The sequence below is a fragment of the Coloeus monedula genome, assembly GCF_965178545.1.
Source record: "Coloeus monedula genome assembly, chromosome: 4".
In the NCBI taxonomy this organism is placed as follows: Eukaryota; Metazoa; Chordata; class Aves; order Passeriformes; family Corvidae; genus Coloeus; species Coloeus monedula.
This window is the reverse complement of record NC_138784.1, coordinates 23,736,422-23,878,172: the sequence shown is the minus strand read 5'-3', so window position 1 is coordinate 23,878,172 and position 141,751 is coordinate 23,736,422. Positions and strand designations below refer to the sequence as shown.

The 141,751-nt window shown below is 46.8% G+C and overlaps 4 protein-coding genes across 8 annotated transcripts; all 4 read right to left on the bottom strand.

Moving 5' to 3' along the window:
- Positions 1–43,431: 43,431 nt before the first annotated feature.
- MCM5 (minichromosome maintenance complex component 5) lies at positions 43,432–52,459 on the bottom strand. Its single transcript, XM_082280621.1, has 17 exons — positions 52,423–52,459; positions 52,035–52,217; positions 51,097–51,223; positions 50,855–50,983; positions 50,391–50,563; positions 48,963–49,118; positions 48,709–48,875; positions 47,922–48,093; positions 47,708–47,819; positions 46,803–46,946; positions 46,434–46,499; positions 45,675–45,851; positions 45,459–45,571; positions 45,162–45,290; positions 44,768–44,910; positions 44,072–44,199; positions 43,432–43,642 (listed from the first exon to the last, which is right to left on the bottom strand). Exons 2-17 carry the CDS (start codon positions 52,199–52,201, stop codon positions 43,541–43,543), a joined length of 2,205 nt encoding a protein of 734 aa, XP_082136747.1. The 5' UTR covers positions 52,202–52,217; positions 52,423–52,459; the 3' UTR covers positions 43,432–43,540.
- Positions 52,460–54,565: 2,106 nt separating this feature from the next.
- Positions 54,566–60,772, bottom strand: HMOX1 (heme oxygenase 1). Its single transcript, XM_082280037.1, has 5 exons — positions 60,637–60,772; positions 60,196–60,316; positions 57,394–57,885; positions 56,666–56,777; positions 54,566–55,310 (listed from the first exon to the last, which is right to left on the bottom strand). The coding sequence occupies exons 1-5, from the start codon at positions 60,666–60,668 to the stop codon at positions 55,174–55,176; spliced, it is 894 nt and encodes a 297-aa protein (XP_082136163.1). The 5' UTR covers positions 60,669–60,772; the 3' UTR covers positions 54,566–55,173.
- Positions 60,773–69,616: 8,844 nt separating this feature from the next.
- On the bottom strand, positions 69,617–90,803 carry TOM1 (target of myb1 membrane trafficking protein). 3 transcript variants are annotated; one of them, XM_082279923.1, is made up of 15 exons: positions 90,688–90,803; positions 83,070–83,154; positions 81,248–81,326; positions 80,933–81,082; positions 80,686–80,820; positions 80,298–80,444; positions 79,208–79,324; positions 78,630–78,763; positions 77,942–77,975; positions 77,304–77,412; positions 76,186–76,306; positions 73,712–73,787; positions 71,508–71,567; positions 71,126–71,162; positions 69,617–71,018 (listed from the first exon to the last, which is right to left on the bottom strand). In XM_082279923.1, the coding sequence occupies exons 1-15, from the start codon at positions 90,737–90,739 to the stop codon at positions 70,870–70,872; spliced, it is 1,485 nt and encodes a 494-aa protein (XP_082136049.1). In that variant the 5' UTR covers positions 90,740–90,803; the 3' UTR covers positions 69,617–70,869. The 3 variants fall into 3 exon arrangements, with proteins under 3 accessions (XP_082136049.1, XP_082136051.1, XP_082136050.1); XM_082279925.1 differs by lacking the exon at positions 90,688–90,803 and adding an exon at positions 89,367–89,860; XM_082279924.1 differs by lacking the exon at positions 90,688–90,803 and adding an exon at positions 84,132–84,266.
- Positions 90,804–91,819: 1,016 nt separating this feature from the next.
- Positions 91,820–106,147, bottom strand: HMGXB4 (HMG-box containing 4). 3 transcript variants are annotated; one of them, XM_082279616.1, is made up of 11 exons: positions 105,960–106,082; positions 103,814–103,919; positions 103,103–103,218; positions 101,750–101,825; positions 99,693–100,804; positions 98,445–98,526; positions 98,123–98,187; positions 97,721–97,826; positions 97,005–97,174; positions 95,710–95,832; positions 91,820–94,133 (listed from the first exon to the last, which is right to left on the bottom strand). In XM_082279616.1, exons 2-11 carry the CDS (start codon positions 103,842–103,844, stop codon positions 94,089–94,091), a joined length of 1,926 nt encoding a protein of 641 aa, XP_082135742.1. In that variant the 5' UTR covers positions 103,845–103,919; positions 105,960–106,082; the 3' UTR covers positions 91,820–94,088. The 3 variants fall into 3 exon arrangements, with proteins under 3 accessions (XP_082135742.1, XP_082135743.1, XP_082135741.1); XM_082279617.1 differs by lacking the exon at positions 103,814–103,919 and having other exon boundaries at positions 105,960–106,147; XM_082279615.1 differs by lacking the exon at positions 105,960–106,082 and having other exon boundaries at positions 103,814–105,706.
- Between the last annotated feature and the right edge of the window lie 35,604 nt (positions 106,148–141,751).

The window sequence follows — 141,751 nt, the reverse complement described above, 5'->3', positions numbered from 1 at the left end:
ACTTGAGGACCGTTTACGTAAGTGCCTGGAAATAGTGATTCCTCCTTCCCAGTGCCTTTGAAAGGCACTTTATTTTAATGCTACAGAAGGGAAAGCAGGCACACAGACTCATGCTGAACTTGTGATTCCTTTGATGGGTAACAGCACAGACTCAGCGCTGTCAATGAGGACTTGAAACTAAATTCAGCAGCAAAGGTAAAGCCCTTGGGACATGGAAGCAGAAGTGCTGCAAACCACTTGCTCTGGTGTAGTCTCCCATCGGTGGCACAAGGGCGGTGGGTACACACAGCTCGCAGAGTCCTTCAGTCTGCTCCACTGATGGAGCAGAACCTCTGCTGCAGGTCGATCGTTTGTTATGTTTCAGGATGGACTCCTGCTCCTTCAGGCCCACGGCATTGTTCAAATGGGGAGGTGGATGGGAGGAGCTATGCAAGTTGGCATAGCAACCTCAGGCTCTGCGCTTTGAGGCTTATGCAACCACGAACAGGTTGAGAAGGTGGGAAAGGGCACTTCCCTTCTCTCGCATCAACAATTGCTTCACATCCTTGGCAAATAAGCAGAAATAAACGATCTGCCAGAGCTCTGAGCTTCCTGCAAAGCCTCCCCCTTGCCCTGCTTTTCCTTCTGGAGGCTTTACAAGCTTTTGGGCAACAGCAGGAGCCTGCAAAGTGCTCATCACCCCATCCATCACCCATGAGAGCATGACCTGAGAAAGGTTACTGGCTTTCCGGGTTTTACTCACCACCAGCAGCCAACCAAGGGTGCTGCAGGTACAGAGTGCATGACTAAAAATAGGATGGATGACCCACTGACTGCTGTGCTTTAGCCCTTACAGACTCAGCCTTACCAAACCACGTGCTCCAGGTCTGCACCACAGAGATGCAATCCTGCACCTCCAAGGAGAAGATGAAGAGGGTGTATGACAGCTTTTTGCTCTCACTGCCAATACAAAGCATGGAGGTTTTAGGTACTAAGTGTTTTCAGGTGAACAGCTAGGCAGCTCTTCTGTCCTCCCCCTCTAAGCAAAGGAAAAGGTGAAGAAAAGCCAGGGGTTTTGTTAGCAGAATGAATCTCCGAGATACTTTTCCAGCATAGAGTAGTTCATGAGGTTGATTGGAGATCTGCTTCCATCTTGGCTCATTGCAGCCTCAGTTGTGAGTTTTTCAGACACCACTAGCAACTGCGTCTATCATGCTGGACAAATTTTATTTGTGAATACTGAAAAGGGCAGCTAGGGAATAAATCTGATGTCCTCTCTGTAGCTGAGCTAATGTAAACTCTTGCCAGCAGGGAGAGCTTTAAAGTGGGCAGATAGGCAGCTTGGTCAGAAGCGCAAAAGGGCACTGCACTGAGCTGAGCATATGGCTGCTCAATAACCACTGCAAATCCTTGTGGTTTTACAGCAAATCTCCTAACAGCTGATGAGTCCTTCAGGATTTGGATCTGTGTGATGAGAAGAAAAAACTCCTCAGTTTTGTTTTTATTTTAAGGCAGGAAAAGCAACACAAAGACAACAAAACAAAGTTTTCATGAATGCAGAGAAAGTTCTGTAAGCATCATTGGAATTAATCCTACAGATCCAAAGGTTTGGAACTAAATGCAGGTCATTCCTATTTTCAGGCAGAAAATAAATATTAATAACTTGTAGGCCAGTCTCATGATTCAGGAAGAGGTGACTCATGCTTCAAGATGCTTGGCAAGCCAGCATTGACATTGCTATAAACACCTTCAGTGTCCCATTAGCACCTAGTCAGAGGTGCTAGGACTTCCTGAACAGCCACTATGAAGAAGCAAAAAGCCTTGGCTGCCCAGGTTAGTATCCCTCTGTGCCTTGGCCTGCCAAACATGCCCCGATGTGTTTCCCAGTGAACCTGGCCAAGCCTCTTTAGGATCATCAAAGGTGGTGAGGAGCTCAGACAGTTCTTTACTGCTCTGTGGCTGGATGGCTTTTTTCTGTATGGAAATTATCTCTACCCAGGGTGCAGTTTTCCAGCACCCCTGACACTGAGCTTCAGGGAATTTTTTATACGACTTGATGAACCAAAGCCAGCCCATGCACTTTGGGGTACTTCAATTTTTCCTCATGCTCTGGACAGGAGAAAGCAGAGGAAGGTGATAGCTGGCAAGCTCATCCCAGCTATTCTGAAGATGGATGTACTTATGGAAAGGAAACAGCTACATGAGGTGCCTTTAACAGCCTTTCCAGACCTCTGTCCCAACTCCTGTCTCACAGCTATCCTGTTTGTGGCACATGAGCATCATGAAAATGGGTCTGCAAAGGGAAGGGAGAAAGGGACATTCAAACCTTGTGCCAACACATCTAGAGGGGAACACTGCTCCTGCTAGAGCCTGCCCAAAGCAAGCACAGATCCACTGGGCTCACATTAAGGAAGAAGGTTATGGTCTGTTCACCAGCACCTGGGCAAACTAACACTAACATGCAAGCCAGCCTGCACTGAAAGATCCTCACATTTGGTGGCTTGGGTCTGTAAGCTTCCTTCAGGCTTCCTTTTTGATCAACCCCAGGCTACTAAACAAAGATGAAAATTGCAGGTAGCCCTAAGAATGACATGGCAGGTACTGTCACCTCCCCTCTGGTTATTGCTGAAGGAAGATACACAGACCTAAGGCTGCAGCGTGCCAGACCCAACTACAATGAGATCACACAAAGTCCTAAATAGCCAAGAAAAATGTTACAGAGCAGTTTTAAACTCTTCCTTAAGCTAAAGGTTTTGCATTCCCTAACTGTCCCACAGTTGCAGTGCAGAGAGGTCCTAGAATATCACCTGTATCTGTGTGTGGTAATGGAAATGTCCCTCAGCTTCACTCAGACTGTCACTTGCTACCACACACACAGCATCCCCCATCCTCACCGACCACTGTCTGTCCCAAGAGGCAGTGTGACACAACAGGCCAGAGTTATGTAGGGACACCATTGCCTTTTGAGGCTGTGACGGAGTCCAGTGCAAAGTGGAGGCCAAGCACACATGGACTGCACAGCCAAGCACGATTTGCTGCCTGCTGTTTCTCTCCAGTGTCTCTGTAGCCATGGCTGCTTTGCATTTCCTCCTTGCCGTAGCAGCAAGACTAACCCAGGACACAGACACAGTTAGGAAGTCAAATCCCAGGAGTTCAAGGGAGTTGTGGGAGACACGGTGAGTGCCTTTCACAGTGCTTCCTTGCTGTTGAAGGAATTTGACAGGCAATACATTTAAAATGGGCTGAGTGGCTCTTGGAGGGGGTGCCTTGCTGGGGGTGGCAGAGGGATGGCGCAGAGCTGCTCATTGTTCTCCTGTCTAGCTGCTACCCCCTCAGTCTTTCTGCTCACAAAGGGATTTATCAGCACTCCATGCCAGCCATTTTCTTGGATTTGGCCTGATGACCAAAGCTGCCCTCAGATGAGAAGACAGCCAGATTCCTTCACATCTCTGCTGCTTTCTGTTGTCTGCCATTGTCAGGGAGAGTAAAAGAGGATCATGGATACAGTGTCCAACCGTGATGGAGTTGAAGTCAGTGGTTGTGGGGAATGGCTGGCACTCTTGCCATCAGACCTTTAAGGAGCTCTGTAAGACAAACAGACACCAATCTGTGGTGAATGCAGTGCTTATTCTCTGCAAAACCTCCCTCTGTAGTCCCTCTTTGGGCAGCAAGATCCAAGTGAGCATGCACTTAGAAGAGCCCTGTTAGATAGTGCACCCCAAGCGTGGCATCGTACCATTGCAGGCTTTGTCTCCAGTGGCATTTGGGGGTGGGAAGGGGGAACATTACAAATACTTCCCCTTCCTCTGCCACCTTCCTGCACCCAAAACGTCCTTCTCACTCTCTAGTATTGACTCTTACCAGTCCCATGCAAAGTTAGGCACTGGTCCACTTGCTGTAAAGCTCTTCCCTTCTTCCAACGTGTGTTGTTCCAAGTTGGGTACTGCAGACAGCAAGCGTCAGAAGGAAAACAACCATGTTAACAGAAATGGATTTTTCTCTCCAAACAGATGGACAGCAAATATTTTTAAACACAGTCTCAACCAGATGTGCTAATTTGTACCTCTGTAACCCCACAATCCTTTCTCGTAAGAAAGCAAAAGAACAGATGGGTAATGTTATGAAACTCCAGGGAGATGGATGGCTGCATAGTGGACACATTTGATTCTTCTCCAGTTCTCAGACAGGACTCCAACAAAGCACTTAATTTTTGAAGCCTAGCCTGTAGTCACAACTAGCCCTGAGATTTGCACACTAGTCCAGGTTCAAAAGCACCAAGCATGGTTGCATCAACAGTCTAAAGAGAGAAGGGGTTTGTAGACAAGACAGTAAGAGAAAGTTGTGTCAAATGTTAACTTTTGGAAACAGCAAAAAGCACAGATGCTCCCTGGAAGGGAGAAACATAAAGCAACAGTGCCTAAAGAGACATGAGAGGAATCACAGGCAGCAAATTGGTCTTGGCTCCACAGGTCATGAATGTCAGCCAGCAAACTAAACACAAGCAGTTTGGTCTGCATTGCTTTCTGCCACAGCCTTGGAAGGAAACACTACTTAGGTGACTGTGGCCAGCAATCTTATGGAACAGTTATCTTGGGTGTGGGCCCTTACCAGAAAGATACTGGGGAAATTCATTGCTTAGAGTCCAGCTCAGATCCCTCCATCTCCCAGAGGGTCACATCTCCCTCTCCTCTAGTCACACCCTACCAGAATCCACCACAGGAATCTGTAAAGGAAGAAACTTGTTTTTTACATACCTATTTTGCCCCATTTAGAGCAGGGACAAACCCAAACTGCTGGAAGTGTGACCTGACCATCACATTCCTGATGACTCAAGAGCTGAGGACTCTAAATCTTGCTGGGATTACTCTTCTTTGAAAGTGGGGATGACTGTGACACTATCCCATGGACCCTGGCACACTTCTTTCCTCTGGTCTCTTGAGTTTGCTCAGGTTGATACAATGATGCCTCTGCAAATCCAGGAATTATGAAACTTCGTGTATGAGATACCCATGAAGAGACACTCATAAAGCCTTTCCTATAAAATAGCTGCTTTGTGAAATGAGTAACTAAAATAAGAGCATCTGCTACCTCAAATATAAATAGGTTTTTCTGCCCAAATTGAAGGCAGATGAAAAATTTTACCTATTACTGTTCCCGTGAAAAGCAGGCAGCAACTTTGAAAAAGGAAATGAATGGAAGAATGGCCCTGAAGAGAGCCTGGAGAAAGGCTGCTGTGCTGTATGCTCTTTAAAAGATTTTAGGACCCAAGAGGAAAGAAGCTGCACGGAAGAAGGATTCCATACCTCCTTGTTAAACATACAGGACCATGTCAAAAATCTGCAACTGCTTTAACAATTTCTTGGCCTGGTGGAAATTACCCTTTGGAAGACATAGCAGCTGTAGATCCATCCCTCCATAGGCAGTAAGGCCTTTGCATAAGGGAAATGCCTAAAACGGGGAGATAAATAGAGGATATAACCCTAGTCCACAGAAGTCCCAAGGATGCAGACATCAAGGAAAAGAGAGAACTGTTTGGCTGGTTTGTGGAGGAGACATTCTGTCCAATGCCATGACAGTCTCTCAGTGCTGGGATCCATCTGGTTTTGGACTAATCTCCAGGAAGATCGGTGAAAGCCACTTTGCTTTTTGTTGCTTGTATAAAGCTTGACAGATTCCGACTCTGGGAGGTGCCCTGAAGTGAGCAGTCCTCTTCTGGCAAGGAGTTACCATCACGATAAACACCAGCCTTTCTTGCCCCTAAATAACCCAAGCAGATGCACAGCCTTGCCTTTCATGGACAAGAGTTCCAGGAGTCCTCCAGGGCAGGCTGCAGCACATTTCAGCCTTTGGACACAGCAGGGCAGGGGACTCTCACAATCAGAAATCCAGGTCTAGTCTGTCATTTAGAAGACTTGCTTGGAGGCGGTGCAGATAAAAAACATGGAATGCACAGCTTAAAATGGGAAGCTGTCCATCTGACTGTCTCCTGGAATAATTTTCTTTGCTTCCACAATCTGACCCTGGGCAGCTCTCTCCCTGCCCTGAGGCCTGGACCTATTCTTGGTGGTGCCACTGGATTAATATTTCAGGGAACGGAAAGGTGATGTGTGGTGCCGCCAGATTTGGACAAAGGAGAGCATGCCCTTCTCTGTGGGAAGGAGACAACAGCACAATGAGTGTGGGAAGCTGTCAGTCAGCATTCGAGCCCCTCCACAAGGCTGGACTCCTGCTCTTCCAGCAGCAGGAATGCTAATCATCCAGATGAGCTGGTTGTTCTGCTGCTCCAAGGCTGATACCAGCAATTAAAACTGCATTTCTTTATGGGGCAACTTGGTGTGGTTGCTGCATTTTAGGAACTCAGGCACTTTGGAGGCAGAGTTCAGGGTGGGCTTTGTCTTCTGGAGGGAGCTGTAAAGGCCACTCTGCAGTGAAGTCACCACTCATGTCAAGCAGATCCTCTCACCATGTTAACTCAATTAGCATGCATTTTGTGGGGGTTTTTTGCTCTGTTTTGTGTTTTCATGCTGCAGATCAACTAATTTTCTTAGTCCAATTAGAGTTACAGCTGCTAAAGCCTAAGGCATGACTGGCTGATTGGGTTTTGAAGAATGTGACATTTTGCAGCTAAAAGCTTTATCAAGGGTAAGCAGCATTAACCTCTTTTCTTGCTTCCTTTTTTCTCTTTAAGCAATAGAGATTTGCTGTCTGCAGCTGGACCCACTGCTCATGCCCGAGTCTGGGCAGCTCGTGATAAATGACTGCTTCCCCACAGCTTTGCATCTCAGTCCTCCCAGCTCAGCCAGTGAGTGCCCAGCCTACTGCCAGGGAAGGTAGATCCCTCACATTAAACCGTACACCTGATGTCCCTGTGCAAACACAGGCATGGCAGAAACTCCCCTGAATGACCTGGATGGGCTGGGGCCCCTATTTGCTTTAGTAGGAGTGCCCTCATCTGCCTGCTCATCCCACCTTCCCAGACTGAGTTACTGCTGCACACGGGTATAACCTTCCCTGCTCCATATGGATATAACATATCCTGCTTCTCTCCTCACAGTCTTGCTGCACTACACCTACACACACACCTGTCTGCACACTCACAGGAAACTCTCAGCACACAGGGAGTTAAGGGCACATTACCTTAATAAGCAGGCAGATTTAACCAAAGCCAACAATGCTGCCAGAATGGCCCCAAGCCCAGCTTTGACGTGACTCTGGAAAGGCCACCAGCACATGGATGAACGAGCTGTGGCCTCTCTGGCTTCTTGAAAGCAAAATGCCACAGTGCAGAGAAACAGCGTCCTTGTCACAGAGCTAATGCAGGCTGAACAAGAGACACCTTGTCCTAAGCCTCTCTCTGTGTGATTCATCTGAGAAATACCAGCTTGCAAAGCTTTTGATTAGGAGTCTTCTTCCAAAATGGCAGCATCCCTTCATACTCTGTTGCCCACTGAAGGGATTTCCTCCTCTCATCCCACCCAGATTTCCCCATTCTTTATAAGGGTCTTGAGACAGAGGTTGCCAGAGCTGTTCTGGGTCATGGTACTCCCTAAGCCAAAGAAAGAACCAGGGGTTCTTCCCTGCAAAGAGTATTTTTCTGTAGATACAGGCTCACAGCAAGAGCTTGACTTTTAGAAGGGAAAGGAAATCAAATCCTTCAAAATGTGTCTGCTTTGAGGATTAAATCATATTCATTGCAGCCTATTTGTATATTTAGCATATATTCTTGGCACAGATATAGATTCAATTCTCATTTCGTTTACACAGCTGCAAATCCCCATCTGAGTTAAAAGAAGAGGGTAAAATCAGAGCCTGTAAATCCACTCTAGAAAAGATATTCAATCTTGTAAGTCACAGTTTACACCAGACCTTAACCACAAGAGACTGAGAGGTTGTCTATTTACTTCTAGAGTGAGGATGCAGGACTTACAGACAGTTTACTTCTAGAAGCCAGTTCTGCCCCCATCTGTAACTGCAAAGCATCTCAGCACATTATGGGTAATTACTGCTCAGTGGTGAAAGACTGCTGTAGTTTCCATTGGGATAAACCATACCCATAGCCTAAGTATTGAATGACAGCCTGGCACAACTGTCAGAGTCTGGCTCGTGAGTGGTCTGTGTGTCAGTACACTTAGCAATCCAGAAAAAATACACTTCCCTATTCTTCCAAAGGAAGGTTTTAAGCAAAAAATGTGTGGGAAGAGACATATCAAGGGTGCCTGGAACCACTGAATACACCAGTTGGAGTCAGTTTTGGAGAATGCCTTTTCCACTTGCTCAGGGAGAATTTAGAGATGATTCAAACCTGCCAAAGAGCCCAGTCCTAAAAGGGATGTGGGAATCAGCCAGTTCTCTCCAGTTTCCATCTCTTCCTTACTGATAAAGGTAGCTTGGTGCAAATCCTCCTGTCTGTATTCATTACTGGTAGATCGGACTATTCTTTCAAGACTTTTCTTTTTAACTGGAATATGGCATTTTACTGATGCCATGTTTTTTACACCAGGTCCAAAATATGGCATCTCCATATGGCTGCAAAACATATTAGCCAGTCTGAACATGAACATGGATGTGGAGTTAACTATTAAAGATACAGTAAAAATCTACTATATAGCTGATAATTCTGGCTTTCTTAAAATGTTTTCAACATGTAAAAAACTATACATGTTAATATGAATTAATATTGTGACTTCTACTCCTTCTATTTAAAGCCTGGATCTGGACTCCAGGATTTTCCTGCAAGCCTTCAGACTCGGATTTGGTTTTTGACAGTTGAAAACAAATACGAGAGGCTGGCGGATGGAACATCTCTGTTCAGTACTGGCGTAGTTCAGAAAATTGTGCGTGTGTGTGGGGGAAGATGGGCCTTGACATCTCCCAAAAGCCATGCAGCATGTCAGCTTTGTGCAGAGGGTGCTTTACCACACAGCCTACCTGGGAGAAGAGCAGGGAAACCATGGGCTGGGCAACACTGTGCTGGAGTTACCACCTAAGTGGTGGAATGATGCTCCCCCAGCGAGTCTGCACCAGCCTAAGTGCTAATAACCATCATGTGCTGGGAACAGACTGAGACCCCTCCCTGACAGCAGCATCAGAGGCAGTGGGAGAAAAGTCAGTTTTTCATATTAAGAGGCAGTTCAAGAGACTCTGATACTTGGGTAGGGGAATAGTCTGCTGCTCTGGCCACGAACTCCGTCTGTCCTACACCCCAGCAGTGGGACAGGGCTGCTCTGATTCTGGGTCAGCTCTCTCATTGCAGAGCATGGTCATGGGAACATCCACACTACACGTATGTTAGCTTACTCCTAGCCTCTGCTGGAACAGGTAAACCAGCTGCTACTGAGGCAAAAGCTGTGTGTTCTCCTATGGACATTTAGCTTCACCCTTCAGGCAGAATGGTGGAGTCCTCACCAGACTTGGCTTCCTCAGCACTATACAGCCATTCAGTATTGTGCCCCCAGGCACTGACTGCTTACATCTTCTGCCAAGGGCGCTTTTCTGGCTCTTTCTCTGGCCCAGAGAGCTGACTGTCTGGTGTGAGCTTTGGAGTAATCCCTGGGCACTCTGCCCAGCAACCACAGGAGTTTCACACACCTTCCAAATCTACAGGAACTGGTTTTGAGATGATGTCCTCAGCAACTGCTGATCAGTGCTCCCCCAGGATCCGAGACTCGATGGTGAGGTGACATGTAACTTCCATCCAAGACCTTCTGGAGCAAATTTCTTAGATGGGGAGTTTCCAAGTAACTTGCTCCTTTAGGAATTTAGTAATGCCTATAAAGACATGAAATAGCCTTTGATTAGGAACTCCTAACTGCTACTTATTTCCCTGGAGAATTTGGCTGTTTACAGCTTTGCTCATTCTTCTGTACTCTCACTCCCAACCAAATGGAGGTTGTTATTTTGGGGCTGCATTCAAAAACACCCATATGGGAAGAACATAAGTTGCTTTCAGAACAGAAATAAGTCATGGTTATGTACACGCTTTAAAAGACAGTCAGTCCCCGTCTGCTTCTTGAAGCGGTATTCAAGCACCTTGATCTTTTGCAGTATTTACCCTGCGACTCAGTCAGCAAAGCACCTGGGAAAGATGGAATGTAGCCATAACTCTCTTTTCAGATGTGCATTGGCTAGTTTAGGCACTTAGTCTACAAGGAAACCAGTTGCAAACCCTAATTCTCCTAATGAATTGCTTAGGCATCTAACTCAGAGTGGGCCACCTGGGCAGCCATCTCCTCCTCTCCTATAGCATCTGCTTGTAGCATCTTCTGCCTTTTTCCCCTTCCCTTTCCCCATGCCAGCTATATCTGGCTGTACCCTATCCAGCTGCCTTCACAGACTGGGGGGAGCAGGGGGACACAGATGGGACAGGCTGTGGAGGCTGCTCTTAGCTTTAAGGATCCGCACTGCTTCCGCTGACAGATAAGAAAGGTGAAGGACTGAGGTTTAAAATTAACAGTTGTAAGGAGAGATTAATTGCTATAAATTTAAAAAACTGGCTGAAACAACTATCTGCCAGGAATGAGAGTTTACTGAAGTGGTGGATGGCTTTGACAACTGAGATCCCTTTTGCAGCTGAATAACATTTTCTCTGCTTTTGTTTCCAGCTTACATCAGTCCAACAGTTAAACCACTCAAAGCTAAGAAACATAACAGACAATGAAAAGGGGAAGTCTGTCTTCTTCAAAATTAGGCTGATATCTACTAGCTCTACAGACCTGATGAACACCAAAATGAAAATAACTGCCATTAGTATATTTTCTTTGGGTAACAACCATATGTTTCAATGTAAAATATTTTGATAAGTGACTTCTGTCCGGCACAGGTAATGTTGTTTGACTTAGCTAATAATATCAGTTTAAATGCTAGTTTTCTGGATTCTCAGCTGTTTCCTAATGGTATTTACGTAGATTAGGAATTCTAAAGATGTAACTATTTAAAAAATGGTGAATAGTTGTTCCACTATACTAAGATATTTAAGCATGTGCACAAGTTATTCTTTTGATTTGCAAAAAGAAATACCTTATTTATTCTTCAGTGTGTAACTAGTTGCAAATCTGACTTTCAAGTAGCGGGGGGTGAGGGAGGAAGCTATTTCTCTTTTTCCAGAGAAACAATTTAAAAGAAAAAATGAAAAAAAAACACCACAAAAAACTCAAACTCATGAATAACAATAATAGATTAAACTTTCTTGTTTGGTAGCTTTGGTCAAAGCTAATTGCAGTGATTTTAAAAACACATTCATTTCAGCCAGCTGCCCTTGCAATGATGACCTGACATTTCTGAGGGGGGCAATCAAATATGATCCTGTTATTTGTTTGTCCACCTGTTACAAAGCAGGGATAGACAGGTCCCTGTGCTGAAATGAGATTGAGTTCCCGTGTACTCTGGCTCAGCTGTCTCTAACCTTGCATGCACCATGCTGTCTTTGGACTCTGTGGAATTGCATTCCTGCCAGAGACATTCAAATGTGCTCCATTGCCTGGATCCTGGGGTCTGCTTAAAGGAGTGAAAGAATTGCATAGCTCACGTGTGCGATCTTTATGTGTGGTCCTTTCTTCCTATGCCGAGGCCATTGCTGTCTCTGTAAGAATCAACCAATAACCTCCCACCAGCCTCGCTCAGTACGCTCTGGTTCAGTACACTGTGGACCCGAAATACCTTTCCAAGTACAGCAGCCTTGTGATGCAGGGCTTAATGTTCCTTGATCATGTAGCCAAGTAAGTTAGAAAGATTGATTGCCTTGTCTTTTCATGTTGCTGTAGCTCTGGGCTGGATGATGGGTGATTCCTGGCTCTCTTGGTCCAGCTTCACTCTCACAGCTTCTCCTTGCCAGCCTCTCTGTCAGCCCTTTGATGCCTCCTCCAGCTTTTGCCACTGGTGGGTCTATCTGCATGCTCAGTTCACAAGCTCCTAAAAAGGCTTTGGCTACAAATCCCTGTGTCTGTCTGGGACATGGATTTTTTCAGTCTGGGAAAGTCACCGCTGAGTTGACTTCTCCTGTCCCTGTGGACTTTGTAGCCGTGGCTCCTCGTCTTAGATGTGAGCAATGTTTTCTTCTAGCTCCCAGCAAACATGTCTCAGCAGCAGTGTGGATGTGGGAAGCCCATGTCTCCTAGGTAAGGATGCTTCCCTAGAGATAGCTTGCAGGTGAACACAGTGCCCTGTACTGGAAGTACATGGGGCACAGTTAAGGGGAAATTGAAGGGGAGCACTTACAGCTGTTCAAGAACTCTCTACTCCTCACTTCCTACATGCACCACAGGAGAAAAGTAAAGTGCCCATATTTTAACTAAGAATCAAGTTCAGTTGAGTCAAACATATTTTAGGTGCAAGTGTTCATCTGGGTGATGCTGCACCACAGACATCAGATCTCGATTGTCACAGATACAGTTTTCTTGGGACATATCCTTCAGTTCGCCCTTGTCCAGGTGACATGAGGTCTTTGGCACCCCTGGGAGAGCCAGGAGAAGGGTTGATACCTGCAAGACACTGTGGCAAGCAGAGGGAGGGAGCCTGAGGAGGAAGGTGTGGAATGGGGAGGTCAGCATGTTCCACTCCTGCAGAAACCCTGGGCGTGAAATGCCCAACTGGTGTGAACTCTTCAGATCCCCCAGGAAGAGGAGCTACAGAAATTCCTCAGGAAGATGGATAAGCACTCTCCCAAATTAGTGAGCATCTAAATATAGTGGCTCAACCCTTGCTAAATGACATGTAATCAGACTACCTTAATGCTCTATTATATTGTTAAGCTGCATTATCAAAAATAATCATCACATATGTGTGATTAATACCAACGCAATGTATTATAATTAATTTTTTTTCCCCAAAGGCAGCAGGTATGGGTGTATGTGGTGATGAAGACATCTTTTAAAGGTAGGCTTTAAACTGTCTCAAAAATGAATCATCTTGAAGTGTGTAGGTCAAAAGATTGCTGTAAATATAGGATAACTGCAGTTTACTAGCTTGCTTTTCAGGTGGGGAGCTTTGTTCTTCCAGTTTCCTGCATTTTAGGGGAACTTGGGGTTTTTTTTGGCCAAAAGGATTCAGGTTTTAGAAGTATAATTCTTAAAAATGTTAAATGGCCAGCTGAAAAATAATAAAGACTAAATGACTCAATGATCACAAGAGCCTCTTCAAGAGGTTATCAGATATTCCCACATTTATAACATATGTCATGATGTTGCAATAGGAAAGAGACTTTACAAGATTTCTGTGGAACGCAGAGCTTTTTAAAAAATTCATTGCTTTTTTCTAGAAAAGTATCTTATGAAGGACAGCAGTATCTTCTTAGAACAAAGGCCTGGGAGGACCAATTAACTCTATTCCCTTTTCCATAGCAAAGTGCATTGCAATATCTAGTTCACTGGCTCTGCTTTAAAAGCATTGCTAGTTTTTGCCTCACTAGTCCTATCAGCAGGGGTTGCTCAAAGGTTAAATGCATTTGTGGAAAACTTTTGCTCATTTGCCACTTTTTAACATCATCCTGTGTCTGGAACAGCTGCTCTCCTGACCTGGTATTTTCCTCCTGCTGTATTTAGCTGAAGCCAAACTCCAGAGATAGGCTGTTGTAGTTTCTCCTTGTATGACAGCATCTCCTTAAACTCCCCAGGACATGCTTTCTCTGCCTGTTGGATTCACCTTTCCTGAACATGGCTCAGCTAGGGTTGAATGCAGCCTGCCAGCCTAAGTTTCACCGCAGCTGGTACCCACTATTCTTTAAGATATCTGAGCATCTGAGCAGTTTTTTTAGTTCCTTGAAAAGATACTCACATGTATCCTAGGAAGACCTGGACTCACTTCCTGGTCCCTTAGGGATGTCTCTTTCCAAAGGCTTTTCATTTCAGAGCTGAATGCAGAACAGATGATCAACCCATGGAATTTACCTTATCATAGCTGCTGTCATTTGCTTCCCTATTCCCACCAGGATAAAGTCTCATTGAGATGAGATTCCTTTGGTGTAAAGTGAATTCTCAGGGAAGGCAGCTTTGGGCGTTCATGGCTGAAGCAGGCAGCAGATTACGACCCTGTGTTGTATTTTTGGCTGTGATGCTGATTTGATATTAAGTGTTCTGTAGGTCATTCCTCCTCTGTATCCCCTCCATCCACATTTCTGTTTTGTCTGTTCACAGAGTTATAGTCCTTGGGGCAGCAGCTCTTCACTATAAAACAGAATAAAGCCCAGCACAATGCCTCTTGATTCAGTGACTCTAATTGCTGCTGTTTTAAAGACTAATAATCGCAATTCAACAAAAAAATTTGTTTTTGAAGTAGGAATTCTGCTCTCATCCCAGAGGCTGATTGCTCTGACGTTATCAGTGCACAGTTCTAGTTTAGCTTTACCATTTCAGTCCAAAGCTGTAATACTGCATCATGGGAGCTCAGGGCTTTAAGAATAGCATCTTTCCTATTCACATCAGACCATTCAGCATGTAATCTTTTTATCTCCTGCTGCAAATGCTTCTTGTGGTGAGTCCAATCTTCTATTGCAGCATTATTTGAAGTGATTAGATTTGACAGATTCTTAAATTCTGACTCCCAAACTTGATTTCAGGAGGTATCGAGGCACGATGCTTCATGATACGTTTCCCCCCAGATTATGATCAAAAATGGAGCAGTGATTGTTGTTGGTTTGAAGTTGAATCTTATTTCCCCTTAGGCATCTGAATAAGGCAGTTTTCTGGAGCTTGATACTCACAGAGGAAACACAAGATTAAGAGCTTAATCAAACCAAGAAACAATGCCTGGCAGGAGCCAAATACCTCCCAGTCTCCTTCTCAGTATCAGCCTGTGCTTAGAACTCTCTGTAAGAAAATTCCTGGTCAGGAACTTTCCAAAGAAGCTTTTTTTTTTTTTTTTTTTTTTTTTTTTTAACATTTTCATGCCCATCCACTGAAATGAGGATTTTTTTTCAAGGATAAACCATCTGAGTTGAAACTTGTCTTTGGGGGAGGTTGGTTGTCATTCAGCACTTTGCTGTGTATTTTTTGTCATTGTTGAAACTGAAGAGAGAGACCCACCCCCCAGCAGATTCATATCAACGCAGGAATAGAAGAATATCTGCCATTCCAAAAACTTCTAAGGATGGAAAAATACATTTACTATACATATTTATTCTGAAATATATCTCCCACTGAAGACAGCAGGCTGATTTCCATCTCAAATGAATCACAGACACTTCTACTGGCCTGCAGGGATGTTCTGCATCTATGTAGTCTTCTTAACCCAAAGAACTTGCAAATATCTTTACAGCCCATAGATATATGATCCAGAGTCAATAGCAGGTTTTGCTACCTACTTCAAAGGCTTTACATTAGTCCTCTCTATACACAGCAGAATTTACTTTAAGAAATTCACATCTGGTATGAAATGTGGCATCTGTGTAACAGTCTGGATAGAGCTTTAAGCTTCTCCAGAGTCCAAAAAAAAAAATCCCCCCCAAAACTGCAGTTAAAGCTTGCCAGACTGGAATAAGACCAGGACATGAGCAGTCTGACCACTGCTCTTTGAGAAGGTACTTGCAAATGACCATAAATGATGAGTAGCCTGTGTTTTTGTCTGGTCAGAATTTAGAAAGTCTTTTGATACCTGAATGTCAGCCTCCTAGTAAAGATATTTTTACATTTCTGAGGAAAGAAAATTATACAGTTATGCCAAGTAGCAGGAAAAGAAGTGTCTATTTTGTAAGAGCTAGGCTAAAACTGGTCACTAGCTTGCATTAACACTGTAAACAGGGGTCCAGGAGAAAGCCAAAACACTAAAATTAAATGCCAAGGGTCATACAAAAGAAGGCAAGTTGTCTCTTTAAATGAGAAATGAGAATTGTGGTAAATCAATATATATTTCTAGCATTATGAAAGTTATTCTGTTCATCTTTTGGACCGCAGGAGGTGGGATAAATTTTTATTCTCCTCTGAAATGGCTGATAGCTCCTTTTGTAAAGAACAGGACAAAAGGCTGCAGTTTATTTTAATCATCCCTCTGACTCTAGCTGCTACTGAAAGCCACCTGATTGGCAGCCCACAAGAGTGAAATCTTCCACTTACCCACAAAAAAGCTACAGCTGTGATAGTGGGAAGGCAAGCTACTCACCACCAGGAGAGGACCATGGAGGAAAATGCTTAGACCAAGTGAAAAAGGTGCTGTTCATAATACATTTGAACCATTCAATTCCATTGAAAATTATACTGGGGGGCTGTGATGTTGGCACCTGGCCATTGTGTCAAGGATCCTCTCCATCTCACCTCTATTTATGTAGCTCAATGAAAAATCCACCAGGCAGGAACCACTTCCAGTTACTAATGACCAAGGCTGTGTTTAAATGAGTGGCTGGCAGTGGAAAGTATTAGCACTCCCTAAATTCAGGGGGTTTTTTGTAAGGACCCTCTTAAACCTGTAATCTCTTGTGTTGTTGAGGGTTTGGTTATTACTCTTCTCTAAAAAAATCCCCTTCCATTTTAATATGACTATTTTAGCAAGTATCTATAGTGAAGGAAGAAATATTCAGTGAGGCCCAGCAGTTTCAGGTGAACAGAAGATACCAGCAGTTCAGCATCTAGACAACATCAACATCCTGGCAAGCATTCCCCACCTGCTGGACCAGTATGGCCTGAAATGTGTGGTTTCAAATCCAATGGCCACTTGTCTCTGGCAAGTTTGTCCTGCACTCTGTCCCCAGCCAGGTCCCCATATCCCTTTCCTTGCCCTGATACTGATGATTTTCTATACCTGGAGTGAATCAAATAACAGGGTTAGGTCAAAAAAAAACCCCATTAGTTTTCAAGAGCTTTTTTCTGTAAACCAGTGTACTGAAGGGGTTAAATGAGGCCCCGTTCCATCAGGAAGGAGGGGAGGCATAAAGGTAGCTGTCACACACCTTTCTCATCTGGACAGTCTGTGGTGATAGCCACACGAGTCTCAGCCAAAGGCTGCACTTAGGGTTTGGGAGAGGGTTAGGATTAAGAAAGCCACAAAACCTGGAGCTCCAGGGACAAAGTACAAAAGGCATGCCAAGGGGAGCACAGCACTGCCCCAGCATTGCTCCCTTCACACCTCTTGCATCTTGACTACCCACAGTGGCAGAGCAAAGGAGAGAAACCTCCCTTAAAGAATGATATCGTCAGAAGCTGGTTGAGCTACCTCATATTGTGACCAGGAAAATGCCTGCAAACCCCCGTGTTTCCTACCCTACTCTCACTCAGCATTCTTCTGATGTAGGTGCTGGGAAATACATACACATATGGAATTAACTGAATCAATAGATTTATTGCTAGTGGATTGTTACTGGCTTGTGAATTAAAACCTCCATGGAAACACAGCATAAGTTGTCCTTGGAGCCCTTTCAGAAGGGAAAGTTGGCCCTTGGATTCTGAAAGCTTGTGAAACTGCCCTAAGGATATTTCTGTTTGACAAGATTAGGTCTAATGGCTCTGTACAATAAGTTAGCAGAGCTGTTTCTTTGTTATTCTGAGTAAAGTGAGAGTGTCAAGTAGGTGCCCGGGTAAGAGGAATGGAAAGCACCATGCCAACAAAAGGCCATAAGTCTGTATCTGACAAAAAAATCTGTTCAGTTTGCCATTGCAAATAGGGTGTAATAGTCACTGAGAGCAACAGAAATATCCCAGGATGGCAGAGGATATACCTGGAAGGGTTACAACCAAGTTAGGCAGAATAACCTGAAGCCATGTACAATACCCTGAGGTGGAACGAATGTGAAATACAGCAGAAGTCTTGTGTGGAGATGGGAAGGGGGCCCTAAACATATGTCCTTTATATACACTAAAGTCCTAGATAGAGGGGTTGCGTGGAATCAAACCTCTTGTACAATGTGCCCTCTGGTACACTGGGCCTCTGATCAAGCACCTTCCCCCTAAAACTTATGTTCCAGAGGTCCCTGTGATCTTTAGTGCCCTCCTCCCACCCTCTTCTGAGCCAAACCAGCCCTTTCACAAGTCCTTGTCCTTCCCATGCTAGAGCTCAGATCAGCTCAGGACCTTGGCACAGACTAACCATTTTTGTTTTCTGGTTGAACTGATTTTCCTCCAACTTAGTGAGTCAAATTTGCAAACTGAGGAGTCCAGTGGGTGCCAGAAGTACCCATGAGAGGCTGCTGGGGATTGCAACTTTTCTGCCTTAGTGAAAGGGATACCCTGGATCCATGGCAGTGCTGGTCTTACGTGCCTGCAGCTGCTACCATGACATAGAATGCTTTTGTGAATTTAAACTAAGGGATTAGACAAAGAATCAGCTAACCTAGAGTGCAGCACTGTTTTGTTAGAATTAAAACCTTTCTACATTTTTCACCAGATCTTTATACTTTGTTTAAAAACACATTGCTCAGATATTTCATTTTAACCTTGACATGTTTCTGTCAGCTTTTTTTTTCTCTTGCCTATATTTCCCTGCTTGTAAATACAGAACACGGTGCTATCTAATCCTTCTTCAGTTCTACATTTCCAAGCAATTGCTGGTCAGGCTGGGGCCTACACTGTCCCCTTCTACTGAGGAAATGCTGTTCTGTGACCACCCTAAGATAAGAGCTGGGCAAGTGCTGCTTCCTCCTGCTTAAGGGATCAGCCTTGTACAACACCAACCTCTGCTCAGCCTGACTCCTCATTCCAGCTGTTGCTCGAGGGAGCCTCCTCCCTCTGCCTGCACCACTCAGGCAGGGCAGAACCATACTTAAATTTAGGATGAAGTGGAAACTGCATGAAGGTGGTGAGACTCTGACATTTCCTAGAACTGGACTTTTGTGTTTCTAGTTTTTCTAGGTATTTTTACAGGAAATATTTTTCACGGAATCAAAGCTAGGGGAGTTTAGACGCTTATTTTATTAACCCCTATTTTCATGGCTTAGAAGCCTGGGGAGCCTAGAGCAAAGACTTGAAAATGGTGTGGCCCTCACTGCGGAGTCATTCTGCCTTTCTGAGCACACCCAAGAGCTCTCTACCTGTTTCGCTGTTTTCACTGGAAAAGCATTTGTAAAACGAAAGGGGACCCATGAGAAACAGGGAACTAAAGGCAGAGTATATAGGACACAGCCAAAGCCAGAGAGAGCAACTGGACCAACAGTACCATCAGGGATTTAAGGATTATGATCTCATGTTGAACTGAGAAGGAAGCTCTCAGTTTACTGACAGAGGGGATAGCATGAGAACAACTTGCTGCATGTGCTGACAGATGCTTATTTGGCTGTGCAGCAATGCTGAGTTATTCTAGCTGAGAATCTACACAATTATTCCTCTATACAGAGAAGAAACTAGAGCTTGCAGTATCTCTCTCTGATTAGCTCTAGAGAGATGAGTACTATTTGTTCCCCCTCCTTCCTCTAAAACCCCCCATCTTCCTTGCCCAGATCTCTCAAGCATCCTCCTGTGTAATGCTTGAGAGATCCCGTTATGTGATGACAGACATATCCAGCATATCAGGGAGGATGGGGAAGGGGCTGCAGAGGGAAGCAACAGCTGTGGAGGCTGGTGTATGTCCTGTGGCAGTGTGGTACTGCAGGGCCTCTCCCACCCAGGCACCATGGATCAAAAGACACCCAGGACACCCAGCTCTGTCTGGGCCTGGAGGGCTTTGGGGAAGGAAATAGCCAGAGTATTATGTACTACACACAAGGTATGGAATACCTGGCCTGACACAAGGAAGAGCAAGGTAATTTGAGTTTCACATTTTAATCACCAGCCTCTATTGTTGTACCTCCCCCCACCACTGCTTGCAAAACACAAAGCTACCAGGCTTCCTTTATGCCTGGATATTTTCTGTATCCTTGAGGAATATCTAAAATATATGGGCTTCCCCCAGCCCTGTGGGTGAGTACTCTTTCCCATGGATGTCTCTTCTCCTTAAATATCACAGAAAAACGCAGACATAAAGAGATATAGTAGTTTACCATGGAAGCCAGCCCAAGAAGTAAATAATAGGAGAGAGGACAGGTCCCCATGAGCCCTGAAGACCTGCTTGGCTCAAACTGCTGTGACATCTCAGTGCTGTGTACCCCAGCAGATGCTTCTGTCCCTGAGCAGCACAGAGGGATGGATGGCCATTTGTTCTGGTTTGAAAGTGAACCGGCAGGAGAAATGAACGCCACTCAATTACCTTAAGAGAGATTTCAGGTCGGAGTTACAATTTACTAGAGAGATTACAATAAATGCAACAATACAGAGAAAAACTAGCTTAAACCCACAAAGTCAGAGTACAACCTGGCACTATTTTCATCCAAGTGGTTGCAGTCCTGCTGAAAACAATCATCCTGTGGAAATTCTGATTTTCTGGATCCATTGGGAGGTGGTGTCCTAGGTCTCCAAATCCCAAGATTATATACGCTCAGGTTCAGGTGGGGAATGCTCAATACCTCCTCCAGGGCAGGGAATTTTACGCTGGAATGATGTAATCCTGTGAGTCATGGGGTGCTTTGGGAGTCCCTCATGGTCTAAGTCCTTGCAGCTGTCTATTCTGCTGGTGCCATTGAGTCCATTATGGCCCATTAGAAGAGATGATCCCCTCAGGGTGGGTGTAATTGTGCTGGTGCTTCGCCGGAGGGGGTTATCACAGCTGAGTCATTTGTGAAGGAAAATAAACATTACCCTGCCTTGCAGAGCTTGCCTCTTTTTCCTTATCTCATTTAACACCCAATTTGTAGCCTGAGGTGTCAGGTGTGCACTGGGCAGCTCCTGCAAACCACCGATCATTAACAGTTCATCAGAAATGACCTAGAGGGGAGTAGAATGCACAGTTTGGTTACATCCCTATAGCGCTAAACTGGCCCTCTGCTCCTGTCACCAGGACATCACTGAAAGAGGGAAGAGGGGAAAACTGACTGCAAGTTTTTAAGACGTTGTTTCCGGAAACCCTTTCCTAGATTACCTGATCTTTATGCTTTAGTGTGCGTCTGTGTCAATTTTCCCTTGCTGCCCGCAGAGGCAGCCCCCGTTGTCTTTCACAGCTCAGCTCTGCTGCGTGCCTTGGGCTTGGCATGGCCACGGGGAGCTAGATCAGACCCTGGGCTGTGAAGAAACCCAGCCACTGTCTGAACACAGAGGCTTTGCCTTCAACAGGCATGGTGTTATCCAAGGGCAGAAGTGAATTTGATGGGTATCGTCTGTGCTTTCCCTGTGTTGGTAACCCGGAACCACAGAGAGTCCGCAGCACATCTCCCGCTCCAGGGTGTGTCTGGGCACTGAGGGGCTTGGCTTCTGTAGCCACCATAGGGATAGGAATGCAAACACAGCCTGTTTTATTGCAAGTGAGACTGAGAGCTCACAGCAGTAATGATGGCAGTCTAATGGGCAAAAAATGTGAGCCAGCATTTGGGACTTCACCCGCTCCCCATTCCTGTTTGGGCCAGCTCAAAGACGTACTGCCCAGCTGGCTGAGCTTAACCCTCTGCATGCCCATCTGCATAGACTCTGGGTCTGCTTTATATCACTTTTGTTGCATTCAGTTCCTTGCTGAGCTGTGATGAATTAGTGAGGCTTTACTGTCACCAGAGAACACATTCATGTTTTATTTCAGCTGTTCCAATTAACTCTTTCTCTCTTTTCCCTTAGTTTTTTTTCTGGAGCCTTCCGCACTCCGGTTTTCCTCCCAGTTCTTCTTCCCTGAGTGGTGCCCTGGCTGTGACACCCCATTTACTGAATTTAAGCATCCACAATGAAGACAGTGGCGAAAACCAGCTGTGCCCCTGCTCAACCATTCCCACCTCTGCCCTCTGCTCCTTCCTCACACAGCCCTTGCTGCATCCCATGCCTCCTCCTGGCCTCTCACCCCGGCACAGCTAGATCATCTGGAAAATGTTTTGACAAGCACTAAATGGAACTACTTGCAAAACTGTGTCAAAATCAACAAATAATTTTGGCTGGGGAAAAAAAAAGTTGTGAAGAGAAGGAGGAATTTTGAAAATGCCATGCAGTGTCACTCAGACATGTGCAAAATGAGATGTTCCATTTTGGAAAAGCCTAAATCACATCAAAGATTTTCAGACTGACTTCAGACTTTCCAACAGCATTCCAATTACTACATTTCAAAATAGTGGATTTTTGATAGCTGACTGGCAATTTTGTATTAAAAAAAAAAAAAAAAGATTTGCAGAAGATTCACAAGACAATGGTAAAGTGTTTTCTCTTGGTCTGAGCAAAAGGGCCTCAGGATGACCTGAATCATCTTTTCTTTCAGGTTTTCACTTTTTTATTTTGAGAAAAATATATGTAAAACTTTCTACTTCAGTTTGACCCAAACAATCCCCTCTACCTCTCCAGTATTCATCCCACTGAAAAGACACACTAAGAAGGATCCTCTTTCACTCAGTCCAAGCCAGGGCCTTGATTTCTACCATTTTAAAGAGAATTTTGTACAGCTTCTTTCATCTTAGGCAACAGGGGCAGCTCCCCGAGACAGATTGGCTTTGCTGGGCTAACAGTAGGCTTTGAAAATCCACCCAGTAGGCACACCTAGAGTTTAAATACAATGTGAAAAGATTTGAAGTTAATTTAATGCACTTTTAATGCAGCCAAGCCGAGAGGTAACAGCTTTCAGCACGATGCCTCACTCAGAGAATGAAGCAGGCGACCCACTCCACTGAAGTTTGAAATTAAAATGGAAATGAACTTCCCCACTCATCCATCATTACACCCTCACCTTAAAAAAGCTGAGGTCATCAAGAAAAAAGATGGGATGTATTTTTTAATTCTGTTTTCATTATGCTCTGAGTTAATTTTCATGGAAATTTGGAGAAATCACTTGGGAGAGAGCCCAGAAAAAGAAGGCAAAGAAGGATGGATTTTAAGTGGTTTATAGGAATTTGAAAGAGAAGACAGTGATTCATTTCTGAAGTGAGGTTCCACTTCCTTCAGCCAGGAACAGACCTAGCAGCCTCCTGGCATTCCCAGGGGTCAGGTTTCCAACCGGGAGCTGCTGTGCAGGGTGTGTGCCAGACCTGGCTTGACCAAGGGCATCTTTGCTCAAAGCAAGGGTGACAAAAGGCAGCCAGCAGCACCCAGAGCCACAGCTATACCCGGGGTGCTGCGTCCCCGGCCAGTCCCTGCCCACCTCAGGGCTTGCAGGCTGTCACTGTTCTGTTCTGCCACAGCAGTGACTTGTGCTGTCCCATGTGCATCCCATTCTGCACATCAGGGATTGCAGTGCGGGGCCATCTTCACCACACAAAGGTGTCAGCAGAAAAGGTGACTTCAAAGGCTGGAAATGCCCCCCCCCCCCCAAGCCAGGAGTCTGACTGCAGGGTCTGAATCTGGCTGAGAGCCGAAATGCGCAATCCTGTCAACCATTTGTGGCATTTTTTTTTCCTCCAGCATCTCTTTGGTGTCTCTCATCACTTCAGCTTGCTAATTAGCATGCTTATTGTGGGTTTCTTGCTTCTTTTGAAGTGTGCTAAGACACACAGTTCTGGAAAAAGCACACTGACAAACTTGAAACACCTGTAATTATCTGCAGTAATAGAACTTGGGTCCAATGGCAGTGAGCCACACTATCGTACTGTATCACATCCTCTGCCTATGAGCAGGCAGATGTCCCCTGCTTCCCAAAGCACCTTCCCCACAACCAAGTAGCACTTGGCCCTCCACAGCAAGGAGTGCTCATCACAACCGGGCGGCAGCGCCGTTTCCACACCCCGCTCAGAAGTGTGTCTGTTGCTTCAGGGGACGATTGAGTACAGCTGCCAAAAAATCACCAGGGAATCTTTAAACTCCACAATTAAGATAATTTCACTGCCTTCCTTGTCATTTCCTTGCTAGATCTGAATCCTGTAGGACTTAGTCAGGACGACCCACCCCATCTTTCTTGCCTGGCCCACACTGCTGAAATCAAACAGAATGCTGTGAAACCTGAATCACTTATGTCTCCTTAATCAAACTTCAGGGCACAGGCAGTATGACACAGAAAACCCCTGCTGGAGGCAACAAACACTGTGTTTTAACCAGAACCAATCTCCCCGCCTGATAAGGAGGACACCAGTTTGCAGGTTCTTCCACTTTCTTCCAACCTACGCATCAGCCCCTGCATCCTCGCTCAGATCACACAGCATCTGCATGATCTGAATCACACAGGCAGGGTTTATTCATTGTCACATGGCTGGAGAAAACCCACACTCATCACTTGACATATCTGCAGCTTAACCCAGGACAAGGGAGAGACCGACAATTTAGGCAGCAGTTGGAAGCTCCCTCTCTGGAAGCTCTCATGGGACATGGAGACCTGATGAAGCTGCTCAGGCTTCCAGGAAGCTCTGTACCAATGAGTACACCAGCCACATCAGCACAAAATTGGAAAACACTTTATCTGAAACACAGAAGAGTAACAGGACAGTTGAACCCAAAGAGCAAAACATTTTCTGGCCCTCATCTAAGATGGGCAGCAACACTATCTGATCAGTCTAGAAAAGAGCTCCATCTCTACCTTAAAAGGGTAACCTGCCTGCCTGCTCATTCCTGGAGGTGTACCCATAAACTCTCTCTGCTCCAGCTGCAGTGTTTAGTGGGGCTAGGCTCTCAGGCTGATTCTTGTCACCTGTGCCATTCCTCTTCACTAATTTAAAAATACTGGTATGCTCCACTACTCTTTGCTAGGTGCAGCTTTCTGTGAGCCCACGGAGTGCTTCCAGCACAGTGATGAATTGCACAGCTCAGGCCACGCATCATAGTGTGGTGAAAGTGCAAGATGGAGGAGAAGATGAGGTAGGAGTTCTACACTTGACATTTGCAGCATTTGCCCACCCGTGAAACACAGTGATCTGGAAAGGGATGGTGACATTTCTTCATCACCCCTGAGCTAATGTCTGGGTCTCTGGGCTTGCCTTGCTCACATCTGAATCACCCCATGTTGGTTGCAGCATTCCCCTTCCTGCTCTGTGCCAGGTTCTTGCCTGGGCTTTGGAGCAAGTGAAGACATCGTCCTGTGTGGGCACACACCAGTGACCACCTACGACACCTCTGCACATCCTCGCTGATGCCAGTGCAGCCTTTGTCTCACAGGTGCATGACCATGAAGGAGGCAGAGTGTTTCCATCAGAGGGTGGCACAGTCTCTCTGCTGACCAGGGCCCGCCACCATGTCAGAGGGAGGACAGGTGACAGTGAGGGATGGAGGCAGGAAGGGATGCTCCTCACTGCATGGATTTGGACAGAAGGTTGGGAGAGTGGTTGGCCACACTGTATCTCCCTGACTTGAGTCTGAAGCCATGTGGCAGCAGATACTCTGCGTGATCTGGGAGGCCCCCATCTCAAAGGGGCAAGATTGGCCAAAGTGGTGCTTGGAGGTGCCTGGTCCTGCAGCCCATGGAACTGGGGCTGAGCTACAAACCCAGGCTGGGACCTCCTGCCTCTCTTCAACAGCCCCCTGCCACTGGCCTTGGTCCTTCTGGACACCAGTCCAAACCTCAGCTCTGGGTCTTTGACCACAATGTAATATCCATCCTTGCAGCCAAAAGCATTTTGGAACATGCATGTTTAAGCACCTGGCTAAAACCATCATGACAAAGGACCAAATCACATCACCCATCCTCTTAATATAATTTAATATATATGGTGTGCATATATATATGGTCCAAACTCATTCAGATTCACCAAAATAAACAGAAACAGCTGGCATTTGACAGCTGTTTCTGCAGATGGCATAACTAAATTTTCTTATCCTTTAATGTTTGTCTTTAATAGAGAAATGTGATTTATTTGCACCTGTATTTGCAAGGCAGGTTAAATTCATTTTATAAAATAAGTAGTGTAAAATTCCTTTACCTAAATTATGTGTAGATTGCTTTTGATTCTTTATCTCTGTTTCTTCTCAATTACTTGTTGTCTTCTTCTTTTCCCATCTCAGATTATCTTAACGCATATTTTTTCCTTTGTTCGCCATACTTCTCCATCCCTTCCTCTCTTCCTTCCTCTCTTCCTTCCTCTCTTCCTTCCTCTCTTCCTTCCTCTCTTCCTTCCTCTCTTCCTTCCTCTCTTCCTTCCTCTCTTCCTTCCTCTCTTCCTTCCTCTCTTCCTTCCTCTCTTCCTCACTCATTTTTTGTTTCTTTCTTTCTTTAGTTCACTGAGACTAAAAAAAATGTGGATTTATATTTTGTTTTTCATCTGGCTCTCCTAAGGAAAGAAGACATGAGACAATACAGTCTGGCCATCACTCTCCCTACTTTCTACGGTGAAAGCCTCAAACATAACAAGTTCTTACAAGCTGCATGAAAACCAATGACCAAGTGAAGATATTCAAGCTAGGAGTGTGCTGAGGGGAAGACCATAGCATAAATTTAACAATTATTTTTCCTGTTCACTATGCAGTCAAGCCAAACTGCGAATGGGTGTCAGCCACAAGATCACTGTCTGTGTTGTTGGGGCTCTTGAGTGGATATAGAAACAGGGGCAGTGGGTACAGATTTACAGGAACTCACATTGCATTCTTTCTGCTGTTCACTGCTCAGTTTGCTTTCTCAATTTCCTAGAAGACATTTTATTACAGTAAAAATAAACAAAACCTCTGCTACATCTGCTTTGTGAGGGGGGAAAAAAAGCTGGCATTGAGAGAAGGAAAACATAGGAATGAGAGAACACAGAGAAAAAGATTTTGAGACTAAATGCTGCCTCAAAGCTGTGAACAAAGAAACTGTTTCCTGCTGTTTCGTTCCTGTTTTGTTCAAAGAAAGAGGGTTTCCTGTACCTTCAGTGTGAATAAAGCAAGGCTGCAATAAGAAAATACAGGGCTCCATTATTAGCTGTTTTCTCCTAAATGAAACAGTCCTCAGGACATTTAAAACTGGCTAAAAATGCAAGTCAAAAAGGGATAATAGCTTTGTGAAGCGATCTAAAATGATCCTGACATTGCACAGGCCTGGTGTGTGTGCATTATCTTAACACTCCACTGGTGTTTATTTTATATGTGATGTCACGTCAGAGCTCTGACAAGGCTTGAGCTGAGTTTCCATTCCCCTGGAAACTCTTAACCCTCCCAAGACTAACAGCCCTGTTCAAATGAGCAGAGATCAGCCTAAACTTCCTCCCATTCCTTTGACCTTTCCCCATGCCCACTGTCTCCCCTACCCCACATTACTCCTTCTAAGCAATCCTGTCCTCCAGTGGCATCCAAATTGCAGTATTGATGGCTCCAGAGCACTAAACTGGGGCCCTGGAAATTCCCGGTTGTTTGAACTATGAAACATTAGTGGCTGAGAAACCTTGGGTTCATTGTTTTGCCCTTCTGGTTTTGAATTTCCATGTTGGTTTTTTTTGTTATGTTTGTCTCTTTTAACCTAAAAAGTCTGCTTTCTTTTTTTCTTTTTCTTTTTCATTTTTTCTTTTTCTTTTTCATTTTTTCTTTTTCTTTTTCATTTTTTCTTTTACTTTTTCTTTTTCATTTTTTCTTTTCCTTTTTCTTTTTCATTTTTTCTTTTTCTCTTTTTCTCACCTAGTTCATGCCTTCTGGGGTCTGGGTTTTAGAAAAGCAGCATCCCAGGCTACAGATAAAAGTTGTGATAAAGATGAGTGGTGCTGGCATCTGTTTTAGTACACTTATTCTGCAATTCCTGCTCTTGTGGCCCTCCCTAGCTGTCAAAGAGCTTTTTTGACTCCCAGCATTAGGCTCTTTACCCTTCTTGTGATGAAGGGGATTTTTGATGCCAAAAAAGAAAGTCATATGGATAAAGTACTTCATGACTCAGTCCAAAAAGAAGTCACAGATTGTTTTGCTTTCCAAGTTGTTTCAATAACCTTACACAAATCTCCAGCTCTGGAATTCTGATATCCCCATTTCTCAGATTTCAGACATCTTTTGCCTGATCGATGCACAGGGCACTGTCCTGTGACTGAAGCGTTAAGGAAGTTTCCTTTATAGAATTGTATTTTCATTCTGTCTGTCTCTACTGTTCCCTACCCCACACCCCCTCAGGATTTTATAACCTCCATGCTCTATTTTGCCAGTGATGTCAGAGGCAGAGCAGTTACCATGGAGAAGGGGACAGACTTCACTGAGATGGACACAAACATAGCATCTACAGCAAACTTGTGATTCATCGGCCAAATTGTGTCATTATTAATGACTTGCAAAAGGGGTCATTGATAATTTTTCATTTTAATGTATGTGGTGGTGGACAAGTTTATTAAAAACTTAATGAAAGCCTGGCTAATGTTTACATCAGAAAAAGCCACAACACATGTTATTAATGAGTAAGTGGAACAATATCAGGCACCCTCTCAAGAATGGTTACAAGAACATGGCTATAGAAACCAAGCTGGGGGTTGGGGATTTTCACTAAAAGAAAACAAAATTACTCATTGCACGCTAGGATCAATGTTGCAACGATGCACAGAAAATGCAAGGAGCTCCTTAAATGGTGAGGAGAGAACAAATCCAATGGCAGTAGGTTGTGTAAAGGGCATCTCTATGAGGATGCACTGATGAGATTCAAAATATTTCTGCTTTTCTTTCTGTTGTTTGGTTATTCCTAATGTTTGGCTTACTTCTTAAGTTTTGCTTATTATGTGAAATATTTAGCTCCTGCATAACCCTCTTTTCTCAACAGCTGTTTAAACTTTTTCCTCTTCCATCACTCTAGGAACATTTTCATGAGGTGAATGCTCCACAGTAACCTTTGCTTGCATGAAGGGGGAGGCTCAGCACCAGGAGAGGTTCTAGAAGCACCATCTGGCTCCAGAACACTGTGACTTGCCATGTGTTCTGGAGCCAAATAAGTGTCTAGGATCAGTGAAAAATCCTACATGCTACCTACATTTAGGAAAAGCAGTTCAGAAACACCAAGGAACCCTTTTTTGGTCACAGAATCCAGCACTGAGATGCTCTGCAGAAGTTTTCTATGAAAATAGCTTGCACATTATTTCATAAGAATAGGAAATATTCTCATCTTATAAATAATAACAGAGTTGAGAGTTATTTGTTTTCTCAATTTCCTTTATGATTGTGAGGCTTTTTTGCTCATCATCAGGGTGCTGGGAGTATTTATCTCTAGCAATACAGAGGCTGAGATGAAACACCAAATTCAGCTCCAGCTCACAATCCAGCATAGGCAGAACAGCATTAAGTTCACTTTTATATAATTTTATAGTGTTTTGAAAACTGTCAACTATAAAAATGTAGTTAAAATGACAGCACTAAGAGCTCTCTGTATCTTGGCAAAAAATGCTCATTATTGCTCAGTGGAACTTCTTGATGAGGTGTTGTGGTAGCTGTAACTGGCTTCTTTGGTGATTATTAAACACAGTCACCCAGAAGCATCTCCTGGCTCAGGAATTCCTGTAACTACTGTTTTTCAGAAGGGTTCTCCTGAAGCAACATCCCTTAAGACTTACCCTGCATGCTGTACTCATCCTGCCTGCTAGAAAAGGGAAAGGAAAGTTGGAATCTCAGGCTCGTACCACCACGTCTTTCTTTACCTTACATTCACCTTAGCCCCACTGGCATGAATCACATGAACCTACCTTGGAAATGACGGAGTTGTGAGGGCTCCCATCCCTTCAGGATCCAGGATTCTGGAGAGAACTCTTCCATGAGTATGGCACGTACACTACCCTTGTCCCTAAAGGTCCTGACCCCTCTCAACTGGACTTGTCCTCTGCCACGGAACAGGGAGTCCTGCTCAGGAAAGAGAGGTATAACACCCTTCAGAAATACATCCCACCCTGCCAGAGCAGGGAAAGAAAAAACAGGGAAAAAAAAAAAGAAGAAGTTATGGAAGACTCCCAACTGTGCTGCAGTACAAAGGAATATCTTGTTCTTTTTGAGATCCATATGGGAAACTTAAAATGAATTGGTTTGCTTTATGAATTTTTAACTCTGAAGCCAAACAACCCCATGTATAAAAGAACTGTGGAATGGGAGATCCTGACACAGATCTGCAGTTCCAAGAGCAGAAGAAATACATCTCATTTTTCCCTGTTTGTTTCTTTTACTCATCTCCCATCTCCCAGCTAAGGGAGAACTCCTGCAGAGTGCATTTAATTAAGCAAAACCCATTTGTTTAATGTCTCGAACTTGGGGAAACAGGAGTAAACATTCTCGTGAAACACCAATGTAAATTTATTTAAGGACAGGAGTTTGTAATGACCAAATCACATCTTGTACTCAAACCCCACTTGAATAATCAGATTGAGAGTGCCCAGAGACCGCCTGGGAGCTGTTTTTAGAAGAAGAAATGTTTTGTTCTGTTATCTGAGATGTCCCAGGACAATCCTGCTGAGAGGATGTTGTTACCAAAGGGTGTCCTAAGTGGGTACTCATGGAATGACCCTCTGTGCAAACTGAGAGAGACATGGGACACAGCATGACAAAACACTGCTGCGGAAAATCATCTCACTTTCCCCCTAATGTGTTCTGAAATTACCTATTTTATTCCTTCTAGGATGAGTCTTCATTCAAGCCATCTTCATGAAGCCATCTTCACCAATTTCCACTCTTGGATTTGGTAGAAAAGTAAGTATTGAAAATGAAAAAGATTTTTTTTTTTTTCCTTCTGAAATCCCAGCATTTTTCTTTTCTCTGTGAGAAAGCAAACAATACCAACATGAAGTTTTGAAAAAAAAACCCTAATTTTTTTGATTTCACTAGAGTTTTCCATTTGCTGAGCAGGTCTGCCTGCCAATAAAGACCCCGGCCTGTGCCCCCCTCCATCCCATTTCTGCTGAAATGCACCCTCCTCAGGGTGAGACGTGTCTGCCTGAAAGCCCTCAGGGCAATGGTTTCCAAGAAGGGAGATTCACAGTGGCCTCAAAACGAATCATCTGAAAGTGGTCACTGCTGCGTGTCACAGCTTGCACGCTCACCACAAATTGGCTCTGGCAAATCGAGTGTGGCTGACCTTTTTCTAAGTGAGTCATTTATTTCTGTATACCTGTCCTTGCCTGCTCCACTCAGAGGTACTCCAGCTCCATCCTGATGGCCTCGATACTCAGAGATAATGCTTCCCGCCTCCTTTCTGATTTCAGGTGGTCCTGGGTGTTAATCAACATGCTTTCATCTCTTCCTGCTGTCTTCTGCACCTTCCTCTGGACACCGGAGATGTGCTGCCACTGTCTCTTCAAAGCAGCAGTGCCTTCAGGCTCGGGGCTGGCTGCAAACCAGCCCTGAGAAGAGATGCTGGCCTTCCTGGTGTGAGGGGTGAGAGCTCTGTTGAGGAAAGTTGCTGGATGCAATGCTACCATTGCAATGCAATGCTACCATTGCATCTCACACTGGGTGTTAGCAAATGGTCACAGGTGAAGCCCAGACCAGTTCACAGCCAAGCTAGAGGCCCCCAGGGATGCACACAAGAAGGAAGAGTGTGGCCCTGCCGCTCCTGGGGCACACGAACAGCTCTGCCCTGGTTGCAAGGAGCTGGGATGTATCCAGTCGTACTGCCTTGGGGGTGTCACAGCATGCCTTGTTGGGGGACAGATAGCTTTTAGGTGGAGAGCAAATTTCCAGGAGAAGCTCCTACTAACCAACACCTAATCTCTCCTCCCTCATTGGCCCTTTCTCCTTCTTTCTGGCACTGTCAGCGATGCCACCCTCTCTGCTCTGTCACACGTGTACCAAAATCCTGTGTGACCTTCAGCTCATTCTTCCCTCTCCTCTTTCCCCAACTTCATAACAAATTCCTGCAGTTACAGTTCAGCAGAGAGGGGGTGGCAGGGCCATGTTCCAGCCCTGGCACTGCGGCTGCTTCTCCACATGTGTACACACATGTGGTTTCTGCCAGCTGCTGAGACCAAAAAGCAGGGATTCATTCAGTCCAAGCCCCCTTTAAAAAAAAAATAAATTAAGTATGGTGAGAAATGGAAGCCATTTTCCTATTTTGGGATGTGGGAAATTGCAGGTCTCCCTAGTTATTTATGCTGGTAGTGTTTTCAGCCAGCAGTTCTCGAGGGTGTTGAGAAGGAGCTACAGTGTCTTTTGGTTGAGCAGCACAGTAATTTACAACTTACAGATGAGTGCACACCCACGAAAACTTGTGCACATATCAAACCCCAAGCACCAAAACTGCAGGCAACCACAGAGCCACGCTGCAGAAACCTTCCTGACAGGTCCTGTGAGGAACTGTCAGAGGTAATGGCACGTGGCCATCACCATCCTGGGAATCCACGTCACCAGGCTCTGTCCTGCAAGGCAGATTCTGCCACTGCTGATCAGGCCTCCTCTGGACAGAGTGAGTCAACTCTGAGCAATAAAGTATTAGCAAAGCAACCACCACGGATCCACTGGGACTTCTCTAGGAAACCAGTTCTGCTTCATTCCCACCAATTCAACTTTACTCATCACTACTAACAGAAACTACACCACCAGTGAAAAATACTAACATAACATGAAACAGACCTTCATTTCTTATCTGAACACTACACAAATCCCACTCCCTGAAAGCCTCCACTGCTGGGGCAGGCTGACTGGCTTGGGCTGGGGTACACACAATCTACTTTCAAAGCCCTGTTCTCACATGGTGACAGTGATATCCTTGTACCATGTACACAGAGAGGAGACAGACCCATTCCATACAAAATAACTAAATATGGTGGACAGGATCATGGACAGGGCAATACTTTAATTTTGGTTAATGATGCTTCTCTGTGCTTATTCTTATGTAAACTGAGAAGAGGTTTCTGTCTAAGTCTATAAAGTATGTGGCTCAGAAATATATTTAGCCCTCATGGCACAAAATAAACCTCCTAAATGAGATTGCTGTAGGCTTGAGCACTTGTCTAGTAAACTGGAATAACCCAAATTTACTGAAGATTAAGGATTTTATACAATTTCTTTATAAAGTAATTGTGGCATTAGTCTCCAGCAAAACTGCCACAGACCTCAACAGGCTCAGATCAAGGGATCCATTTGAAATGAATATTTAGAGTAACCTCACACTCTTTCCATTTATTTTCCAGATCCCATCTTCATCTGCTGGGTACATACCATGCCTTTCCATCTATTGGCATGGCTCTGTACAAACAGTAGATAAGGAACAGTAATTGGGTGGAGTGGCAGAGAGGAGTTCCATGAGGGATGAAGCTCATAGCCCAGCAGTCCCAAATATCACAGCAGAGCACGGCTGCAAAGAGGAACCTGTCACCAGGCATGGGACTGGTCCCATCCCTCGAGTCTCCTGCAGTTGTGGAGGCCAAGAGAAGAAAAGGCAGGTGTAGGACTGGAGGCTGGGGAGCTGGCACTGACTAGAGAGCATCCTTACAAAACAGCTGGCATTTCTCTCCTTGCCTGCCCGGAGAGAGCTGCACATTTTGTCTGAAGCCAGTCTCTTGAGAGCAAGCCCTGAAGAGCCCCTATTGTAAACACCACACAAAAACACAAAGGAAAGAGCCCAAAGTAAAAAATATTTCCATAATAAAACTGTCAAGGGAAAATGAGAGACCAGAAACCTCTGTACCGCCAAGTAATTAAGAACAGTGACTCCCTCTCCAAAGCACTTGAGATAAACTGTCTCCTTGGAGAGGAGCATTTGGGATGAGACGAACACAGGGACTAGAGGAGTAGATGACCCAGGGAAGAGTGCCTAGAAGCTGCAGGGGATGAATACGTGGCTTGAGCTCCTGCCAAGGAGCACAGAAATCCCCACTTCCCTGTGGGCTTCCTGATGTTCTTCCACAATTTCTCCAAATTAGGTCACTCCCACACAGCCTACAAGTAAGAGCAGCCAGCACTGGACCACCCAGGGCAATGGGGACAACGCTAAGGATGATGAAACAGAACCCCAGATGATATGATGCAAGGGAGGGTTGGGCAACTAGAAACACACTCCAGTGGAAGAGGGACAAAGAAAAGTCATAGATGATGGTGGAACGTGATCTCTGAGTTGTGCCCAGCCTAGGGTGGGAAGTCCTCATGTCATGGAGCTCTGTGCACGCACTCAGCCCAAGCTGGCACGTGGGGGTCCATCTGTGGCCCCGCTGCATCTGCAGTATGGTGGCTCCTCAGCTGAGGTGTTTCTCTGCCAGCACAGGAGAGCTGACTTTGCCAAAGTCTTATGTTTGCTGTGGCCAGCTGAGAGAGCTGTCCCCATGCTTAGCTTTCAGAAGGAATGAAATGTGGTGTCAGGGGCCCGGGTTATTTCTCAGCTAAATACTGAGAATCTGCCTCCTTCTATGAATCATCTGGGATTCACTCTTCTCAGCACTGGACCAGTGCCTCTTTCCCTGCTGCATCTCACAGCCCTTTTCTGACCAACACTGCATTTACCAGAGGGCTGGCTAGCTGCCTGAGACAGTGAAGAATAATAGCAACAGATCACCAAAATTCAATTTCTCACTCTCCTTCTGCTCTTACTTCCCAGGTCACAGGAAGCCCCACCAAGAAGTTTCCAAACAAGAATCAGGCCTTTCTAGGGCAAATGGTGATGAACTCCAGACCCGGATAGTCTTACAGACTCTCAGAGGAATTCAGTTCACATTTGGGCTTGCAAAGTGAGTCTGTCCAACCGGCACAGGAATACCTTCAGGCTGATTATTCCTCTTCCTCACTGTAATTAGGAGAAGGCATCCAGCTGATGAAGAAAAATCATGTTCAGTTCAGCTCAAAGAGCTGAATGAAAAAGTCTGTGGCCTCTGAAACCCACTCATGCACCTTATAGCTGAAAAGAAAGACTGAGGGACTAGCAAGAGGACTCATATTTTTGAATAAATCACCTGCTGTTTTTAGCCCAGACACTGAGACATAGAAGTGCCCCAAATGAAATAACAGATGAAACACAGATGTGGAAACCAAGACAACCAAGACCTGATGGAGTTCAAATGACAGAAATAACCCTAACAGATCAATACCACGTTAGGCAACCTAGAAGAACCTGTGGTCTCAAACACTCATCTGTCAGACTCAGAGCAGAAATTACTTCCATTTCAGAAGTGATGAAGTCATTCACATGCCAGGTATAAAACACAAATGCTAGACCCTTGGCATTGTGCAGCTACCTGACAAAGGCATTAAGTTAGTTGGACTCATCTGAAGCACAGTCTTTTTATATTTTCAAAACACCAAGTTCTGTGCAAGTATTCAGGCTGCCATGGCAACGTGGTACATTTGTTCCTGAGTGTCATTTCCCATCACAATTGGTAGTTTTTTTTCAGAACTTTGCCCAACTTTAAAACTTTGGTTGCTGAGGCAACATCTCCCTTTAAAGGGAAGTGATTGGCTCTGCCTATTGTGCCAAGGCAAGGGCTCTTCTGTGAAGACCAGAGTGCTATGGCAAGGGAGGAGGTGTTAGGGAGGCTAAAAAGATATCCAAGGAAGCAGGGGGAGAGGAAGGAAGTGTGCTGAGAAGCGGCTGCGTAAGGGCAACACACGCCTTTGTGGGAGGCAGGTGGGATGGGCTCTGAGTGGGAGGCTCCAGGCTTAGCACAAAAAGCTAATGTGCCACATTACATCACTGAGGAGATTAAATGAGATCTCGTTGAGAAAACACTTTGCCTTTAATGTATCCCGTGAGGATCTCGTGGAGATGCATAGTCCTCACAAGACCTCTGCAAGAAAGGCATTTGTCACTGGGCTTGTTTGATAAAAAAAGTGATGGAGGCAGAGAGAGCTTGAATGAACTACTGAAGGTCACACAGTAAATTAGTGGCTGATACAGGAATAAGCCCCTGGGGGTGTTATGTTTCATTTGCAAGATCATCCTTCCTGCGATATTTAACTTAGGCTTAAACAGAAACCCATTTGTGTTCTGCAGAGAAGCGCTGCAATCCCTTTTTCTCTCACTAACATATTACAGTCCCCACCTCTGCTATCTGTCAACATATTTGGCTGAAATGCACTGAAGCAGGGTTCTTTCCAGATAGCAAGGCCTGGATTTGGACTCTTCCTGATGTCCTGCTGCAATAAACGTGATCACCACCAACCATCATAACAGACCTGGGCAGCAGTTTGGGAACCAGTTTAGGACTGGGAAGTGGGATTGTCCAGGCATGCTTTACGCAAGACTTCCCCTCTCAGCGGCTCCCACTAGTCTTGTGCTTCCCTTGCCTCCACCAGCACCCAGTCCGGGCAGCCTCTAACTGCTCCTTTTGCTCTGCTGTGATCTTCGCATGCAGGAGCCCACAAAAGTGGCCAGAAGAAGCAGAGAAATTAGCTAGCAGAGCAGTTACAGTCCTTTGGACTGTACAAGTTTCACCTACCTCTTGCTGCTCACTCTGCGACCCAGAACAGAACCACTCACATCGTTTTCTATGTCATAAGCAGGCGGATGACACACTTAAAACAATTTACCGCTTCAACAGGAGCTCTCCAAAGCCCTTGGCTACTGCAATGCCTGTGAGCTGGCATCTTTTCCAGCCTGGAGGTGCACACAGGACGTGCTGCTGAAAAGCAAAGCCAGTGAGTAAACACATGGGGTTGGTACCAGCTATGGCTTGACCTGAGGGCACAACTGATTCATTAGGGCAGCTCTTGCCAGGTCTCCACTTTCCAGCCTGTATCTCAGTGCCCCAGTTCCAGACTGATGGTGACTCTGATGCTTGTGTAAGGGTCACTGGAGATTAGGCTTTGATTTCTTTCCATTTCAGCATTTCATAGCTGACTGCATAAGCAGAGTCAGATACAAACCCACCGCCTGGATCACCACCTGCCTGTTCCAAATCTGGGTCAATGTAGCATTAAAAAACATAAACAGACAACACAGCCCTGCCAGGCAGATGCAAAGAAAAGTAAACATGAGAAGTGCTTTTGATGTCAACAGAGAAACATACAAAGACAGAGGGCAACGAGCTTTGTTTTTATCTTGCATTTAATTGTCTTTGATGCTTCCTTCCCATAAGCATTCAATTTTAACTGCCTCTTCCAAGCTGATGGAGGAGATCAAAAATGGCCTAAGGTGATGGCATGTCTGGCAGAGAACCTCCTGGGAGCTGCAACCTCCACATCCTGGGACATTTTCTTCTGTCCAAGTCACCACAAAAGCAGCCTGAGGAGTGACTCCCATAGTGATAATATTTTCAGGGATTGTCTACACCCCAAGACTTCTCTTGCCTGGACACTGACTCCAGGGATTTTCCCTCACTGGTCCCGGATGTTTCATAGCCTTAGCTATGAACCCCAACTCACGTCTAGCAGCATTTGCTGAGGTTATGAGACCCTGAGGCAGAGTACTGCCTCTGCTCTCCCATGGGTAACACAGAACATCCCTAGGGCACACATGAACCAGGTGAAGAAGTCAAAGGAGGTCCTATAGCTCCTAAAATACTTCAGCATACAGCAGATGTTGAAGAAGACCTCAGGACCTCTTTCCCGCCTGCTGATCCCCGTGTGGGGGGAACAAGTCCTCTCCCATGCTCTAGCATCTGAGAATTGCCTGGGAGTCTCCTATTCCCAAAGGCAGGACATTCAGCAGCTGCTGGACGGCCCAGCAAACAAACAAGCAACTTCTGCAAAAAGTGTCTGGACATCAGCCATATTAACCATGAGTGCTGCTCTCCCCTGTGGATTCAACAGCTGCCCATTGGAATAAACAGGAAACCGTTTTATCCTCTGAGGAGCAAGAAAGGTGAAGGGGTCACGACTGTAAATTGTGTCTCTGGGTTTGGGGCATGCAGCATGAGCCACAAACGAATAGGTCTTCTGTTTTTTCTCATAGAGGAGGGACTCAAATGCTGGGCTTCTCCTTCTGAGCTGTCTCTCTGACCCAGCATTGCCCTTTTCTCCAGTGCAAGAGATGCAACAGCAGAAGCTTCACCCTCTTTCCATGTGATTTATCTATTACTGTAAGTTGCATCTGTACCTGAATAAGATACAGTAAAGTGATGTTGCTGTGGAAACCATGATATTTTAATTGCCTGACTCAGGAGAAGCCAGGTAAATCAATCACTGTAGTTCCCCCGTTGCAGCAGCTGGGCTGCCGAAAGATCTGGACTGAGCACCAGGTACGCAGGACTCTGGCACTGAGCAGTTTGTGAGAGCCCATGTGGTGCTGGGAAAGCTGTTTTCCTCTGTGTCTTCAGTTCTCCCCAGCTCATGCCCTTACCCTTCACCTGCTGGACCTGCATGAATGCAAACCTCCCAGACTGGTGACAGTCTCTGCACTCCTGGGCATACCACCAAACACCTCCTCATTACAAAACACAAATGGAAGATAACTGATAATGTAGAAGTGCCTCTTATTGTGGTGCAAGGGTCTCGGACAGTGATATTACCTGCATGCTAGATGAGCTGTCAACTGTTTCTCTATAAACCAAATAAATACCTTTAGCACTGTCCACTTAGCTCCAGAGTCCTAGTGAAATATTGAAGTTCACCTTTCTGATCATTTGTGTTAGAGTCCAAAAAGTACCAGGTGCAGTCTGAAACCTGACAGACTCTATCAAGTGAAGGATTTCCAGAAAGGAAGGATGCCTATGCATATTTATACTGCAGAGCTGCTGGGTGCTGACAAGCACACAGTGTGTGGCCAGCTGTGGGTAGACCTGCTTCCCACTCAGCAAGCAGTCCATGGGTACTGGGATCAAGGCAAGCAGGATAGTGCTCCTGCTTTCGTTCTTATAAACCAGCGCTGCCTGGCTTCCCTGGCCAGAGATTTGTGGGATTTCTGGCCAAATTTCCCACACACAAGTCTGAGAAGAAGAAAAGAAAAGCCTTATGAAAAAATAAAAAAGGGAACCGAGATAAGGTGAAGATAAATAATGGGGAGAGGAGGTGGAGCACCTTGGCTGGGTGAAAGCTGAAGGGCAAGGAGGAGAGGAACGGCCGAGAAGCAGCAGATGGTCCAGGGACATTCTCTTAGGAATGTCCCTTGGTGTCCTGTTCCTAACAGGCAGTGCTGAGAGTTATACCCTGATGTCCTGCCTGCCTGTGAAGCAGGGAGGCTTTTGCTAAGCACTCTGTAAGGTGGCATGGGACAGACCACAATGACCAGGAAGGGAAATAGGAGGTGATGACCACGCAGATGAGAAGAGAGAGCAGGCATGAGGCATGCAGTGGAGGGGAGGAGGAGTAAATGGACTGCCTGGCATTGCTGGGAGAGACCTGGAACAGAGGTGCCCAGGAAAGAGCAAAGGATGATGCAAAAGGATGGCAAAACATGGCAAAGAGCAGTAGCAGACATTTGTACGTCACCACTGTGGGAGAATGAGTGGTTTGGGATTTTGAAGGAACCAGAATTAGGTTAGAAGGAACTAGCCCAGAATTACAGGCTGTTAACCAAACTCAGAGGATGTGAGACTCAGCATGAGACCCCCCCACCCAGCAGAGCACTTCACAGACACCCTGACCCATGACACGTGTGCTGTTCCGCAGGGTCGTGCCATGGCAGTGCAGCATTGCTGTACCACGGTCTCCCATGGTTTCTTGATCTTTTCTGGCATTGTCCAGAGCAAATCACAGGAATTTCTTTGCCTGCAGGAGATCATTTCTCATCTTAACAAGGGCTGGAGAAGCCCTAGAATATGTTACTGTTACTTAAGCCAGCAGGTAAAAATTCTGCCACTGAGATTGGGCTACTTGTTCTGCCAGGGACCGCACCAAATCATGGTAAGAAGTGATCTGTGCTCCAAAAAGGTTATTATCCAGAATAGGCAAGGAGATAAAGTCACTTGCTCAACTAGTCCAGTAAGCCAGCAGCTGAAAGGGGGAAGGAGTCCCAGCTTCATTTGTCTGAGATTGGTACTTGTTGGACCAGATGAGATTATTTCTCACATTGCCCATATGAGCACATCCCACTCGCCAGTGTTTATCTCACATCCTTGAGCAATAGCCCTCAGGACTGTGCAGTTCGGTTTTGTTTTATTTTATGGAGGAAGTGACACTCACAACACGCTCAGGGGTTATGTTGCTGCACTGCAACAGCTCTCGTCCTACACAGAGATGGAAGAAATCTGAGTGGTGCAGATGTGATGACTCAGCTTTGCTGGATTTTACAGTAGTGGAGGTCCACTGACATTTCACAGAAATATTCTGATGAGTTTCACAGAATCACAAATCAACTAGATTGGAAAAGACCTTTGAGATCATCAAGTCTAACCTATGACCTAACACCACCATGTCAACTAGACCATGGCACTAAGCACCACGTCCAGTCGTTTCTTAAATGCCTCCAGGGACAGTGACTCCACCACCTCCCCAGTCATCCATCTCAATGTCTAATCACCCTTTCTGTGAATAACTTCTTCCTAAAGTCCAATCTAAACTTTCCCTGGTGCAGCTTAAGGCTATGTCCTCGGACAACCAAAAATGCTGGCAAGAGCTCAGTGGACTGGATCTCTTTGGAGTGATCCACTCACATAGATTAACACACCTCATGCAGAATTAGATGTAATCTGCAAGTTCTTTGAGTACTAATTCATTGTGGCAAGATGTTGGTGTCTTCTACAACAGCCCAAGCTTTGAGTCAAAGGCACCTGAGCATTGTTGGTGACTGCTTGGTTTAGGGTGATTACATTCATCCAACTGTGCTTCCCAAGGAGACAAGCCAGGGGTGGGGAAGGGGCCTCCTGTGCCAGTGACAGCACTGAGGTGAGGAAGGGACAAGGTCAGGTCATCAGGCTAGGTAAGGAAATGCTGTGCTGCTCAGGAACAAGTGGCTAAGCCTGACTGCTTTTACTCTCTCTGTTAGTATTGTATTTGAGAACAGTATTTTTGGTCATCTAAGGACACTTGGACAGGGACTTTATCCCAAATCTCAGCATGCCAGAACTTCAGATGAGACCAAAAGGAGACACCTTCACCAGGAGGATGACAGTCCTTTATCAAGTAGTTGTCATTTGAGGAAAAATCTGGTCATTGTCACCAGCAGGACCAGCAATCCCTTATCAAGTAGGTATCACCTTGCACCTACCCAGTTGAGAAGTGCTGTTCCTCACAAAATTTCCACCTGCAGTGCTATGCTCAACACAAGTCAGCACTAATCAGCAATCTCAGGTTCCAAACAATACCAGTTGCACACATCCCAGCTCCGCTCCTTGTGATAACACTGCATGCATTAATTGCTAAACAATGTTGTTTCAAGTTGCATGTACACTTATATAACCTCATACCATATAATCAACACATTTCTTGGCACGAAGGGATCAATCATTCTGATCCCCATCACAGAAATATACCTCAGCTCTCTATCATGTCACAAAAACAACATAAAAAAATTAGAATTTCCAACCTCCACACCTGCTAACGCCCAGCACAGCTTGATGTTCCTGGAGATGATGGCTCATTTAAAACCTCTGAATGACACATGACCACCACTGGTAGCCAGCAGCAGCCAAAATCCAGCCATGTCCTACAGAGAAAAAATTATGATGATGGGGGGTGTCTGAAGGAAGAAAGGAGGCAAGAAGGGAAGGGAGGAAGTAAGGTACATAATGGAAATAGAGCCCTTTGCACTGTGTTCCCTTACCCCATTTCCATCTCTCTCCCCACACAGCCCCATCACTGGGTGTTCTTTCCAAGCCTGGGAACAGAGACTCACAGTCTCCTCTGGAGGCAGCAGGCTGTGGGTACTGATCCCATACTCCCACACTCACTTCCCTGTTTGCTTTGCTCCTGCTGCACCTCTGAAACAAGGTCCATAGACAGGTACTGCCTGCACCTTCGAAGCAAGGACAGAGGTTCTTGTGGGAAGGTGGCAGGGGCTGAGAGACCTGCAGGACCCATTACTACAGCTCCACAGGGGCTGTGGCTCGTGGCAGAAAAAAAGCCACGACACCATGCTGCTACCTCAGGCCTGTGTTGACCCTGCTCTAAGAGCCATTCCTGATCCTGCAAGAGCAAGTGCTTGATCAGGGGTGCAGGAGCTTGTGAGGAGGGCAGGATGCTTTCTACCAGACACTGGTAGTTTGGAGAGCTTCGGTTTCTAAGGAAGGATGTGGCCCTGTTATTCCCACATTCCCTTACTCCTCCTCCTCCATGGAGATAATCCCCTCTCTGGAGCAGCAACATCTTCTTTTTCCATCCAGGGAGCACTGTGAGGACAGAAGGCGTCTTTTTTTTCCTAAGGGGAAAAGAAGGGGCCCTCTTTTGCCCCAGCATTGCTTGCTCCAAGAAGCAGTCTGAGGTGCTTGGCACATGCAAAAATACGGGGCAATAAAATCACTAGAATGAGAGACCTATCCCTGCCTATCCCTTCTGAGTCTTTGGGCCAGCCTTCTCTTCCTTCCAGCCCTCCACAAGGCTGTCCTCATCCAAAAAATTGGAGAATGAAGAGCAGAAGGCTGTTGCCCCAATTTGCAGCCAGTGTTTCCCGGCCCACCACCACCCCAGCCCCTACAGACTTCCAACTCCACAACCATGTAAGGAGTGGATTGTGTGCCTCTCAAAACACCCAGAAGCAGAGGGAGGCTGTTGAACCCCCAAGTTTTGCAGTGGGGCCCAGCCCTCGTGGGACAGCTGTCAGACTGGGTGCACACCACAGCCCATTGGGACCCCTTGGTTTCCCCTCTAGGAGGAGGCAGTGCCACAAGCAGGCCCACAGCTCAGCATCCTTGGGACTCTGGTACCCTCTGCTGGTCCTGAACGTTTCTTTTGCTATTGAAACCTCTCCTGTAGACACAGGCACCGGCCTCTCTGCCACCTGCGGCAGCTGTGCTCACCCAACACTGCAGTCTTCAAAGGTCCCCACCAGTGCTCTCACAGCCAAGCTGCCGAGGGCACGGACCTACCAGCACCGTTCATCTCTGTGAGAACACCTAAGAGAGCCAGCACTACTTTGCTAGAAATAACAGAAACCTGCCAGTTTATAAGTGCAAGGTTGTGCAGCAAATGCAGAAGGGTGAGTGGCTGCACAAGGGCACCCTGGGGCAGTGTCCAGGAGAGGCTCCTGGTGTGTGGGACAGTCCTCCCCACGGCCATTGGCATAGATGAAGGAGGTGGCAGGGACTACTTGGAGGACAGCACATAGCTCAGGGGGATTATCCTGCATCCACATCCTCACTGGAGCAAGCAGGGAACTGTGCCCATGCCTCCAGCAAGGCTTTCACACAGCCCTTTAACACTGCAGGATAAAGGGCTTTGCTTTTACAAGCCCTTTGAGAAGGCAAAGAGGGGTAAGCAAAGACCAGGGAACAAGCAGGACAAAAGTCATTTGCTTCACTGGCACTGGCCGAGGGGAAAGCAAGCAGCAGACTGCACACAAGGACTGGGTAAAGTGCCTCCCACCCTGCTGAGCCCAACTAGACAGCCTGTGCCAACAGGCTTTATACCTTAATAGACAAACCCCGAGTGAGAAATGAGTTTCTGCCTTCAGGGCTGTTGGTGCTTCTCATGAGGCTGGAGCCTGACTGAGGGCAAGTGCGTAACAGAGGGCAGGCAGGAGGGACACCTTTCTATCCAAAATCCTGCACCACCTCCAAAGGAGGAAGGGGATCCACCCCCTCTGCCCCTCAGGGCCAAAGATCCCAAGCTACCACTATCAGTTTTTATTTTAATACAAACTAAAAGCTTTTGGAGTTCAAAGAAACACGGACATGACACAGCAACAGAGCACACAAGGGAAACCCTAACCATCCCAAACCCTGGTTCAAGACGGAGGCCTGGGGCTGTTTGGCTCCCCAAGGAAAAGCTTATTTCAGGAGCAGTCCCCAGCTCCCTGGGGCACTCTTCCTGCTCCTGGGCAGGTGTCAAGCAGCAGCAGCAGCTCCCTCCTGGAGCCTCGGACAGGGCAGTCACTTGATGCGGTACAGGACTTTGCGCTGCATGCGGTGCTGGATCTCCCCCCGCCGCATCATCAACTGCAGCACCTTGTAGATGGCATGTTCTGGGTACTTCTGCAAAAGGGAAGAGCAGGGGAAGGTGAGCCAGCACAGAATAGCTGACAGGAGTTCAGCAGGAACCTGCAACCTCTGCTAAAGCCTGGCTATGACTCTCTAGAAGGGGTGAGCCCAATAGTCCAAGATACTGATGCTCCCTTCCCCTTTCACTATTTCAGGTGTGACTGCAGCCAGTGTCACAAATCAAACGGTTCTGGTCTCAAGGGTAGGACCCCAAACCAGTCCCAGACCTCAGAGCTTTTGCAGAAATTTGCCTCAGTTCCCTTAAACTCAGCAATCACTTTGCACACCATTCCCTACAAACAACTTCAAAGGCATGACCAAAAGGCTCTCCAGTCAGCTCTTGGGGAAAGGGTTTCGTGCCCCCAGCAGCAGCCTGGGGTCCCTGGTTTCACAGCCCAGCCCTCCACGGGGTCTCTGACCCACCTGCCGCATGAAGTCCTGGATGATGCTGTGCTCCGACACCTGGGAGCCGATGGCAAAGCGGCGCTTGAGCTGCTTCTCAATGCGGGACAGCATCTCTTGGTCCTCCTGTGTTGTGAAGCCTTCTGCCCCTGCAGGGAGACACTGTGTGAACTCCCCAGATGTTACTCTCCAAGACAAGGTGCTCATCTCCTGTGTCTCCCACCATACCTGCACAGCTTAGCTTAGAGACTAGAGAACCCATGAACAACTGCACCATCAAAGGCTGTGGAGCACCAGCTACACAACTGAACATGGACCTGACTGCTGGAGCTTTCTTCAAACCCTTTGTTCCATGCTGCTGCCCAAGGAAACATTGTCTTCACCCCCACAGAGAAAGATACTAGAGAATTAATAGGTTGGGGAACCACCTCCAGCACCAGACTCTGCCCTTGGGACCACAAGGGGCCAGACCAGTCCTCCCCTGACCAGCACAGGAGACCCTCAGTGACATTTGCCATTGCCCTCCCTGTGAGGCACAGCCCCACAGCCATGGCAGCCCCTTGCTGCCACAAGCATTGCTTTGTCTTTGCTCAGAAAGGAGGTCCAGCACCTGCGCCTGACAGCCAGGTCATGGGAGAGGAGCTCGTCTCTCCCTGCCTTGAGCAGCCAGGCCCAGCATGTCTCTCCTGCCCCCAGCACGAAACACCTCCTCCTTACCTGACAGGCTGCCCGACATGGCCGCATCGAGCGTGGACACCTGGAAGAGCCGCAAGGCCTCCTCAACATCTGCCTCGGTGGCAAAGGGCTGAAGCCTCATCTTCGCCAAGGACTCGGCAATGCGCACGATGGCCTCCAGCTGCCTGTGGCCACAGGAGACATTCCCTGCTTTCTACTGCAGCTAAAAGGGCGTTTTCTTCCCCCTGACTCCTGTCATCCCCACCTACTCCACTCCAGGCACCTCCTGTCCCCACCCACAGCACTTTCAGTGTTTCCCTGTTCAGGGCCACATCCTCACATCCCAGCACCGCGCCAACCCCCTTCCTGGGTTACCCCAGAGTAACGCAGCCCCAGCCCCAGAGGTGCTGGTGGGCGAGGAGGGGGTGCTACTCACCGGATGGTGATGGGGATGCTGGAGCGGCGGTCGCTCTCCTGCTCGTGCTGGCGGGTGCCGCTGCGCATCAGGATGTAGCGGTTCTTCAGCTTCTCCGCCGCCCCTGCCGACAGCCGAGGGCCGCACTTCCTGCAAGGGGGGACAGGAGCTAGAGGCAGCACCACTGGGGAGGGTCCCCTGGGCACCACTCCCTTCCTTGGGCCATGCTGCTGCACCACTGTGAGCTCCTCTTGCCTCTCACCACTGCCTCCCACCGCACATCCTGGGTGCTGCCAAAAATGCACTCCCATCACTCACGTCCGACAGAAGGAGATGAGCTTCTTCAGCTTGTTCAGCTCAATCTCGCCCTCCACGGCCTGGGTCTGCGTCAAGGCACTCACGTGTAAGGACATCACGTGCTTGGCCAGTGTCTAGGAAAGCAGAAGGCAGTCAGACAGCAGGAACCCCCCTGCCTCCTCCTCCCAAAGAAAGGGGCACTGTGAGTCCCAGCTGCACCCGCGCAGCTCAACCCACCATGTCTCGCTCCTCATTGTGCTCATCCTTAACAATGAAGATCATGTCAAATCGGGACAGGATGGTGGGCATAAAATCAATGTTCTCCTCGCCCTTAGTCTCATCCCAGCGCCCAAAGACAGAGTTGGCAGCTGCCAGCACCGAGCAGCGGGAGTTGAGTGTGGTTGTGATTCCTGCCTGTGGGGGAAGGCAAAAAAAGGGATGGTGTCAAGACCACCTTCATGTCACAGCAGGGCAAGAAGGCCACTAGTTCAGTGAAAGGTCCAAAGCTGTTTTCAAGGACTCATCCTCAATCACTTGCATTTAAACAAAGCCCCTTAAGCGGTACCCAATTGCTCTGTAATGGTGCAGCTGGACCCACATGTCCTTCTCAATGGGACTGGCTTCAGCTGAGACTTGAGCACTGAGTAATTTCATTTAAAACCTCTTGTCAAAGGCAGAGACAGAGGAGCCCTCACCCCAGGTTTGTGATCTGAGACAAATACTAGGCAGCCAGGACTGAGTCCTCCTAGGCAGCTCTGGGACAAAGCATAGGTTTGCAGGAGCAGCCTGAGAGTGACCAGCAAGGAGAAGCCATGAAGTTCAGGCTGCCCAAAGCCTCCAGGCAGGGCCGACTGGTCTCAGACCAGAGACATCAGCAATCACCAATACCACTGCCTGGACTCTAAAATGGGCAGTTCTGGCAAAAGATGTGTGACCACTGGTTGCTGGGCTCTCAGTTTCCCACCTCAGGGCAGCATGCATCAATCCACAGCTCACCTTGGCAATGGAAATGGTCTGCTGCTCCATCGCTTCATGGATGGCCACGCGGTCATCCTCCCGCATCTTTTCATCCCGGGTGAGAGAAACCAGGCAAGGAGAAAAAGTCACCATCAGTCACCTGTGCCAGACCGCTGCTACACACCTACTGAAGTGACCCCCAACATAAAGCTCTGTGAGGACCTCCACCCAAGAGAGCAGGATGTAACTGAATTCCCTTGCAGCCCCATCCCCCCCACCCTTCCCTGAAAGGAAGTGAGGCAGTCTCAAGGGAGTTGCCCTTCCTCCTGCAGCTCTGGGCTCTCCTGGGACAAGCTGGCATCCCAAGGGCTCTCCTTCCCACTCCCACAGAGGCAGCCCCACAGGTACCTTGTCGAACTCATCAATGCACACCACTCCCCCATCTGCCAGCACCATGGCTCCTCCCTCCATGAAGAAATTCCTGGAGGAAGGGTCGCGCATCACTGAGGCTGTCAAGCCGGCAGCGCTGCTGCCTTTTCCCGAGGTGTACACCTAGTGGCGTGTGGGACAAGGAAGGGACAGCACATCAGCTGCTGCAGCACCCAGGAGCCCACTGCTCTAGCTGAGATAAAGCACCCCTGGCTCTGCAAAGCCCGGAGCTCCCAGGGGGAAACACAAGAACCCTTCAGGAACAGCCCTCAGCACATGTAAAAAAACAGATGTGCTGGGCAAAGAGCAGGACTATTGCCTCATCCCAAGCCTCGGACTAAGCAGCTGTGACACACCGGAGGGCACGCAGACACACAAACACAGATATTAAGTACAGAACAGGGAGTGATTCATTGTTTGGTGGGCTGCTGCATTAGCTTTGTTTTCCCCTGGAGAGAACAATACAGACAGAGGCCGAGTTTAATAGAGACTACAAAAAACCACTGCTGAAAACATAATTCTATGCCTTGGCTCAGGCTGGAGGTCCGTGCTTGTGCTGCAGTCAACTTAATTTGTCCTGACCAGCCAGCCCCTCTGCTGATCAAGTCTCAACAATAAACAGCAGCACCAGGCACGTCTGTGGACATCTGCAAACAGCCTGGCTCATAGCATAATAAAAGGCATGACCTGCTTCCCCTTCCCTCCCTCATCCCCCATCCCTTCTAAGCTAGTGCTGCAAGCAGCAGTTCACACCTCTGCCACCAAGTCCACCTGTGGATGCACAGGCAGGTGTCTGCTGTGGCCACTGTCATGCCTCTGGTGCTAGACAAGGGGCAGAAGGCAGAAAAGGGCTGCACTACAAGTGGGCACCTCAAGCCACGTACCCCAATGGGTGAACACTTCTCAACAAACTTCAGCAATTGGGACTTGGCCGTGCCAGGGTCCCCCAGCATCAGCAAGTTGATGTCCCCTCTGCGGGTCAGGCCATCTGGGAGCCTGGAGTGACCGAGTTGGGAAGAAGAGAGGGAAGAGAGATGGTGAGCCTTTATTCTGATAACAAAGCACTGACTTTGATAACAAAAGCTGACTCTTCCCTACCTCTTGCGGGAGCCTCCAAATAAGAGGCAGGCGATGGCCTTCTTGATGTCAGTGCTGCCATAGATGGAGGGAGCGATGCTCTTGGCAATGGTCTCGTAGATGTTGGGCATGGCAGCAAGGCGACGAAGTTCCTCCTCTTCTTGAGGTGTCACTGAGCCTGTGAAGCTATGTCCTGTACAGGGATGAGGGGAATGATGCAACAGTGAACAAATGGATGTTTTAAAGGAAATTATACCACTCCCCCCACACACACGACAACCAAAATCCCCTCCTGAAGATCAGGCCAAGTGCCACCAGGTGGGAAGGGTGGAGAGGGCAAGCATCTGCTAACCCAGCAAGGCAGGATGTGCCCTTAGAGGCTGGTAAGGAAAAGGATCTTGGGCAAAGCAGCTCTGCAGGAACCAGAGGGAGAATTACAGTCAGGACTATGTTTTAAATACAATTTTAATCGTGGACTTCAGCTGGGATCCTCAGGGATGGCTTAGCAGATTCTCACTAAGATCAGTAAGACAAAATCACTTAAAGACCATGGAGGACTCAGACTGAGACCTCCTCATTTAATATCACTGAGGAAAAGTCCTACAGGACACAACTAGAGAGAGCTCAGGGCAAATCAGACCCCTGGAACGGCTTGAACCTTCTGCTATATAAACACCAGAGAAAGACCAAGGCTGTGATTTCAAACAGTCCTTGCTGAGGGATCACCTTGTTCAGGAACAGGGTGGGGAGTGTCTCACAACACCAGGCTACCAACACAGACCAAATGCACACCAAAAGCAGCCCTCACCTGAGCCCTCCACGTCCACCTGGATGCCCACCACGCGGATGTAAGCGCTCCGAATGCCCACGCCCACATTGTAACGGCCTTTGTTCTTGCTCTGCGCGGACTTCTTGATGGAGTAGATCCCCATGATAGTGACTCTGTTCCCTGGGACAACTTTGTCACACAGGTACCTAGAAGGGGAAAGCAGAGGATGGTAGTGGGAAAGGATGGCACCAGCAACAGCCAGCAGGGTCAGGGTGGGAAGGCTGTGCCAGTACCTGTCACAGTACAGCTGCAAGTGCCGGGGCATCTCCCCGTGCGGCACGGCGTCCGGGGACTCCTGCAGTTTCAGGACCTGGAAATCCACGCACTTGCACTTATCTGGCATGATAAAATAGGGGTCTAGAGGGCACCTTGGGCGACCAGCTTGTTCTCTGTGCAGAGAGATTAATCAGGGAAGGCTGTTAGCACTCAGGAGCCACCCCTTGGAGTGCACCTGTAGAGGGGACAGCAGTGACAGCAAGGAGCAGCTGCCCCTTCCAAGCAGTGCCACATCAGCAGGTAAGGGCAGACACACGGGGCCAGACCGGAGGCCACCAAGCCCTCTGTCTTGTCTTCACCAGCTGCCAAATATGTACATGAGAACAAGCCAGAGGCAGGGTGTCACTTGTCTGAGCACTCTCCCTGCCTCCCTCCCCTCCCCTGCTAGCTGTAAGCAGGGAGGAAGGTAATTCATTAATTACACAGAAGGTAAGAGTACAGACTCAGTGACACGGCAGGGCATTTTTCTTTATAACCTCATGCACGAAGCAAATGTTAAGTGGTTTCTGGTGAGAAAGCAATTAGCAATGTGACAAGGCTGACATCCACCTCCCAGTCTCTCAAGACTTATCTGCCTTGCTAGCTTACAAGCTCTCTGAGACAAAGAGCAGCTCCACGTCCTGCTGCCATCTCAGAATGGCACGACTGATGCTTGACTCCATGCAGGGCTTTCAGGGAAGGCAACACAAGAGTGCAGATACACTCATGCAGTCAGGGATCAGGAGTGAGGTGCTGTACAGACCACACACAAGAACAATCCCCAGCCCAAACCCCTCTCAAGTTGCATTAAGAGTTCAGGTGCAGAAAATAAATACTGGCAGGTATAAGCCAAAGATACAACCCACCACGACTCACTGCCTTGAGAGCTACAGCATGATGGCAGCCTAATGCTCACAGTTCTCACAGGCACCAAGAGCTGTAAAGCAGGATAAAAAGGCTAGTAGAAAAGCATCCCTAAGGAAGGTAACACAAAACAACCCCCTCAGGAGGTGGAAGCAAGGAGTTTGTTTGGAAAAGAGGAGAGCAGCTTAACACAGCATTATGGGACAGCTGGAGGCAGGAATGGACCTTTACATACAACAGGCAAAGTTCCCTATGAATAAAAAGAACTCCCTGGACATGGTCACTCAACACTGCATGCAGCACTGACCATGCAGGGTCACAACCAGCATGACCACAGATGGACAGCTAAAACTTGCCAGCCACAACTGCACACTGGCACATGGGCAGCACGAAGGGTGGAGGCAGAGCAGTGCAGATGCTGCTGCCTTGTACAATAGGGAGCAGATTCTGCAATGGATGGGATGCAGAGCTGGAGCAGGAGGAAGGAATGCAGTCTTCTTTCCCCCTCCAGCCTGCTGGAGCATTCCTGTGTCAGTCCTTACGTGTTGCATTTCCTGGGCAGAGCGTAGCCCTCCAGGCCTGGGCGCACCGCGATGTTGCTGATGGTGTTGCGGCAGCTGCGGCACTGGATGGTGATTCTGGTGGCTTTGGCTCTCACAGGGGTTGCTGCAATTACAATCCCGGGGATCTTCACAAGGTGGGACATCTGGTCAGACTGAAAGGGAAAAGGTGAGGGGACAGTGAGAAAGCCATCAATGGAGGATGTAAGGGAAACTACAGAGCATGAGCGCCAAGGACAGAACACTCTGTGCTGAACATCACTGACAGCAATAACGTCCCTGCAGCAGGAACCAGCAATAACAGCCCTTTGCAGTCAGATTTAAGCTGCAGTGTATCACTGCTTGTAAATTTGTCTGTGAGCTATGTGACCAGGTAGCAAAAGCTGCCCTGCAATCACACCCACACAAGCACCGCTCTGCATGGCAGCCGATTCACTTCACCTCACCTTCAGGCTGCGGATGTTGGCTGCGTTGGCATCTGACCTCAGCATCACTTGGATGTCCTGGAGAGTCTCCTCCCCTGAGGGACGAGGACGAGTGACCTCATCTGCGACTTCTTTTGCCGCTTCTTCCAACTAGAGAGGGAATAGCTGTGCTTTAATGGTCTGTCCCAGCAGAACGTCAGGGTTGCTCTCGCGATGTGACAGCGTTCTAGGTTGCCAACCAGGCTGCCAACCTCCATTCTTACCAGCTGCAGGTGCTCTGCTGGTTGCTTGTACAGATAGTCTGCGAGATCTTCATCAAAGCTGGCCAAGTCTTCCATCTCCACCTCCACCCAGTACTGCCCCAGGTTATAGTGCCGTTTGAGCTCATCCCTGGAAGGCAGAAGCGGCAAAGGTTTGCAGGGCAGAAAGCACCAGTCACCCACAGTGGCCTTAGAACAAGCAAAGATCAGAAAAGGCAGGTTCTGCAGGTAGTTCTTGGTTTGGAAAACAAACAGGGAAAATTAGGTGACTGCTAGGAGAAGCGCAGGGGAACCTGGGCAATCTTTCACCCAAGCCCACTTTGAAAGGTGACATAAGACCAGGGACACCAGTGCTTGCAGTGGCAATGAAAAGTATTTACTAGAGTTACGTGACCAGATAAACAATGAGAAAATTTCTATGTAGGATAGTTATAATCCTAAGATGCTATTTAAAACAAAGGAAGTAATAACAAAACAGACAAGATTTTCCTTAAAAATGCCAGGAGTCACGAAATTCAGAGGTGAAAGACTGTTCTAGCCCTTGATTATGATGTATCTCCATGTTTTCTCAGTTGTGTCTCCAAAATGCATAAGCAAAGGGAGGGCCAAAGGAACTTCATAGACTTGGAAGGCGCACGTGGAGAGTGCTGCACTGATTTTAATGGATACAGACAATACTCCAGACCAGAAAGCACTACAACTTCAAGGACAGACCTTGAATTTCAGAACTAAGTGCAAGCCTGGCAGTGTGGATCCCTCTATTGCTACCTCTGCCACTGTCTGGATGCCTAAAAATTTGTGAGTACACCAGACCTCCACTTTTCTATCAGGTTAAGTACAAACATCTCTTAATACCGAGCTTTTACGGCTTACAGGAAGAGATAAGTGGCTATTGTATATGTGGGGTGTGCACTGCAGGAGAAAAGGGGCCAGAGCAGCACCTGTATTTGAAAGTGAAGCCCGTCCGGTCCGTGCCCACTCGGTACTGCCGCAGGAACTCCTTGAACCGCTTCTGCAGCTGCGACTTCCGAACCTGCCCCTCGTCCACGGACGCATCTCCCCCCAAACTGTCGCTGTAGTAAATTCCGGGGTCGTCGAAGCCGGACATCGCGGCTGCTGCTCCGCTGCGGGGGCGAGAGCGCTCGGTCAGCTCCCACCGCCTCCTTCCCCCGCCCCGCACCAAGTGCTCCGCGGGATCGCCCCTCGCCTGCCGCTCCGCTCCGCACCCCGCCCCACCCCACCCCCACTGGCCGCGCTCTTTCCCCGCAATGCCCCAGGGACCCCCAATCCCAATCCCAATCCCAATCCCAATCCCCTCCCGCCCCGCACCTCGATTCCCGCCGGAATCCGCCGCCAACTTTTTCGCGGCAAAAGCGGCGCGCGGCGGAAACCAAACCGGCGCAGGGCGCGCGCGCCGCCTCCGCCGCCGCGCGCTCCGATTGGCCCGCCCGCCGCGCGCCGCCGCCGATTGGCCCGCGGCCGCCCTCCCGCCCCGCCCAGAGAGGGAGCGCGCGGCCCCGCTGCCGCCGCTGATTGGCCGGGGCGCTCCGCCCCCTGCCCGCCCCGAGCGGTTTGGCGCGAAATCTGGGAGCGAAGAGCGAGGGGGAGGCGAAATGGCGGGTGGGTCGCACCATTGCGGCGGTGCGCGGAGGGGGAGCGGGTGACACCATTGAGGGCGGGGGGAGCGGCCCGGGAGGTGCGGGAGTGGCGTGAATTAATACTGCTGTAGGCTCCTGGGGCCTGTCACTGCTTCAGGGCTTCAGGACACGAGTTCTCCGGGATGCCTTCCTCCTGGCTAGTAGTGAATTTAGGGAGAAGGCTCGCAGGCGGCTGGGTGCGCATTTTGGCCCTTCCAGAGGGTGGGAATGCGCGCCCTAGGTGAAGAGAAAGCTGGGAAGCGGAGTGCATGGCAAGGGAGGTTTCAGCTGCAGCCGTGGGAAATAAAGACGGTGTCGTCGTTGCAGAGAAACCAGATGTATTCATAAAGATCATAAGCATGTACAAACAAAGCCTTAGTCTCCACCTCTGTGGACTTGAGGCTCGGTCTGGGGTCCTTCAATGTGTGATAGCGATGGCTGTGAGATACCCACAGCACCACCTCTCCTGCCGTGAGCAGGGAGGGTATGATGCCAGCCAGAACCTGTATTTTCCAACTTTGAGGTCGAGCTCTCTGGGCAGTGGAGAGGGGCTGAGTGTGGTGCAGTGTGATTCCGAGCTCATGGACACGGGTTTGGCACTTTGGGATCTTAACCTCAGCATGGTTGAATGAACAAAATGGTTTTGTTGGGGTGCTTTAGAGGCACTGAATGGGTAGAACTTAATACAAATCGGAATGAACAAGTTCTTGTATTTGAATAGCTATCAATCCCTGCTTCTCAAGCACTTGACTGTCTTTTTCAAGAAATAACTATTTTTTCTGGCAGGGGGATCCAAAGAGAGAACTATTAAACGGGGTTGGGGAAGGGATGTGTAGTAGATAAGAGCCTAAGAATGATGACAGTCCTGTTTTCCCACTGCTCATTCTCAGCAGGACCTGCCTGCTGATTCTTGTTCCTTGAGCAGGTTCAGTGCTGGTCATTAAAACAGATCAGTAGGAACACCTGTGTTTGGGATTAAGGTCACAGCCAGAACATGCAGATCATGGAGACAGGTTGATCACAGAGGCTTTCTGGTAGAAAGAGAGGACTCTGGGGTGATAACACAGCAGTTTTGTCAGTCCCTGCAGTGCCATACCCAAACCGCAGCCTCTCCTGTATTGGGAGAGCTTCTGGAGCAGGCAGGGCCTGTGGCTGGACACAAAGCCAGCCCTCCAGACCCGCCCCAGCAAAAGGCAGGGAAAGGAAGCTGTGTGCATGGCCTGGTCCAGCAGTGCTGTGTGTTTGGAGTGCCTTTAGCGATGGCACGTGCGTGCCGACTCCTGGGAGTGAGGGGCATTGGTTTGCCACTCGGGTGAGGGTGTGTGGTTGTGTGCTTGATGCCCTCATTCAGCTGCCTCGACCAAAACCTAGGATGCCTTTAACTTTTGGGTGGTGAAAACATACTTGCAGTTCTGATTCACGCCGAAGTTCTTGCAAAGGCAGCCTGGTAATGCAGCCCTTTGCTGGCAGCTCAGGGACAGCTGTCCTGGTTTCCCCCAGCTGAGGGTCCCATCCCCTTTTGCTTGTGATAGAACAGCAGCCAGTTCTTACGTACCTCTTCCACCCCTCAAAGATACTTTGCACGCTCACTGAATTTCATGGTGTTTCTAGAAATAGAGAGCAGTGTGTAGGAGCTGAAGGAACCTGCCCCAGCTCATAACAGGTTATTGTTAGCACTGAGTGGGAGCAGAGTCTGGCTCTGATGATAGCTCCCACTTCTGTCTATTGTCACGTCTGTGCAGGCAGCAGCTCCAAAAGACATAAAACCAGGAGGAAGAAAGACACTTCTTCTCTCTCTGGGTAAGGCTTTAATAATAGGAAACACCAGGCCTGAAGACTTTACATTGAAATTTATTATGTGTATAAATTATACAACCAGAAAAGAATGACACTGTATCTTCAACAACTGTCTTTTGCTTTTCAAAGACCAAAAATGATTGGACAAAGAATTAACAAAGACCTACTAGTGTCATATAAAACCGTCTGTAACCCATGGGAACCATGTGGCTCTACAGAGAAAGTGATCACAGTATTATCTAGCAGTATAAAAAAACTGAGCAAAAAGAGCTCTGAGGAGCTCTGTATTTCTGAGGAAAGACAGATGTCAAAGCTGTGTTTCTGATCCTGTATGCTTTTTGTAGGCACTCTGTAAAGCAACGACAATTCTTGGCCATTGTTCTTAGCCTTTCCTACCCTTGGTTTTTGGTGATAAAGTTAGTCTCTGAGAAGAGCGCACACCAAGCACAGGAGAGACTTTGCCTGAACCCCCTTACAGCACAAAGAGAACCCCTCTTTGATTTCTGGGGAGAAAAGTCTCCTAGTATTAGTGGCAGAACCAAGATCACAGTACCCAGTCAGGGGTAATTTCTCTCGCAAGGACTGGGGAAGGTGGATTAGTTCAGGTTGAGAGAAGTCACAAAGAGAAGATGAAGGTCCTGCTTTTTCACATGGCAAATAAGCCCACGGCAACTGTCATGGCGAGGAAGCTGAGGGCCACGATCCACCGCACCAGGGACGTGGTGGGTGTTGTGTCTGTATTTCTCATCTTTGTCCTCTCACTTTCTTTTCCAGCTGCTGGACCTAGATCAAATAGAGAGAAAAAGAAAATAAAGACAAGTGAGAAGAGGTTGTGGCAAGAAGCTGCTAACATGCCACGTTTGCTCTCCCCACTGCCAGAGCACACCCTGCTGGAGTCATCCAGGGAAGAAGGAGAAAGCCCAGAGCCCAGCTGGGAGAAACCGTGGCAGCAGGTTCTGCTCTCCCAGTGGAGAAGGGAAGCAGCAGACTTGACCTGGGAGCCACAAAGGCTCACAACCCCTCTGCCTGTAAATGACTACCAGCCTCTTCCCTTGTCTCCTTACAGGCTTGTAACTGCGCTGCCCAGCTCCATCAGACCCCTGATGTGTGCAGAAGACAGATAAATACTTAAGCCAGAATTTTAAAAGGCATTTTGTCTCCTATTTCTCATTGATTTAATTAGTTAGGCATCTAATGACCTTGAACAGTCTTCGGCACTCCAACCAATTTTCGCAGTACAGCTACAGGATGGGATTCCTCATCCAACACTAGGTTTTTCTGAAAATTTTACTTGTATGCATCTATTGGGAAAGGAATGGCAAAGTTTCACAGAGAACCTTTAATGTCTTTCCCACAGAAGCTGCCTTAAGCTTCACTATCTAGAGATGCTTAAGGCAAGGCTTGCTTTTCATTCTTTGCTGTGGAAAAACTGTGGTTCAATCCAGTATGCACTGAAAAAAATCTCCATTTTAGTTTCAGAATGTGTAGGTCGCAGGGTTTTTTTTATTTGAATTGCGTGTCATCATGGAAACCACTCTGCTCTGTAAACATCTGAGCTCGCTCCTCACTCAGGTACAAGCCTGACTTACAAGCTGATTACATTCCACCATCCAGAGCAGTGCTCACTATAAACCCAGCACACTCTCTGGAGTGTTTTCAGTAAATACTTCTGAAAGGCAGGAAAATGATCAGAGGGAGATACAGTCCAAAAGGACAGGCTGCTGGATAGGACTGTGTGTCCAGAAGAGCCTTCTGTCAGCATCACAGCACCACGGCTGATCTGCGGCACCCAAAATTGATGCCTTTTCTCCTGTGAAATCAAGGTCAGTTTTCCCTGTGGTGAATGAACCTTACATTTGTTAAAGCCCTAGAAGTGGAGAGAGGAGTTTCTTTTTGTAAAGCTTCCTCACTGACACTCTTTCTGGAGAGCCCACATGTGTTATCCTTGCTCTGTCATGTCCAGAAGAAGCTTTGCACACAGCAGTGCCTCTCCTTGCACTACCTCCTGATGGCTGGAGAAGAGATGGGGCAAGCACCTTGTGCTTGTTTCCCAATGGCTTTTACAAATAAGGACAGAGGAAGGAAGGAGAATGAAACAAAGGAGCACTGTGAAGCACCTGCCCTTAGAAGTCTCTTACCGTGCTCATGTGATTTGTTGATGTTCCTCATGCGAAGAAGCTCTGCTTTTGGCTGCACAGGGTGACCATTCTCCTGGCCCTTGGACACCAGCTCCTGCAGTGCCTCGAACACCTGAGAAGAAGGAATGCTGTCTCATTATGTGGCCTCCTCTTGTTCTTTCAGTGGACCCCTTGCCCCTTCTCCAGCCACTTAAGGAACTGGAGGAAGTCATGAGGCTTCCGTCCAAGTCTCCTGGAAAATTTTGCACAGAACAAAAGCTGCCTGTGAGGTCAGGAGGATGTCTCTCAAACTCCTTGTTCAATTTACAGATTCTCCTTGAAGCTTTCAGCTAAGGAGAAGGCTATTGCCCATCTTCTGATGGGAAGGAAAGCAAGGTACCTGTCACCTAGTCAGAGTCCACAGAGGACCTGTGGGACTTCACCACAGAGGCAGGACAGATAGTAGATGGTAATCCCCACTCCGGTATGAGCTCTCATTCGTATCTGAATAGTGGCACATGGAAGAGACCAGATTCAAACACGAAGGGAGGGAGAAGAGCTTTTCAGAGACCCCTGTTTTATTCGGCTCCCAGGTTGGAGAAGCATGGCCACCCAACTCTGACCAGCTCGCCCTGATCCACAACTTCTCATAAGCTCCCCAGCAGCAATACTGGCCTTCTATTTCCCCTCAGCTGTTTTCTTGTTTGAGAGAGGATGTGGGCTGGCAGGGCTGACTGGTTGTTACTCACCTGTATATTTAACAGGAATGCTTTCTTGGCCTCCTCCATCACTCTTTTCTTAGTGGCAAGGTCCATCTCGAGAGCATTCATGCGGGAGCGATAGAGCTGCTTGAACTTGGTGGCATTGGACACCCCATCAAAGGTGAAGAAAGCCAGCCCTTCCCCAGTGCTGGGCAGCTGAAGGGCCTTCTGGGCAATTTTCTTCAGCACCTGCCCCCCTGACAGGTCTCCCAAATACCGAGTGTAGGCATGGGCCACCAGGAGCTCTGGCTCATTCTTGCCTACGTAGTGGAGCCTCTCGACATATTTCCGAGTAGCCTCAGGACATGGGATCTCTTCCCTCCAGTTTCTGCCATAGAAGTACTTGAGGTCTTCCTCCAGGGCAGCTTTGCGGTGCAGCTCCGCCGGAAAATACACTGGGGCATAAACTGGATTGTTCTTGTTACGCTCAATCTCTTCCTCCAGAGCAGAGTAGATGAAGTACAGGGATGCCGTAACCAGCTGAAAGGGAAGAAAGAGGATGAGCTACAGGTGCATGTGTTTGTCTTTCTCAAGTCTGTGGGAAAAAGTGTACTAACAAAAAGGCACACCCACTGTGAGTCATGCACACCTGTGATGTTGCAGATTTCCAGTGTGGAAAACAGAGTGCAAGGTACAGGGAGACACTGTTTAGTCCCTCCCCTTCTGCTTGAGGCCGCAATCAAGCCCTTTCCAGCAGGTATGGGTCTTACTGGCCCTTTAAGTCACTGCTTTGCCTTCAAGTTGAAGTCCTGCAGCTTGATGTCATGTAAACTGGAGCCCTGCTTAAGCATTCCTGGTCTCTTCCCATTCCCTCAGTCAATAGGGTATTCCCAAAGGTATCCTTTCTGGTACATTGTTCAAATTTGAATGCTCCAAAACGTGGCTTCCCTTTGTGGGGCCTTGTGAGATGCTAACACACCCTGGTTATTTTTCAACATATTCATCCTGTCAGCATCCCACCATCCTGGGGACTGAAGCACCACCACTCTGCTCACTCAGGCATGCAAGTGGCCTCCTTGCTTGCCCCAGGGAGACAAGATGAAAGGGAGCTGGAAGCACAGCCTGCCTCTGAAAGATGCCTTTGTGAAGGAGTGCTGTGAGGCTGTGTTCTCCCCTCTATTTTGAAACCATTGTTATTGTTGTTTTTCCCAGCTTATGCGATACTTTCTTCTATCTGCCAGCTTTTCCACGTGGTCTGAGACAATATAGCTGTGTTCTTTCCTTTTCCAGGCATTCTGTTTTCAGAGGCTGTTACACCTACACCACCCCTTCCTTACCCTGGGACCCCTTGTGAGCAGCAAAGGGTAAAAGATGAAGGTGTTGCAGTACAGGTGAGTCAGGTTTGGGGAGGGGGGGATTATGCTGCTCACAGGAGAGAAAGCAGTTTCCTTTCTCACAAAGCAGTCAGTTCTGCAGGAAAAGAGTTCCTGTTTCAACCTTTCCCCACTGTGCCAGCAAACAGGACTTTGATAAGCACATGGGCAGTGACTGGTTGTGGAAACAAATATCCACCATCTGGGGAGTCACATAGCAGGGCAGATATATAGGTCTGCCAAGAGAGTAAACAAAAACAGAGTTTTTTAAACAGTAACCTGTTACCCAGCTTACTGGAAAAGAAACAAAAGATGGGAACATTGCCTTAAAAATTAAGCAAAAATATAACTTAACTGATTGTTTTCAGAGGCAGGGAGTGATTTAATGAGAATGGATTTTTAAAACTTGTTAATTTTTAAAGTTCATGTCCCATCTTGTTCCCCTGACAGCATATAAAAATCATCTAAGAAACAAAGTTTTATTTCTGAAGGTCTTTTTACACTCTTGCCTGTCTCAAAGTTCACTGCCTAACCAATGCCATATTTCTAACAGCAGGAAGTCAGTATCTGAGATTGAATTTATGCTTGACTAAGTATTCTGAATGTCACCTGTCAGAAGTAAGTAGTCTCTTTCCTACTTTTGTGGATTTATTTGCCAAGGAACAACTGAACAACAAAGTAATTAAGCCACAGGTTGAATCGGTAGCTGTTATTTGCAAGTCCATGTGTCACATCCTATAGTCTCTCAGGAATTTCTGGCCCAGGTGTTTGCTTTGGTTTTGCTCACGGCTTTGTTATGTGGCTCACATCCCAGGAATTGTATCTAGCCAGGTTAGGCTAATATGTGGAAATGTTTCTCTTTTATCTTGAAAAAAGCAACAGGCTCCTGCTTGTTAGCAGCAGACACGGATTGCTCAAACTCAGTCTGCTTTTGAGTTATTGTTCATGATCTCAGCTGTGGTATAACTCAAGTGATAATGCTAAGTTCAGTGCCAGCAATGATCCCACATCCTCACTTTCTCACCATCCCATCATTATTTCTATCTGCAGCCGCCTAGAGTGTTGTAAATATAGAATTCCCCCTCTTTTGGGCATTCCAGCTACTCAAGTATCTGAACATAGTTCTATCTGCATTAACCATCACTGGCAATAATTATCATGCAGACATTTATGAAGGAAGAGAAAAGCAATAGCATTAGTTCCATCAACCTCTCTGTCCTTTTTCTCCTGTTTCAGCTTGGCTGTCCATCCTGATATGCAGAGTCCTTCCCTACCTTCTGCAAGAGGAGCCAGTAACACCTCAGGGTGCAGGAGTTTGATGTTTTTAATCTTTTTCATAGGAGATGCTGATACCAGCATCATGTCCCCATCCTCCTTACTTGGACTGACCCCATCCTCCTGCCTTTACTGCCCTCACAGCCCATCTGATCTAACTGGTGAGGAAATCCCATCCTCAGGCAATGCTGCTATGAAGTACCTTAAACTCCTGGAGTGACACCTGCCCCTTTTGGAAATTCCTCATGAACGGTGTATTCTCCGCCCGCTCGTGCACCTCCTTGGTAGCTTCTTTCAACAGTTCTGACAGGTCTGTGGACATTCTGGGGAAGAACAGTGAAACAGGTATTAGTGCTGTCTGATCTGACAAAATAGATCTTAGCTCTCCAGGACAAAAGGGGGAGCCTGGGATGGCAGGAAAAGGAGCAGAGCATTCCGGAGAGCTGTGGATGGGAGTCAGAGAGCACCAGCTTTCCAAACACTGTCCCGAGCAAGGAAAACTGACAGACTCCATCCAGAAGTGAAAGCAGCAGCATGCCTTTCCCTGCAGAGCAGGAACAGGAACAGCATGCCTAAAAGCAAGCGGAGAAACACAACACTCCCCTGGCAAAGCGCTTCCCTCTCACTCCCGTCCCGCTCTCACCTTTCGGAGCTGTGCGCCGGGGAAGTTTCCATGTTTCTCCACGTCGTTTCACTCCTCTGCTTCCCTGCTGTTGCTCGTGCTTTCCTCCTTCCTTTCTGCTCCCAGGACAGTGAAGCTCTGAGCTGGGCAGCCTGGCTCCCACATCCAGCTTTATACTGCCAGGCCACGTGAGCAGCGAACCGCTGACCTCAGTGTGAGTACAAACTTCTTGCAACACAACAGCACTTCCCTTCCGAGCCTGGCTGTCACCCTCTCCTGGCCTGCAGCCCCAAGGAACCAGAAGGAAGTCACCTGATGCATCTTGATAACTAAGCACAAACAAGAGGATGTCCAGAAACTTCTCTTTTAAGGGTGCCTGGCTCTGTAACCCTTTCAGTGCCTTGCCCGTGGTAGGCAGAGCCCGGGTACTGCAAGAGGTGCTCGTTGTCCTGGAGACAGTGGGGTTGGACAAGGAGGCTGGATTTACAGGGGATTTAGTGGATTTAGTGCCTGGAGCAGGGAGAGCAGCCTTCTCTCCCTACACCCCAGTCTATGTCCCCTGCACACTCCCTGGAAAGCTAATCCAGCAATCACCCTCACCTGCTCTACCACAGCTCAGGTAAAAGCATCTTATCTCCCATGGCCGTGCATAGGCATGCACCACCTCTGGCCTGCAGGTGCCAGAACTGCCCTTGAGCAGTTCCCCCTTGCCCTTGGCACTGGGCAGCAAACCCTGACGGTGTGCACAGAGCCAACACAGGTGTGCCAGTGCTGACGTGCAGAGAAATCCATTCCATGCTCTCTTGCTCATGGAAACAATGGCATCTGATTAGTTTGACAGCTGGCTCCTGTTGTCATCACAGCAGTGTGCAGGGCAATTTAGGAAAATAGCACTCCATCTCCTAGATACCCAGAAGGCTGGGGGAGCTGAAAAGATATCATACGGGACTTGGGGGAAACTGAGGGAATCTGCAGAGACTTTCAAAGGCACATAATTTCTCTGATGTTGGAAAAGAGTTGGACATGGTGCTTCTGCCAGTAGCTGTTGCTCTGCTGGGTTTTTTTTTGATGAAGTGGTCAGTGAAGCAGCCAACAAATGAAGCTGGGCCCTTCTTTCCCACCTGTAGCTGGGCTGGAAGCTGGGCTAGCAGGGATAGATGATTCATTGGCTAGCTGTGCTATGGAAAATCCCACATTTGTGCTCAGCCCAAAAGAGCAGGGCACTTAGAGCCACCATTCCCCTGCTGCTGCGGGTGTGAGAAAGTCCCTGACAGAGTCGTGCAGGGGGTGGTGAGGAGGCAAAGCCTGGGGTAGAAGGAGAAGGACTGTGGCGTCTGCTGTCCCTCTGCAGCCAGTCCCCTCTGTGGATGCTGCCATCCAAGCAAGCACCTCACCTGTCTCCCTGTCACTGCACCCACACCAGCCCCAGCAGGGTTGGAGGCTGTAGGTTAAAAAGCTGTTCTGGAAAAAATATGCTTCCTCGCTTCTTTTTTGACTCCAGCAGACATCTGGCTTGCAGTGTTCAGGAAGGATTACTCAGCGTTTCCATCCTGACTCAGCCAGACTTTTCCTGTCTTGCTTTTGTCTTTTAAAGCAACAGTGCATGCTGGCAAAAAGCTGACACGTTCCATTCTTACCCCCATGCCACTGCAGACAACTTGTTTACTTTTCTGTAAGGTAAAATAAATGTATCAGGATGTCTGAATCTTCAAAGCAAGTGTGACAACGCCCCAAACATCTCCTGGGAGTGCAGAGTCCACGTGTAGAGCAGCGAGTGGCATGGCCAGTCCCTCCTGGAAACACTGATACCAGTTTGCCACAGGGATGGCCCCAAAATGAATGTTTCCCTCTGGCATAATTCCTTAATGCTCTCATTTTCTGTCATTTTCAGTGAGTCCTATTCTTACAGGGGAAGCTGGAGCACAAATTGAACCTCTAGTTCTAGTGAAGTAGGAAACATATGAGAATTACATGAGAATAAGAATTATATTATGAGAGTATATTATTCATTTTGTGAAATCATATGAAAAGAATCCAATCCTCAAGCCCTGCCCCTCCTTTCACCTGCAGCCCTGGCAATGCACCCAGTTCTTCCCCAAGGATTTTCTGGGTGCTTTCAAGCCAATGACTTTGTCCCCAGCCTGCCTGCCTGCCTTCTTCCAAGTAGCTGCATGCTTGGAGGCCATATAAAGGATGTATCCCAAAGTCCTTCTCCTTTTCATCCAGGATTGTGGTAGGTTTGAATGAGACTAGGGGGAAGAAAAAGAGAGTCTAGTCATGTTGCTACCATTCCAGGTAGGTTTTCTGGCTTGTAACCATACTGCCCCAGGACATGGAGCAATATCTCCTCTGGATCCCGGGGCTTTACCTTCCCCTGGGCAGGTCACAAGAGATGCAGCTCACCTCTGCCAGGAGATTTGCAAAGGTGCAGACAAGCAAGCCATGCCCCATAAGTGATTTATGCTGTCTGATCTCCCACTGATTTGGGTTTCTTGGGATGGACCAGCTGTGAGACTGAGCCTAGCTCTCTGGAAAGGCCCAAATGCCCTGCAGCAAGATGGAACGAGAACTGAAAGTGGGGTGTCATCATCTTTGCAGTTGCTGGCCTGGAGCATTTCTGGTCCCATCCAGTGTTCTGCAGCAAGGACTTGAATTGCTTCTGCTGTGCTGTTGCTTTGTGGTGGGGGGAAGGTCAGTGACACCGAGTGAGCCAATGTGCCAGCAGGGATTTGTTAGGGCCATCTCTTCCTCAAAGAGAACTTTGGAAGTTGACACTTGAGAGCAGTGAACGAGGAAGGAGATGTGTGCTTTTAGTGGAAGGAACAAACTGGCTCCCAGAGCAGAGCGGGCCACGGGAAATCAGAGGCCAGCTGCATCCAGATCACTAGGAAATTTTGCTTGAATATCACTGAAGTATCAGAGCTGTGGTCTCCACCGTGCCTGCCAGAGGCCCTGTTGTCTCCTGCTCTTCCATCGATCTCTGGCTGGGTAGTGCCAGAGCTACGCACTGTGAGGACACCAGCAAAACTGCCCAGGGGACTTCTAGCAAAGATGAATAAAGTAGCCTCAGGCAAGAAGATATTTGCAAAAGTTCCTGCTGGGCTTAAAAGCCTGTCTGCACATCCCAGCCCCTGAGAAAATGCTTAGTCATGAGATGGGAGATGAATGGTTAAAAACAACAGAAAGTTATTGAGGGGTCAGTGTTTCCATGTGGAACAGGAAAGTGGGGAATTTTCCCCTCTTTGTACATTAGCAGCCTATTTTGCCAGTAGATTTATGGCCAGAAGTATCTAGTTACACAGGCAGTCACGGGATGCAAAGTCAGCTCTCCTGAGTCCCTTGTGGGCAGCACTGTTCCATGCTGGGCTCTGGCAGGCTCAGCTCAGCTCAGCTTGGCTTGGCTTGCATGGGGAAAACCAGCCTCAGCCAGCTCAGAGGGAATGATGGGCTCTCTCAAACCATGACACAGCAAAATGCAGCTGCCTGGTTTGCACTCGGAAAGATGACTCAGTAACCAGGATTTGCTGTGTAATGGTAGGGGAAAAAGGAGTTACGATAACTGCTTAACTTGCTCTAGGAAGGAGTCCATGCTGGAGTATACAGGGATATCCTCTGTGTTAATCTGTGTTTACCAAAGGGACATTACCTCTCCCAGCCCTGCCTTGGCAGAACTGACTGTGCTCACTGCTCATCCAAAAATCCCAGTCTCAATCAACGATACGGGTGGAAAAAAAGGAGGTCAAGAGTCCAATGCACTGGAAATCCCTATTGGGAGCTCAGGCACTGCAGCTGTTCATGGGGCTGGCACTGCTGGTACCTTTGGAGGGTTGGATAGCCAGGCATGGCTGTGCTAGGCAAATGCCACACACAGGAACCCCAGAAAATGGTGTGGTGGGAGATGGAAGCACAGGCAGATTTCTCAGGATAAATGAACCAGCATGACAAAAATAGGAAATGCATATTACAATACATATTTTCATAGATGTATGGGTATATATAGCACAGAGCTATGGGCAAGGAGAGAGCCTGGGCTGTCTGGAAACAGAGCGGGGAGGAGGGAGAACAGCGCAAGCACCCTGAAAAGCAATGCCTGACCAGAGTCAGGCAGCGACCTAAAGCACACAGCGGGTCTCCATGTTATGGGTACACTGGGGTGAAGTTTTGGGCGAGGGTGAGTAGAGCCCACCACATTTCCTAGAGTCTTGGTAGCCATGGGAATCAATCCTGTGTCCAGCTAGGAGCTGCTTTGGCAGCCAAATGGAGGTGTGGGAGGGAGTGGGGCAGAGTTAGCAAATAAAAATCCCATTTTGTGAAAGTGTTTCAGTCGGTGCTGCTCCCTCCTTTGTTTCAGTGCTACGACCGTGGAAAACAAAGTGTGCCCTGACTGCGAGACAGAACAAATCGTGAAACTTTGGATTTGACAAACAACACGTATTCAACAAGGAGGACCTTGTACCACACTGCTCACGCCTCAGGAGAAGGAGGAACTGGAAACCAAGTTTTGCACAGAAAACGAGACCCAAGTCCCCCCTCCCCGCCAAGGTTTCCAAACGACCTCTGCGTGGTTCCCTGCTCCAGGCTATAGGAGAAATGCTGGGCCGAAGGAAGGGGCTGTTTCTGGAGATTTCTCCAGCTGTCCGGAGCAGCGGGAGCGGGGCCAGGAGCAGCAGCTGCAATCTCCGCGCTGCCATAAAGAGCCTCCCGCGGAGCCTGCTCCGCCGTGACTCAGCAAAGCGCCCCTCGCGCAGCCTTTACTCAGCAATCGCCCGGCCTGACCCTGACTCAGCAGGACGCCCACGCTGGGAAAAGGCTGACTCAGCACTAGCGAGAGGCGGCTGCGGGTTTTGGGGCTCGTGGGAGAGGGGGGGAGCCCTGGTGGAACGTGCGGCATCGCTCACAGCCACAAAATGTTCCCCTTTCAGCTGTCCTTCCCAGAGCCACACCGGGGAGGGCAGGAAGGGTTGGAAAAGCTGGTGTCCCAAGGTGGGGAAGCTGCACACCTCTCTGACCTGGAGACGTGGAGGATGCTGTGGCCATCTGCTCTGGGACCGGGACAGTCCGTGCTCCATACGGGGGGGAGTAAAGGCATGGGAACACTCAGGGGCCGGATGGGCACCCAGCTTTCACTTGTGCTGGTGGAAAATAGCAAACTAAGGAACCATGTGTGGGAACGAAGCCATTTTAGAGACAGGCACTTAGGATGTGCCAAATTTAAGTGACTTACTCAAGGCCACGTAAAGTATCTGTGGCATAGCCTGTGCCCTCTCCTTCGCTCATTACCAAAGATCGCTCCAGGGCAAGCAGGCAGGACCTCATTTACCCCACCGAGCTGCTGTCTTTTGAGAGGGTGACAGGTACATGCTGACGAGGAGAAATAAGCCAAAGAAGGGTTAGAAAGGGCAGATATTTCTTCAAAGTCCTTAGTTTATGGCACAGTGGGCTCAGCGTTGGAGAGCCCTGTGCATGATGGAGCATACGGACTGCAGCCCCCACGGCAAGAGAGCCAGAACATCCCCCTTTTTTGGGGATGCATTCCCTAGAATCCCAGGCACCGACGATTCAGGGCTTTGGGCTCAGCCCTTCTCCTAAGCAGTGCTGGGCACAGCAGGACTTCAAGGCCGTGGCGGCAGCTCTTTGGCTAAATAATCATTAACAAGGCGACGTGGGATTTGAATTGTAGTGTTCAGCTGCTGGGTGTGGTCTGGCAGAGGCGGAGAGGGACCAAAGGTGCTCGGCGAATGGTGAGACTGAAGGTGCCTGGTATGGGGCGAGCCACCACCTGACTGCCCTGCTGGACTTGATGGTTCATGGTGTGACAAAACATGTCCCTGCCCAGGGGCAGCAGGGCACTGCTGGCAGATTACCCACTGGCTTTTCTTCTTTTCTTTTCTTTTTTATTTTTTTTTCCTTTTTGGACTCAGGCTGCAAAACAGCTCAGAGAAATTGGCACCTCTCTCTCTCTCTGAAACTGATCTGGTATTTAAGCTTTTTTTTTTCGGGTCAAGCAGCTAAAAATACCACTGAAGTGCCTTGCAGCAACTTTTCTAAACACAGGTTCTCCTACCACTCTGTGCTGGTGAAAGAGACCCCCTTAAAACCACAGGAAAGCTGTGTCCTTGCCTCACCCTGCTGCGAGATTTGCTTCGTGCCTGATCCATGCTTTGCTGCCGAGATTGGCTAGGAAAACAAGTGCCTGGATACAGGCACATGTAGCTTTCCTGCGCTGGGAGGGAATTCCTGATCCCCCCGAGAAAATCCCTGCTGCATCCCCCCTCTCCCTGGCAGCCTCCCTGCCGGGACTGAGCCCCCAGCCTCACTGTTGCACAGTGTAGCACCCCTGCATACCCCGTCCAAGGACTCCTGGCAAGGGCCAACGTCCAGCCCTGCAGGAAGGCTGCTGGAGACAGCACTGCAGCAAACTTGCACTCATGGAGAGCCATCCTGTCAATGACCATCTCTGTTCCCTTGATCCTAAGCACTGGGGCAGGCACTTTTCTTCTCATTTGTTTATACATTTTCCTATCCTCCCTCCCTCTTTTTTTTTTCTTTTGGCCTCTTCATCTCTTCTTGTGCTTCCGTTTGTTTATGCCACCTACACAGATAAAAATGAGTTACCTACAGAAATGTTGTCCTTCCTCACAACCCACCTCTCTGCTGCCCACTGGGTTCCCACCATACCCTTCCCAGCATCTCCATCTACTCTACCAACAGTAATCTGAAGGAAAGGGGAAGTGGCTTTATTCTCATTTTGTGAAGGGAGGGAGAATTTGGTTATTCAAAATAAGCTTTGAGGAAGTTTTGACATGTCAAAGCAATATGAAAGTCCTGTGGAATGGAGAACAGCCCTCCCAGTGTACTGGCTTTGGACATTTCTGTGCTGACTTTGTGAGACAATACTGTGGGAAGTCAAGACATATTTTTGTTACCTCCCTTTAGAAAAATTCATGTACTATTTAGAGGTTAGTGGTTGGTAAAAGAGAAACATGTAATTTTTTGCCTCTATGAATGTGATGCTGGCACGCCAAGTATCACGCTACCCAAACATCACGGAAATTCTCATTAACTTTTAGCATATATTTCGTTTTTAGAGATGTGGAGCAACTCTGACCCAGTACAAGGAAGTTATGTCTTTCTTCATCTGGCATAGCAACAGCTGTTCTGGGTCGTGCAAAATATCTGTCCAGGTCAAGATCCTGTTCCCAGTGTGGCTATTAATGGATGCTTAGGCAGATTACAAGCACCCCTTCCCATCCTCCGTGCAGTCACAACACGTGGATGCATGTTCTGGAGTGGTAGTTGTGCGAGTCTGCACAGGGCTGATGGTTGCAGTGGAATACTAGAATAAGGAAAAACTTTGTTTTGTTTCTGTCCCCGGGGGCGGCAGAGCCTGCTAAGCAGGTCACTGCCAAGGGAGGGGCTGTCTCTGCAATGGGGAAGCCCGAGCTGGGTGTGCGAGGGACCACAGCCATCTGGTGGTCAGAGCGAGCAGGCAGCGCTGTTCTTTCTTCAACAACAACATCAGAAAACTTTTAAAAAGGGAAAGACATTTAAAATAATTCCTTGCAGTGCTGTCTTTTTTTTTTTTTTTTTGCAATCATGAAGCAGTTTTTGCCAATGCAAAGTGCCCAACCTCTATTTGAAATGATCTCTTGCAGAACTAGCAGGTTTTTTTTCCCTTCGCTTCTGAAAAGAAACCTTGCAAAATTATTCAAGCTATTATTGGTATAATCTATAACAGCACGACAGTACTAATTTGGAATCTTTCCATGCCTTCATCCCCATTCTTCATATTTTCAGTTACTTGAAAAAGAGATACATTTCCCCTGTCAGACAAATCTCAGTGAAAAGCACTGTGGGGAGGGGACAGGCTCACCCCGGGGGCCGCAAGCAGCACTCTGAATTTTCACCTGTTGGCCATCGATTCAAACTGACCTCACTTGGCAGACACCAAAAACCCTTTCCATCTGTTTGCCCCTTGACGAAAATAGCAGCAACTCATTTCTCCTGCACTCAAGTCTTCCTTGGGGACAGTTCCCTCTTAGATTTGCCAGGTCCTGGGCCAGCTGTCTGGGGAATTAAAAACAAGGTGAGGGTGAAGACGGGGGCTTTATCCTGAGGTGGACTCAGGGCATCCTAGAGGCAGTAAGGAGGAGTTTGAACTCCCCATACTCAGGATATCCATTCAGGGATGTCTTCATCTCTCCTTTTGGGAAAGTTGCAGGCAGTGCTCCGAGGTAGCTGGAGGCACTGAGAGCTTTCAGGGCCAGCTGAGGCATGAACCAGTGTTAAAGCATCACCAGTGTGAACAGCCTGGTACCCTGCAGAAACACTGACTGGGCACCAGAAGCCTTTCCTTCCCAGCTGAGCCAGGCAGCCTGAAGCTAGGCACTGGCTAGAGGGCTTGGGCCTTGCTTGCTCTGGAAGCCCTTCCAGCCTCACAGTTACAAAACTAGCCTGTATTCCATCATGACCCAGCTCTTGCTTCCTCTCCTGCACGTGCTCCAGCAGGGGAACCTCAGCCACTTGGCCCTTTTGCCTTTCTTCAGATGACATTTTCTAATCTACTTAAACTCCTTTTAAGAGTCCTTCCCACAGCTCCCACTCAGCTGGACACGGGAGAGGTAGCATAGGGACAACTGAGGATGTCCTGTGGATACCAGAGGGCCCTTTAGTAGCAACTGTATTTCTTGCATGTTTTATGACTTACAGGCTGCAAGGTGGGTATTCAGATCTGGCCACAAGGCAGAGAGGGAAAGGAGAGGGGGTAGCTTGCCCTCTTGCTGTTTTGAGATGGGCTGTAATCACCTCCCCACAAGACTGTGGTAAAAAGCAGGGAGCACCTCCCTTGACTCCCAGCACCCTCAGCCCCCATGCTGTTCTCCTCTCAGCACCAGTGCCCTTGCCTTTTCATGGAGAGCAAATGTGGCTGCATGGTTTCATCCCTCTTCTCCCCACAGCATCCTCCCCTCCCCACACCAGCACTGACAGCACACACCGTATCTTCAAGGGAGACTCAAGTCTTTGCTCCTTTAATGTGCAGTAAAAAAAGACAACTCTCCCACGCTCAACAAGAAATCCCACGAGCAGGAGCCCTGAGCTTGGCACCCTTCTCCCTGGCTTTCATTTACAACTGGGCAGCGTGTGCAGTTTGCTCAGGAGGGTTTTTCTTCCCATGTGCAGAGGAGCTTCTGGCTGCTGCAGGGCTGCTTTGCTGGCATGAAATGACTGATGTCTCGCTTCCCCTCTGTGCTCATCAGCTGAACAAGCTTCTACAGCAACAGCACGTTCCCACATGCTGATGGAAGGGCCTCCTGCTTTAAGGGGATGCAGTTCTGTGACCCCAGCACACACAGCCACCCTGAGGGAGTCTGTAGCATTGGCCTGGCTCAGAGAGACTTCCCACACCACGGCACAATGTGGTGGAAGGCATCAGTGGAAGTGAGAGAGGGAGGTAGGATCACATTGGGAGAAAAATATGATAATGGAGAATTAAATTAACTGCAGATAATTTGCTGAAGGCACATCCTACCCCGTGGGAGACAGTCCCTTCAGCCTGGGGTACCACTTGCAGTCCTGGGTGCTGCCAAGGGCTTGGATGACTGGCTGTCATGCAATGGAAACATCTGAGCTGTGGGTAGGATTCTGAATAAACTGATGGGGAAAGGAAGGCGAGGAAGAGAAGGGGTTGTGAGTGGGAAGGTGTTGCATACCACAAGCACTTGTGAAAGAGAGATTAGAGCAACAGGGTTCCTCTACCGTTAGTGTTCCTCCTTGGCCACCAGTAATGCTTCACATCCCCGTGCTTTCCAGTCTAACACTGGCAGGCAGAGGGCTGGAGATACATTCTAGGAGAGGGGTGAGGAAAGAGGCAGGCAGGCAGGAATGATTTCAGCAGCAGACTGCAGCCTCTCCTGTTTCTTGGCCAAGATCTCTAACTACCTCATTGGAGACTAGGATGAAGGAGCTTCTTCCGGAGCTTCTGCTTTGTCCACACTGTACCATAAAAAGCCCACTGAACTCCCACATTCTCTAGCAGCTTTGAACCCCCCCTTCAGAAGTCTATTGTATGATATCCCTAAACACAACAAAGATTATCTGAAGTCTGAAAGCAGCTTAAAAATAAAAATAACTCAAAGGTGAAACAGGAAGAGAATGGAGGAAGGGGACAGAGTCCTTCCTCTGCTGGCCCCTGGTTGGAGGCAAGCAAAACAGCACACACAGCCTCTTGCTCCACAGCACACTGGTCCATAGCATTCACAAGGCAAACATAGCATCATCTTCCTTTGCTTGCTTCCGATGATGGCTGGCAGCAGGAGGGGACACAGACGTCCCTGCCGAGGAGCTGGACAAAGTGGGGAGGCGGTCCGCAACTTTCGCTCGCTCTTCCAGAAATTTGTCAAACTCTGAGGGCAAGAGAAGAGCAGAGCATTAGCAAGGAGGGGGGTTTGTGGAAGAGCTAAGGTGCTGCCAGGAACAGTTAAAGAAGAGGGTTGGTTGGCACCAACCTTACCTTCACTGGTGACACCTTTTGCATCCTCTGATTCGCCCTAAAGAAGAAGGAGAAGGGCATGGTTAGAAGGAAGGTAGGTCAAGGCATCTCACAGATGTGATTCTTTGCACATGGAGAGACAGGATAGTGCTGGCCCCACTTCCACAGTACAAACACATTAGAGGGACCCTGAGCCTCAGTTCATTAGCTATGTCTCCCAGAAGGCTGATTGTACTGTTGTGGTATCCCAAAGCCTGTGTCCTTGCCTTTTCCTTTCATGATCCCTCCCAGCAGCCTGTGCCACACATTCAGCAATGCCAGCACTGTTACACACTGCCTGAAATCCAGCCCACAGACAACTCCAGCAGGACTGCTGGCTCCAGGAAAGCAGCCCCTCACTTACCACGTCAGTGGAGAGCCACTTTTCTATGTCTTCCATGAAATTGGCTTGAGGAACTGGTACCTGGGGCAGAAAAAAAGGGGTGATGAGGTCAAGAAAATAGAGGATGTTCCAGTAAATCCACTATGCAAAAAGAGAGCCCAACTCACAAGCTCACCCTCTCACTCCACTGTTCTGTCAGCTCAGGCCCATCCAAATCCAGCCAGTGCCACTGCAAAGCTCTCCCAGCTACCGGTGCCATTGCTTACCTGCTTCCTCTGCCCCATCCATGCCCAGACACACAGTTTCCAGGATTCATGCCATTAAAAGCATCTGTGGTTTGGTGGTTGGCTTTGGGGTATTAGGACTGGACCAGACTTTGCTTTTTGGTGAGGACCCACTAGGTGGATATTGGCTGCTTGTGTTAGGCAGCCAGAGAACAAGAGACATGCATTTTTCTACACCTCCTCCCTTCTACAAACCAGTGACAGTCTGATGTCAAAATCTGAAATGCTGAAGATATTAGAGGTGCCAGGTCTGGCAGCACAATAAAGGGGAAAGACACCTGCCAAGAACTGATTCCCTGGTAGGATCATGGACCACAGCAGGATTTGACATCACACTTTCAAACTACTGAAACAGACCCATCAAAGAGAAAGTCATCTACAGTTAAATTTTACTTCCAGTAGGGATGAGGCTAGCTCAGAAGAATTCATGTCCCTGATCAATTTAAACAGAAAAGAGACATATTCCTAGTGGACAGAGATAACCTTGAAAGAAACAAAATCAGATTCAAAACCCCAGATCCTTTTTTCCAGTCATGAGCTCCTGAACAAAGTTGAGCAAGAAGCAGCCCTTGCTAGAGGCTCCCCAAGCAGAAGCATGAGACAGTATTTGTGGGAACTTATTTATTAGTTTTCTAATATATATAGCTCCCTTGCCCTCAGGAAGACACTGAGACCAAGAAAAAGAGCAACGCCTTTGTACCAAAGACAGGCAGATTTTCCCAAACCAGGGAGCAAGCGCAGATAGTTATCACAGCTGGCAGATGGATGAATGGGAACAGAAGAGGATGTGTGAGATTAGGGAAGTTTCAAAGCACACTGGCTTTGCCTACACAGAGAGGATCTCTCTGGGGTAGAAGTGCATTCAAGCCAACTGTACAGCATGTGGGGAAACTTCCTAGAGCAGACATCAGTCTGGGCAGTGCCCATTACAGGAAGACAGGCTAATAAGCTTCAGACCCAGGAGCTGTCAAAGCCTCTGTGTGCCTGTGGGAATGCAATTGCAGGAATTCCTGCTGCCAAAAGACCAAATTCAACCTCCTGAAAGCTCAGTCACTAGCTATAGGAAGAGGCCTTCAACAGGGTAAAGTCGGAATGCGTTTTCCTTCAAATGAGGCACTTCATGCTAAGGAGGAGAGACCGCAAGGACAATGAATGGCAGCAGCTGCCCTCAGCAGCTGCCCTATTGCCTCTGCTTCAGGCACCCATCCCAAAACAGGCCATCCTCTAGCTCAGAGTTGCACATGCTCTCTTGGCCTCAGAGCTCTTAGGATTTTTTCCTACACAAATGTTTACTTGAGGAAGGACTGACACACTGCCTGTTTCCTTCCCAAACCTGGTCTCCACTACTGGCCCAGCCCAGGGCTGCTTAACTTCAGTTAGCAGTATCTGCTGATGTCTGCTGTGCATCCTCATGTGCTGTGCCAGTGACACTTCTGTGCCAGAGCCCCAGCCTCCTTCCTCCCTGCTGGTGCTCCACGACCTCAGATCTCACCATTCCTTGACGCATCATCCACTTTGTCAGCTGGGCTCCATCACTAGAGGCACCAGACTCCCCCTGGATGAGAGAGAGTCTGCATTGCAGTGTGAGGGAGAGGGGAGGCAGTGGGTTTGGGGTGGGGGAAAGAATATACTAGTACTGGTGGCCTACTTCTCTGATTGCTGAGAGAAGGCAACTGAACTTGGAAATTTGCTGAAGAGGAATAAAACATACATTTCCAGGTGGAAATTTCCCTGGGGAAGGACATCCTTCAGGCAACCCCAGACCTTCCATAGCTCCTCACCTCAGGGCTTTAAAGAATGAGGTATGTAGCCCAGCTAGGAAATGCAGGTTGGTGGAGAGTGGGAATTACTTGACTTTTTCCAGACAGCACACTTACTGCCTTGGTGAGCCAGGAGGTTGCTCCCATTCCTGGTGATGTACTAAAAGCTGTGGCCACTTACCGCTCCTGTGTTCTGCTGCCGGGCATCCAGGGCACCAGCGAGGCCTTTGGTGGCTTGGGGGTCTTCATACTTTACCCTGGAAGCAAAAAGTGAAAAAAAACACAGGCTGATGAGAGGCCTGAGAATGAAGAGCAGGAAAACTCCTAAACATAATATTCAGTTCTTCTGACTGCACAACTTTTCATGCCTCATCTTTCTGCTCCCAAGAGCATCTAGAAAGGTGTGCAAAGCCCTTATTAAAGGCATAGCCCACCACAAAACAGACTAATCTACTCACTGGAACAGCATTGTGGGATCCAACAGGTCAGCCCCGGCACACTGACAGAAGAATGACAAGGACTCATATGAAAACTAAGACACAGACTTACAGCTAGGTGCATTAACCACAACACTTACCTTCTTTGGGGTGGACTATAAAGAGAGAAAACTAACACAGACTGACCGGAATATTACAGATATTTTAGAAAGGATTTGAGCAACAAGCTCCTACATACTCATCTATCTTCATAGACACAAACAGCTCAAAAACATCTCTTTAACTAATACCACTTGAGAAATGATGGTCGCAGAGGCTCACTGGCCTATTCTGTATAGGTGGGACTGGATGAGCAGAAGAGCCTCATGTTGCTTCCAGGCCTCCAAATGCACCATTCCACACACAGACACGTCTCACCCATAATTTCCCTCATCCCATTCCTGTGCCCCCTCTAGACTGCTACTACACATGACAATGCCACACGTCACCATTTGATCCATGCTGAGTGGGGAAAGCTGTCCATGCTAGGAAAATGAAGCCTTTCACAGAAACTCTCCACAAGTTTCCTCTCCAGCTGCTCCCAGGCCCCTTTCCACAGATCCAGGAGAACATCAAGTGGAGCTGGTTTTGTTGGAGGCCAGGGGCTTGGGCCACCGCTGCTCAAACTTCTCAAAGAAGTGCTCATCAGTGAAGGGACCGCTGTGGACAATGGCATCCAGGATGAAGTACAGAGCTGCTATCATGCCACTGATGAGGAAGAATGGCAGGAAAGGCTTGAAGTGCCTCAAGCACTGCTTCACCGAGACACACATAAAGCATGGGGGGATCAGGAACAAACCCCAGAGGCTCTGCCAGCACGTCCTGTTCGGGAGCTGCAGGGCAATGAGTCTGTTCAAGTGCAGGGAGACACTGAGAGCAGACACTTGTGAGTGAAATGTGAAGCCTGAGCCACCAGAGGTTACCTGGCAGGAGTGCAAGTGCAGGCAGATGAAGGGCAGTGAGGAATAAATAGAAGATGCCTTGTTACTTGTGCAGAGATCATAAGCCTCAGCCTGTTAAGGACTGTGCTGCAGCAGAGAGGATACAATTCCACCTCTGTGCACATCTCCAGCACTGAGCACATACCAGTGACTCCGGTTTCAGCCACGGATTGGGTGCTGTTGATACAACTGTTTTTGTGCTGGACTGCCTCTGTCCTCAGGCAGCACAACCCACAGTAAAAGCAGTGGGGAAACCCAGGGACAAAACACATGAAGTCATGTGTAGGCCATGGGTTTCCCCACCATGTTTACCAGAAGCAGTCTGAGGCAGAGGAATGGAAGGAGATGTGGTTAAGAGACCTTAAATTGACATGTGTAAGAGACCTTAACTTGCTACTGGCCAGCTGCAGAACAAGGCACTCCAGTGGCTGCAGGAATGCAGGAGCACAGGTCTTGGAGGTCTGGAGGCAGTGATGTGCCCCTGGGCTCTACTGCTTGGTACTCAATGGAGAGCAGTGAATGGCACTGACAGGCAAAGCACTGTGAGATCAGCCACAGTCTCTAAACCCAGGGGATCTGGTCAGCACAGCTCTTGTCAGCTCCTCCAGAACAAGGGTTCAGGAATCCACTCTGCAGTGGAGAAGACCTCTTCAGTTCATCCAGTTCTATGGAGACCCAACTCTTGGTGCTTTACACCAGGAGGTCTCAAACACACCATGGACGAAGAAACATCAGTCCCACTTGCCAACGGGGAAGCTGAGGCACAGAAGAGTGCCCTCTTGCAAGGCACAACTGACTGCACTCTTCCTGCACTCCAGCTCAATACTCTGTCTGTTAGGCTGAATCAGTACTCAGCAATTCCCAAATTCAACATTACCCCTGTCAGGGCACATGAGTTAAGAGGCAGACAAGAAGACTGAGACAGTCCCACTCCACACCTTCATCCCCAGACACTGAATCTTCCAGAACATGTGGCACTGCAATGCTCACATGCTCACTAATTCCTTCTCCCCATACCCAGGAGGACACTGTGAAGGGGAGATGTTGGCAGCAGGAAAAAGGACTGGGAGCACAGAGCTCATCCTACAAACACTGTGCATGTGAAGAGTACATTTCTGTTGCATCCTCCTGTCTCCCAGGAAGTGCTGCTGGTTGGGGTCATGGCCCCATTTACCCTGAGCCCTCATCCTTTGCAAGAAGGCAGGACAGGACAGGACAGAGGGAGCTGCTCCACTCACCCTCTGCGCTGCTCAGCCAGCGAGCTGCCACGGGTCAGGGCAAACATGTCAAAGTCTTCTTCCAGCTTGCCAGAAGTGTCGAGGGAGTGCAGCCCTGCACTTACACTGCTTGAGCCTAGGTCTGTGGGAGAGAGAGCAGAGTCAGCAGGCAGCACAGAGCAGCAAACGGACTGTAGGCTTGGAGAGTGCTGGATGGGAAGCTATCATCAGAACGGGCTAAACTGCTCTAGGTCCACTCCTCCATCCTGCTCCTCAGCTGCAGCACAGTCTGTTCATGTGGGCAGTGTCGTGGGTGAAGTAACAGAAGCAGTTTCTTTGCCTACTCAGTAGATACTTTTGGCTCAGTTTCAGACAGCAGCAGCATCAATTTACTGATGCTGAAGGCTAGATGTTCCTGACCATCTTAGACAACTCTGGAGGGAATTGCTCCATAACCTGTGGAAGAAAATAACCTGTGCTTCTGGGCAAATGCCTCTGAGACAGATGAGCGGATTTTGTGACTCAGGCATCATCTGAAAAAAAGGTGACTTGAAAAATATCTTAGCTGGCTTGTCTGTAAAAACAGTCTTGTGCCAATTTTCTGCACCTGCATCCAGGCAGTGCTATGTAGGCTGTTGGTATATCTTGAAGAACCCCCAGGATCCCCCAGGCTTCTTGAGTAAACAACCTGTCAAATCCTGGGTCCTGAGCCCAAGATGCTCATGGCTGCCTTTGCAGCATAGCTTCAGCTGCTCTGCTTCTCCCAGACCTCAGTGGTCAGCCGGACACCACACAGCAAGAGAGGTAAGCAGGCAATGCTGCCAGGCATTGCAGAGAGAGCAACTTTATCCCCGATCCTTCTGGAAGGCAAGGTCCTTAGCCACACACTAATGCTGAGGTCCATCTTAAGTCATGGCCACCTCCTGCACAATGTGAGGTGAGAACACCAAGACATATGCTTGAGTGCCCTGGGGCATATACAAGCTTCTTCATGAGTTTATTAGTTGAAAACACAGGGCATTTCTCTAGGTTACTCTATGAATCTGACTAAATAATTTTGGGAGATGATTCAAGGGCAGGAAAGGATTTTCAAAGCAGCACAGGAGAAAGACTGAGGGGGAAACCACATGGCAACATACTCATTCCAGCCAGCTGAGAGGAAAGGTTGCTGGTGACTTCAGGCTGTTTCAGTGCTGAAGGAGTACTGGGTGCCAGGTCAATCAAGCTGTTCTCTGCCTCATTTGGTGCCTTTGTAGGAAGAAAAAAGAAGATGGTGGAGAGTTTCTGAAGCTTGGACACCCTGACCCTACAATCCTAGCTCATTGATACTGGAGAGGAAAGCCCTTCTGCACTCATTAAAAGGTATCACCTGCGAAGAGGGAGAAGAGGGACAGTGACCAGAGAACTGGCTGGGAATAGTGTCCCAGGGCAGGATATGCCGTGGTAGCCAGCCTCCCAGCTCTGCTGGATGTCAATAAGTAGGGTAGATGCTGGTTCAGAGGACAGGGTAGTGCTCAGAGAAGGTTTATATGGGAATTGGAATCTCACTAATAAACATAACTGCTGCTCTGCTCTTGCTCGTTGGGCAGGGTGGGAGAGGCCTGCAGTGGGAACTGGGGTGTCCCACACACCAGGTGGTCTGGTGCAGCCTGGCTGGGACAGCAAAGCCCACCATTTCTAAGTGGGGCAGACTGAACCTCCCTCCAAGTCAGCAGGGCACTGCTGGACCTGCAGGATGTAAACCAAGCTGCACAGAGGGGCAGTTGCTCCGAGTTACCTTAACAGGCTGTCCTGTCCGAAGTCGCTCAAACCTGCAAGAAAGATGACAGGATGCATTTCAGTCGTGTGGGCTCATTCACCCACAGCCCAGGAGATTTCTTATAAGACTTGGCACAGTCTGCCGTTTCCTACCCACAAGGAAAGGGGAATCATGGCTCAGGGCCCAATTTCCCCTCAAGACACCCCAACAAGACCCAGAGAGCTGATGTCTCCTGAGAGGTGGTGTGAGAAAGCTTCTTAGGATCCTCCAGAGTTACTCCTAACCAACAGCTCTCCATACAGTTCATCTGGGGATGAACTCCCCAGACTTCAATCTAGCAAAGAGATGTGTTTGTTGAAATAGAAGGAAAAAAAAAAAGGAGTGCTGATCCCACCTGGGCAATTTCTTTCTGTCCCCATCTACCTCAGAGCTAGAAAACCAGCTCTTTCCATGCAGTTGCCTCCTTCTTCTGGGTTATGCCACAGGGACATCTTTATATCTCGTCAGGAACTTACACAGCAGTTTTGAAGGGACAGGAATTAGTCAGCAAAAACTGAGAACAGGCTTTGTTCTCAAGGATGGATGATACAGACTGATATGTCTCGAGTATTATACTCATGGGCAGATCAAAAGGGTGGGCTAGGCAGCCTTCAAGGGCAGTGAACTCTTGAGGGAGAGCAGGGAAGAGAAGGGAGGAGAGAGGTACCTTTCATGGCGTAGAAACACGTTATTGAGGTTGTCATTGATGAGGAGCAGCTCCTCGGTGAGTTGCTCGTGGAGAACACGGGGAATCAGCTCCAGGACTCGCTGCTGCATGGCTCTGCATGTCCGATTCAGCTCCTGTTCAAAGCAGGGCAATTTACCACAAAGGTCACGCTTATGGCTGAGCACTCACAAATCTAGAAGCCTGTCTGGAACACAGACCCCAGAGGCTACTATCAGGGATCTATCAGGAACTGTTGATGAGCAACAAATATTGGTGTGAGAGGTAAATTGAGTCTGAGCTTTACATGGAATAATTGTATGCTTTTAGTGTAACACATCACCCAGAAAGAAAGGCCCTTGGCAACTACAAATTCCCATGTGAGATGATTTCAGCCTCGGTAGTGCAATTTCCATCCACCATTGAAACTCTACTTTCCCTGTGTCTCCCTTATCCCTTCACTCCCTGATAAAGCCACACACTAAACTGTCCAGTCCTTTCCCTGGCATGCATCGGGCCTCAGTCCATCCAGTCATTGTGCTTCATGTGCCAGCCCTCCACCCCTGCCGTGTGTTCCTTACTTGCAGCAGCTCCAGGTCAGAAGGCTCAGCCTGGGATGGCACCAGCTCCGTCAACATCTCCGACATAACCTTTGTGTTCCCATTCACCACTTCCAGTTCTCTGCGCAGCTTCCCGATCTGCAAAAGCAAAGCAAAGTGACAGCTCCACCAGGGAAGGCGGGGGACACAGCTGAAGTAGCTCTGAATGGCAGGGAATGGCACCACATATGTATGCACGTTCACAGAGCTGGAGGAACAGCCACTGGGGAGTTTGTTTGTCACCATTCATTTTAGCTCTCAGGAGCTCCCAACAGGAAACCCCTTCATTACTTACCATCAAATTCATTTGCTGGTAACAGATGCCAGGCCCTCACCTGGGATCTTTGGCCACTAGCGTTTGATTTTTAATAGCCAGCACAGGCTGCTGTTATGATTCAAATCTCTCCTCAGCTAACAGCCCCCGTGTGGTAGCCATTTAAATAGTTTAATTTCCAAAGTGGTGTATGAGAGGGGAAAAAAATTAATTCCCATTCAACAGGAGAGCCTCAGCTCAGTGTGCAGTTGAAGCTTTATTTGTCTGGTTTACAAGCTGCTAATGAGCCTCTTTAGAACAGTTTCTACTCTCTGTTCTGAAGGGAATGCAAAATACCTACAGCTGGAGGTTTGGTGCTGAACATGGTATCATATGAAGTCAGGGTGAGGAAGGAGAAAAGAGGATGGGGAAACAAGTGAGGAAGCCCTAGCCTTTGGAAACCACATAGCCAGACAGGGTTGATTCATATAAAGTAAGCAGTGAGGCAAGATAAACAAAGATGATAAAGAGGCATCATGTCTCAGCTCCCCACTTCCCTATAGCCAGGAGAACTTTTCTCTACCTGCAAGCAGCCCTGTCTTAGGAAAACATAACCACTCTACGGTTGCGGTATCCCAGTTCATCACTGTGACCACAATGGAGCTCTGGGGAGCTCTCGAAGAACTGTGCTTTAGAGGAACAACTCCTTGAAGACAGAGGCCGGGGCAGGACCAGGACTGCAGTCCCAGAACAGTGTTTGTGAAATAGCCTCAAACACAGGCAGAGTCAGCAACATCCTGGGATTTGTGTCCAGCTCACCTGCTCTGGTGTGGGGGTGATGGGCGCGTCGCTGGATGTGCCTCTCCCGGGGGGCAGGGTGACAGGGTGGAGGATGGACTCCATCTGCTGAGGGGAGTTGACTGTGGGTGAGTTCTGTCCAGATTGAGAGTTGGAGCTATACACAGTCTGCAGACAAAAGTGGGGAAGGTGACAGAAAGAAGGAGATGTTAGACACACTTGACAGGGCAGTGCAACTAGAGGAGAAATATTGATGGCAACTCCCCATCTGCTTTCAACAGCTCTTGGCTGTCCTGGAGCTTCTCACCACCCAAAAACCCTCTAAATGCAAGACAGAGTTCCTGAAATCCCCTCATTGCTCCAGAATGGCAGCTGCCCAACATTCTTCTCTTCAGCAATACTCCCATACCCTCTGTGGTGTGTGGATGGGTGACAGCATGTCCAGATCAGTCATGGGGAACTCCAGGCCCTTCCTTCTCAGGTCTTCATAGACAGCAACGACACCAGTCAAGTCCGGAGAGCTGCGGAAGGCATCTGCCCAGGACTGGGGAGAAGGAGACAGTACAGCCCATCACCACATACAACAACTTTCTGTACAGACACCCAAACACACACACTCTCTGGATGGGTGCAGATGCTCACACTTCTTGGCTCACCTGGATGAGGGTCAGCACCTTGTCATGCACTATGGCAGGTGGATTGTTCTTTGGCAGGATCGTTCTCACTAGGACACCTTCTACAAAGTCTTGGCTGGACACAAGGATGTGGAAGCGATGGCCGCAGTTCTTGACGCAGGTCTCCAGGACCTTCAAAGGCAATGAAGCATTAGCTGTAGCCTTCTCTGCCCACGTTAGACTTGTTGGCTTTAGGTACATGTGTCTGTTCAGCATGTGTGCTAGAAAGTACTTGTGTTCAGTACTCAGCTTTACAGCAGGGTATCACAGAGCAGAGAAAGAGCCCTGACCACTCACCGTCAAAGCCAGCATAACTTCATGGAAGTTCTTATTCCCTACAATTCTCTTCTTAATGGCTCGGAAGGCATCTTTGGGCCTGAAGGAGAAATAAGATGAAGGAAGATCATCAGAAGGTTGAGGCAAAGAAAAACAGCCACTGGTTTTGGATGCCTCATACTCAGCAGGTATCCCTCACCATGTTTTCAGGATGGCTTGAAGCAGTGACTGGTAAAGCAGCGTCTGCTTGTAGTTCTGCAAGAGGGGTGGGGTTGGCTGATCATAGAACCATTTAGGTTGGAAAAGACCTTCTAAGGTCATCAAGTCCAACCATAAACCTAACACTGCAAAGTCCAGCACTAAACCATGTCCCTGAGTGCTGTTACTGAAGTTGGAGGCCTCTGCGCTGACATCTGAAACAGCTCAAGATGTTTAGGACACAAGAGAGAAGAGAGGAAAAACAATGCTAGAAACACACTCGCTGGGGATAGAGCAAAATCCCATGGCAGAGAGACTGAAGAGGAGGAGATCACAGAAAAGCTTGGCATGGGTTAGAAACAGGAAGGAGAAGCAAGCTGTGGCAATTCCTGTGTTGCTCAAAGAGGAGATGTTTAACATTTCCCTGGAGACAAGGAGGCTCAAAAGCCGCAGGAGAGATGCAGTGGCAAAATCTTGCCTATATTGCAGGTGGGTATGAGAGCAACAGCATAGCAGGGCCTCATTAACCATTCTCAGAGGGGAGAAACACCATGGTCTCAGACCACTGTGGTTTTAAGAGGGCACAAATGAACCAACATGCTTTAGCAGAGCACAGGAAGAGAAGCTGAGCTGGAAGAGCAGCAGTGCCGGAGGAGAAAAGTGGAGTGGAGACACTGAGGCAGTGAGGAGGGCAGGAGTGTATTGGGCTATGGGGCAGCATGGTGTCAATGGATGGGGATTAGCAGGGCAATGGGAGAGCCTGTCAAGCTGTGTTATCAGGTGTCCAAATCTGAAACAAGCTCAGGCCTGAGAACTGTGAACAGCAACAGGTGTCTTTGCACCATGGGGATAATGGAAAAGGAGCGGTGGCAGATCTGTAAGTAGAGATGTTTGACTTTGTTTCCATACAACTGTGAAGCTGAAAACTGGGCTTGCTAATCCTCTGTCAACATCACTGTGGGGTAGGACAGCAGGAGTGAGACCTATGTGTTTTATTCCATGTAGCACCTTCCTTTTTACATGCTGCTCTTGACATCTCCACTGTGAGAAGGAGCTTTCTCCCCTGAATTCACTGGCAAATCCCCAGCTCCAGAGTTAACAAGTCTGGCAGATTGATGAACATCTCCCTGCAGGGAGAGGGAGACAAGAGCTCCCCCCACCCACTTTGTGTGTGTTTGAGTGACTGTACATGAAAATACCAGAGAAGAAACCTAAGAAAGACTGGCACGGTGAGAGGACTGAATAGCAGCCTGAGATTTTCCCCTCTCCTCAGTCACCAGCCTTTACACTCCCAGAGGAGAGAAAGAGAAGGGTAGGAAGAGGGAATAAATCAAAGTAGAAGAAATGCAAATTTGCCTTTTGGAGTTGGGAGGCAGCCTGGCTTGAACAGAGGGTTGTCTGGGGACCCTGAAGGCCTGTTTCAATGGCTCCTAGCACTCACCAAGATTATAGACAAGCATCTAATATGTGCTCTGACAGCTTTGCTATGTCTCTAGGTCTCCTAGCAGAGCCTTGTCTCAGGGATTGCTGGGAAGCATAGCTTATTATCTCCACCAGTGCATGTTACCACTGCAGCCTAGGGATGTGGTGTTACAGGCAGTGCAGGGACCTGCCACTGGATATGGACCCTTGCCAGCTGCCTTACCCTTCTTCAGTCTCATTAATGATGTCACAGATCTCCATGTTGAGAGCCCAGTCCTCACTCCGCAGGGACCCATCGGTAGCTCTCTCTGGAAAACAGAAACCAAGACAGGGTAAAGAGCAGCCCTGGCACTCTTAAGTTAACCTCTCACAAGACCCCAGACCCCAGCCTGTTTCTCCCTGGCTGCCACTACAACATGCAAGGAAGCTAATCCATATGCAAATTCCAGGTCACCAAGTGCTCCCCACTAGGTGTCACCACGGCAGAGGACACGGCTGGGATGGTGGGTGACCATGGCACCCGACAATACGGACGCACAAACACTCTGTGTGATCTCAGGTGTTCTGCACACGAAGCGAAGGGGCTCAGCATGACTTCAGCTCCAGAGCTGGGGAAAAGGGGGCTTATTTGCTTTGTTACTGCAAGGCCAGAAACTGTGAGTTTGGTCCACTCACGCTGATATGGATCTAATGCCAGTAGCACCAATTATTGATTTGTACCACATAAGGAAACAAAAGAATCAACTCCACTTTCTTTTGTACACCAGTTCTATAAAAATAAACAAGCAAACATAGAAAACTATAAGCAGAGCTTTCTCTTGTTCAACATTTACACCTCTCCCCTGAACTTCTGGCCTTTAGGGAGTGTGGGCAGAAGCAAACTGCAGGCTGAAGTTGAAGCAATATTGTTTCAGCTTTGATTGTGTCCCCTTTAATTAGGAATTCCTCAGTCAGCCTTGATGTTATTTATTCAAGGCAGAGATTTGGGAAATGAGCAGCTATTACTGGGAGCACCAGTGTCTCCACCCTGTAATCATCCATGTCTCAGTCCTAGCCATGCCACCGACTGATGCCTTCAGGGACACCACCAGTAGCTGGGGGAAAGAGAACTGCCAGTGGGGCCAGCAGGACCCAGGCACTCCCAAGACCACAGGGAAACACAGAGATGCAGCAAATGGCAAGCAAAGGACAAAACCCATCCTTTCCAGCTCTCTCATCCTACAAAACACTTGACTTAGCACTGGGGCAAGAGAATTAAAACTGGCCAGACCAGTTTAGCACTTACCAGGTGCTCTTCAGGAGAGCTCAGTCCCAGCGAGGTACTTAAGAAGTGCCTGCATTTTCAAAACTGCTGTCCCTGCAAAATCTGGGGCTGTCCCTTGCTGCTGTGGGTCCTCTACCCCTTTTGAGAGGTCCTTCCTCTGCAGAGCTGCCTTTTTCTGCCTTTGACCCAGCAGTTAATGATCCCTGTGTGGGAATGAAATTAAATGCCCATTCACACAGTAAGGGGATAAGGCCATAACACAGGAACATGATTTTTTAATTCCTGCCTGGGTAAGCACATCCATCATGACCTGTTAAGGGTCAGGAACAGAGCTATTCACACCACTGTGCAATGCAGCCTCTTATACACGTGTCCCTCCCACAGATTGCACACCACAGTGTGAGGCTATCTGCATTTTATCACAATCCAGCCACCACCTTTTCTGTTGGCTACAGAATGTATTGACTACACAGTGATTAGGCTGATGACATTGTGGCCACAGCCAGATGAAAGAGGGCAGACAAGGGAAGGAGAGTGGCAGAATGTTCTTGATACTCTTCCACTTTTCTGAAGGTCTGGCTATTATTGGAATAACCTTAAAGCTCCTTGATTCAGGTAAACTTTTGTCACTTTGAGTATTAACTTTACATAGGGATTCTGATCTCGGGCAGATCCAAGCTTCCTCAGTAAGGCACAGGAGGAAGCATTGCACTGGGTGCTGTGGTGGAGAATAGAGCCAGGGCAATGGGCATGTCTGGTGCACCAGGGCATGTACCAGTCAATGGGGGAAACTGTGGTAACACATGAGGGAAAATGTTTTCCATTGGGGCTCCTTTGGGATCAGTACTCAGTACAATGTCAGAGCTCCAGGTTTCCTCCTTCCCTGGGACACCAGCCTTGCTGGCAGGCAGGTTGCAGGTCAGGTCAGTGTGATGGGTTTGGCTCATGTGGTTACAAAGCCACCCCTCACTTGCGCTCTCCCCTGGGATCCCTTGCTCATGACACATGATGGTTTGAACAAGCCAGAAATTTCCCTGCACTGTTTACTGCCACTGGCAATGAAATCACAGAAATCCATTACACAGGGGTTGCTCTGCTGAAAGGGAAGTTTACATCCACTCTTCTCACTGCACATGGAAGGAAAAACCCACAACTCAGGAACAGGGCTGAGCTTGCTTGGAAACTGAGCTACAGAAGAAACAAAGGACAAAATAAAACCTGTGTTTAACCATCAATCCTTGCTGTTCAGATCTCCCCAACCTTCCTTTGCATTGTACACAAACATGAATTGAATCTGCAAACACCCTTCCTTCGCTTCCCAGTGTTTGGTGGCACGCTGTAACCTGCTCCCCACCACGCTTTCCCTCCAAATGCACCAATCCTGCCAAGGTCAAGCAGCGGGTTTGCTTTTCAGAGAGGAATGCAAATAAAACATGTGTACTCCTTCACCTGGCTGGCCACTTAGGGGAAAACTGGGCTTCCTCAGAAGTGACACATCCTACCCCACTGCTACCCCACAAGACAGTGGTCTTCCTGCTACTGTCACCCCAGTTCATACACTCATCAAGGGACAGCTGTAGTAAAGCAGAAAATCTGTCATAAACTCAACACAGGCTCACAAAATACAAAGCTGGAAGAGTAGTATTAGAGCATATGGAAAACAGGAATGTGACCCTGAGGCAATTCCAAGGACAAAACGCTTGAATTTACCCAGTACAAATTAAGGCCTGGCCTAGCTGGCATTGGGAGAGCTGGAGTTAATGCCCTTCTAATCATCCTTGCCCTCTTCCAAGCTGTAACAGACTGTCCAAGCCTAGTAAGATACGGAGTTTTCTCTGAAATCCTGAACTTTACCCTTTTGTAAAGCCTGCAGAAGGGGAGGAAACAAAGTCTAATTCATTAGTCACATGAAGGATCAGAGTGGCTGGCCCCATTTCATGAGCTGTAATTAGCACATGAGCTGTCTGCTCCGCATGAAATCTGAGCCCGGGATGGCTGGGGACAGCGACAAGTCCCTAAAAAGAGCGAGCACAGGAGGCAGGGCACTGCCACACGCCCAGCACTCTGCCTGGTGGGACTCATCAGGCAGCATCTACTTCTGTGTGTTGCCAGCTGAGCCTGACCTGCAGCAGAGAATTCCCCTGGCAGAGGTTACTGCGAGCCTGCGAGTGCTGTCCCCCTCCAAGCCCCAAACCAACTGGCCGCCGAATGTACAGGAGGCCCTTCACGGGGCCGCTCCAAAGCCACATTGTTTTGGCAGCCAGTCCGGCTCCCCGGGTGTGACAGCACTGGGGTTTGTCTGATTCCAGTCTGCTGCCTCACAAATTCCTCAGGTCGACCCAGAACTGCGGAAGACTGTGGTACGGGTTGAACCAGAGCATCAGCTCTTTTCCTGCATGGCATTTGATGTGCTCCTGCTGACTGCAGCTAGGTGATAAAAGTTATTTGGAACCATCAGATAATGAAGAACTCCAAGCTTGGCATAACTGGCGCAAAGGAGCTGTACATTGCTTTGTGCTATGAGTACATTTCACAACTTTGCTTCTTTTCAAGGTTACTGTCTCTGCCCTGGTGGCAGGGGAGAGCACACTGTGGGGCTGGGGATCCCACTCAGCTGTCCCTGCAGCAGCACACCAGCACTGCAGCCAGTATTGTGGGGAAGTACAGGAGCCAGGGACAGAAGGTACTGTGCAGACTCCTGTCCCCTTTGCTCCCCATTCCAGACCTGGAGTACCCATAACCAGCCAGATGCTTCTCAGAAACCCTTTGCTTGTGATATGCTCTGCCCCTCCTCCAAGTGAAGCCTTCAAACGGTGTTCCCTGCAGTGCTTCCTGCTGGCTCTAAGTTCCTCAGCAAAGCATCAAGCACCTTCTCACTCATTTCAACAGGCGTTTGAGGGCACCAGCAGTTTGTTGCATGAGCCAGCTTAGGTTCAGCAGAAAGCAATTCAAGAGTCCCTTCTCCCAACTTCAGTTCACAAACTCACAGGCCCAAATCAGCATCCTGAACAAGCCTCATGCTTTTACTTCCCTTGAGGGAACTTCAGCACCAGCTCTTTCAGGATTTCACCATTTAGACGTATCCTTCCCCCAAAGCCTGAGAGGACAATGTGCTTTCTAGAGAGACCAGAGATACAGCTCCAAACCTAATTCCAGGATGGTGATGGACACAGCCTTTGCTGTCATAGTGGTGTGGGTATTTGTGTCTCTGAACTCCTGCCCCTTTCCTGTGAATCAACTCAAATTCTCAGGGATCAAGTGGCTCTTCAACTGCTGCCTTTGCCCCTTTTCCTCCAGACAGAGCAGGCACAGAAGACAAGGCAATGCCTTTTTGAGAAGCACAACCTCACAGGGACCCACAGAGCCCACAGAGGGGTGCAGGAACACCTGCGAGGTGGGATCCAAAAGGTTGTGGGGATTTTTTTGACATATTGTCTTGCATCTGCCTCTCTTCCTCACCCAGGAGCCTTTCCTACTTGCTCCCTCTTTACAGTCTTAACTTTTCCCGGTCCTCATGCTTAAAATAACCCCCATCCATAAAAAAATCTGTGTCATCTCTGTGCTACACCGTTACTTCTATGCCTTGCCTGCCCTCACTCACTGAAATAACCTGCCTCTGTCCATTTTGGTATTGCTATAATTACTAGTTATTTTAGACTTCCAGGGTGAGGAGAGAGCATTGGTGGTTTCATGTCCATCCTCTCACTAAGAGAGAATTCACCTCCTTGAAATTAGATTTTCCATTTTGAAAATGGAAAAAAGCTTCTCTTAGCTCCTACATGGAGGCACAGTGGATTTCCCTTTTGAGGGGAGAATCTGAACTATGGTGCTTTATTACTCTTTGGAAATTTTCCCACTGGATTTTAAAAAAGCCCACCACACAACAGAAACAAAAACTAAAAAACTCAAACAAGCAAGTCTGTATTCCTCTTACTTGGGAAGAGACATCACAGGAAGAGACACCATCCTGTGCAAAAACCAGACAGAGGCAACTTTTGTGACTAAATCTCAGAACTGTGAGTAAGAAACTAGGAAACCTACTCCTCTGCAACTGACTCATTCTGTGACAGATCACTGAGATTATCTGGGCATTGCTTTCCTAGTCAGCAAAATAAATGGGTCTTACTAGATTAACATTAATGAAGGAATTTGAGAATGTTGCTAGAGTATGCCAAAGAGGATTTATTTTTTTTCTTCCTTAGCCTTCATCTAAAGCTATTTTAGACTTCATAAGCTATATCAAGCATATATGACTTTGCCCAAATAATTTACAAGGACGCAGCATTATCTTTCTGCAGACAGCCCAGAGCAGCAGCGCTGTGCAGGTTTGGTGATCAGGCTCATGGGTTGGACACACAGCTGCCACGGACCTACCAAACGAGTTTGGGTAAGTCATGTTTGCATCCCAAATTAAGCAGGGAAGATAGCATTTATCCATGTCCCCAGGATGTTGATAGGCAATGTTCAAAAGGAGAAAATATTCATATTTTCAGTCACCAGCCCTTTCAAGTCCTCCACAGAGTTCCTTTCTCACACACTGTAATTCCTCCATTCCTTTGGACTCCCATAACCCAAATCAACCCCATTCACTAAGATCTCCCTACTATCACACCTCTGCTACTAAGGCTTCTCAACCCCTCTCTGACAACACTTTTGAAATAACTTTTCTTTTTCCTCTTCTTTGCTGTTGGTTTGTTAATTGGGAATCCCTTGCTTAATTGAAGCACAGCCTGGTTACAATCTGGTTACTCTACTGACCAGAAAAATCTGTGAGGCAACCTTCAGATTGCCTCTACCCAAACACAAGGGCATATCTGATACACTCATTGAGGGAACACAGAGCATTCATTCAGGAAAGGACAGGAGATGGCTTCTCCTGGAATGTGTGATCAAACATGTGATGTTCTTCTGGGGGTATGTTAAAGATCATCTGGAGGATTTTGATAACAGGAAGTATTTCCTGATGATCCTTCCCCCACCTGGCTGTAATGCATCTCACCTATGTGTCCCAACACCAGAGTGGCACAACACAGTGCCCCTGACACACTTTGGGACAGTGTTAGGATAGCCTCTACAATCATTATAATAAAAGCATTACTTAAAGCAGCTACTTGCTCCCTTCCCACTGCACACACAGCCACTTGCTCACTCATGCAAGCACATGAAAAAGACTGAATGTGGGACCACATGTTCACAGCAAAGAGCAAAGGTTTGACAAGTGACGAACAGCAAAAGTGACCATGTACATAAACTTACAAGTGGAGAGTTTAAATGGGCATCAACCTTCAAGCACAACTTGAAGGCCCTTAGGCAACACAACATGGGAACAGAGTCTTCATTCCAAGCATTTTAAAGACTGCATCACTGTCTGACACCAGCACGGCTGTTGACGGTCTTGTTCTCTCTAACTGCGGCATCTCTGCTCCACTTTCTCCGACCACATCCTTCTCCCATGTTCCCTGAGCAGCCCTGAGCACAGGGTCTGTGGGACACCATGCGCCTGTGGGCCTGCCAGGTCACAGAGGGGGTGCTGTGTTCATTGTCAAAGCTGGTGCTCCATGCCGTGAACCAGCTCCTGCTGCAGGACCCAGTGCATGGCCCTGCCAAGCACCGCTTGTCCCACAGCTCAATGCAGGGAGGCTCGGGGCACACAAACACCCCCAGCTGCCCAGCGCATGAGTCCTTTGGGTAAGGGACACGGGTCCGAAAGGGTGAGCCGCGTGCCCCAAAGCCAGCCCAGCCTGCACCCGCTGTCCCCGCAGCCCCGCTGTCCCCGCAGCCCCTGCCGCCCCCGTCCCACAGCCCGCTGTCCCCGCTGTCCCCGCAGCCCCTGCCGCCCCCGTCCCACAGCCCGCTGTCCCCGCTGTCCCCGCAGCCCCTGCCGCCCCCGTCCCACAGCCCCGCTGTCCCCGCTGTCCCCGCAGCCCCTGCCGCCCCCGTCCCACAGCCCGCTGTCCCCGCTGTCCCCGCAGCCCCTGCCGCCCCCGTCCCACAGCCCCGCTGTCCCCGCAGCCCCTGCCGCCCCCGTCCCACAGCCCCGCTGTCCCCGCTGTCCCCGCAGCCCCTGCCGCCCCCGTCCCACAGCCCCGCCGTCCCGCGGCCGCGCCTCGCGCCACCGGGGGACACGAGCCCCGCTCCCGCCCGGCCGCGATAGGCTGCCCTGGCTGGAGCCCAGCCAATCAGCAGCTCCCCGAAGCCCCCGAAGAGGCGCGGGCGGGAATGGCCCCGAGCCAATCACGGTGCTCTGCGGTGCCGGGGGGCGTGGCGCGGACCACCGGCCTGCGGCCCCTTTAAGAGAGCAAACTTCACCTCGCCACCCCGAGACCCCCTCGCGCCCCGATTGGCTGGCGGGGCCCCCGACGGAGCCGCCTCGGGCTGCGCGCCCACTATTGGTCGGCGACACCTGTCAGTCAGAGCGGAACGCTCTTGTGATTGGTTAGGGCGCTGCTGGTCCCGCCGCGTAGGCGGGGGCCGGCGCTTCCCCACGGAAGGGTCCGGCGGACGCCCCCGGGGGTGCGGGGCCGGACGGGCGAGAGGGGGCGCGGGGAGGGTCGGGGGGCGCGGGTGCGGCTCTCACCGATGCGCTGCCCCACGGGGGAGCTGAAGGGGTTCCCCAGCAGAAAGTCCATCGTCGCCGCCGCCGCGCCGCGATCAGCTGACGCCGCCGCCGCCGCCGCTCACGTGACCCGTGCGCCGGCCGGGGCGGGCCCCGCCGGGCCCCGCTGTGACGCCACCGGCCGCCGCCCGGACCGGCCCCGCCGTGCCACGGGCTGAGTGGGGTGCGGAGCGGCCGCGGAGGGGCGGTGGCTGCCGGCGGATCCCTGGTCCTGCTGACCCTGCTGGCCCTTAGCCCCCGGCCGCAGGAACCGAGGGGCTCCCGCTGCCGAGACCCTCCGCCGCTTTCTGCAGCCACGCCGGACTCGCGAGCCTGAGCGGTGCCCAAATCCTGGAAAGCCTGTGGCGATGGGTTTTTAGTTTTCCATAGCCCGGTGTGGGAGGGTACTTGTAGGAGTTAGGAAGAAATTCTACACTGTGAGGGTGGTGAGGCACTGGGACAGGTTGCCGAGAGTTGTGGATGCCCCATCCTTGGAAGTGTTTCAGGCCAGGTTGGATGGGACTTTGAGCAAACTTTTTTTGTGGAAGGTGTCCCTGCCTGTGGCAGAGGTGTTGGAACTAAATGATCTTTAAGGTCCCTTCCAACCCAAACCATCCTATGACTCTGCACAGAGTGGTTGGTAAAAGCACATTCTGAGATGTGCTCCCGGCCTAAGCAACTGCCCTGCCCAAGCTGAGGCTGCAATCAACCAACACCCATACCCGGAAAATGGGGCCGTGTTAATAACCAGCACAAATCCTGCTCTAACGCTGCCACGCCTGACAGCCCGTGTAACACACTCGAGTCCTGTGTGTTGGTGTCACCTGAATGCCACAAACCTGAACTGAGGTGAGGCAGCAGGGAAGACAAATGCCCTGGTGTTACCTGCAGTGCTCCATGGTACATCTCCCTTCTGGGGGGTCCCAAGCAGGCAGGAGCCTGAGTGGTAATTTGGGTGACCTGTGCTGCTGGATACAGTACAGCTTGCCTGGCAACTGAGTGAATTTAGCAAGGTTAGGATTGGATGTGTTTTGCTGAGAAACACTAAATACGAGTAGTAACAACAGCTGCAGAAAACAGCATGTGCCAGAAATGAACGACAATACTCCAGAAGTTAAAAAAAAAATTATATTGTAAGTACAGTACAAAAAAGTCTGTGTATAATTGTAATGTAATCTGGACCAAACAGCAAAGAAATAACAAAAATATAAAAACTGCTAAGTCTTGACAAAGTTTTCCCTATAGTACCAAATACCACAAGATACAGATTATACAAAGTGTACAAATTTTAATAAAAATACAATACACCAGGGTCATGTGTTTCACTCTTCAAGAGTTTTCTGTTGTACAGAGGACAAAGCTAAAGCTGATCCCCTTCTGTTTCCAAAAGCAGATCCAAAAGCAGCCTTCACCACAATGCTCTCAACTGTGAAGGGCTGGAAAGAGCCGGTTATTTTCTGCTGCTCACAACAGCAGATGCTTTAATATGGGCCAGGATCTGAAGCAGGATTGGACTGCCTCCCTCCTGGGCCCTTCCTAATTCCAGGCTCATTAGGATTTGTCCTACGTTGTTAAAATGTGTGTTCTGGTCTGGTGGTCTGAGAATCTTCAGTGTCTCCTCTGCTGAGAAAACCCCTCACTGCACTGAGAGAAGATCCTTAAGAGACAGACTACCTTGTACAGGCACATCTAGGGAAGATGTGGCAAAGAGGCATGGGGAGAAAAACCCTCCTCCACACTGCAGGATTCAATTTACTTCTGATGTGGGGCTCAGCCACAATAAAGGACAGCTCACTTTCAACTGTCCTGAAAAACAGAAGCTTGACTTACTTGGAAGTAAAAAATGCCTCTTCTGTAATTTAAAAACTTTCCTGTTACAGAGATGATAAGGCCTAAGTCAAATGATATTTCAGTTGTTCTGCCTACCTTCACAAGATAGCCTGTTTCTACAAACACTTAGAATCTTCCTGGTGTTTCCTTACACAATGCCCATGCTAACTACTATACACAGAGTTGATTCCTGCAGGAAGTGAGGTGAGGCAAACTTGATTCACATTTTCCACACACTGTTGGCTGAGGGAGGAATTTTTGCTTTTAAATTATGTATATATATATAAATATATACACACACAGAGAAATATACAGGATAAATTAAAATCTGTTACAGATATTGGTAAAAGTTAAATACATGTGATATGAACACCACATACACATACGTACACACAGACAAAAGCCTAAATAGGAATCAAGTGTTCTCCTGCAGCTCCTCCTCCAGAGGAGCAGAAAACCAAACTCCAAGTATGTGGCTGGAAGGAAGGGAAACCAGTCCAATCAACCCACACGTGCCTTACTCGGTCATAACTGCTTCACACTGGCCACTGGTCACTGCCCTGCAGCAGCACCACAGCTCCTGAAATAGTGCTGGTGAGAGGGATGGGGGATGAGCCATTTCACAAAACAGGTGCAAGATGGGAAGAAGCAATCCAAGTTTTTCCCATCTGCTTCCCTACTCCTTTCCATCAAAGCAGGCTGACCATGCCATGGAAGAATCAGCAGGAAGTTCATTCTCTCAAGCCAATGCAATGGGTTGAAACATTGTGCTAATGATGATTTGAGTATGAGTCCACAAGGAAAAATTTATCTTGTTGTTGTCTTCTACTTCACTTCAAATGCCAGCTACCAGACCAGCCAGCTGATAACTTTCAGTTATTACTGACTGAGGAGAAGGGGTTGGAAAAAGTGACCAAGAAGCAAAAAGCTATCCAGCTTTCCCCTCAAGAAGGGGATTTTAAACAGAAAAAGAGTTACAAATAGGGCTGGTGAAGAATTCAGTTCTATTAATTGGTCCAAAATATGTCGTCATCTCTACCTGCCCACAGAATATCAGAATACTTTAGTTTAGGCAGGGATATCAGGAGGTCATCTGGCCCATCTCCCTGCTTAAAGCAAGTCCAACTAGAGCAGGCTGCTCATTCAGTTTCTGAGTATCACTGAGGAAGGAGAGTCAAGAACCTTTCTGGGCCACCTGTTTCAATGACCCCTCTCACGGTGACAGCTTTCTTCTTTATATCGAGAAGTCCATTCTCTGTCTGCTTCCCCCACTAAATCTGAATTTAAGGCGAATATCTCAAAAGCTTTCTGAATTCTTCGTACAAAATACTTTCAGATTGGAGGACATTTCACCCACCAACACAAAAGGGTTTTCTCAGCTTAACTTCACAATTTTTCATAAAATAGAAGTCAAATAGTTACAATCCTATGTATATACTATACATATATAAAACTTTAAAAGCCTCCACATGGAGCCCTTCGGGAGTGCCAGCGTAGTGCATGTACACAAGTCAGTTACGCAGAGGTTGAGTACATCCCAGGGTCCTTTCCCATCAAAGTCCAGGCATGATGTAGGCAATGTTGTCTAGCGTGTTTGACTGGGAAAAAAAATTCGGTGGTTTTTAGTGTCAGATAATCCTTAAAATATGGCACAGGTGAGAGTGCTAAGCATAGTCACTTGTGTTACAAGTTATCATAGGATGAGACAACCGAATCTGCCTATTGATCACCTCTAATAGGGTGTCAGATGGGAAAAAAAGTGCTCTTCAGTTTTTCTTGCAAAATGTAACAGAATTCTGAGAGTAAGAATCCTTCTCATGCACATCAGACAAAAGACCCAGCTGTATGTTCTTCAGATGCAATGTTTTAGTAAGGTCAAGCCTGTGGCTGGATAGCTGAAGGAGGCCTTAGGAACAGCACCTTTATCTGAGAGACTGAGGAGCTGGAGCTGCACCAGTTGTGATTCTAGAATCTAGCAATGCCACCTACTGTCTGAAAGATAAATTGCAACACAACCGCTGGGGTTTATCCATGTCTTAAAACATCACTGTCGTTATGCATCTGACTGTGAAAATCAGATTTATTACCAGCTCCTGAACACCAGCTTCCAGAAGTGAAGGGTAGTTGCCATAATTCACCTAAAGCTCCATTGCTCCTTAGAACAATAAGCTGATCAAGTTCCCAATAAACACACCACTAGTCATGTAGCGTCACTGCTCTGAATAAACTTGGCAAGCAGGAAGGAAAAAAAGCATCCGAGTTTTTCCATGGCTTAAGATGGGAACACCCCACTGACTCAGCTTTTGTGCACAGAACCAGTTTGTGGGAGTTCACAGACTAAACTGTCAACTTTGCTCCTGTTGTTGACAGTCCATTCTCTTAATGAATAAACGTTTGGGCTGCCCTATTATGATATGACAATTGATATCCCAATTCTCTTGTCCTCTCTGTCAGACTGCTTTTAGTCTCTTAGCTCTTCAGACTCTGTATTTTTGATTTTTGCTCCTCTCCTTTGCTGCTTTATCCATGTCTCCTGTAGGAAGTATGACTCCTGATGGCTGCTGCCATCTTAATCTATGTCCACATCAAGCTACATAAATGCCACAAGCTGTTGCTAAATTAGGGCTCAATATTAAGAGTAGCTTAAAGTGGAAAAGAAACTGTAGTTATGCAGCTTCTTAAGACAGAGACTATTTTTCTTTCCTCAGAGAAGGCTTCAGCCACTTGTAAAAGGTGCTACACCATCACATTAGGAATCCTGAGATCACAAATTGTTTTTTATGCTACTGAAGGAAAAACAGCTTGCGTGATACAGAGCAGCTAGAAGACGGGTTTTATTTTTATGGAAAATTAGAACTTTCAAAAATACTGGTATACCTGTATTTGATTCAGATTGATTGACTCCATCACTAAAACAGGACCTACCCACACTGCAATCAATGCTAAAAATATTAGGTCAGTAGCCAGTGGGAGAAAAAAAGGTTGCACAGTATTGTACAATGGTAATATCTGTAACAATTTCAATAAATATTCTTCTATAAAAGTGCATGACCAAGACAAATTTTCTTATTGCACTGGAATTATAATTACATTACACTCATTAATCAAAAAAACTCTATTTAGACTCTACTGAAATTAACAGTGCTAGAGAGAAAATAACCACAGAGAACTCACCAAAACATGCTTTGGGCAGCCATTCAACTCAGGTAGTTGTGTGGTCAGACATGCTAACGGGCCCAAAGCACAGATGATTGAATCTAGGAGTACTGACAAACTTCCTGAAACAGCCACCATTCCCTGGTAGTGAGGAAAGCAAAAGATTGGGATAGGGATGAGTAGTGGAAATTGCGGTTCTTTCTCAACTGTATCCATGCTCATGCAGATACAGTATCTTCAGCTCCTCCAGTCCACTTCCACTATTTACACAGTGACAAAACTGTGCCTTGTGCTTCACAGAGAGACTGCAGGCCCAAAACATTTGAAGTGTTCAGTAGGCAATGAACTAGGGCAAGATAAAGGTAAGGAATCAACAGAAAACACCAGAAAGTTGTCAGCTGCATAAAACACTGATTCCACACATTTTTGTAATATATTTTCTGTGCCATTTTGTACCATCTATTTTGCTAACTACGTGAGTCCTAATGACAATAGTTGTTTTATTTTTGAAGTTAAAGGAATGCTAAGCCTATAAACAAATGCTTTATTCATTGATATACTTTCAGGAAAGGGAATGTGTCTGTGTGCTTTTCTGGACTCTGGTTGTTCCTCTCATGATCTCAATAAGCATACCAAAAACAAAACACAAAACCATTTATTTCACTGTTGATAAAATAAGCAAGCATAGTGGGGTGAGATTATCATGCTACTCATAAAATTCAGTGGTATTATTTGAGACAAATATGTTTTCTCCTTAGAGGCTGGGCTGAGTTCTGAGAGTGTACACGTGTGTGTGTGCATTCATAGAGTCACTGTCATTTAACAGTAGGAAATCATTAAAATGTGACATTATGTTACCAGGTAAGTTGAAACAATAGTAGCCCCTTATCCAAAGCACTGGCAATATGATACTGCCAGAAAACCACCAGACATGCAAAAAAATTCTTGGTAAAGGCTGGTAGTTTTCTAAGAAGTACAACAATAATAGCAACTGCCCAGAGACTGACAAAATAGCAAGCAAGTACCAAATCCAAGGTAAGTAAAGACTGAAGGGTTTGCTGAACTACAAATTGCTTTCAAGGACCTAGAGCTGCAAAGCATCTGTCTTTCTTTGATGCCCACTGTTTACTGAGACTTTTTACTTCACTGAAAATAAAGAGCAATGTGTCAAAGAAACAGGGCATGCCACCTCTAGTTTCTCTTCCTAACAGAAAACCACCGGTTAAACTTTTAAGAAGATAAAATTATCGTCTCCCTCAATGCATTGTGTAGATTACAGGACATCACTGGGACTCTGCTGGTTACAGACTCACCTCTGTTTCCTGCAGTCTGTGTCCAATGAGGCTCAGAGATTCACCCAGCAACTGTAAATGTGCAGCTACATCAATAGGATCTGTCTCAGGGGCTTTGGCTGGTGAGGAAGGCACCACCACGGTGCTGGTGGGGGATTTTTTGTGAGGGGAAATCGCTCCTGTTGGAAGAGCTGAAAACACAAAAAATTAAAATTCCATATTCCTTGCTTTCACTCTTTTACTCAGAAGCCCATTTAGTTACTAAAGTTCAAATCTCATAGGCATGAGATGCTTAAATGGTTCTTAATGGTTGCCCCAGTCCCAAAGTCTTTGTAGTCGCAACTTTTTTTCACATGCACAGAACATCTACCTCAGCTGAATGCAGTTGGGGAGATTTGATATCAGAGATACTAAACTAAGAACAACCCAACTTCCCTCTAGCAGCAAGCTAATCCCACTAGAACTTCCTTTCTGCCTCTTCTTATTTTACATTTCAATCCCTAAACTGCTAAAATGAATACCATTCCACAAATTAGTCAAGGAAATCTTTATGAAAAATGCTGACATCATTCTTGCTCTCACAGAAAAGTTGATTTGACTGTGAATTAAATGTCATGCTTCATGAGAAAGCAGGTAGGGAAGTGAAGCAGGTAAGGACCTTTGTTTTTTATTCCACAGGCAACACTACCTTCCCTGTCCAAGAAAAGAGATGAGTGTGAATAAAGTGCAACAATTACCTTTCATTTTTGGTGCACCATCTGAAGATGATGCCTTTCTCTTCACAGTGGTGGCCTCTGCTTTATTCTGCTTGTGTTGGAGATACTGAGCTTTTTGTTTCCAGATCTGTAGTTACCATGGTAAGAAAAGAAAGATTCATAACATTAGGTAATTCTGTTACCTGATGCCAGTACCTGGAGGCAGAATGATGTTACAAAACTAGGAGGTGAAGCAATACCACAAGAAGAAAATGAATGCTTTTATGTTTGCAAGGGCAGGATTTCCATACTTTCCACCTTTACATGCTTTAGGGATATAGGAAACGTATTTCATGGCATTGTGGCAATGCTGCCAGCACATTCTGATCTAAGCACCTAGTTCACAGAAATCATTTTACAAAAACATGTCACACAAACACTCACCAGTTTATCCTTCTCAGGTAGCTGCTTCCACACTTCCGCCAGTTTTTTACTTAGCTCCCCAAAATCTGGCAGAAAGAAAGAAGAAAAATGTTTAAAACAAATTTGATTATAATTTATCTAGATTCAGCTTGGTTAAAGTAAAATTATAACACAGTCCTGAAATCCACTCCTGTCTCCTTTGCCACATCTTATTCTAAGTATTGGCAGATTCTTTGCACTACGTCAAAATTAAGAAGCTGGTCTGAAACAAAGACAATATGTTCTGCTAATTAATCTGACTGGTGTATAATCAAGAGAAGAGAAGGCTGGATTATTCTCTTACCTATTCCAGGGTGCTCAGACACAATATTTGTACGATATTCCTTACAGAACACTTGATAAGCAGACATGTTTTTCTTCTTTGGCTAGTCAGAAGAAGAAAGGAAACAAAGATTTTTAATTATGATGAGACCTTCTCCAATTTAATAAGAATTTGGCATTTATTGAAGACCTAAAGAAAGATATGGTACTTAGATCAGGAACCTTAAAAAGCAGTCCTTTACATCTTCTGGCTGAATTTAATCTTTATGAAAGCACAGGAATCAGCCAGAACCAGTCTTAGTACAAGGCTCATCTTGCAAAACTCAACAAGCTCCTATTCTAAATTCAGGATCGACAGAAAACTTTGTTAATGTATCTCAGTTTTAAAACTTAAAATAATGAAACCCTGTATCTGTTATACTATTCACAGTACCTATTATAGATCTGTCAAAACAATTTAGTCCTCATGATAATGTTTTGTTCCATTTCTTGAATCCTTACAAAGTACTTCCATTTGGCAGGAAAAGAGACTGTGTAGTACACTGACAGCAAAGGTATTGCAATTGCTGAGCTATGATCAGGGAAAAATTCCCGAATAGAATAGGATACTGGCTGAACAGATCTGAGCTCTGTCTGCCCATTTCCTCATATGAAGCATTATTTCTCTATCTGAACATGTACAAGCTGCTTTCCCCCATTTACTCACACAGCTACAGTTATCTCATTTGTAACCTTGTTCATATGCTAGCTACCATTTCTGCTACTCGTATCTTTATGCAGTAACCATGGAAAACTGAATATATAAGTACAAAACTGGGAATGTGGCAGCCTGCAAGAATTAGAATTTTGTTTGAATACAGGCGTAAATGGGTAAATATCTTCAATTTTCAGGTAACAGCTTGATTCCTTTTTACAGGAACTTTGATCACTAGTCCAGAAGTCTGCCTGGGAATAGCTAGAGCCAGACCCATTAGAAAAAGATGTAAATGTGCTTGGTACATGACCTGTACCAAGCAAAATTAAGTGTAACTTTCCCAGAGGACTGCCATTGGCTGAAGACTGTCTGTGCCACAAAGCCAGAACAACATATATTCGTTTCGCCACAAATAGAAATCACAGTGGCTAACAGTTTTTCAAACATGCTTCACTTAAACCATTGATAATTGGTATCAGTTATCCTTTGTTTCAATTTAACATGCCTTTGCAATGGAGTGCCTAATTCACTATTACCCGTCACCCAATTTCTGTTTTCCCTCCAATTTTTCCTTACTTTGTCTCTTTCTCTTTCCTTTTCTCTTTCCTTTTCTTTTTCTCTTTCTTTTTCCTTTTCTTTTTCTCTTTCTTTTTCCTTCTCTCTTTCCTTTTCTTTTTCTCTTTCCTTCTCCTTCTCTCTTTCCTTCTCCTTCTCTCTTTCCTTCTCCTTCTCTCTTTCCTTCTCCTTTTCCCATTTCTCAGACTTGTCCTTCTCCTTGTCTTCCTTTTTCCTCCTCTTCTCACCTTGACCATCTGAGTGAACAACAGCAGGAGGAGGTGGAGGAACAACATAGGGGGTACTGGGAGGTGGTGGTGACACCCTTACTTCTGCTACTGCCACTGGAGAGTGACCAGAACTCTTTTTAGACTTGGAGTGCTTCTTCTCTCTGTGTTTCTCCTTGTCCTTTTTTTTCTTACTTTTTTTTGACTTCTTTTTTTTCTTGATTTCCCGGTAGGAGTCATCTATCACCAGCTCTCCAGCCTCCAACTCTCCACCAGAAGAAGAACCAGATTCTGGTGGTGCCTCCATACCTGCAACCTCGTACTCGCTTGCATGGCCCTCTGAATGAAGGGAGGTGTCAGCACCAAAACTCTCAGAAGGTGGATGTGAGTCCGGAGGCAGTTTGTGCTTCTTTCGGGATGACTTCAGGAAGCTCTGCAGATCGTGCCCCAGCAGGAATGAGCCTTGCTCATCTCGAGCTGATTTCTTTGAAGATTTCTTTGCAGCTGCTGGTGCTGAAGAGTAGGATAAAGAATCATCATCTGCTGCACTACTTTTCTCTTTTGGTGAAAGGATGAGCTTCATCTTCAAGCCATCAGGTTCACGAAGAGTAAGTGTCTCTGTGTTCACGTAAAGAGGTTTCATTTTTTTAGATTTGTGGGAGCTGCTGTCATCCACTGAGTGCTCCCCACTGCTCCCACTCAGCTTCTTCTTGGGATGCTCCTTTCTGCTTTCAGAATGGCCAGAGGAAGAATGAGATGATTTTTCAGAGGTCCTCTTTGAAGACTTTGAGCTTGTGGCCAAAGGTGTGGTGATAGCCTTGAGCAAATCCATGGTTGTATCAGCTGAGGATGGGCTAGAAGCTGCTTTTTTCTTCTTCTTTGATGGTAGATCCAAAGGCGAGACACCTGAAAGAGACCAAGAGAAATGTACATTGAGATGCTTCCCTTAAAGACAGCAAAGAAAGGAAGTGAGAATCCTGTGAGCCTTACAATTACAGGTGACAGATTTACATCCTGGCTTAAACAGAACTGCAGCCAGCTCAGCACAGCCTTACTGATACAATTCAGTATTCACAGAAGTATTCAGTGTCACAGAAGCTGTGACACCTGAGCTGGTCAAATAATTTAAGGAAGGCAGAGACAGCAGGAAAGTTCTTGAAGTTTTGTCAAACTCCATTCTACTGTGAAATAATGTATTTTGATGAAAATAAATCTTACTGAAATTGTATCTCAAGTGCAAGGTTTTCGTGCCATTTTTAGCCAAGGTGAGACCAATGAGTAGAAAATATGAGCTTTTCCATTCTGTAGACAGATTTTGATGAAAGATGAAATTTCAGCTTGGCTTTCTCCTTCTATTGGGCCAAAAAAAATCCTAAAAGTGTTAAGCTTTTATGAACCGAATTGTCATTTTCTGGTCAACTTATTAATTGTGATAATAACTGAACAGAAAAGCATTTATTTTTCAACCTCAGACATTCTGTTCTTATAAATTCAGAGAAAGTTATACTACCTGTAAGTATAATTAGTTTGTAATGCAATAGGAAAAAAAGAAAAGCAAATGTCAAATGGGAAGGCATGGGTTAGAAAACTACAACTTGTAAATGAAAAGGGGATGGAAGATCTCTGTGCCCTACAATGGCAATTTGTTAAGACAGACTCTGAAAATGTAACTCCCTAACCTTCTGCTGTCTGGTGCTGATCAGTGTCAGGTTTCTGATGACTTGTTCTAAGGTTGATGCACTCTCCTTCTGTAAAATGCTAACCACAAAGCTTGCTGACACTGGCTTAAGAGCATCCTTTCCTTAAAGTCATGATTTGTTAGCCCCTTCCCCTACTTGACTACTACCTTACCTCTGTAGCAGAACTCATCGGAGGAGTGCTTTCTCTTCTTTTTGTGAGGTTCTGTCCCTGGAAAAAACTCACTGTCCTGGAATAAGAAGAAAAAAGTTGCTGACGAAAAGGAGGGAAAGAATATGACAGTCACATGGACTATTATACAAAAATTAGTAGGAAGTATCAAGATACTTACTGTAACATCAAGGAACCGTGGGTAAGAACCAGGATCATCATTCTAGGTGTTAAAAGGAAACCTACTCTGTCCCCAAGAGCACAGTGTATGTATAAAGAAAGTTACAGATAGGTGTGAGAATACAAGAAATGGTATTACTCAGGATTGGTTTCAGCACAGTCACCTAATAGACTTCAAGCTTTCTGTAGGCACTGCAGCAAAACAGGCATCCAAGGAAACTGAAACACAGATCTCAGTACGGAGGCCCCCCAAGTGAGAGGAGCAATATAAAAGAAAACTTGAAAAAGCACATTTGGAAAGTGTTGAGATATGGGCAGTGTGTGTGTGTGAAAGTGAAAGCCATCACTTGGAGATCAGCTGACAAGTTGACAAAAGACAGACATCTACCTCTTAAGAAAGCTAAGAAATAACTTAAGATGCACAGACTGTCAAGCCTTGAAAACAAAGGCAAGCAGTTGATGTTTACTATGCTGAAAAAGAAGTGACAGGAGGTACAGAAAGGTGACAACTAGAATGATGGACGAAAAATATGTCCTTAATATGCCATGTCACCTAATTATTATCTGTGTCTTGATCAATTTATCAATCTGAAACTGAAGCTCCTCTAAAGAATTCCAACTGTGGGGTAGAAGACATTGATTTTAATTTTACACTAGAACTTGCTTTCCAGATGAAAAAACCCCCAAATCACTAGATATCCACCTCTGAGCTAACAGCAGAAATTTTAACTCAAAGAGGAAAGTTTTGAAGAAACTTAAGTTGCCACTATGTGATTTCAAAAGTTAAGGCCCCAAAGATGTAAATAACATTCTATCCATCATTTGCTGGCTATTTATACAGCCATAAATGCTAATTTTTTTTTATGTGTGTAAGAAGTTATTCACGTATAGGCATCTTACGATTTGCAAGGTTCCACATTAAGACTAGGACAACACTCCTACTAGCTTATTTTCTGAGGCCAGAAAAATCAGAATCAAGAATTGATCCCCTCCTTTTCCCCAGGAAAATTACTGAACAACACAGGACATGATTAGCTGTTCTTGCTGTCTTCTACATGCATTTCTAAGTAAAAACAATTTTAAAAAAGGACAAGAAACCCATTCCATCACATTCCATTCCATCACAACCTGTATGCATATCCTTACACCTTGAACGTTTTCTCTGAGGGTTTCTACCTGAGTCGCTATCTCATCTTCCTCTTGCAGAAGATCCTTGTACGAGCGCTTTTTCTCTCGCTGTATCCTGCCAGATGCCAGCCCGTCGTCAACACTTCGGTGACTCTCTAGGAATTCTGTGATTTATGTGACATGGGAAAAAAGGAAGAAATGAAATACCACATTAAGGACTGATAGACAAGTGGACCATGCACAAAATAAGCTAACAGAGGATGCAGGCACAGAGTGATGCACAAAACCCCATAAGCACAGAGGCCTGAAAGATAACAGTCTGTACAGTCTGACCAGAGGGATGGGGCTCGGTGCTCTAACACAATCATTCCAGATTTAATTTCTAATGCCTGGAGATTCCTTCCTAAAGACAAATGGACCTGGAAATGTTACCATGACTAAACCTATCATTATCCCTCGTTCCTAGTCCCATTGACCTGGCGGGGAGAAGAACGGCTGCAGTGGCAGGGCTCCCAATCAGGGTGTCTACCTTATGAAATACCACTCATTTCTCTCAAGTTCTAATCCCAGTACTTTACACCTGGAAGTCAAGGGCTTGGGATCCTCCATTAACTTGGCCAGGTTAAATTTAAGGGCTCCATAGCACACTAGCTTCCTTTCCCACTCTGACTGCATGGCCTGGTAAGGGCTGCACAGGGCACTCTTTTAATTAATTAATTAATTTTTTTGTAAATCCTTCAGATCATGAAGCAGTCATACCTTCTTTCTTCTTGGTGCCATCATAAGCCATGGTGGTCCTGCAGGAGCCTGTGAATGAGTTGCCACGTCTGGGCTCCTTCCCCCGTTCCCATCTATAGGAAAAGGTCTGAGAAACAGAGAATGAAAAAAACCCTCCCATAAAGAAGAATCATTATGTAAATTGGGAAACTTTCTCTGAACCAAAGAAGTATTCTCTGGAAGACAGAGGGAAAGGAAATGAAAGGAGTGGTCACTCTTCAGGCTTTACAGATTTGGGGCTTTTTAAAATCAAAATGGATGTTGTATTATTTTAAAGATAGAAATTACCACCTCTGTCTTAGAAAATACCTAAATCAAGGAAGTAATTTATTTACAAAAATAGAAAGAAGGTGAGAAGACAACTGAGTTTGATTTTTATGACACACAAAACTGTACCCAAACTGTGTCAAAGCCATTTTTGTCAGAAGCCACTGTAGCAAAGAGTGGGATGTTTTAACAGATTTCAAACCCTTGAATCTCAGATGAAGTGAAGGAAAAGAAGGGACCAGGCAGAAAGAGTTAAATTACAAAATAATTTTTTTTTTTTTTTAAACTAGAGGACCACACATTTTGTATTAGAGGTGTGCATCCTTCTGATGTGTTTCCCAATGCTACCACTGCAGCCATTCTGAAAGCCAGCCTGGGAGAGGGGAGGGAAGAGAGCACTCCTTTTAGCTATGCCTGCAGCAACCCAACCTCTGCCCCCCCAGGTCGCAGGTCTCCTCTAAACAAGTCACTGCTCCAGCTATGGGCATACAGCAGGACAGAGCTGCTATGGAATAGCCACGCTCTGGTTCTCTCAGAGCAAACAGCTTTTGTTCCTCAGCCAGTGACCAGCTTCGCAAGAAAAGATCGACCTTCTGCTCCTATGGGATTAAATCAATTGCACCCAGCTGCCTTTGTGTGTTTGTGTGTATGTGCATATTTGTGTAAACATACAGCCACAAAGACCATGCAGCTCGCCATCCTAGCTGTCACGGTAATCTTGCCACACTACATTGAAATACTCTGGGAGCAGGGAACTTGTGCTTGTACATTCCCCATGCAACTCAATTTTATAAACAACTGGCTGATGCTGACAATGTACAACATATTCATCCTATTGTGGCTACTTAAGTGATACAACAAAGTCACAACTAAATAAAGCTTGTGGGTACACAGGAGATGTTTCTGTTTAAATTCATAGGAATACATGTTATTTCTTCAGCTTTTGGGAAAACACCCACTGCAGATTGTCAAGTCAGTATTCTGACCATTATACATTGCTGGTAGCAAACACAAGGATTCTACCTACGCACAAGAGCACTGCATATGTACACTCAGAGAGCACTGCACTTTGCAATAAAAAAGAGCATCTTGCCACTTGTGGGCTCGTGATCTTGAACCAGACCTTGTCAACATTTTGTAATGTTCCCTTGTCATACAGACTTCAGTGGGAAGACACACAATACCAGAGCATTATCCTCAAGACGGTCAGGGCCTAATCCCGATTATGCAAAACAAAGCTGAAGACGGTAATTCACGAATAGTTGACTTGGAGAGTCTAAGATTTCTTTGTACCTACATGCGTATCTTTTAAGACTCTTCTAAAATCTTATCTACTTGGCAGTACAAAGGTTGGTAGATACTGCCCAAAGGCGCTCACAGCCCAGACCTCCAATCCGGCAAATACAAAACACACCCTTAACTACTCTCATCCTGTAAACCTCAATTAGGGTCCCCTGATTCACATTCCTGTGTTTCAGCAGTGATGGCACAGGCTCAGCGGGGAAGCTCTCCCTTCACGTCTCCCGCTCCTGCGGGTTCAAGGCCCAGCCTTGCTCTTCTGTAGTCCCGGGGCTCCGCACGGACCCCGCTCCTCGGCCCGCTGCCGACTGGCCGCAAGGGGTGGCTCCCTCGCCCCATGTCCGCCGGCGCTCTCAGCCATAGCCGTGAGGGCAGACGGAGCCGCCGGGAATCCCGCGCGCAGCCGAAGGCGCGAACCCCGGCACCGGCCCCTCCGCGGGCGCGGACCCACGGCCGGCCCGTCCTGCGCATGCGCCCCGACACCCCCCGGCGCCCGGGTCCCGCCGCCGCCTCCGTTCAAAGCGGGCTCACCCGCCCCACTCCCGCCCGCACGTCCTCTCACCCGAGCGGGCTCCAGCCTCACGCCAGCCCGCGGCTCCGCCCCTGCAGCAGGCCCGGGCGTGCCCCGACTGCGGGGCCGCCCAGCGGCGACAAGGCCCGCCGGCGCTGAGCCGCGGCCGTAGGGTGGGGACGGGCGCGGCCGCCTCACTCGGCCCCGCCGCTTCCCGCCGCGCCGCCGCCCGCGGCCGCCATCTTGGACAGGCAGACAAGGGACCCGCGCTAGCGCCGGCCAGCCGAGCGCCGAGCGCCTCCAACGCGGCACCCGCGGGGCGGGGGAAGAGGGCGGGGCGCCGGCTTGCCGAGCGCATCGATGGCGCGGAGCGGCTCCCCGGGAGCAGCGTGTCCCTCGGAGCTGTGCCACACACGGGTGGGACACGCCAGGGGCACCTGTGCCCGGCCCCGCTCTGACCCCGGCCACCACCAGTGGAGGCGTGCCCACCTTTCCCCTGGCGTGGCGCAGCCTCCTCTTCGCGTGCGCGGGTGCTGCGCGGTCCCGGCACAGCTTCCTCTCTCGTGTCGTCTTGAGCCCCTAAGAGACTGAGCTGGCTGGGCTTGCAGCCCGGGTTGATTGTTGGCTGCTTGTTCCTGCCGCGGTGGGTCAATGGGAAAGGGTGAAACACAGTTACGGAGCCAGTACTTCCATGAGACTAGTCACACATACACGTGAATGGGCACATCTCCCTCAGGACTGCCTAAATCAGCGAGGACCTGAATGGGTGCACTGCACAGGTGGGGATTCGGGGCCAGTTGAGGCAGAGATAAGCACGACTTAACAGCACACTTGGAACTGCTGCCCCTGAAGGCATCACCCAACCCTCGAACCCATTCTGATCGATTGTGCAAAGGCGTCAGGCAAGAGAAAGGCAAATTGCCCCCAGCATCTTCTACATGGCTCATTCATTATTGCAAAGGCATCAAGACAGAGGTTAAAAAAAAAAGCTCAGGAAACCGCCAAGTCAGAAAAGAATCCTTTTTCCCACTAGGTTAGCCCTTCTTCACTCTGACTTGTTGGGAGGTTCAACAAACCTCATTTCACTGTTACCTTAAATCCCATAATCCCCACTGATGCACGAGTTGTCTTTTTATTTAGATGCCGGCAGATAGCCCCGTGACTCTTTGGCAGAGGCTGCTCACAGTCACACGCTGTCTGTAAACTACCGTTCCCAGCCATGCCTGAGGTTAAACCTGACCCATCACAGACAGGCCATTCCACAGCCCCTACAGATCCGCCTTCTGGTCCTGCTGATGCTTTTGTGTCCTAACAAGTACAGAATGATGACAGTAATTATTTGCAGTGCAGTAAGGGCCTAGAGGATTTTGAAGAGAATAGAGGCCTATGCCTGTTATGCTGTGTGAAAGTGTAGTTTGATCCAAAGTGAGGGGTACAGCCTGTACACACAGATCATTGTCTGCAAGCGCAGAAGCTGTAACACATCAGGGTAAAAACTAACCAGCCCCTAGGCTGAGCACAAAAAATCCTGTGCAGATGTTCTCCTGCGTGTACACGTGTGCCTGCTGCTGGCAAAACTAAAATCGCTCCTTGCCCTCCAGACCGTAACCCAGGGAGGAACCACCAAGGTGGACAAGTCCCTCTGCAAATTTATGACCAGGATCTTGCCAGAGGTGAACCTGACATGACCTGCTCCTTTACTTCTGCTTGTTGGTGATGTTTCTAGGAGTCCCAGTGGTGGATTCATACCCCATTCAACAATGCACAGCACAACAAAATCACAGTTCCTGTGTTTTTATAGTCTTCAGCTTTCTTGCTCGTATTACAGGCTGTGCAAAAACATCTATGGACATAACAGAAATATAGTTAAGTCCTGGGAGCACCTGGCCTATGGATCAGGTGGAGGCAGAATGGGAGCAAGTCAGAAGAAGCCATGAGCATGGTTGGGAGAGACTAAGTGCAGCCCAAAGGAACAGGGATTCAGATTGCTTTGAAAATTGAGAGCTTAAATTAGCCTGGTATTTGATGAAAGCAAGCATTTGGTAATGATAGCTTGTTGGGATGTGTTGTTTTGGTATGTGTTGGGATGGTATGTTTAATATTCTGCACCCTAGAAAGAGAAAACGTTTGAGCTCCCCTGCAGTTTAATGTTTTTAGTGCTGGATTGCTCATAGGTATTAGATTGTGTCAGGGACTCTGTGTGGATGAGAGAATGAATTTGCAGGTGAATTTGCAAAAATGAGCATATAGCAGGATACTTGCACATAAAGCCACTGAAGCACCAGTCATTCAGACTTCCCCTGTTGAGATCCACCCAAGTTTCTTTCCTCCCACAGAACAAACATAATAGTAATAATAATAGGAATTGTAACAACAATAACATGTAGTCCCTTCTACTGCACTTTGCATTAGTGAAGAAATGTTCAGAAAAATTCATTTCAATCATTCACATTCTTCAGAGCTCATAAAGGGAATCAGCCAGCACAAAATATTGGCATTTATTGGGTGCTTTCAGACAACTTAGCCTTTCTCTTTTCTAGAAAATCCAGGAACGTCTTTAGAATATACACCTAGATTAAACAGGTCAGGTGGGGAAAATGTCAGAACTCTGATGGCAAATTTAAGAGTCACAACCCCTTCAAATCCGTAACACTTGACAGAATTGTTTCTTTATACTCTTGAATATAAGAGGTTATAGTGAGGGAATCAGAAAATCAAACAGTCCCTATAGCTTTTAAGACCTGAAGTGCAGCTTCAGTCAGTCAGTCTTTAGTCTGTTGTGAGAATATTGCTTATTCCTTTTGCTCAGAGCACCTTGCATTCTTTTTCCTACATCCCTGGGAGACAAACTGCAAAAGGGTACATGGTATGCTCCCTCAGGTATCTCCTTGGCTGTGAGATACATATTCTGTAAAATGCTCTTGGCAGTGCAGAACATTTTAGGATGTGTGTATAGTTCCCTATGCTTAATGCAAGATTAGTTAGGTGCTAAGGGCTTAGTGCCCATGAAGCCACCCAATCTGGTCTTGTTTTCCCCACTTTATTTCCACCATGCGACCTTGTCTGCTTATTTTCTCGTGACTGAACAACAGTCCAAGCTTCTAGATTTAGTAGCCGTCTTTTGTTTCATTGGGTTTTAGTACTCAGTTCTGTGGTGTCTCAAGTGCAATGAATGTAAGAAGAATAAATAATAACATGAGCACAAGCTTACAACCAAGTTATGTATTGAATTAAATTCAGCACTCAGAACTGTGTGAACAATTATCAATTTTACCTGTCATAGTTTTGCAACTCATAAATCTCTTTTCACTCCTGTCCCAGTTTCTCATATTTTTTCCCTAGATTCCAGGATGAGTAGGCATTAACTGGAATGGGACCTGGTTTAAAACCTCTCCACCTGTCCAAGAAAAGCAGCACACAGATAGTGCTACTCTTGTAGCACTTGTTAATCTTGTTGCTTGTTTTGCACAGACAGTGTTACTCTTCTCCCTGCACATCTCAAGACTTGTGTGTTACTAGCTACCAAGCTGCCCTTAAAAAGGAAAGCGGAGGAAGTGATCTCGATGTCACAGTGATTTTAGGTGTAATGAACCTTGCTTGCTTGCTTGCTTGCCAATTGCCTCACCCATATAATTTCCTTAGTCTTATTTATAAGCAATGCTGGTGACTCCTCTTTGGATACTTTGGATTCAAGGACTTGCTTCCTTAGAGAATCAAAACTTCAAAAGATTTGTTATGTGCGTTGTTTAGGTGTTGGGGATTTAGTTAAATTACTTCCCATTTGTCTTTGCTTTTTTGCAGGCTGCATTCATTTTCATGCCTCTTCATCTTTCACTACAGTCATTAATGAAACCACAGAGGTGTATGCATTCATTTGTAATGTCAATACAGCAGCCTGATTGTTCCCTGGAGCCACAGCATCTGTCACAGTGGGGATGCACCTCCCCCTGCTCCTCGTGCTGCACCCTCTGTATTCACACTGAGAGAGCTAAGGTGAGATGGGGGGTCAGTGTCCATCTGGTAGGGAAGAAGTACAGTGAATTACAGTAGGATTTATGGGGTCTGGAGGGGAAGAGCCTGCTCCTGGATGTGGTTAAGCAAAGGCAAAAGGACTATATTGGGGGGATACACATAAAGGAAAGGCTAAATGCAGGCAATCAGTCAGCACTGAATTTGCCTCTTTTCGCTGATTTTGCTGTCTCCCTTCTCACCACCTGCCAGGGAGGTAGAATTGGTTTAATCTGAGTTTAATTGAGCCATGGAAGGCCTATTGCATTGCTTTCAGCAGTGAGGTCTCCCTCCATGCCTGCTCCCTGGAGCCCTTGCTGGTGTAGGCTTACAACCCTGGTCCCACGAAACATCAGATATTCAGCTCTATCTGTATTCTTGATTTGCATTTTCCTTCTTTTCCCTTGAATTTGTTAATTTGTTTAAATTCCTCCTCTCATACCTTGTTTCCATTATAGCCCTCTTCTGTACAGGTCAGACTGACCCGCTCTTCTTTTTTTTGGACATTGTGGCATGATCCTTCACCTCTAGGAAAAAAAGCTTGTAACTCTGGGGTGCTTCATTCCTGCAGTTTTCTGTTTATGACAGACCCACAGCATTGACATCTGTCCTGTACTGGGTAGCTGAAATTACCATATTACTAATATTTCTCTCCAGATAATGTAGATGGGTCATGGCTATTTCTGTAGACCAAGCCTGCATATTGCCTCTGCTTCTGGCTAGAGATGCCATTGCTGGAGATCAGAACTTTTGGGAAGAGCAGGAGATTTCACTGTTCCCTGAACAGCTAGAAAGTGGCAGTGGAGTTTGCAGAGGCTGGCAACAGGACAGTGCTGCCCGCAAAATTCTTGAGATGCCAGCTGGGGTAATGCCAGCCTTGTGACTGTGGTGTGCCATGGTCTATGGAGCTGCTGCAAAAGTATGGGCAAGAGGTGACATGTGGAAAGGGCTCCAGACTCACCAAGGTTGGAGTCACGGTAAAGGCAAGGAGATGTACTGATGTGGTGAGTAGGTGAGGAATAACAAACAGTTATGCATTGCAGAGTGGTCTGTATTGGGAGAAGTTGGTGGTGTTGCAGGACATTTTATGTGTTTTCCATAACAGGTAATTTTCAGTGCTTTCAGGGTCACTGGAAAGGACAACATGATCTGGGTCATCAAGTGCTGTTCTCTGCTATTGTAGGCCCACTGTCATTCAATCCCTATTGTGAACTGATCAGTCTTTATCTTAAAAGTAATCAAGTCTCATTCCCCCACAATGCTCACTGGGAGACTGTTCCAGAGTCTCTTTTGTCTGATGGTAAGGAACCATCTCCTAATTACCAGATTAAATGTATACATGGTTAGCTTGCATCCATTTGTTCTTGTGCCAACATCTTATTTTAGCTAATATAATTATTGTCTCTTGTTGCTGTTTTTGCTCAGAAATATTTATAGGGAGACATCCTACCTGCACTAATTCTCATTTTGCAAATAGAATATGTCACTCAAAGGGAAGAAAAACTGTGCTGCACTGAGACATCAACCCCTCTTTCTCCAAATACGTAAAAGCAGTTAGTCCTTGCTATGGGGGTAAGTATAGCTGGTCAGGGATACAGTGACTGTTTTTTGTGATTGCACTATTGTTTGTTTGCAAACTTGCTTCAAGGAGCCTCACCTCTCACTGTGCCACAATCTGAAATAAAATTAAATCAAGCTCACTTTTCTGTGTTACAGGAGGACCTAAAAATAATGACCTGTGGCATCACAACGTGGTACAAGAGAACTATCTAATTGGGAATTCTGCAGTCTAGGCTATGACTGAGCTAATGCTGGGAGAGGTGGAGGAATGAAAGGCCTCTATAAAAGGAATTTTAACTATGCTTTGCACCAAGAAGGCAGAGGAGTCATAAAGCTGAGCTTAATGTTTTTGTGTGAAGACATTCAGTATTGGTCTGAAGTGTAAGTACAAACGTGGGATAAACTTGAAATGAGAACATTTTCTTTGTAATGCACATCAGAAACCTTCAGAAGAAGTTAAGGTGCTTCAAGATGAATCAGAGTGGAAGCTCCTTCAGCTCGTCGCTCACTGCACCATTCAACAACATTTTGAAAATTCTCCTTTTCTTTCATCAATTGTTCTCCAGATGGAAGTTCAGGGTTTTCAACTTTTTCTGGGGATGCTGAAGCTGTGACAGTCTGAGAAGCAATTTTGACCAGCCTCCCAGTGATTCTCAAATCCTTATCATGTGCCTGGACTGTGTACTGATCCCTTGTACACAAGGGGGATAAATTGTTCTCCCAAAAAGTGCTGGTCCCAAATAAGACACATGGGTCTGCATGCCCCACATTTATCTTGGTGAGAGACCTAGGGAAGAGTTTGGTGGGTTATAGTTTCAGATTTAGATTTCAGAATGGGGGAATGTAAAAAAAAAACCAACCCAAAACCTGTTGTTTGTTTCTATGCAGGATATAACAGTGTACTTATATAGAGAGAAGTAGAGAGATTATATCAGTGTATATCCCAGTCATAACTAATTTCTTTTTTTAACAGTATCAGCCAGGAAAGACTATTGAGTATTGGTGTTGCACTTGAAGCACAGAAAGAATGGGATGTTTTATGGTCCTAGATTCAATTCAGGGTTAAATGTGTCAGGTAATGGAAGCTTTTACCACATCACTTGAGAGCATTGTTTTGTCTGCTAGATTTCATAAGCAAGGAGTTTTCTTTTTTATTTAGTTGAGCTGCTTGCTTTTTCTGAAGAAATAAATGACCAGATAAAAAGCAAATCTGAAAACCTCCCCCACTGAGTCTATTTCAGTTGTTGCTGTTTTCTTCACATTTTCCTTCTTGAAATGCATTAGTTTCCAGTTGAAGGAACCTGAAGAAAAGATGATTATTACCAAGAAATTTGCAAATTAGCACAGCTCAAAACACCCCCACAGCAGTGTTCTAGTAAAATGAGTGAGGCTGGGCTAAAACCTCTATATATTTATTTGGATCATTCTATACTTGGATTTAGCAATCCTATTACTGAACTGAAATTTAGGACTCTTTAGACACATTTGTCCTGGAAATAGCACTGGTAAATTACCAGCTCTGATAGGTGGGAGGATGAGGGCAGTGTCTAAGATCTAACAAGGAGAAAAGTAACAGACATTCTTCCATTTCTATTAAGTGTGTTTGCATATTTTCAGCACATTCAACAAATGAATAGTTCTGTGCTTGGACAAAATTAGTGGTTAAAGAGAAGCAAAATGTACCAAGTATGGTGTGTGGGATATTGCAGTGCTATTATGCAAATTGATGCTATGTCTTCAGCCCGAGTTTTCAGTTTAGATCTACTCCAAAGCAGGAGAAAAGTGTGTTTTAGTCCGACCACTGGGATGAGACTATGCATGGAAAAACTCTTATATAAAGAAAGATTGAAGCATCAGTGAAAAGATGGAGAAGGGATGGGAAATGTACACCATGTATGGTAGAGAAGAAGGTATGACCACTAATCGCTGAGGATTTTTTGTGAAACAAGGAGAAATGAGAGCTTAGTGGGGAGGGAAATGACTGGTAAAAGGAAGCTTTGTGCCATGACAAAAGGAGGCAGTGGAAATCCCTGCTTTCGTGTTTGTTGGAGTACAGGAGCTCAGTTTTAAACAAGGGTGGAAATTTCTGTGCTAGTTTTAGTGTAATTACTGTAATGGCAAATACATTTTTTATTTATACTCTTCCATTCTGGAAAGCAGAGCCCTCCATATTCCAGAACAGAAGTCGAATTTGAATTCTGAGAACCTGTCAAGAAATGCTCATGGGAGACAAATGATCACATAAATGTCAAATGCATCATTTCTTAAATGTTCCTGCTCTGGTCATTGCTAGCAATAATGTCTCGGCAGTATCTTTTGGGCTGAATGTGGATCTACACGGCATTATGTTCATTATGTGCTGAAGACATCCAGCACGTATTTTTCACCGTATTCCTCTCTTTACCGCAGGTAAGATCACGGTTTATGGCTGTATTATTCTGCACTGCTAAGCTCGTGCTACCCGCCAGGATTTACGGCATCTTTCCTCAGCTCGAATGCTTATAAAAACCACTAGATGGCAGCAGTGTCGTTCCTGGTCTCCTCTTGTCCTGAACCGGTCGCAGCTCTGTGCCGGGGGATGCTCCTTGGAGCCAGTTCCCAGCTTTGCAGAGTATGCAAGGGCAGCTATACCTACCGAGAAAATACTTGTCTCTTCCTCAGCAAGAGATTTGTGTTCTCCATTTGGTGCCTTCAAAAAGGGTGGCTTTTTATGGATGATCCCCTAATTTTTCTTCAGATTCCTTGTTTTTCTCTGAAATTGCCCCAATTTTTAGCTTGCAGATGCTGGTGTGTACACATGCTAATGACTGTATTGTTATGATATATTATATGCTGCCAAGGCAATGCAAGGTAACCAACTTAGCTTTGGCTGAGAGCAGAGACTGTCCCTGGAGCCAACAGAGGCTGACTCCATGGCTCAGGTATGAAACTGCTTAACAGGAATTTGTTAATGGCACTATTTGTTGTTGTTCCACTGTTGCAGTTGGCTTTGCCCAGTAAAATGCTAAAACCAAAGTGCTAAGAGAAGAGAAGGGAAATACACTGGAGAATTAAAAAAATCAGAGTAATTTTGGTCTTGAGCAATCCTCAAGTTTCCCAATTCAGGAATTTCCTGTGAAAAGGAATAATTCCAGTCAGTTCCCCAGCTACAACCATTAGACTCTGAGGGTCTAGCAGTGTGATGAATGGGTGCACAGCCTGGCTGGTGGTGTCAGTGTTGTTTTGCCTGCTTTCCAAAGAAATCTCACTAAACTCAAGCAGTCTCCAAGAACCCTTCAGATGTCAGTGTCAAAACCAGGAGAAAGTTTCCTCTGGTGGTCACCATCTGGTCTTTGTGGGTTCAATAGCTCCTTCCCTGTCTGCTTCAATGACAAGCTGAACTCTAGGGCAGGGGGAAGAAGGAAAGGTTATTGTAATTCTTCTGACTTGCTTTTTTAAACAAATCCTCCTTCCCCTCCCCCCCCTCCCCCAACCAAAAAACAACCCACACTTTAATTACTCATAAAAAAATTCTTTTCAATAGAGTTTTAGGTCTGGAAATGGACCAAGGCAACTGTGTTCAAATGTACTGGGAAGGACATGGCTCTTGGCTCTTGTCACAGATTTCAAGACCACCTTCACCAAACTCTCAGAAAATCAAAATAGTGCTGCTGTGCTCTGCAAAAAGGCAGATGGGGATTTCAAAACTGAGGGTCATCAAACCCATAATTCTGGATAGAGACTCTTCCAAGGTCACCTCCTCTGTAATTTATGAGAATACTGGCTTTTTTTTAATTGATACTGGGGGTTGGTGCATCTGAAAACTCTCACAAGATTAAGGGCTTAATTCTTATTACCACAAGTTCCTATTACAATTTGGTGGTGGAAAGAATGTTCCAAACTGATGCTAATCCATGCATTTTTAAGGCCTTCTTTACATGGCCAAGAGTTGTGGGAAGGTAAGTAGAAAAGAAAAGGAGACTATTTTATATATTTGCACACCCAAATACACATTTTGGGCTACAAATTTTCACTTTCTCATTCTCCCTCCTACTTCACTTGCTCCATGCTGTCCTTCAGCAGGAGTTAGAATTTTGAAATGGATGTAAAGCAAAAATACATACTCTCTTTTATTATGAGCATATTTCAAGGGGAAAATGCATTATATTTTTATTGGGCTGAATGCATTCAATTGCAGCAACTTTTATTATTTTGAAACAAAGTTTTGTTATTCAAACAAAAGCCTAAGTGGTACCCACTATGCCAACTGTAAGCATTTTCCTACAGCTCATTTTTAAAATAGCCTTTAGGATTTACTTGACTAAATCAAGCCTCAGGAAGAAGAAGCTTGCAGGGGGGAAATCACTGCATTAGAGGTGATAAAATGAGAAATGAGTGAGACAAACATCGGTGCAAACTCATCAGCATTAGAATAAACTCAGAAATAGACATTCTACATTTCCATAATGCTGTCAGCTGCCACTCCAGAGACAGGGATCTATTACCTCTGTTTATACCGCTGCTAACTTAATTTATAGCAATTTATTGTATAAAAGTAGACAGTAACTTGACTGGCTGGGAAAAAAAATCTCCTTTGTGCTGAAAATAAAAATGATAATGCACATAATAGATTTCTGAAAGTAATTTGAATGGCCGGTTAAAACACAAGGTGAAGTTAGGTATAGTTTTAGTAAATCTCAGCATGAATTACCTACTTTCATATGCACATTTGCAGATGGATCAATAAAGGGCAGACATGGGACATTTACTTTGTAAGATTGGATGGGCCCAGGTAATTCACCACTTGCAGGCTTCTTTATTTTGCTGTGGCTGCATGGGGGGATGAAGCAGGAGCAGAAATAGGCACAATGCCCCCAAGGCTGAAATCAGGTCCCTACTCATGATCAGCTTTATGAGAAAAGAATCTGACACAGCCTTGTCCCAGAAAAAATGGGCAGTTCATGTCATTTCTGTCCGGATGGTGGAGAAGATAAGAATCACCAAGCTTTCCACGGCTTTCAGTCTAAGGAAACATCTGTAAGATATTTTTCAAGCAGACACATGTATGTCCTGATTTTGCTCCAAACCAGCTAACACAAGCTCCAAACTGGAGGCTTTTGCTAATGCCCATCCCTCATCACAGTGTCTCAGCTCGGACTCAGCCCTGTGCTCACCACCACTGTTCCATGTTGGGTCTGGAGCTGGTTGCATCCTGTCAGATTGGCTCCAGAGCAAGTTAACATTGGTTTGCAAGACACCATGAAGACATACCTAGAGGTGGTGGGATCTCAGCCTTTTGTTAAAGCCCATGGCCCGAGACTGTCAGACCTGTCCTGCTCTCAAGCAGTGGTCCTTGGTCTCTTCATTCCCTGAGAAGGAGTCTGGACCTTCTCTGTAGCAAACAAGCCTCTTGGTGAGAAGCTTGCTCTTCTTAAGTACCTTTCAGGCCCCCTTAGAAGTAGTTCATGAGTCTCTAGGGGTGCATAAACCAGAGACAGAAAAGCATGGCTCTGGCAAGTCTAAGGGATATAATCATCAGCCTGCAGGTAAACATGTGCTTAAATGTTTTGCTGATCAGAGACAAACTGCTGAACTGGAGCCTTGGGAGCTGCCTTGCGACCACAGTTATTCCCTTTATGACAAGAAGGTGATCTTCAAACTGAGGTGGAATGCTTTGCTGTTGCAGCATAACCTGGTTTTGCAGGGAAAAGGAAAGGGAGGATAGAACTGGCCATAGTTGGTGGCAACCTGTGCTCAGAATTAAAATATATGGGAGCAAAATTAGAAGTACTGTCACTGCTGTGCAAATACTACCAGGTTTGAATACAACAGGGGATGAGGTAGCTGAGAACTGAGCTGCATGGGCCAAACCACTAAAGGAAAAGTGTAATGCAGAAACAGCCAGGTCTGGCACATCTGATAAGGACTCTGGGTGGAGAGGGGTGTGAGGAGTTTGCACAATGTCAGCTTTCTGTCTCCAGAGAGTGCTGGTCCAGAAGAATCTCACATCTCAGGACATTGTCATGAGTAAAAAAGAAGCCCCTATCACATTCAGCACCACAGACATCCTGCTGTCTCAGTGGCATTCCCAGTGGCATCCCCAGTGTTTCCAGGATTAACAGATGTGTTTGCCCTCATGTGGACATCACTTCAGAACTGCAAGGACTCCCATGATAGATTGTGTTTCTCAGCCCGGCTCTGTCCATGTCTCCCACAATCTGGAGGCCTCCAATATGCTTTCCCCTGAGCAGCTGCAGGTTGTCAGCACATCCTCCCCTCCCACGGCTGTGGAAATTTCTGGGGTTTGTGCTGCTGTGCAGGAGCAGCTTGAGGGAGGACTGGCAGAGTCCCTTGGCCTCACAAACAGCCTCTGCACAGACTCCTGACATCATGGCAACACAGAGTGTATCCCACATGAGTCCCATTTGGGTGGTGCAAAAGGCCAGTCCTGAAGGTAAGCTCTCAGGCTACTACCTCCTGCTTTGCGTGTGTCGGTGCCTCAGGATCAAACCAGTGGTTGAACTACTTTGTTGATGCCTGTGCTGCTTCAGTTGTGAGCTTTGTACAAATAGTTGTTGATAAAACAAAGCTGGATTCTGTTCAAAAGTCCAACTTGTTCTCTCTGCTTCAGGCCCTGGACCCCTTAATTTGTGGCTAGTGGAGGCTTATCCATCTGCCAGGCACAAACTCTTCCTGCTGCAGGACTATGCTGTATTGTGTGCCTGCTCCACTCAAAGGCAAAAGAGGAGACAAGGGAAATGCTGAATTTAGAAGGGCTTTTGATTTAATATTTCAAAGCTTTACAAAATACTTGGGCAGGGGTCTGTGTAGACTCCTCATTCTAACTGAAATTTTAGGTGAAGAAAAACAAGCTGTTGATTCATTGACTCAGGTCTTTAGTTCTGCAAACCAGCAGGGAATTGATTTATAAAAGGTGAGAGTCTAGGACAGTCTGGAAGCCCACATCATGAGTAAGCATACAAAAAGATTTATAGGAGTGCAAAAGGATAATGCTTCTGGTCCTTATTGGTTTTCAGCTGCTTAAATACCACAGTCGGTGTCAGAGGTTTAATAACTTTGAGGATCTGCCATCTTGCACATCACTGAAAACCTCCTAATGGGGTTAAAAGAGCACAGACAAATTTTTTGAAGTTTCGTGTACGTCAGCACCTGTTACTGTCTTTCCAAATTCACGCAGTCACGCAAATAACAGTGGCATGTGCAGCAGCATTGTGGGAAGGAAGGGAAAAGTCAGTGTGTGGAAAAGGTGACAGGTCTAAGACATGCTGCCATATGGAACGGGATGCCAAGTTGGTTGTTGGAACAGGGAACTAGACAGAGGGTGAGCAGTGACACTGAAGTAGTGAGGGTTGAAGTGCAAAGCAACACGTGTCAAGTTGAAATCTTCTTGTTGTACAGGATGTACCAACACAAAAAGAAACACTGCCTATGATTTCAAGCCTGATTGCTGCTCCTTGAGGGCCTCAGCTTAACAGTTTATTATCGATGTGAAAGCAAGAGCTTCCTAGGAAACATGATTAAATAAAGATTTGAACTTCAAAAGCTTTGATCATAGGGATGATTTGTGTCCACTTCAGCCCAACTTACTTAACATATAGAATTGCTCATGACAGCATTTTTGATAGTAAACATTTACAAATCATATTTTACCACACATCAGAAAGAAGTTAGGAGTCAGTTAGCAGTGCAATGTAATGCATTCAAATGCAACGCATACCGCACTACTCAGCCACACTGCAGGTTAAAAACAACATCACACATTGCATTCGAATAGCTGCACTGTCAGGTCTGCAGAACTCCAAGGTTTGCCTTCAAGTGCCATCCTGCTCTGAAAAGCAGGCTCTAAAAAGCTCATTGTTTATTCCATTGTTCTAGTCCTTGAAAGTGCTGCTTGAAAGAAGGTCAAGATAGAATCCTAGTGGTTTGTGTTAGAAGGGGCCTTAAAGCTCATTTTGTTCCAGCCATCCTGCCACGGGCAGGGACACCTTCCACTAGACCAGGTTGGTCAAAGCCCCATCCAGCCTGGCCTTGAACCCCTCCAGGGACGGAGCATCCACAACTTATCTGGACAGCCTGTTCCAGTTCCTCACCACCCTCACAGTACCCTCTTTCAATTTAAAGCCATTATCCCTTCTCCTACCACTACATGCCCCTGTAAAAAGTCCCTCTTCAGCTCTCTTGTAGCCCCCTTTAAGTACTGACAGGTGCAATAAGGTCTCCCCAGATCCTTCTCTTCCCCAGGTTGAGCAACCCCAAGTCTCTCAGCCTGTCTTCATAGAAGAAATGCCCCATCCCTCTGATCATCTTTGGCCTCCTCTGGACTTGCTCCAACAGGTGCATGTTCCTTCTTACGTTGGGTGTCCCAACACTGGATGCAGCACTTCAGGTGGGATCTCAGCAGAGTGGAGCAGAGGGACAGAATCCCTTCCCTTGCCCTGCTGCCCATGCTGCTCTTGATGTGGCCCAGGATAAGGCTGGATTTCTTGGCCTGCAAGTGCACATTGCCATGGAAGGACGCTTCCTTCTATTCAAGGAAGATGCCTTTTTCCTTCTATTTCTCAGCTTGAGGTGGGTTCAGAGAAGAAAGATAGATTGTCCTTCCATGTCAACTCAAAGAGGATAAGTGATACACAAAATATTTCATCTCATGTTTTCCACTATGTTTGGGCAGCCCTTGTTTTCTCACCTGATAACTCTGCTGCTGGAGCATTCATCACAGCATTTACTTTTTATAGAAGCCAGCTTTACCTTCCCTGCCCAGCGTCATTTAGGTTGAGTTGCATTTTGAGGTAAGGCATCTCATAGATCAGCTGTGGTATGGCCTCCTTCTTTTGGTGACTGTTCCCAAAGGTCTGTCCAGCCTTAGGCTCCTGGGGTGGATAAAAAGCACCGTCAGACACCAAAGGGTGCACATCTGCTTGTGTGTGCATGATTCAACATCCCTGGCTAACAGATGAGAGGGAAGCCAAATGAAGTGGGACGTGGGGTATTGAACACATCTGTCAGAAACATCTGTCAGAAAAGCTGAGCACAGTTTCACTGCCATGCAATGCTCATTCCTTTTCAGTAGTTACTGACTGGGCCTTTTGGGTCTTCTTCAGCTCTCCTAGATAGCTGACACCTTCCCTTCCTCTTCTCCTTTCTTTCTTCTCCTTTTGTGGAGTTTTTCCTCTTGTTTCAGCAGGAGGGCACAGATGGACATGAGCTGAGACTTAGGCCCTGTTCTCAATGGGGGGTTCTCCGGGAGGCAGGGGACAGAAGGAACTTGGCAGGAGGAAAGGCACTGTGAGCTGCAAGGACCAACAGAGCACTTGTGCTTTTTTGGGGTGATAAGTTCCACCTCAAGGTCCTAGGGTTGGGGTATCCTCAGGTGTCTCTTCCTTATGGGTCCTCTAATCTCTGTGAGGGCTGAGCTCACTCTTGGATGCTTTTTTTCAGCTGTGCTATTCCAGTATTAACCACTCAGACAGCTTTTGTTCATTGGCTTGTTGGGACATAAAAGTCTCTGACCCTTTTGGTCCAGCCTGGCTGGTCTCACAGTCAGCCTCTTCAGAAGCCACTCATGAGAAGGGAGAAGGACTGGAACCTGATAGTTTTATTAGACTTTTTTTATTAGCTTTGTTTCTGTGGGAAAGCAAGGTAACAAGTGCACATCCAGTGAGTTTTCCACTACCTAAGGAAATGACTTAAAATATTCATGCATCTGGTTTCTTCTGACATGCCTGTGGGCCTCATGATCTGCTCTGACAGTCTTCTAGGAAATGCTAATAATGAGCAATCTTTACTTTTCCCAACATGCTTGTTTGTTTTCTTCCTAATCCACTCTACAGCAAGAACAAGATCTCATGTGGGGTCCTATCTACACTATCTTAACAGAAACAATTACACTTCCTGCTTTAATTAACAGTGAGCTTGACTTTCCTTTCTGAAACCAGAGGATGCATTTTCCTTAGCTGTAGCTGTGCAGCTTTCTCTGACTTGGAGGTCAGACAGGTGCATGACAGGAAGCACCCAGCCTCTTTCAGAGTTCCCACAGGTATCACCATGGGGAGAGACTCTCCCTTGCTTTTTCTGAGAACAAACTGCTCAAATCCCTCCCTCTAAGGGAGAGGAATTAACTCAGACATAAACACTGCCTTCAGATACAAGCTGCTTATCTGAGAGCTGAGCAGGGCTTTGTACGGGAACCCCTTAGGAGGCACTCCACCACAGGCTTCCCTTCCAAAGCAGGCAGCCAAATGGTGAGCCCCCCAGCAAGAGACAGTGATACAGCTTAAGCTAACCTACTTAGCCACCCCAGCAGCCTTAAGCAGGTTCCCCAGGCAGTTGACACTGCTCTGACACAGGGAGTCCCTGTCCTTGCTGTGCTGCCTCACAGCCACAGGCTTGGCAGTCAGGTGGGGCTCGAGGACTGCTGCCTTTGCCAGCATCCCCAGCTGCATGTGCTTGAGTTTTGGTAGTGATGATCCCCGGCCCCCATGCTGGCTGTGCAATCCATAAACAGCACTTGAGGACCTCCATCACTGTCCTTGGGCCCTGGCAAGGTCTCATCCTTGTGAGTGGCTGTAGATTAGCAGATTAGTAATAATGTAGTAAGAGGGAAGTCACCTGGGAGGTAATAGGCATAAAGAAAAATAGTTATTCTCTCATTCAAGGGCATTTTAGAGGAAGGTGAGAGCAAAGGATAGTGTCTTCCTTTTATATCATTACAAGAGATGCAGGGAAAACAGCCTCTGTTCTGCCTAAGCATCCAGAAAAACAAGTGGATGTTGGAGGAGCAGAGGTGGAAATCCTTTTCTTCCCCGTCCCTATTCACTGTTAAGAATCAAAAAGAGGGAGGGGATTCAGTGCCTGGAGAGGAGACTGCTGATGGCCCAAAAGGTACTGAAAACCTGCTGGAGTCTGTAAGAGGCACAAGAGGAAAGGAGGAAAGAAGTGAATAGCTGATGAGTGGAACTAATGAGACCTGGGTCAAGTCACTCCAGCTGAAACTTTTTCTGTGGTTGGGGCATTTAAAAGGTTTCCTGTCCATGTGGACTGTCTTGAGTCTAATAAGCTGTGAGCTCAGCCTGCAGATTTTCCATAATTTAGAACACGGGGACTATGTCCTCTATCCAGACATCCTCCTTTTTTTTTAATGAAACCTTTCATTTATGCCTGTCATTCCAGTTAAAATCGGCTAAAATTTCCCAGTGAGCTCAGGGGAGTGAGGAAAAGAAAGGCAGACAACTGAACAGACAGACATATGTGCATTAACCCATCCGCACAAAGCATAATTGTTTGAATCCCATTTCTGTAGAAAATATCTGATTTTTCAGCAAGTGGAGGACCCTGAGAGCCTTGGGGATGTGAAGGACTGTGCAAATGGGATGCTCAGTTTTTATTGTCCAGCTTCCATCACTGTTCTAGAGAAGGAGAAATGCCACATATGATGCCTGAAATCTTCAGCCAGAATCTACCTCCAGCTTCTCCCCTGCAATTATCTTCTCCATGAAAGAAAATTGTTTTCTACTCTCAATCTCTAACTCATACTTTCTTCTCCTTTTTTTTCCTCATAAAATCATTATTTGAAAAGAGGGAAAGAGGGAGAGATTAATTAAGAAGCTTGTATTCCAGTTTGAAGCTTTCACTGGTAATCAGAAACTGCTTGAGTTGTGCTTTCAGGGGTTTGTAATATGAACAAAATCTCTGGATAAGGAGACAGGCTGTAATTAATTTCTCTCTTCAGGATGATTACAGATATAAATAGTAAAACAAAGACAGACAAGTATCAGCAGAGGTGCCCACGTTGCATGTACTCCACTGTAATGTGGCTCAATAGCACATTATTTTCTACTCAAGGTCAGTGATTCACAGCATGAAAAGGATATGGCACAGGATTTCCAGGATTTCTAGCCCTTCCTAGCACACACCTGGTGATCATCACTTCAGCCACTTTTCCAAGTGAAAAAGAAACCAAGCATAGAAAAGAAACCAAGCCTAGAAAAGAAACTTTCTCTTCTCATCCCATTCCTGCGTTATCTTGCCCTCTGAAGAGCTGACAGCAGAAACCAGTTAAGCTGGGGTAGTTTGAGCATGAGTGCAATAGTATAGTGGGAAGCAGGAAGCCTTAGCGAGGAGATTAAAGGGAAGGATTGGCAGAAGCCTCTAGCTGCTTTTCAGCATCTCAGGTTTCATGGAAAAAAAAAAAGTGCCTGGCTGCCAGGGCTCTGCAGCAAATTTTGAAAGAAAGAACTGGCCTAGTGTTGCAGCACCGAAGAAGTTTGCAGACAGCTGCAGGATGTGGTGTGTGAATGGCATCAGTTTGTTTTGGTTTGTTTCCTCACAGCCATCGCTGACACTTCCAGTGTCTTCAACATGGAGTGTTTTGGTGCTGACCAAAGAAGCCTGGGGAGAAGAAGGATAAAGCTGCCTTGCAAAGGTTCATGTGTTCTTCTCAGGCAAGCCAGTGTCCTGGGCAATATTTTGGGCTGTAAGACAGCAGTGGGTAGGGCTGGGGGAGAACATGTCCTTGCTTTCATGTCCCACGAGGATCGGGAGATGGAATGTTCTGGAGGAGGAGACCTTCTGTATGCCCAAACAGGTCAGTCCAAAACTAAGGGAAATTACTCATAATAGGATAACAGCCAGCTCTTTCCTAGAGCTCTTCATTAGCAGCCATCGATGTTCTTGCAAAGCAGGTCAACAGCTTCACTGACTGTTTATGGAAAGGGACAAAGAGGCATGAGACTACACAGACCAATGCACTCACAATTTCTGCTAGCAACAGGTACATGTTTTCCATGACCCGTTCTGAGCCCTACTCCAAAACTACAGCTTATTTTAAGGGCAAAAAAGCCCGAACGAGCTAAACTATGAGCAGCTTCCAAAGCAAGTCGATGCCACAGCAATGAAAACTGCTTCTGTTGTTCTCTCCAGGCTTGTAAACAGCAATATCCAGCTCTGTGTGTGTGTTAGGAGTAGAAATGAGGGGATAACTCACTTTGAAAGCTTTCTTCAGAGGTTTGTGTAAAGATTTCATCGAGTTCTTCTTGCACTGACAATGTGCCTAAAGTAAAGCACTTTGCTTTGAAAACAGGGACTGCAGTATCTACCTTTAAATAAGCAGAAAGCAAGCAATAGTCAGGGACTGGCCAAATGATGCAACAGGCTCCCTTTTAGAGGACAATAGGAAGGATCAAGCTGATTTGGGGTCAGAAATCGTTGTTTGTCAGGTGAAGAAAAATGTAGGAGATATTGCAAGGTCCAGAGAAGGTCAGTGAAGATAGAAGTGTCATTGAATTTACAGATGATGAGAGATTGCAGGGACTCTTTAGCCAGAAATGATGACTAGTTGGAGGGAGTCTTGTCTGAGACATTCACAATGATTAAAGATGGAAAGTGAAATTGATTGCCCCTTCCTTTCTTTTCTTTTTTTTTCCTTTAAACTCTGTCCTGCAACATGGGAACAAGGGGTCATTCACTGAAATTAAAGGGCAGAAGCTTTAGAGCTGATAATTTCTTCTTTTTTAAATGCTGCATGTAGTATATCCATGGAATGTATTGTCCCTCTCCTCGAGGTCATGGACACAAAGGCTGTGACCGGATTTTAAAGAGGCTGAACTAATTTCACAACCTTTTACAACACTTGTGGGTACCTGAGGCAAGGCAAAAAGGGCCGGTATTGAATCACATGCTTTTGGGCAAAACCTGAAAAATCCTGCTCCTGAGGCAAGATGGACATCTCTTTGTCAGAGCACTGCAAGCAGCTGCAGTGAGCTTAAACATGCCCACCCCTGTGCAACACTCTTTTGTGAGGGGCTTCTGCCTCCATCTGGAAGCACTTGAAGGGAACATGAGCCTCAATGCAGCTTCTTTCATTTCCATGATGGGATCTTAACAAAGATTCACCTTCTCAGCTGCTGTAAGCCATTAATTAGTGCACCTTGTGTCTCAGATCCACCCCCGCCAGTCTCATGCTGCAGGAGGCTGCAGATGCAGGGTAACAGCAATTCTGTAGCCAAGGAGTCAGGCAGGGTGGAAGAGTCACTGCAGGGTGGGAAGCGCCGCAAGGCATGGATGGGAGGGATGTTAATGATGTACATGCTGCTTTGAGAAGCACTTGTGAGAATCAAACATTATTGTCAGACTGACAAGGTGAGCCTTCTGTCAAAGAAATAAATACATGCCAAGCCCAGTGCATGGCTCTTGAGTGCTCTCCAGAGTAACTGGGATTCGGGTTCAGAGCTGAAGGACAGATTCAACTCTCACGCTCATTTGGCCTTGTCTTTTCTTAAGGAAGGTACCAACCATCACGTTTTGTACTTTGGAAAGAGATGGTTTCATTATTCATTGGCCATGAAACTCCATCTACTAGGGAACAAAGGACAGATAAAGCTGCAAATCTGCTGTGACATGAGTCCCAGGGTGATTCTGCCAGGGATGAAGGACTCTCCATTTCACCACTTGGGCCCTACAGGTAAAATTAGAGCCTTCTAAAGTGCCATAGATGGCTCACACAGAGGAAATAATGGCCTGGCGGTTAACTTTGGGGCCTGGGATACAGTTTTGTTTGCCATTCTGATTTCAAGGGAAGATGGTGAGGAACGCACATGCTTGTTTGAAAGAGATCTGCCCTCTGGCAAAATACACATTAGGATTTCTTAGCATTTATTAGTAGATTTTTCCCTGGAAATATCAGTGCTCACATCTCTGTGTCCTGGAGAGCCATCAGACATTTCCAATGTTAAGGGAAACACACAATGCCCTTTCCCAGAATTTTCTGAAGTAGGGATTACATGTCAGTGCCCCTTGGCCCTTTTCATGTCAGTGATTTTCTTTTTTTTCTTTCCAACAAGAGCCATGACTAACAGCTGAGGTTCTTTATTGCTCTGCTGGGCCACCAGACACAGTTTTCCCACTTCACCAGTTAAAATAGGATAATCCTATTGACAATGCTGTCAGCTTACTAAAATGTTGCATGATGCCCTCCCAGTGACAACTTTGGCCAGGCAAAGCTCTTATCTTCGTGGTTTCTTGAAGAGTTTTGGTGTCAAGTCCCTCTTTACCTGCACACTCTTTGCATTCTGATCTTACCAGGATAGCCTCCTGATTAGTTCCATTAAAATAAGTAAACCCTTGTTCTCTTCCCTGTCACTTCATCCTTCACCTGTATCCTGCATGGCCAGCTGGAGAGGATGCTTTAACGAGTGATGGACTGTTTCTCAAACTGACACAGAAGAGCAGACTTGTGAATTTTTTCCAAGTCCCCAGACGGTGCCCTCCACTGAGATTGCTGTTGATCAGGTGGAGCTCTTTTCCATCTGGGCTGCAAACATACACATATACACACAGAAAGGATTATTAATAATGCAACAGTGGCTGTGATGAACCATGATAGGTGGTGACAGAAACTGGGAGATGAATACATTTAAATCAGTGTGCTTGGCAGGTATATGAAATATTATTTTGTTAGAGAGAAGACCTTTAGTACTATAATGCCAATACCTCAGGCAAGAGATCCAGCACTGAGGCTGTCAGTCAAATTTGATTTTTCCTGGGTTCCTCTCACCCATCACCGTGGTGTAGGAGCTCCTTTTATCAAGCAATATCAGTGGTGTCTGTCACTGGTTCTTTTCTCTTTCCTCCCATTTTGGCTTCAGGAGAAAGAGGGCAAAATTAAAACAGGCAAATAGAGAGCAGGAGAATGGGTGCATCTGTGGGACCTGTATTACAAAGAGGACTGCATGACACTACAGGCTATTTCATAACTCTAGCCAGTCTCACAGTGCTAAAGCAATTATCAGATGTGAAAGTCAGGGAAAAAGATATTACACTGCAAAGAGGATCACCCTCATGTATGCAAATGCGATTACTTTTTGAGACCATGAAGAGAAAATGTGAGGTGAAGTTTTCCAAACAGTCCATTGATCAGGCTTATGCCTTTCTTGATCCTTTAGACAGGAAAGGATGAAAATACTTCCAAATTTGAACCCTGCCTTCACTGTCTGAATTCGTATTTTATCTCACAGAAAAGCAAAGTGTCCTGCTGCTCTTTTTCTCTGGTTCTTCTTCCAGGGAATGGTTCCCCTTTTTCAGCCCTAAGAAATCAAGCCTGAAAAGAACGGTGTGGTTGACAGGTCCCTTGGCAGTATGTGAATGTTGAACTCTTGAATGAAGGTCACATCAAATGATTTGTAGATGATCCACATGCAGTTAAACAGGTTTGCACATAACACTCATCAAATAATTCTGAGTAATGAGTGCAGGTGCAAAAGTCTTGATGTGTTTGCAGGCGTTTCATGATCAGAAGTAAGAGCTTGAAATTCGCTATCTTAAGCTGCCCCTGACAGAATAATCAGCGTGCTCTGCTGTGCCCTGTGCTTGCACCCTCTGTTCTGTGCCTGAATTACAGATAGAGGAGATGCTCTTAGCCCTCCCCATCTAAATGTTTTAACAAGCCCGTTTTTTCAGTCTGCAAAGTGAGAAATCTCAAAAGCAGACTCACTGAGAGGTAAGTTGGTTCTGAGGAACTAAGAATGAAAACCAAAACTGACTTGGATTAAGAGGAGACTGGAGGTGACCAAGGTTTTATGAAATGAAGCCACTGGCGTTGGTAGTCAGTCTTGTCTGCCCTTGGGTCCTTGTTTCCTCATTTTACACACAACATTCATACTCCATCCAGCTCTGTTCTGAGGAGAGATGACTTGACCCAGGCTGGCTTGGTGTGAACCAGTGAGCTGTGCTGGTTCATATCCTCAAAGGCAACATCCAGATGTGTGTGAAGGAGAGGAACCAGTGACATGGGTGAGGTCGGCACTGCTCCTCATCACAGGCTGGGCTACATGGACACAGTCCCAGCAAATCCTCTGTGATGCACAAGCCTCTGTGTTTGGGGTCAGTGCTTTGTTAACTCTTTAGTTATGGGAAGAAACACTTGCATCTCATGTAGGAAGAGACTGGACACTGTGACCAAGAGCTAGGCAGAGCTGCTGCTTGGGCAGTTCCTTGCCTCCCAGGGACTTTGTTCTTTAGGAATACTTCAGACCATGTAATACCACCTATGGTATAGATGTGTCCAGCTTTCCTGACCCTAAAAAATCATGTCAACAGCTTTCTACAGCCAAGGGTCGGCAGACAGCACATGCTCCTGGAGACAAGCCTGGGAGAATTGTTGGGAGATCTTTGTAGGCAGGGATTGACAAAGCCTGGCCAGAAATCCTGCTTCTCCATGGTGAGAGGGGACTGTGATTGCCAGACAAGCTAGCTGGGTCTTTGAATTTGTTCTCCCCCTCACACATACCTTTCTCTGATGGGCAGTGTGTTTTGTCCTAAGATAAGAGAACCAGGTGGGTATTGCAGGAGGAACTGTCTGGTTGCTTGCATAATTAATACATTCCAGTGGTGGGGGAGCTGAGATGTTTTCATTTGACTTTGGTGCACACTGGCCTACAGAAGGGCATAAAATACTGCTGGAGACTGGGACAACTGGGTAAACTGGTCTCCCAAAGTTGCAGACTGCACGATCCATCCAGTCCAGAGGCAGGGAACACTCACTTTTGGACTGATGATTAAAAAGCACTAATATTTGGTCAAATACAGAGATAAAATCCTAAAATAGCTAGATAGGTGCTTTGTTGTTTTGTAATTGGTAATTCTGCAGGGCCAAAGCCTGTAAATATGTACATTTCTCATCAAATCTGCTTATAACCCTGTAAACAGTTGACCAAATCTGACACTAAGTGGACCTAGCTGCACCTAGATTTCTCTGAGAAGCCTAGACAGCAGAGGGGTCTCACTGAAGCCTGTGACTCAACAGGAGAGACCATGACCTGATTATACTGTAATCCATTGTAATAGATGATAAAGCCGTTGTTTAGATACTGCACTGGGAATATTTAGATACTGTATTAGCAATAAATCTAATCATAATCATTCACATAATCACTGTGTCCTACTTCTTGCACCCACCTGAGAGCCTTCTCTCCACTACACTGCCACAGGGGCTGGTCTGCCTCACATGTGAGGATGGGACTATGGTGGTTTAATCCATTTCCCATCACAACAAGGGGATTTGGACTACCTGCAGCTCCTGCACTGGCAGGCCTCTGTCATGGGACAGATTCTACATTTGAGCTGCACTTGAATTGTTTCGGAGTCTTGACTCAAGAACCACAGGCGGGTGGCTCCTGATTAAAGGTCAGAGGTACAGACATGGGGATAAATGTCTTTGTTTGGATTACTCTAGTGCCTGTACCAGTGCTGGTACAATTTAGAGTAGTTGCATCTCTGATGGACAGGATGAGGCTCCCTGAGAGGGCAGCATCTGTTCCCTGGATTGAATCTGTTTTGTTTAAAAAGAGAGGACAGCGATCTTCAGGGCTGTTGGCTTGGCATATTACAGGGGTCCTATATGCAAATGTAATTATACATATGAAAATCCCCTGAGAAAAATCCAAATAATTCTTAAATTGGCACAGAGACTATACTGTTAGAGGTGGTCAGCTTACTGGCCATTGCATTTCAATTACCTTTATGTTCATTTGGTGCCACTGAAGTGAAATAATTTTCACTGATTAGTGCCAAGAGCTGACAGATATGTTCTTCCTTTTTTGTTTTCTCTTTTTCAAAATTGTTTTTAGTGCTGGTGAGCGGTGCCAAAAGTACAGCTCTGCAGCCTGTAGTGTTTTATTCAGCCAGGGAACTAATTCTAGCACAGTATGAGCAAGGGATGCTTTGCTCAGGAATGGAGGCACTGAAGAAGCAGGAATCAGTCAGCAGCACCTCCTCTTTTAGCTGTGTGGTGCGTTCTCCCAATGTTGGGGACGGAGTGGCAGCTTTGTGAATTTTCACAGCCCTGTATCAGCTACATGAGGCACATTTTGACTTTCCTGGTAAAAGGCATCATTTTTGGACTAGAGGGAGTAGGTGGAAGGGGATCCTACACTTGTGCAGTGCTCAGACACTTGTTTTGTGTCTGAATAGAAATGGGATGTGCATACAGAAAGCAGCAGTGAGAGAGTCCATTTTCTTCTTTCAGAGGCAGCATTTAATTGAGCTCCCTATATCCATGTAGCGCATCTCCAGTGGGTAAGGTCTTGGAAATGGTGCAGCCCAGTTAGCAAGGGTCTGTGCCTGCCTGCATAAGGGCTGCTCCTTGTGCCTTGGACACATTTAGGTTGGAAAAGATCCTTAAGGTCATTGAGTCCAGCTATTAACCGAACACTACCAAGCCCACCTCTAAACCATGCCCTTACTACTTGGATGGGAATTGTTGGTGCTGATGTCTCCCTGGTGCACTCTCATGGACCAGGTGAATGAGCCCTCTTGCACCCTGGCTAGAGGGACTGGCAAAAATCAGGTTGTACAAACCATAAAGCAAAAGGTGGGATAACAGTGGTCTCCAGCCACCTGTCATGGACACACGCATTGACACAAAAAACTAGGCTATGGTCCCTTCTGTGCCCTTGTAGGCAGGGAAAACTGTGACAAAATCAGGTCTGTAATGGGCTTCTTGGTTTGCTTAAGGCACAACCAAGCAATGCAGGGTCTTCAGGACAGGCCAAATGTTCCCATGAGGAAAACCAAATGAACTCCCAATGCTTTTGTACAACATCACTTCCCATTGCCATGAAGCTGCTCAACACATACTAATGAATGACAAGCTACCTCAGTCAGCAGGAATGCCCCAAACAGCCTTGCTGCTGGCATCTCACTCCCTTCTCCCCACCCTGCCACCTCTCTTCCTGGAGCCCTAAGAAAAGAGAGGAGAAAGGTGGATATTTATGAGCGTGTCAGAGAGAAACGAGTGGCAGGTGTGCTTTTCCTGTGACATTTTGTTATCATAATTATTATTTCAAAGTTGCCTTTGGAGGATAATCAACAGTTGTCTCCCCATGAATGTGCTTAGTAAAAATGTCTCAAATGCATGAGAGAATCCATTTATTGCTTCTGTGTTGCAGGAAGGTGAAATTACTGCTTAAATAACCTCTCAGTTCAAGTGAGGGTAAATCAATGCCGACCATGGAGAACAAACAGTGCAGATTTTACTCTTGTGACCCAAAGCTGCATACCATCACAATTCATCTGATCTTCTCATCTTGCCAAATGAAAATGGAGGTGAATTATCTGTCTTTTTCCAGCTGGTATCCCAATGATGTGGACAGGAGCTGCATTATTACAATAGTTTAAGGGATTTTTTCTCTTCAGTTGCCTGCTTGTACATTAAAAAGGGAATAGAAACAACTATGATGCTGTCCTGTTTAATGTGCTTGTGTATATTGTCTCTTGCTTAAGGTTTCCTCTAATGACTAATTTAAAATCATATTAAGCATCTGCTTTCTGTGTTAAATATTTCACATGATTATGGACTGAATATTGCTTTCAGCCTTGCCTGAGCCATCTTCCTAAGTCTGAGGGGTTATGCAGTGAGAAATGAGGTCAAGTCCTTGTCTTCTCAGTTTTCATTGTGGTATATTCAACATGTCTGAGGAGCTGGTTTTCCCACCTACTGCATTGGTTTGCTCTCACCCTGACAGAAGCAGTCCAAATATATGATTGCTTGTATTGCATCTTAAAGGCCAACAGAGCACCAAGACAAGATGCATACAAGTTCCAGGGATATTCTAGCACCCCTGGATTGTGTATGAATGAATCTCACTTCCAGCTCTTTGCCTTAGCTTCATAAGGTTTCCAGACCTTCAGAAGACCTTCAAAATGCTAGAGTCCTTGAGTTTGTCAATGAGATGATGAGTCTAGGAAGCTTATTGTCTTCCAGACCAGGACCTTTTCTAGAACAGGCATTTTAATTCTACTTCATATTGGTGCAAGAAGTGTAGGGTGAAATTTATGGTCTGTCATGTGCATGACTGAGATTAGTGGACTATAATGATCTCTTTTCTGTTTTTAAATTCAATTTCCTTTTTATTTTTAATTAAAGTTGTGTTTCAGTGATTTTCATACTCACTTAAGCAAGGGGTTGAAAATGTGGAATATGATCATGTGGAGAGGGTCTTGGGAAAAGCCCTGGAAAAGCTGGTGAATGAGCAAAAATCCTCAGTGTGATGCAGGCACTAAGAGCTCACTTGTTTGTGGTCAAAGAAGGGGTCATAGAAGGGTTCCCACTGGAACATCCTGTCTCTGGTCACCACTGCTCTGACAGCAGAGCTACGGGCAAAGGAGAATTTACAGGACAAGAGAGAGCTTTCAACCACGTCCAACTCAACTGAAAGAGAAAAATCAGCTTCCGTGGATACCATCTACATACTTAGACCCTCCCATGCATTTTGAATTAGTGAAACCTGTCTCCAGGCTGTTGGATGGTCTTAATTAAACTAAATTAATTATTTATTCAAATAAAATAAGGCACGTCAAGACTCTCCAGGGAGGCTGTAAGGATAGTAATGCCTCTTATTAGAAAAACATTTCAATACCTCACGCAAACTGGGTCCATTTTATTTGCACAGGATCCTGTTTTCTGAAATTTTTCAGGACTCAAAATAATGAAATTTTATTTGCATAAGGTAAGACCCCTCCACCCCTCTCTTGCCATTACCCTCTTCCTATTGTGTGTTGTGGATCTGCAAAAGCTAGACAGACATCTCTTTTCCTAAGAAGCTTCTGGCAGACTTCACACAAACTTTTAGGATCATTTATACAGAGGGGGGCCTAGCAATGCCAAGAAGATATTTCTTTTCCATGACACACTGTGAGTGATTCTTGCATAAAATTGCCAAAGCACTTGACAAAGTCATAATCACTAACTAATGATCCATAAGGCAATTGCTGTAATTAGTAGCATTATTGATATTACCTTACTAGAGTAATTGGACTCACTTAACCTTTGTTTGTAGCAAGAGAAATTGGGATATTGATGCTGACCAGGACTGGCATCAAGTGGACAATAGACAGTCTGTACAGCAGTTATTTCCTAACATGCCTGCAGCCTGGTCTCTGCTGCTCACCACAGCTATGTGGTTGGCTTGGAGCTGCAGGAATTTGGAGCATTGCAGAGTCCTTTTTTCACTTGAGCCTGCTCTGACCTGTCAAGGCTATGCCTTGACTGAAATGTTAAGTGTGCTGTAAGTCCCATGAACTGTGGATTAAGCCTAGTGTGTCCATATTCTTCAAAGGAAGAGTCAGCTTCAGGTATCTGCTGGTGGGCAGAGCTGGAGTGTGCTTGGCCCCCTGCACGGAGGTGAGCGGGGTGATGCATCCCTGCAGTGGTTTGGACCTGGAGGTACATCTGCAGGGGATGAGGGGGTGCTCCGCATGCTGGGCCATCTTTGGTGGTCTGCCAAAAGCTGGGGAGCCCAGTGGTGAGATGTGCTTGTTTTCCCCCAGCATGGAACCGAGCTGAGACAAACCGCCTATCAGATGGCAAGAGCTCTGGCTGCTGAGAGGCTGGGCTGGATTCAGCCTGTTGTCATGGAGCAAAAGGCTGGCTCAGACTTCGCTGGGAAAGCAGCAGCCAGAAAGAGAAGTTTGCTCAGACAGGTTGGTTCCAGTGAGGGGGTGAAATGACAGATGACAGATGATGGCCATGTGGCACAAGGTGCCAGCTACTTTGAGCTGAAGTCCTGTACTAAAGCCATTGGGGAAATCGACATCTTTCTCTTTTTAATGACTGCGATATATTATATTGTCCTCCCCCTGTTTGTTCTAATAGGAAACATCCACCAAACCTGTCCATCTGTGCACAGGCCTCCTCTCTGAAGGCTGGTGGTGAGGATGAACACCACCTCTGTTCCCACTGCCCATCTCAGGCAGACTGGATAATGATGATGTCCCTCTTGGCCTTGCACCTGTACAATTTATGGCAAAAATAATAATAATAATAATGATAATGATGATGATGATGATGATGTCTGGAAAAAGAAACCATGTCTATATGGAACTTTACTTTCCAGCCTGAGCCCCATTTTGAAGGACGCAGTGGGGACAAATGCAGAAGTGTAGAGAGGGGTTCCTTGTGGAGAGCTGCCTTTCATCTTAGCAAAGCCATCCCTCCCACCAGGCATGGGAAGGAGCCTCTCTGGCTGCATGGCTGCATCCAGTCTCACAGAGCCTCACAGGGCTGGGTGAGGGCCAGCCTGATGGCTCTGTCTTCCATGTTGGGCCAGCTACCTTGGTGCCATTCCAAAGTTATCTCCTAATTAACCTTGACACAAGCCTTAGCTTTCCAAAAGTCTGCTGGACCTCTGAAAAATTCAATTTTTTCTCTGATGAGATGCATTCAGATGAGTTTCAGCTTATCAGGGCCAACAAAAAGTCTCAGTCCCTTAAGTGTACAGGTGGATGCTTAACCATACTTGTCCTCTTCATCATAAGGAAAACCTGCTACGTGCCAAACAAATTAATTTGTTGATCTTTATATAATCTATTTATGCAAAAAAAAAAATCTACAAAGGGGAAATTGGATTGAAAACTGACTCCAGACACACTTAGTAAGAATTATTTCATGCCAGTATATGTTAAATTCAATATCTATTCCACTCATGCAGTGTAGTTTATTAAAATGAACAGCATCTCAAATATGCATTTCTGCATTCAGTTACCTCATCCTGGTCTTGATGGATCTATTACTGTTGAAGGATACAAATTTCTGTCAACTGTGAGAGAGTTCACGGCCATTTGATGGTGAAAAAAAAGGGGGGGAAAGTTGAAGGCATAAAGTGCCTCAGCCTAAAAATAGCAGTGAGAACTAACCAGCAGGAGACCCACTTCAGAGCAATATATAAGCTGTCTGTGGCCTTTCTGGTGACAGAGCCTGACAGACACATCACTGCTAAGAGAGGGTTTACTGTGACCATTTTCCACTGATAGGGAGGCATTTTTCCAGGGCTATCTCAGGAGGTGCTGGAGCTGAGGTGCTCTCAGCATCCTTCAAAAGCATCCTAGGTCATGAGGGTTTGGTTTTGTTTGAGCCAACAGGTGAGGCTTCTCCCCAAACCCAACCACATCTTTATGTTACCAGCCCTGTACCAACTCTGCCCCTGGAATCGCTGCCAGCAGACACCTCTCCACCCCATCCCTGACAGCATCTCTACCTCGGTCTGCTCCTCCCCTCCCAAATGAAGCTGTCCCCACTTCTCGTCCTGACCTCCATACACCTGTCCAACACCGGGCACCTGTGCACCCAACTTTTTGTTTCTCACACCAAATGCTTAAAATGTCTCTGTCCCAGGGACAAAATTCAGTGTACAATGGACTCCCAAGGGGCAGCTGTCGTAAAATTCTGCAGGAGTAAACAAAATTCAGAGGGTCCAAGAAAGCAAATGTAAAAGAACTAGGTGTGTCGACTGATTTAAATGGGTGATCTTGGCTTCTGTGTCTGCACACATTTTCACTTTTCTGAATTTCTTGCCTCCACATCAGATGTTTTGCTATATTTAGCTTGATAACTAACTTCATTTCCAGTGGCCTTGCAAAGCATTTTGAGCTAAATGAATATGGAAGATCCTACCAGAAATAGTATGATGTGATTTTGTGTTACACATGGGCATTTGCCCTCCTGGGGTGAAAAAGCTTAAAGCACATATGTGCCTGGTGGTTTTAGAGTGCTGCTCGAGCGCTAATTACATGTGTGAGCTAAGTACTTCCATTAGCTTTAAAGAGGGGGGGAAAGATGAGGCGGATGGAGGAAGAGACTTGCTAAAAAAGCCAGCAGAGATTCCATGGCAGAGCAGAGGTTGAAAACATGGACACTGATGTGTGTTAAGTCTGACAAATCAAAGCTCTCAGCACTACTATACGCCTGCACTGACTCATGTGATTAGAGATCTTACACCCACCCTTTCTGGTGCACGCTGAACCCCTGACTCCAGAAAATCAAGTGCTTCTCCATGGACAATAAAAACAAATGTACTCTGAACCATTAGCCATTGTTGGAAAAGTAGGGAAGGGATGGCTCCGGGGTGTTCTGTTACAGCTGGGCAGTGGTACCTGACATCTGCTGTGCTGGTCAGCTGCAGCCAGAGATGTGCTGTGTGCTGGAATGCACCTCTGTGAGTTGACTCACTGAGGCAGCTGGAGCTTTGGCCCCATAAATTAGGGCTTCCACAAAATGCTGGGTAAGGACATAAATCAGTGGGTCACTCCAGCACCAGAGATGTCTTTAAAATGAATCCTTTTTCACCAGGGTTAAATCTTCCCAATCAGAGGCGGCCATTTGGAGCCTGGCTTTGTCATACAAGACTAATTGACAAACCTCTGTGCTATAATATCATCTCTGTCACCCCACTAAAATGCAATAGTAACACTGGCTTCTATAAATCAGCCAGATCTTAAAAAGGAGAGTTAAATGAGCATTGCATTATAAACCACAAAGCACATTCATCACTCTGCTACAAACCATAAATATGACAAGTACATCCATCAATTCAGCACCTTTCTTTCAGGTCTGAGTACACGGATGTTAGTGACTTAATGACTCCAGAAAGCTTTCCCTTCCTAAACACACTGCAGAGCCTGCTCTTTCGTTTACTGCAGTTACCAGAAGTGGAGCTCAACCGTCTACAGTCATGTTGCTGTGCTGGGAGTTCCTGCAAGGGGAAAATCCACCTCTTTGGAAGCTGCTCCTAGCGTGACCCCCTTGGAAAGAGTAACTCATGCTACTATGCTGCTGGTGCTTTGACTGTACAAACTGGGCAACAGAAGGATGTCAGTCTGCCACAGACATGGAGCTACACAAACTAGAGAATAGTCCAGTGGAAAAAGGATAAACAGATCTAGACATAAGTTTTCAACAATTTTCTGTCAGACTTTAAAGATTTATTGAGTGAGTGCTCTGGGTCTTCTGTAATACCATACTTTCATTAAGACAGCTTGGTGGAAGGGCTAGGGAATTATTAAATCTGCAGCGGAGAGTGAGCTGGAAAGGGCTCTACACACATCTGGACAGCAGGATTTGAAATGCCTTATGGAAAAAAGTGACCCTGAAAAATAGTTTATGGTTTAAGGAGGAACACCACCAGTTGGAAGACTGCTGGGTCCTCTTTTGGACATTCTGTCACCACACTTCAAGACAGTTCTGAGCCAAGTGGTGACATACAGATAGAGAGCATAGATGGTGGAAAACATGTTGGGGGGAAAGAGTGAAAGAACTAGGCTTAACTGAGAGAAGAGATGTCTGAAGACAGAGATGACAACGGTTTCTAAAAACACAAAAACCACAGTAAGGAGAATAGAATACTTTTTTTTTCCTTCCTGCTTTGGTGAGGGTAAGGAAGAATAGTGTTACATTGTAGAAAGAGAGATTTAGGTTTGGCGTGAGAACAAAGCTCCCTGACAGCAATGGCAGAAAAAGCAGCGGAGAAAGTTGCCTGGAAAGGCAGTGACATCTCCATCGTGGGAGGCTTTTAAGAGCTGACTAGGCAAACAGCAGATGGTGCCTTGTGGAAATGGGGTGGACAAGATGTTGTTTGAGGCCTTCCATCCTTGGTTTTTATAATTCTGTGTTTGGCTATCACCAGGGCTGTTAATCCTGTTTGTCCTACAGAACGTAAAAATTCATGCTCTGCCTGCCCAGTTTGCCATGTGCAGTCAGATTTTGGAGGAGGCAGACCTAACAGTTTCCCATTTGCATCTTTCCTACCTCCTGCTGAAGAATGGGTCCAGATGAATCGTTGCATCTTCCTTCATTTCCCTTGATCCTTTGGGGTGAACAGCAGTGGAGCCCAGCTTCTCTGAGGAGAACAGATGGATTTCAGAAGCAGCACATGTGCAAAACCTCATGGAGGCACTGTCACTGGAGTGCAGTGCACCCCCAGAAACAGCTTTTAAAAGTCAAATCCCAGGCACTGCTTTTGGGTAGAGCAGCTGACAGCATAAAGACTGGCTATAAAGTATCTAATCCTCCAAGGAGAGTAAAGCTAACAAACACTATGCTATGCCAAGTGTACAAGGATCCTGCCATAGCTAGATTCTGGGGGAAGGGATTGGTGGTTTGGGATGTGTGGAAGTATCACTAGAAGAGTTTTGGAAGCAAATTTCAGGACTTCATATCTCTTAATTGCTGCCTGTGGTTGTGAGGGTATGTGCCTGATGCTGTGAGGCTGACAGTGTTCTTCCAGATCATCGGGTCTGAGACCCTACGACACTGATGCTGACCCCCAGCTTCTCTCCTCTTGTCTGTAGAGGATATTTCTGCTTTTTGGTCGGAGCAGCCGCTCCCACTGCATCCAGCCTGTGTGCCACAGAGCACCAGTGCAGCTGTCCGTCCTCACAACGCTGTGAACTGGCAAAGCCAGCAGAAGAACAGCACCTTCATGGGCCTGGCTGGGAAGGGGAGAAGAGTGGGTCAAACCTGTCTGCCTAGGTCCCACACCCTGCTACAAATGGGACATTTCAGTGGGTCTTTTTCCACCCCAAGCAGAAAATATCTTTTGTCGTCACCAGAGAATTTTTCAGTCTGAAAAAAACCAACCCCAAACAAAAAGCAGCAGCTTTCTTTCCCTTCCTCCCTCCCCTTCCCCCCAAAACTGCTGCCATAGACAGATGCCTGGAGAAGAATAACAACAGGGCAAGCCTATGTGCTGCATGTTCTAATAAACATCACTTGTTAAATAATTTAGGTCAAGTAAATACACGGAAATTGCAGCAACTGAATTAAATGGGAGCTGAGAAAGCTGTAGTTTTATTCTGTTTCATTCAATGTTGCACCTGAAGCCCTGGTAAATTTGTTAGGGCAAATCCCAGGTGGTGATCCCTACCCAGGCTGTGGGCAGTGCTGCAGATAAGGAGTTGGTCAGGGAGGGTTTGGGTGGGTCTGGAACCTGTGAGAAGGGTGCTGTTAGTATGTTTCTTGACCTGATGACCTTGCTCATACGCTGTGTCGTTAGCCTCCCATAAGACATCCAGCTATGAAAGCACTTCTGGTGCATGTGTTTGACTTGCATGTGTGCAGCTTCAGAGCAGGTTAACTTACATGCAGACTCTAAACTACCCAGAGAACTAGGGGTAGTGGGCTTGCCTACTTAGATCTTTGTCTCTTTTTAAAATAAATCATACCAAAGATACACACAGCATCTTAAGGCAAACACCCTGGATGCTGAAAATATAAAGTAGAGTTCTCTCCATGCTTAAACCCAACCTTTCATGCCAGTTCATTATGGTGCACTTACTGATTATCGTAATCACATGATATTTTTTCCAGATGCCTCTGTGCACCACTTCTTATCACTAAGTTTTTTAACCAGCTGCTAGCTACAGAGGAAAACATAGATGGTCAAAGTTGATATTCAAGTGGGTTTAATAGGCCAAATTTGAGTGGATGCAACTGGGCACAGCAAATTCTGCTGCTTGAACTCCTCTCGTGCAACATTTCCCATCTGTGATGTACAGCACAGAGGTGCAAATCTCCTACAAGCTCCATGTAGTCTTTTTAACAATGGAGAGGGATGGGAAATTTAAATAAGGATGTTGTGGGAAGATATAGATGAAATGGCTACAAGGATTTGGGAAAAGGGAGTGTTGTACAGCTGCTGTTCTTCCCTATGACCAGGAGAAGCAAGTTGCAAGAGTACTTAAAGAGGAAGAAAAGACTAAATCCTTCTCAGAGGTGTAACACTTTGCATCAGGCTCAATCTGAGAACATTGGCTCAAAACAAATCTGAACAGGAGAAAATTTAACCTCCAGAGCCAAACTTCATGGCTAGCACACAGCTCTTGGGTAAATAATGACACCAAAGCATATTCTTTTCCTTTTAAATGAGGTCCAAATAATTACAGAGCTCTGTCTTTTAGAAAAAAATTGACCAAGCTTAGCATATCTTAATTAGCTTCCCTCCTCCCAAAGGAAAAAAATTAAATGAATTGGTATACTTCCTAATTCACCATGCCAGAAAAGACTGTTTTTGAATGCTAGAGCTGTTATAGATGTGTCACTTTTTAACTGAGCCTGGCTTAACACGTTTTGACAGGATATCATAACCTGGTGTGGCATGTCAAGAAGAAAAAGTCATCCTTTTGGACTGGGCTTTAGATCAAATAATATTGACATAGAAAAAGTACTGGGGAAAGAAAAGAAACCGTTACAAGCAGATTGTAGGAATGAGATGTAGCTATTTGTCAGGTGGTGTAATCTGATGGTCCCAGAGGTCAATGACATGTTTTTCAGTAGTGTTGAAACTCCTGTCAGTATTCAGTCATTGCTGTTCCTGAAGTGTGACAGTTGAGGATCCCTGAATAATTGAACTAGATAAAATCTAGTCACTTTCAAAACTCTACTCAATATTTCCTTTGTTTTTTTGTTGCTGCAGTAGATATTTCACAGCAATTATAAGATGATCAGGTTTTCGGATGGCCACAAAGTTGTGTAATTAACAATGGCACCAGAGATCTTGCCTGGCTTCAGCCATCCAAAGACTGTGCATGAGGTGAGTATTTGGTGGTTGATCGAGTTTTCTGGCAGATTGTCAGCTAGGCAAGGTCCTCTATCTTCAGCTGGGCTGGAAACATTTTTAGAATCTTTGTTATACCCTTGAGGAAAATAGCAGCATGAGTTCTTTGGCCTTCTATTGTCCAAATCTTTGATCTACTGAGAGGCCTTCATCATTTCACCTTCCTCATAATCCTGTGAAATAGGCTATCCCCAGTTTACAGCTGGGATGTCTCAGGCGGAAGGAAAGTCATGTGGCATGGCCAAGGCTCCCCGGGAAGCCGGTGGTGGGATTTGGAGGCGGGGAGACATCCTCACATCCCACGCGATGAAGATAAAGGCCCGTTAGTCATTAACTGGAGCTTATCGCAGCAGATGGCCCTGCTCCACCTTCTTCACCAGGAGCCTGCTGTAGAGCCAGCGGGACATTGGAAAGGCTCCTACTCCTGTGATGGGCTCTTGGCCAGTTCTCTGTGCTCCGCCGCCAAACGTTTGGATTTTCTTGCAGTTTACAATTTCCTCTCTCTTCGCTTACCCCCATCAAGGGCTTGGCTGAATACAGCAATAAGGAAGCAAGGAGGGTCAAGTTTATAAATGACTGTGGGAAGTTTGGTTTCCATGGCTGCCAGCAATTACTGTGCAGACTCAGATGAGTGGAGATTACAGCCCAGGGCTGCTATTTTGCACGCTGGCAAGACACAATAACAAATGACAAACTTAATTCACTGCTGCAGCAGGGAGGAGGCATCTCACTTTGTGAACCTGGGGCTTATCTTACAGGAGAAGCAGCTCTAAGTGGATTTCTCCTTTTTTTCTGGCTGTGCTGATTCCAGCTAATGCATATTCTTCCTTCAGTAGCATCATTTCACCTCAGAGATCTTAAGTCTATTACTCACCCACCCTTTCTATTTCTGGACCT

What these genes read in the sequence shown, in the direction of transcription:
- MCM5 (XM_082280621.1), bottom strand. Translation starts at nt 52,201, where the DNA reads ATGTCCGGCTTCGACGACCCCGGAATTTACTACAGCGACAGTTTGGGG. An exon ending in CATGTCGGGCAGCCTGTCAG is followed by an intron (nt 44,200 to 44,767) that starts GTAAGGAGGAGG and finishes GTCTCCCTGCAG; the next exon opens with GGGCAGAAGGCTTCACAACA. An exon ending in TCCAGGACTTCATGCGGCAG is followed by an intron (nt 43,643 to 44,071) that starts GTGGGTCAGAGA and finishes TCCCTTTTGCAG; the next exon opens with AAGTACCCAGAACATGCCAT.
- HMOX1 (XM_082280037.1), bottom strand. Translation starts at nt 60,668, where the DNA reads ATGGAAACTTCCCCGGCGCACAGCTCCGAAAG. An exon ending in TGTCACTCCAGGAGTTTAAG is followed by an intron (nt 57,886 to 60,195) that starts GTACTTCATAGC and finishes CTTCCCTTTCAG; the next exon opens with CTGGTTACGGCATCCCTGTA. An exon ending in CAACAAATCACATGAGCACG is followed by an intron (nt 55,311 to 56,665) that starts GTAAGAGACTTC and finishes TATTTGATCTAG; the next exon opens with GTCCAGCAGCTGGAAAAGAA.
- TOM1 (XM_082279923.1), bottom strand. Translation starts at nt 90,739, where the DNA reads ATGGACTTTCTGCTGGGGAACCCCTTCAGCTCCCCCGTGGGGCAGCGC. An exon ending in AAGTTATGCTGGCTTTGACG is followed by an intron (nt 81,083 to 81,247) that starts GTGAGTGGTCAG and finishes TTGCCTTTGAAG; the next exon opens with GTCCTGGAGACCTGCGTCAA. An exon ending in TCACCCCCACACCAGAGCAG is followed by an intron (nt 79,325 to 80,297) that starts GTGAGCTGGACA and finishes TTGCTTTTGCAG; the next exon opens with ATCGGGAAGCTGCGCAGAGA.
- HMGXB4 (XM_082279615.1), bottom strand. Translation starts at nt 103,952, where the DNA reads ATGGGAGGGTTTTTTTCATTCTCTGTTTCTCAGACCTTTTCCTATAGA. An exon ending in TGGCACCAAGAAGAAAGAAG is followed by an intron (nt 103,219 to 103,813) that starts GTATGACTGCTT and finishes CATAAATCACAG; the next exon opens with AATTCCTAGAGAGTCACCGA. An exon ending in GCTGCCCAAAGCATGTTTTG is followed by an intron (nt 94,134 to 95,709) that starts GTGAGTTCTCTG and finishes TTTTTTTCCCAG; the next exon opens with TCAAACACGCTAGACAACAT.